This window comes from Phyllobates terribilis, unplaced genomic scaffold, assembly GCF_046119375.1.
Source record: "Phyllobates terribilis strain yellow unplaced genomic scaffold, ASM4611937v1 Scaffold_4__5_contigs__length_816908805, whole genome shotgun sequence".
NCBI lineage: Eukaryota > Metazoa > Chordata > Amphibia > Anura > Dendrobatidae > Phyllobates > Phyllobates terribilis.
Window position 1 is genome coordinate 798,295,614 of NW_027362764.1, and position 144,179 is coordinate 798,439,792.

Consider the following 144,179-nt stretch of genomic DNA (forward strand, 5'->3'; position numbering starts at 1 on the left):
GAGAGCTAAGGGAGGACAGCAGAGATAATGGAGGACACCAGAAGTAAGGGAGGACAGGAGAGATAATGGAGGACAGGAAAGCTAAGGGAGGACAGCAGAGATAATGGAGTACAGGAGAACTAAGGGAGGACAGCAGAGATAATAGAGGACAGCAGAGATAATGGAGGACAGCAGAGATAATGGAGAACAGGAGAGCTAAGGGAGGACAGCAGAGATAATAGAGGACAGCAGAGATAATGGAGGACAGGAGAGCTAAGGGAGGACAGGAGAGCTAAGGGAGGACAGGAGAACTAAGGGAGGACAGCAGAGATAATGGAGGACAGGAGAGCTAAGGGAGGACAGCAGAGATAATGGAGGACAGGAGAGCTAAGGGAGGACAGCAGAGATAATGGAGGACAGCAGAGATAATGTAGGACAGGAGAGCTAAGGGAGGACAGCAGAGATAATGGAGGACAGCAGAGATAATGGAGGACAGGAGAGCTAAGGGAGGACAGCAGAGATAATGGAGGACAGCAGAGATAATGGAGGACAGCAGAGATAATGGAGGACAGGAGAGCTAAGGGAGGACAGGAGAGCTAAGGGAGGACAGCAGAGATAATGGAGGACAGCAGAGATAATGGAGGACAGGAGAGCTAAGGGAGGACAGCAGAGATAATGGAGGACAGCAGAGATAATGGAGGACAGGAGAGCTAAGGGAGGACAGCAGAGGTAATGGAGGACACCAGACGTAAGGGAGGACAGCAGAGATAATGGAGGACAGGAGAGCTAAGGGAGGACAGCAGAGATAATGGAGGACAGGAGAGCTAAGGGAGGACAGCAGAGGTAATGGAGGACAGCAGAGATAATAGAGGACACGAGAGCTAAGGGAGGACAGCAGAGATAATAGAGGACACGAGAGATAATGGAGGACAGCAGAGATAATGGAGGACAGGAGAGCTAAGGGAGGACAGCAGAGAAAATGGAGGACAGGAGAGCTAAGGGAGGACAGCAGAGATAATAGAGGACAGCAGAGATAATGGAGGACAGGAGAGCTAAGGGAGGACAGCAGAGTTAATGGATGACAGGAGAGCTAAGGGAGGACAGGAGAGCTAAGGGAGGACAGGAGAGCTAAGGGAGGACAGCAGAGATAATGGAGGACAGCAAAGATAATAGGGGACAGCAGAGCTAATGGGGGACAGCAGAGATAATAGGGGACAGCAGAGATAATGGAGGACAGCAGTGATAATGGAGGACAGCAGAGATAATGGAGGACAGCAGAGATAATTGGGGCTATTTAAGGGATTTTTTTTACTGCTGTGATGTATTTTATTTTGAGGATACTGTTTTCAGTGGGGGGGGTGTAGTGTAGAAGTTTGGGAAAAATTGGGGAATGTGCATTGGAAGCTACTCTAGATAACTGTGTTATTTTCTGAAGAGATGCATCCTGGCTGGAAGCGTGGGTGGTGGTGACTCTCGGTACCCGGGCCTTTACCTTCTTGGGATGTCACGGCGGTCGGCTCCCGGGCCCGTACCCTGGGGTCACTCTTAAAAAGGGGTTTGCTACTTGATGGGATGAATAACAGTTTTGTCTCGTGACGCCACCTGTGGTTCCCGGTAATGGGTACCGGCGCTGCTGCAGACCTCCGGAGGTGATGTTAGGGCAGCTGAGTTGGTGCGGCTCTCCACAGGCAGAGCACAGCTCCAGGGCAGTGTAGGTGCAGATGGTGATGCTGGGCGTTGTAATGCAGGTGGTGATGCTGGGCGTTGTAGTGCAGCAGCAATAACTGACAGAGACAGTGGGGTGCAGTCGTCCGAGTTTACTCACAGTTATTAGGTTCCTCAGGTTGCACTGTCCAGGTGTCAGCCTCCCACATCGCGCTGCGTTTACCAGGCAGGGGTTCAGCACTCCCTCAAGTATCTCAAGTGCACTTAACGGGACCCCTCTCTGTATGTTCCTTTCTTAGCCGACTTCCCGCGCTGGGTCTCTCCCTCCTGCCCTGCGCCCCGCCACACAAAGTCCCGATCAGGTACCTTGAGATCCCTCTGAGCAACTTGAAGTTCCCGGACCTTGCTTGGTGCCCTTTTCGGTGGCTTAGGTGCGGATGTGGCAACTGCACCTTGAAAGTGCAGAAGCCTCCGGTTTTCCAGCTGAGACTTAAAGTAACTCGGCTAGTCCAGGGACCGGTCCCCTTCTTGCGGCCTGATCCCTCTACCGCCTGGCAGATTCGGGCGTAAGGGTGCCGTCCTGCACTCACCGTACCCCCTGGGATCCCTTCAGTTCCTGGAGTCTTCCTCCTGCTCCCACTCCTCTCTCAATCTTGGGCAGGACAGGCCGAGCCTGCCTCCCGAGCGGAGCTCCTGAAGAGCCTCCGCTCCCTACGTTCTCACACTCTCCCTCTCTCCGTTCCACTCCTTAAAAAGATGGCTTCCTTATATATATATATATGTCTCCTCTTCAAGTGCTCCCCTACTCTACATCCTCCACCCACACCCACTACTGGTTCCCCCTACCTTTGGTTCCCCCCACTCCAGCCAGGGACAGGGCTCAGCAGAAACACAATGCTTCTTGCCCCTCCAGCCGGCCTGGAGTAGTGTAGTGTTGGATGCGGGTGTTGGGGTTCCGGGCAGTACTCCATCCTTACCTGAGAGAAGGAGATGCCACACTTCTGGGTGAGGTGCAGTACCTCTGTGGCAACTGAACCCTCAGGGGCTCCACACCAGTCGTTGTCCATAAATGGAGACAATAGTCAGAGGACAATCCAGCTCTTGTGTAGGGAACTGAAGTTAGACGGATCAGATCCTGATGGATGAAGATTGCTCGAGGAGCCGGAATCCAAATAGGACCTCTCCTCCTCCTCAGGGACGCCACAGTGAGACTGTGGAAGGTTCGAGAGGTAGAGGTGGAGCTGGGGTGGAGTCTGGGTGGAGTCTGAAGGTGGCCCGAAAATTTTGCCAGTATGCAGCCCTGAAATTCCTGGTGGCAACCCTGACTAGATGTGTGTCCACAGAAGCACATCCAGGTGAAATAGGCACTGGCGTCGGCGGGCCACCCTCCACTTCCATCGCTGCACCGGCAGTATATCCTTCCCTGCTGCAAGACCAACATGGGGCAGTAGAGCTAAGAGGGCACAGCAGAAGTAATAGGGGCCAGCCGATCCAAGAGGGCACAGCAGAAGTAATAAGGACCAGCATAGCCAAGAGGGCACAGCAGAAGTAATAGGGGCCAGCCGATCCAAGAGGGCACAGCAGAATTAATAGGGGCCAGCAGAGCCAAGAGGGCACAGCAGAAGTAATAAGGGCCAGCAGATCCAAGAGGGCACAGCAGAAGTAATAAGGGCCAGCAGAGCCAAGAGGGCACAGCAGAAGTAATAAGGGCCAGCAGATCCAAGAGGGCACAGCAGAAGTAATAGGGGCCAGCAGATCCAAGAGGGCACAGCAGAAGTAATAGGGGCCAGCAGATCCAAGAGGGCACAGCAGAAGTAATAAGGGCCAGCAGATTCAAGAGGGCACAGCAGAATTAATAGGGGCCAGCAGAGCCAAGAGGGCACAGCAGAAGTAATAAGGGCCAGCAGATCCAAGAGGGCACAGCAGAAGTAATAAGGGCCAGCAGAGCCAAGAGGGCACAGCAGAAGTAATAAGGGCCAGCAGATCCAAGAGGGCACAGCAGAAGTAATAGGGGCCAGCAGATCCAAGAGGGCACAGCAGAAGTAATAAGGGCCAGCAGATCCAAGAGGGAACAGCAGAAGTAATAGGGGCCAGCAGATCCAAGAGGGCACAGCAGAAGTAATAAGGGCCAGCAGATTCAAGAGGGAACAGCAGAAGTAATAGGGGCCAGCAGATCCAAGAGGGCACAGCAGAAGTAGTAAGGGCCAGCAGATCCAAGAGGGCACAGCAGAAGTAATAGGGGCCAGCAGATCCAAGAGGGCACAGCAGAAGTAATAAGGGCCAGCAGATTCAAGAGGGCACAGCAGAAGTAATAAGGGCCAGCAGATCCAAGAGGGCACAGCAGAAGTAATAAGGGCCAGCAGATCCAAGAGGGCACAGCAGAAGTAATAAGGGCCAGCAGATCCAAGAGGGCACAGCAGAAGTAATAAGGGCCAGCAGATCCAAGAGGGCACAGCAGAAGTAATAGGGGCCAGCAGAGCCAAGAGCGCACAGCAGAGCCAAGAGGGCACAGCAGAGCCAAGAGGGCACAGCAGAGCTAAGAGGGCTGTGCTTGTCATTACAGTGGTAACTTACTCCGGGACTCACTTATCAGCCAAGTGAATGTTGCTCTGGTTGTGATCAAATCTGCAAAGTAAATGATTTACAAAACTTCTCTTCTATGGATATTTTGTAATTTTTTTCCATCTCTGTTCCTCTTCTTCCCCAGGATGAATCTTGTGTTGTCTCTGATTCTGCTGGGATCTATAGATCTGAGTCTGGGATGTGATCCTGGTCCTGGAGGTGAGATCCTGTGCTCACATTGGACTGCAGAGCGGTCATATATCTGTACCACAGAGCAGTAATACACAGGGTGGGGTTATATCATGGGCAGTGGAGTCAGATGCTCCGGATCCTCTTCTACTGAGGTCTCCATCACATGCACCCACTAGGGATAAACTTTGTAATAAAAAAGTAATTCTGCATCGTTAGTATTTGGTAACTGTTATGTAGATACAATATAGTTTAATCCTTTGGTTTTGGAAGAATGTAGAACAGCCGAAGACACTATGCCATCATGGATGAAACACCTCCACCTTTTACCTCCATTTCTCAGTCTATATTCCTTAACCTTCTGACTTTTTGGGGTTTGAATAAGTGGCGGGACTATGGACTCTGGACATATCAGCTCCATATAATTAAACTCTTTTCTGGTTTTATTTCCTCAGACCTCAATATAGCAAGAAATGGGGAAGCCTCCCAGGTGACTCTCCCACAATCTCAGGTAATGGGATACGCCAAGAATGCCATAGATGGGGTCAAAAATGTCTTTTACATGAACGGCTCCTGCACTCACACCACGAAAGTAAAAAATCCCTGGTGGAAGCTGGACCTGAAACAGATCTACAGGATATCGACTGTCGTCATAACAAACAGGATGGATTGTTGTAAGGAACGGCTGCTTGGAGCCGAGGTCCGAATCGGGAACTGCAATGAAAACAACAACCCGGTGTAAGTTCATGTTCGGTGCCAATAATTCTCTCTCTACTGACTTTGCCATCAAACTTCAACAATCTCCATCTTGCCCTTCCCGGGTGTCTTGTTTTTCCTTAAATCCCCTTTTTGTATTTTTACACAAAGTTCTGTCTCGCTTTCCTCTAGAATGTCCCATCTTATGTCTCATCTTATGTATCTCCAGAGAATTTCTAGAATGTTTGTCCACAGTCCTCCATCTTGGTTCCTCCACATTGTCCTTTTACTGTTGTAGTTTCTTGTCTTTATTATACATATAGATTTTTATTATTTTACAAGATAAGTAATAGGCAAAGATTGGTGTTTCTAAGTGATCTGGAGTTCACATGACAGATCGATCCGCACTTCACCGAGGACACCATGATCAGGCAATGATCAAGAAGGTCAAGGGCACGATGATCAGGCAATGATCAAGAAGGTCAAGGGCACGATGATCAGGCAATGATCAAGCAGGTCAAGGTCACCATGATCAGGCAATGATCAAGCAGGTCAAGGGCACCATGATCAGGCAGTGATCAAGCAGGTCAAGGGCACCATGATCAGGCAATGATCAAGCAGGTCAAGGGCACCATGATCAGGCAATGATCATACCGGGCCGGTCCTTTTTGGGGTAGTCACGGTGGAAACCTGGTCCGTGACCCAGGGCGGTCAATAAGAAAAGTCAATTGGGGAATAAAGATTTGTGATGCCACCCGTGGTATGCGGCTATAGGTGGCCGCCGCTGCTGTTCAGATCCACTGGGGCTGTTGGTGACGCAGCAGAGTTGGTTCAGCTCTCCACGGGTAGAGCTAGGCCCCAGGGCAGTTAAATAAGAGATCTAGGATGTTGGTGTAGTGCAAGGCAGGTGATGCAGCAATTAAGTCAAGGACACAGTGAGGTGCAGTCTTCAAGTGTTTACTCACAGTTCTTATGATGCTCCAGGTTACAACATCCAGATTATAACAGCCCACCAAGTCCTGTGTCCCCTGGGGAAGTGATCCAGCCAACTCTCAGATATCTTGAATACACTTGATCGGGACCCCGTTCTTGTGTACCTTCTGGGTCGTCTCCCTGCGCTGGCTCTCGCCCTCCTTCCCTGCGCCTCACACACAGTGTCCCGAGCCAGTGGCCCCGGGCCTTGTTGGGCAACATCCTTTCTGTCCCCTTTGTCCTATATAGCCACCTTTTCAGCAATTGTGTGTGGTTTTGGCTACGGCACTTGAAGATACCGCAACCTCCGGTTTGTTAGCTGAGTCTTGCAGTCCTCCACTAGTCTGGGGCCGGTCCCCTACTGCGGCCTGATCCCTTCACGGTCAGCGTGAACTCGGGCGCATGGGTGGACTCCGCACTTCCCGTGCCCCTAGGATCCTCTCTCTCTCTGGAGCCCTTCTCACTGCTCCGGTCTTCTCTCTTCACTCTTCTACTGGGCCCCTCTGACTGGGCCCTACTCCTCCACGGTCCTCACTTACTGCACTCCTGCTCCTAGGACCCTGGACCTAGGACTGGACCCAGGACTGGAGCTAACTCCTCAACGGTCCTCACTCACTTGGCTCTTCTAGATGTTTCTGCGCTTCCTTTTATGCTCTCTGTCATGTGACCCACGTCACCAACTGTCACTCTATGTGGTCCCCTCTACCTTCAGTCCTTCCTTTAGTGCTCCTCTAAACTACTTCCTTCACCAGGGCCGGCTCCAGGTTTTTCTGGGCCCCAGGCGAAAGAGTCTCAGTGGGTCCCTTTAACACATACCACGATTCATGATGCACAGATACCGCAGAGAAATATATATGTAGTACAATGCAAAGATTTCACTTCTTACATTACATGAGCGATATCTATTGTAAATTCTACAATAGCTCAGAAACTGGTGAATCGCTCCACACAGTGCAGACCGGACAGTATAGTCCTCCATACAGAATACTGGTCCCCATAAAATGCTCCATACAGGATACTGGCCCCCATATAACGCTCCATACAGGATACTGGCCCCCATAAAATGCTCCATACAGGATACTGGCCCCCATATAATGCTCCACACAGGATACTGGCCCCCGTATAACGCTCCATACAGGATACTGGCCCCCATATAATGCTCCATACAGAATACTGGCCCCCATAAAATGATCTATACAGAATACTGGTCCCCATATAATGCTCCATACGGAATACTGGCCCCCATAAAATGCTCCATACAGAATACTGGCACCCATAAAATGCTCCATACAGGATACTGGCCCCCGTATAACGCTCCATACAGGATACTGGCTCCCATATAATGCTCCATACAGAATACTGGCCCCCATAAAATGTTCTATACGGAATACTGGCCCCCATAAAATGCTCCATACAGAATACTGGCCCCCAAATAATGCTCCATACAGAATACTAGCCCCCATATAACGCTCCATACAGAATACTGGCCCCCATATAACGCTGCATACAGAATACTGGCTACCATATAACGCTCCGTACAGGATACTGGTCACCTTATAACGCTTCATGCAGGCTGTTCCCCCCGCATAATGCCCTATGCCGGCTGTTTTCCCCTTATAATGCCCCATGCAAGGCTGTTCCCCCCTTATAATGCCCCATGCAGGATGTCACCCCCCATATAATGCCCCATGCAGGATGTCACCCCCCCATACAATGCCCCATGCAGGATATCACTCCCCCCCCATATAATGTCCCATGCAGGATGTCACTTCTCCCCCCATATAATGGCCCCATGCAGGATGTCACTTCCCCCCATATAATGCCCCATGCAGGATGTCACCCCCCTCTTTATAATGTCCCATGCAGGATGTCACCTCTCCCCCCCATATAATGCTCCATGCAGGATGTCACTTGTCCCCCTATATAATGCCCCATGCAGGATATCACCACCTCTCTTTATAATGCCCCATGCAGGATGTCACCTCTCCCCCCATATAATGCCCCATGCACGATGTCACCTCTCCCCCCATATAATGCCCTATGCAGGATGTCACCCCTTCCTCCCTTATAATGCCCCATGCAGGATGTCACCTCCCCCCCCCATATAATGCCCCATGCAGGATGTCACCTCCCCATATAATGCCTCATGCAGGATGTCAACCCCCATATAATGCCCCGTGCAGGATGTCACCCCCCCATATAATGCCCCATGCAGGATATCACCTCCCCTTATAATGCCCCATGCAGGATATCACCTCCCCTTATAATGCCCCATGCAGGATATCACCTCCCCTTATAATGCCTCATGCCTCCATACATTCAAAAAAAAAATCAAATACTCACCTCCCTTCTCCTCACCTGCTACCGCTGCTCAGGTCCGGACTCCAGCGTCGCCGGCATCTTCCCGCTCTGCGCTGCCTGTGATGGCTCAGGGCAGGGCGTGGTGGAAAGACGTCACCGCACCCTCTGACCTGAGACGTCACAGGAAGCGCAGAGCAGGAAGACACCGGATCTGCGGAGGCACGGGGAGAGGTAAGTATCCGCCTGCCGGGGCCCTGAGCAAGTGGGGGAAAAGGGCGGGCGCTGACACCGCTCTCCTCCGCCCATAGCCCGGCGGAATACCTGACCGTGAGTGGGCCCCCCCACCTGCTCAGGGTCCCGGCACTTGCCCGCCGGCCCTGTCCTTCACCCACCTCCTCTACCTAGTTCCACCTTCCAAACAGGGATCGGGTCTGTGCTCTCCCTTAGGAGCAATCTGGACCTTCCCTAATGGAGTGGTGTAGTGTTGGATGTGAGTGGTTGGGTCTCGGGTAGCACTCCGTCCTTACCTGAGAGTGGGGTACCACACCTCTGGCTGAGATGCAGTACCTCTGTGGCAACTGGACCCGCAGGGGCGCCACAGAGGCGCCTCAGGAAGGAGCAATGTAAGATGGTCAAAGGTACTTCAGGCCTTTAGAAGTTGGAACTAAGTCACTGGGGTGTGTCAGGGATCTCAAAGAGGCAGGCAAGTTTAGGAGGCAGAAGATAAAAAGTTCCCGACATTGAGTGTGACCTAGCCGCTGGAGATTACCTCCCTCAGATCAACAGAAACTTGCACTTTTACGAGTAGAGCGAGCCAACATGGCAGAGGTATACGGATATAAAATGCTTCTAGCTGCGCAGAATACATCAACCAGCAGCACAAAACCTTCAATCCAGTTTTGCTTGAGGGGAAAGACCTCGATCACAAAAGGGGCAGCAGTGGTGAGGAAAGGGATTCATAACGTGTCTCTGTCTACGTGTCTCTGCCTACGTGTCTCTGCCTACGTGTCTCTGTCTACGTGTCTCTGCTTACATGTCTCTGTCTACGTGTCTCTGCCTACGTGTCTCTGTCTACGTGTCTCTGTCTACGTGTCTCTGCCTACGTGTCTCTGTCTACGTGTCTCTGTCTACGTGTCTCTGCCTACGTGTCTCTGCTTACATGTCTCTTCTTACATGTCTCTGCCTACGTGTCTCTGCCTACGTGTCTCTGTCTACGTGTCTCTGCCTACGTGTCTCTGCCTACGTGTCTCTGCTTACGTGTCTCTGCCTACGTGTCTCTGTCTACTTGTCTCTGCCTACGTGTCTCTGCCTACGTGTCTCTGTCTACGTGTCTCTGCCTACGTGTCTCTGTCTACGTGTCTCTGCTTACATGTCTCTGCTTACATGTCTCTGCCTACGTGTCTCTGCCTACGTGTCTCTGCTTACATGTCTCTGCCTACGTGTCTCTGTCTACGTGTCTCTGCCTACGTGTCTCTGCCTACGTGTCTCTGCCTACGTGTCTCTGTCTACTTGTCTCTGCCTACGTGTCTCTGCTTACGTGTCTCTGCCTACGTGTCTCTGCCTACGTGTCTCTGCCTACGTGTCTCTGCTTACATGTCTCTGCCTACGTGTCTCTGCCTACGTGTCTCTGCCTACGTGTCTCTGCCTACGTGTCTCTGCCTACGTGTCTCTGCTTACATGTCTCTGCCTACGTGTCTCTGCCTACGTGTCTCTGCTTACATGTCTCTGTCTACGTGTCTCTGTCTACGGGCTTCATTACCTGGAGATTTCTGTGAGACCCTGCAGGAGATGGAGGTCCTGCCACTTTCCCGGTACCTCTCCTAAGGGATAAAGTATCAGGCCTCATTCAGACAAGATGGTATCAGTCTCCTCACCGTCATCTAGTGAGTCGGGCTGAGCTGTTTCAGCAGGTGCTCGGCACTTTTATTTATGGAATTGTCACATTTTTCTGGTTTTATTTAACTACTTGAAATAAATGTAATAAATATGGTGGAACATGCAGTTACTAGGGTTGAGCGAGTATGTTCTGTCCGAGTATGCTCGGGCCGACCTCCGAGTATTTACAGCTGCTCGGTGATATGGTTGAATCGCTCCCCATGATTTGCAACTGTGTGACAGCTTTATTACATGGGAGGAATGTGCAAGAAATAGACATTCCTCTCATGTAATAAAACTGTCAAACAGTTGCAAATCATGCCCACGGGAGCGATTCAACCATATCACCGAGCAGCTGTAAATACTCGGAGCTCGGCCCGAGCATACTCGGACAGAACATACTCGCTCATCACTAGCAGTTAATCATCACAATCTTTTGCTGCTTTCCTCTCCTCCAGGTGCGGCACAGTCACGAATGTCACCTCTGCCACCTTGTCCTTCTGCTGTAAGGGGATGGAGGGTCAGTACGTCAGCGTGGTCATCCCAGGACGCGCCGAGTTCCTGACACTGTGCGAGGTCGAGGTTTATGGAGACCCGGTCTGCACCCCAAAAGGTCTGAACTTTTTGTTCAAATAGTAACTATTATTACTATTATTATTTAACAGTCTTTGTCTCGATCTCAAACCATGGAGACTTTGTTCTTCCACTATGTCTATTCTGTGTGTTGGGTTTTTTTTTTTGTGTGTCTTTTACATTTGTTAATGTTATTGCCATTTTGGGGCGGGTTATATTAAAACTTGACCTGGTGGAATCTGTAGATGATTATCACAAGGTTTTTGTTGGTTTTCTCCTCCAGGTGTGGAAAGGTCTTAAATGTGACATCTGATACATTGTTCTTCCACTATGTCTATTCTGTGTGTTGGTTTTTTTTTGTGTCTTTTACATTTGTTAATGTTATTGCCATTTTGGGGTGGGTTATATTAAAACTTGACCTGGTGGAATCTGTAGATGATTATCACAAGGTTTTTGTTGGTTTTCTCCTCCAGGTGTGGAAAGGTCTTAAATGTGACATCTGATACATTGTTCTTCCACTATGTCTATTCTGTGTGTTGGGTTTTTTTTGTGTCTTTTACATTTGTTAATGTTATTGCCATTTTGGGGCGGGTTATATTAAAACTTGACCTGGTGGAATCTGTAGATGATTATCACAAGGTTTTTGTTGGTTTTCTCCTCCAGGTGTGGAAAGGTCTTAAATGTGACATCTGATACTTTGTTCTTCTGCTGTAACGGGATGGAGGGTCGGTACGTCAGTGTGGTCATCCGAGGACGCTCCGAGTACCTGTCACTGTGCGAGGTCGAGGTTTTTGGAGACCTGATCAGTGACACTGAGGAGTATAACGTCTACCGGTAGCGGCCGAGTTCTCACAACTTCAGAAGTCTCAGATCTTTTCTTCATTAGTGTCCAGTTCTTCTGCATTTTCTGCTCTTTATTTCATAGGGGGCTTTTTGTTGTATAAACACTTTTTTGGGGGATTGGAAGGAAAGTATTATACAAGGAGGCTTCTACTATTGGGAAAACTGAAAAATAAACACATTTTCTTTCATATATCCTCTATGTCTTTATTATTGTAATCAGCAACCAGAGAGAAGGATAAAAGCCAGTATCACTGCCCACCTTCAATGTCACAACTAGGACAATATATCTAAAATGTGTAACAATTCAATCACAAGGTGATCCCACTAAAGTCATCATATATATAACGTGTGTTCGTGGCCTTCATCTACACAAAACTGCCCACAAAAGTCACCGTTGTGAAATTGTAAACTCCGAGCTGCTAAGCGATCAGAAGCTTATCAGTGCAGCAGTAGTAAAGTGAGATGCCTTTCCTCTGCTGACCTCTAGTGGCCAATGTGAAAACTGCACAATGTCATATATTGTATACACTAGATATACAGGATAAGGACATCGCTATTCATCTACTTCTCTTGTAAGTTGTCTAAAAGATAACAAGACAGTGAATTTAAATGCTCCCAGCCAGGGCATAAATAAGTACAACAAATTTTAACTGTAATGACAATTTTTTTACATTTTTGATAGGACAAATAATATCTAAAAATGAAAGAATTCATAATTCCCCCCCCCCGTGCCCATACATTTTGTTATAGTTGAGTCTAGAAACTATAAAATAAGGAACATTAGATGCACAACAGCTCCTGCAAGTACAGGTGCAGAAGATGCAGAGCTCACTCACACCCACGACTATAAGCAAATACAGTACCATCAGAAATCAGCAAAACTGTAAAGATCCCAAAGGCCGCTTCAAAGGAGACAACCTCTTATAGCAGCCGTCTTCCTGTTCTGGTGACAGCCAAGTCCAACGTCATGCAACTTTAAGTCAAACAGAAATTAAAAAAAAAGTAATTGCCCCTTAAAGCTGTCTATAATATCGAAATAGGTTATACAGGACTTTGATATTCCCCATTCATCCACTATAGAATACAACATAAACTTACCAAACTCACCAACAAAGCTCCTCCCAGTGCCCTAGATCTCCTCCTCATCTCTGTCTACCACCTACCCGTCCTCTCCACAGTGCTGCACCGCCCTACATCTCCTCCTCATCTCTGTCTACCACCTACCCGTCCTCTCCACAGAGCTGCACCGCCCTACATCTCCTCCTCATCTCTGTCTACCACCTCCCCGTCCTCTCCACAGAGCTGCACTGCCCTACATCTCCTCCTCATCTCTGTCTACCACCTACCCGTCCTCTCCACAGAGCTGCACCGCCCTACATCTCCTCCTCATCTCTGTCTACCACCTACCCGTCCTCTCCACAGAGCTGCACCGCCCTACATCTCCTCCTCATCTCTGTCTACCACCTACCCGTCCTCTCCACAGAGCTGCACCGCCCTACATCTCCTCATCTCTGTCTACCACCTACCTGTCCTCTCCACAGTGCTGCACCGCCCTACATCTCCTCCTCATCTCTGTCTACCACCTACCCGTCCTCTCCACAGTGCTGCACCGCCCTACATCTCCTCCTCATCTCTGTCTACCACCTCCCCGTCCTCTCCACAGAGCTGCACTGCCCTACATCTCCTCCTCATCTCTGTCTACCACCTACCCGTCCTCTCCACAGAGCTGCACCGCCCTACATCTCCTCCTCATCTCTGTCTACCACCTACCCGTCCTCTCCACAGAGCTGCACCGCCCTACATCTCCTCCTCATCTCTGTCTACCACCTACCCGTCCTCTCCACAGAGCTGCACCGCCCTACATCTCCTCATCTCTGTCTACCACCTACCTGTCCTCTCCACAGTGCTGCACCGCCCTACATCTCCTCCTCATCTCTGTCTACCACCTACCCGTCCTCTCCACAGTGCTGCACCGCCCTACATCTCCTCCTCATCTCTGTCTACCACCTACCCGTCCTCTCCACAGAGCTGCACTGCCCTACATCTCCTCCTCATCTCTGTCTACCACCTACCCGTCCTCTCCACAGAGCTGCACCGCCCTACATCTCCTCCTCATCTCTGTCTACCACCTACCCGTCCTCTCCACCGTGCTGCACCGCCCTACATCTCCTCATCTCTATCTACCACCTACCTGTCCTCTCCACAGAGCTGCACCGCCCTACATCTCCTCATCTCTGTCTACCACCTACCTGTCCTCTCCACAGTGCTGCACCGCCCTACATCTCCTCCTCATCTCTGTCTACCACCTACCCGTCCTCTCCACAGTGCTGCACCGCCCTACATCTCCTCCTCATCTCTGTCTACCACCTACCCGTCCTCTCCACAGTGTTGCACCACCCTACATCTCCTCCTCCTCTCTCTACCACCATACCTGTCCTCTCCACAGTGCTGCACTGCCCTACATCTCCTCCTCATCTCTGTCTACCACCTACCCGTCCTCTCCACAGAGCTGCACCGCCCTACATCTCCTCCTCATCTCTGTCTACCACCTACCCGTCCTCTCCACAGTGCTGCACTGCCCTACATCTCCTCCTCATCTCTGTCTACCACCTACCCGTCCTCTCCACAGAGCTGCACCGCCCTACATCCCCTCCTCATCTCTGTCTACCACCTACCCGTCCTCTCCACAGAGCTGCACCGCCCTACATCTCCTCATCTCTGTCTACCACCTACCTGTCCTCTCCACAGTGCTGCACCGCCCTACATCTCCTCCTCATCTCTGTCTACCACCTACCCGTCCTCTCCACAGTGCTGCACCGCCCTACATCTCCTCCTCATCTCTGTCTACCACCTACCCGTCCTCTCCACAGTGCTGCACTGCCCTACATCTCCTCCTCATCTCTGTCTACCACGTACCCGTCCTCTCTACAGTGCTGCACCGCCCTACATCTCCTCCTCATCTCTGTCTACCACCAGCCGTCCTCTCTACAGTGCTGCACCGCCCTACATCTCCTCCTCATCTCTGTCTACCACCTACCCATCCTCTCCACAGTCCTGTACCACCCTACATCTCCTCATCTATCTACCACCTACCCGTCCTCTCCATACGGCTGCATAGCCCTATAGCTCCTCCTCATCTTTGTCTATCAACCTACCCGTCCTCTCCACAGTGCTGCACCATCCTACATCTCCTCCTCATCTCTACCACCTACCCGTCCTCTCCACAGTGCTGCACCATCCTACATCTCCTCCTCATCTCTACCACCTACTTGTCCTCTCCACAGTGCTGCACCACCCTACATTTCCTCCTCATCTCTGTCTACCACCTACTCGTCCTCTCCACAGTGCTGCACCACCCTACATTTCCTCCTCATCCCTGTCTATCACCTACCCATCCTCTCCATAGTGCTGCACCGCCCTACATTTCCTCCTCATCTCTGTCTACCACCTACCCATCCTCTCCACAGTGCTGCACCACCCAACATCTCCTCCTCATCTCTGTCTATCACCTACCCATCCTCTCCATAGTGCTGCACCGCCCTACATCTCCTCCTCATCTCTGTCTATCACCTACCCATCCTCTCCATAGTGCTGCACCGCCCTACATCTCCTCCTCATCTCTGTCTACCACCCTCCCCGTCCTCTCCACAGTGCTGCACTACCCTACATCTCCTCTCCATCTTTGTCTACCACCTACCCGTCCTCTCACAGTGCTGCACCGTCCTACATCTGCTCCTCATCTCTGTCTACCACCCTCCCCGTCCTCTCCACAGTACTGCACTACCCTACATCTCCTCCTCATCTCTGTCTACCACTCCACCCATCCTCTCTACAGTGCTGCACCGCCCTACATCTCCTCCTCATCTCTGTCTACCACGCTACCCATCCTCTCCACAGTGCTGCACTACCCTACATCTCCTCCTCATCTCTGTCTACCACCCTCCCCATCCTCTCCACAGTGCTGCACTACCCTACATCTCCTCCTCATCTCTGTCTACCACTCCACCCATCCTCTCTACAGTGCTGCACCGCCCTACATCTCCTCCTCATCTCTGTCTACCACCCTACCCATCCTCTCCACAGTGCTGCACTACTCTACATCTCCTCCTCATCTCTGTCTACCACTCCACCCATCCTCTCCACAGTGCTGCACTACCCTACATCTCCTCCTCATCTCTGTCTACCACGCTACCCATCCTCTCCACAGTGCTGCACTACCCTACATCTCCTCATCTCTGTCTACCACCCTCCCCGTCCTCTCCACAGTGCTGCACTACCCTACGTCTCCTCCTCATCTCTGTCTACCACTCCACCCATCCTCTCTACAGTGCTGCACCGCCCTACATCTCCTCCTCATCTCCGTCTACCACCCTACCCATCCTCTCCACAGTGCTGCACTACCCTACATCTCTTCCCCATCTCTCACTACCACTCCACCCATCCTCTCCAAAGTGCTGCACCGCCCTACATCTGCTCCCTTGTTACACTCGTGTGTTTGGACCCACTCCGCCATGGCCTGGGCTTACCCTAGAGCAGTGCAACTAAGTGAAAACCTGGTATTCACTAGAGCCTTTGATAGTGAGTATAAGCTTGGCCGCATGTACTCACCAGGTACCACTTCATGGCAGTCCCTGGGTCGGCAGCAAAAGGGTGAGAGACACGGGTACAAAGTACAGGAGAACAAAGGCAAAGACCTAGTCAGACAATCCAGGGTCAGGGCAGACAGCACAGGATTAGAGTACAAAGCAGAAGTCAGGAGCGGAGAGGTCAGACCGGACAGGTATACAAGCCGGGTCGATAACGGGAGAATCAATACAATCAAGCACATAAATAGGATAATAGCAGGCGAACTAACTAGGAAACAACGTTCCGGCAAGGAGTCGTGGGAGGAGCTGCCTAATAACGCCCTGCTGCCTAGGGATACGTTGGGGAACTTAAACTCTGCAGGACACAGCAGGGTTAAATTCCTGCAGGATCTAGCCGCAATTCCTTATATCCAGGTGGAGACAGCAGGGGTATGCAGCAGAGTTGGAAGAGCTGCATGAAGACTCATTGAGACAGCCTGACATGGGAAGGAGTAGAGCGGCGAACGCAATGAGTAGCACGACACTGGGAACGGTTGCGCATTACTGCCGTGACAGTACCCCCATTACCTTACGCCCCTCTCTTACTTGGCCAACCCAAAGCAGAAACCTTTTCAAGATGACATGAGCACAGATGTTCTCCGCAGGCTCCCAGGATCTCTCCTGAGGTCCAAAGCCCTTCCAATCTAACAGATAGAAGGTACTCCCCCGAACCTTTTTAGTATCCAGGATGTCCCTAACCTCAAAGACATCCGAGGGACCCTCAGTAATAGAGGTAGCAGAAGCAGCATGCGGCTTTGAGAAGGGATTCAGGACCATCAGTTTCAGGAGTGAGACATGATAGAAGTTAGTGATCCGTGACGCGGCCTTAAAGAGGGAGGCCTGTGATTGCCGCCAGATCTGAAGGAAGTCACCATATGAGGAATCATCTGCTGGGACCTCGGAGGAAGAAGACATAGGAGAGGGCACTTCAGGATGCTGGGAGTATGCTACAAAGATTGGAGATGCTCCAGAAGACTCCCCAACGTGGCTGTTTAAGAAAACTCCCATCAGGGGAGAAGTTGTACCCAGTCATCCTGACGAGCAGAGATAAAAATGGCAAAGGTAGGTCTCGAGAGTCCGATTAACCCGTTTCACTTGCCCATTGGCCTGTGAATGATACGGGGAGGAGAAATCCAACTGGATATTCAGCAACTTTTTTTTCTTTAATTAACTTTGGGGGGAATATTTGTGCACCCTTCCTGCCCTTTTTTTTTATTAATTACTATACATATAACAGGGTTTGAACACTGAGCACCAACTATTACGAGCTAATTACATACATTTATATTATTTATCATGACATATACAGGGTAATTAGATATGTATATTTAATACACAACAAGCACCTTTTTTCATTGCACACATCCACATACATAAAGGGATAATATCGCAGGTATTAGGTGATTTCTCATTTCAATAGAAAACAAAGTGTTAATTCAGATAAAGCTGTGTATTTTCCCCTCACAACGAGCGATTATATGCGCATGCGTATATCTGGGCATATGTGAATTGGGACATGGAGGCTGTGCGCATGCGCCGCTGGTTGTCACCGGAGCAGTGACGTTTGGTCTGACGCCACCTAAACCCTTTGCGCATGCGCCAGCGCCCGCTGCGGATCGGTCGACCATGCTGACCACAGCACAGTGAAGTGAGATCTCTCTCGCGAGGATCCATCGGGGACCATTAGTGATTGGCCAAGGGTGGCCGTATTCTCAGCACCCGTGGATTCACTAGATATTTGTCTCCATTGCACTATCCCCTGTATGTCTATCGTATATCGCGGATCATATCGCATTGCTTCCTGGTCTCCTTTGCCTCCTGCCAATCTTTAATTAATGGATGCCTACTTAAAGGCGCCCATAGTACAGACAGTCATGCTTACATCCATGCTCCATATGATGGACCACTTCTTATATACACCTCCTGATGAATCAGTACTTTAATGGGGAAACGCGTCGCGGTCATGATGAATTGGTAGCAATATATTTTATCTTCGATTTAGTCCAGGATTGTCCTTTCCTATGGTGGTGGAGAATCTGGTAGCTATGTGTAGTTTCCTATACATGTGATATCTCATAACCCCCTGCCTGCCAAAGAGAACAGCCTAGACAAAAAAGCAGAGGAGACAGACCTCCCTGAAGAAGTCCTTTGCAGAAGGACTGCTCCAGCACCGATAGAGGAGGCATCCACTTCCGGGAGGGACGGATGTTAGGATTGGGGTGGTGCAGTACCGGAGCTCTCGTGAAGGCCTCTCTCAAGTGTTTGAAGGCCCGACACGGTCGACTCAGGACAGAACAGAATTCATCATCTTTCTGCCATCTCATTCACCCCCCCAACTGACCTATCTATCAACGTCAATGGCTGTCCACTCTCCCCAGTCCCTCAAGCTCGCTGCCTTGGGGTAACCCTGGACTCTGAACTCTCCTTCAAACCACATATCCAAGCCCTTTCCACTTCCTACCGACTCCAACTCAAAAATATCTCCCGGATCCGCACATTCCTCAACCATGAATCTGTAAAAACACTAGTGCATGCACTCATCATCTCCCGCCTTGACTACTGCAACCTCCTGCTCTGTGGCCTCCCCTCTACCACTATCGCACCCCTCCAATCTATCCTAAACTCTGCTGCTCGACTAATCCCCCTTTTCCCCCCGCTATTCCCTGGCCTCTCCTCTCTGCCAATCTCTTCACTGGCTCCCCATTGCTCAGAGACTCCAGTTCAAAACCCTAACCATGATATACAAAGCCATCCACAACCTGTCTCCTCCATACATCTCTGGCCTAGTCTCCTGTTACATACCTGCACGCAACCTCCGATCCTCACAAGATCTCCTTCTCTACTCCCCTCTTTTCTCCTCCTCCCACAATCGCATACAAGATTTCTCCCGTGCTTCGTCGACCGTGGAAACCTTCAAAAGGAACCTGAAGACCCACCTCTTCCGACAAGCCTACAACCTGCAGTAACCACCGCTCCACCATACCGCTGCACGACCAGCTCTACCCCCATCTACTGTATCCTCACCCATCCCTTGTAGAGTGTGAGCCCTCGCGGGCAGGGTCCTCGCTCCTCCATACCGCTGCACGACCAGCTCTACCCTCACCTACTGTATCCTCACCCATCCATCCCTTGTAGACTGTGAGCCCTCGCGGGCAGGGTCCTCGCTCCACCATATCGCTGCACGACCAGCTCTACCCCCATCTACTGTATCCTCACCCATCCCTTGTAGAGTGTGAGCCCTCGCGGGCAGGGTCCTCGCTCCACCATACCGCTGCACGACCAGCGCTACCCCCATCTACTGTATCCTCACCCATCCCTCGTAGACTGTGAGCCCTCGCGGGCAGGGTCCTCGCTCCTCCTGTACCAGTCGCTGTCACATTGTGTTCAAGATTATTGTAATTGTTCTTGTATGTATATCCCTTTTTCACATGTAAAGTGCCATGGAATAAATGGCGCTATAATAACAAATAATAATAATAATAATAACTTTGCATTAGCTCCCTTTTTAGTTAATGCAGAAATGGGTACCATGAGGGACAAGAAGTGTCGAATAAATTGCCTGTAGAAGTTGGCAAAACCCATGAAGCGGTGGATGGCACACAAACCTTGAAAACGATAGAAACCTTTTCTGGATCTATCTCAAGACCCTGGTTGGAGACAATGTAATCGAGGAAGGGCAAGGAGGTGTTTTCAAACACAAATTTGGACAACTTAGAAAACAAATTGCTCTCCCGAAGACGTTGCAAAGCTTGACAAACGTGCCTTCTGTGGGTGTGTAGATCAGGGGAGAATACCAGGATATCAGCCAGATACACAACCACGGAAACATAGAGGAGATCCCAGAAGATGTCATTAATGAACTCCTGAAACATGGCGAGTGCATTACACAGACCCAACGGCATTGTGAGATATTTGTAGTGACCGTCACAGATATTAAAGCCGTCTTCCATTTGACGCCCTTGCGGATCTGGATCAAGTTATAAACACCTCTTAAATCCAATTTAGCGAAAATCTTTGCCCCACGGATTCTGTCAAATAGTTCAGAGATGAGGGGCAGAGGGTACTTGTTCTTGATGGTGATTTTGTTAAGAAAGCGATAATCAATGCAGGGGCATAGGGACTCGGGAGCTATCCTTCTTAGTCACAAAGAAGAAGCCAGGACCGGTAGGAGAAGAGGACTTATGGATTAATCCCATAGCTAGGTTTTCTTGGATATATTCCGACAAGGCACGAGTCTCTGGCAATGATAGCGGATGCACTTTGCCTTGGGGTGGAGAGGTACCAGGCTGCAGATTGATAGGACAATCATAAGGTTTATGGGGTGGCAAGACCTCTGCCTTCTTCTTACAAAAGACATCTGCAAAGACATAATGGATAATAGATGGATGGCAGAAAAGCAATGTTCGAAGGCACGGAGGGTGTAGTCTTGGGCGTGACCTTGGCAAGGCCACAATGTGGTCCCAAGTGAAGCACCTGACAGGTGGACCAGTCAACAACCAGCCCGTGTAGACGCAGCCATGGAAGACCCAGTATTCATGGATTTAGGTAGTATATAGAAATAATTTTTTTCAGGATGCAGTACTCCAATCCGCAGTGTGACTGGCAGCATGATGACTCAAATAGGCTCTGCCAGGAGTTGTCCATAAATGGAGACAATAGTCAGGGGACAATCCAGCTCTTGTGTAGGGAGCTGAAGTTAGACGAATCAGATCTTGATGGATGAAAATTGCTCGCGGAGCCGGAATCCAGATAGGACCTCTCCTGCCAGGCAAGGGTAACTTGGGTGAATAGCTTTGGAGAGCAATTACTCTCACCTTGGTCGTCTCTCCGACCAACCCTAAGTGCTGGAATTTCCCGTCTCACAGGGCACTGGTGAACAAAATGTCCCATGCCTCCACAAAACATGCATACGTTCTCTCTGTACCTCCGCTGTCTTTCCCACGCCACCGGTCTCTCGGTCACCTGACCTCCCAGCTCTCACTCTGGACACGCCCCCAGCTTCCCAGTCACCTGACTCTTGTGCTCACAGTCTGTCTTCCCCCTGCAACCAGAGGCACGGCCCCGGCAGTTCCGGATCCCTTGCTCTGAAAGTACTTACACCCCGGTCTTCTCCCTTACATCCTAACAAGAAAAGTGTGACAGAGTATATGGATGAAATATAAAGATTATTAACCCCTCCTCGATGTGTGGCATAGTGATACTTCATGTGCCCTGGGTGGGTCTCAGAAATGAACTGAAGAGCTGAGCCTACACCATACTCTGCAGGTGTCGGCTGTGTTATACCTCTGGCATCTGCATGTAACAGAAACGATCAGGGATAGATTGGACACTTATGCTGCGTAATTTAACTCATACGGTAAATTCTGCACTACAAAAATAAGTGAAAATACCAGAATTCTTTTTCTTAAGATGCCGCCGTTTCCTCCACATCATATGTAGCCCAAATTGGTAGCAATAAACGACAACTAAAGCTAACAAAAAAATAAATCCTCGTAATAGCTACCTACATAGAAAAATAAAGAAGCTACGCATCACAAAAAAACTATTTAAATTTTTTTTCAAAACTACAATAAAGAACATATATAATCTTAATGTCTTGAAGAATCACGTCATCAGTGTTTTTTTTGCCGCACAATAAATATGAAAACAAAGATGAAACAAACAATCGCAGAATTCCGTTATTTACATTTTAACACATTTGGATTTTTTTTCCTGACTTTATACGATAAAATGAGCGGCGTTATTCAAAATTACAACTGGTCCAGCAAAATACAAGCTCACCCGGAGATGGTGATCGAAAAATAAAAAAGGTTACGACCCTTGGAAGAAGGGGAGGAAAAAAGAAAAGCGCAAAAACAAAACTTGGCTGGGGTAGAAAGGGTTAATATTACACCACCCTTGACTTACTGATCCTGCAAAAATTCTCTGGATCTGAGGTGTAAATCTTCTGTTAGGATCAGACAGATCTACCTGTGAGGTCAGTGGCCGTCTCCAGTCCTGGATAGACCGGCGCGTCCTGCTCTCATCCCCAGAAATATAAAGTCCAAAGAGCAGAAGAAAAGAAGAATCCTGATATCTGTACGAGGAACAACATGATTATGTGACAACTTAGTGCTAAGAGGTAAAGGGGCGCTCTGCCTACATGGGGCAGGAACAAGGGATACATGGTGCTGGAAAGATCTGACGCCGGAGCACAGAGAGTCCCACATTCTCTCCAGATGTTGGTGCTTCTCTTCAATAGAGTGTGAAAGTCCCAGATCCGAGAACCGAGGAGTCATCGATCCGTCCAGTGTTATATTATGTCTTCTGTGTAAAGATGGAGCTCCCCTTTAAGGAACACTGGGAGCAGCCGTTCTGACACAATCAGAGATTTTAGATTTAGAATGAAGCAGAGCTGAGAAAGCTGCCCCCGCCCCCACACCACAGCTGCCCCCGCCCACAGCACAGCTAACCTGCCCACACCACAGCTAACCCGCCCACATCACGGCTGCCCCCGCCTCCACACCACAGCGGCCCCCGCCCCCACACCACAGCTGCCCCCACCCCCACACCACAGCTTCCCCTGTCCACACCACAGCTAACCCGCCCACATCACGGCTGCCCCCGCCTCCACACCACAGCGGCCCCCGCCCCCACACCACAGCTGCCCCCGCCCACAGCACAGCTAACCTGCCCACACCACAGCTAACCCGCCCACATCACGGCTGCCCCCGCCTCCACACCACAGCGGCCCCCGCCCCCACACCACAGCTGCCCCCGCCCCCACACCACAGCTGCCCCCGCCCACAGCACAGCTAACCCGCCCACATCACGGCTGCCCCCGCCTCCACACCACAGCGGCCCCCGCCCCCACACCACAGCTGCCCCCACACCACAGCTTCCCCTGTCCACACCACAGCTAACCCGCCCACATCACGGCTGCCCCCGCCTCCACACCACAGCGGCCCCCGCCACCACACCACAGCTGCCCCCACCCCCACACCACAGCTGCCCCCGCCCACAGCACAGCTAACCCACCCACATCACGGCTGCCCCCGCCTCCACACCACAGCGGCCCCCGCCCCCACACCACAGCTGCCCCCGCCCCCACACCACAGCTTCCCCTGCCCACACCACAGCTAACCCGCCCACATCATGGCTGCCCCCGCCTCCACACCACAGCTGCCCCCGCCCGCACACCACAGCTTCCCCTGCCCACACCACAGCTAACCCGCCCACATCACGGCTGCCCCCGCCTCCACACCACAGCTGCCCCCGCCCCCACACCACAGCTAACCTGCCCACACCACAGCTGCCCCCGCCCCCACACCACAGCTAACCCGCCCCCACACCACAACTGCCCCCACCCCCACACCACAGCTGCCCCCGCCTCCACACCACAGATGCCCCCGCCTCCACACCACAGCGGCCCCCGTCCCCACACCACAGCTGCCCCCACCCCCACACCACAGCTGTCACCGCCTCCACACCACAGCTTCCCCCGTCCACAGCACAGCGAACCTGCCCACACCACAGCTAACCTGCCCACACCACGGCTGCCCCCGCCCCCACACCACAGCTGCCCCCGCCTCCACACCACAGATGCCCCCGCCTCCACACCACAGCGGCCCCCGTCCCCACACCACAGCTGCCCCCACCCCCACACCACAGCTGTCACCGCCTCCACACCACAGCTTCCCCCGTCCACAGCACAGCGAACCTGCCCACACCACAGCTAACCTGCCCACACCACGGCTGCCCCCGCCCCCACACCACAGCTGCCCCCGCCTCCACACCACAGCTGTCACCGCCTCCACACCACAGCTTCCCCCATCCACAGCACAGCTAACCTGCCCACACCACAGCTAACCTGCCCACACCACGGCTGCCCCCGCCCCCACACCACAGCTGCCCCCGCCTCCACACCACAGCTGCCCCCACCCCACACCACAGCTAACCTGCCCACACCACAGCTAACCTGCCCACACCACAGCTGCCCCCGCCTCCACACCACAGCTGCCCCCGCCCCCACACCACAGCTGCCCCCACCCACAGCACAGCTAACCTGCCCACACCACAGCTAACCTGCCCACACCACAGCTGCCCCCGCCTCCACACCACAGCTAAACTGCCCACACCACAGCTGCCCCCGCCCCCACACCACAGCTAACCTGCCCACACCACAGCTGCCCCCGCCTCCACACCACAGCTGCCCCCGCACCCACACCACAGCTGCCCCCGCCCCCACACCACAGCTGCCCCCGCCCACAGCACAGCTAACCTGCCCACACCACAGCTGCCCCCGCCTCCACACCACAGCTGCCCCCGCCTCCACACCACAGCTGCCGCCGCCCCCACACCACAGCTGCCCCCGCCCCCACACCACAGCATCCCCTGCCCACCGCACAGCTAGCCTGCCCACACCACAGCTAACCCGCCCACATCACGGCTGCCCCCGCCTCCACACCACAGCTGCCCCCGCCCCCACACCACAGCTGTCACCGTCTCCACACCACACCTGCCCCCGCCCCCACACCACAGCTTCCCCCACCCACAGCACAGCTAACCTGCCCACACCACAGCTAACATGCCCACACCACAGCTGCCCCCGCCTCCACACCACAGCTGCCCCCGCCCCCACACCACAGCTGCCCCCGCCCCCACACCACAGCTTCCCCTGCACACCGCACAGCTAGCCTGCCCACACCACAGCTAACCCGCCTACATCACAGCTGCCCCCGCCTCCACACCACAGCTGCCCCCGCTCCCATACCACAGCTGTCACCGCCTCCACACCACAGCTGCCCCCGCCCCCACACCACAGCTTCCCCTGCCCACAGCACAGCTAACCTGCCCACACCACAGCTAACCTGCCCACACCACAGCTGCCCCCGCCTCCACACCACAGCTGCTCCCGCCCCCACACCACAGCTGCCCCCGCCCCCACACCACAGCTTCCCCTGCCCACCGCACAGCTAGCCTGCCCACACCACGGCTAACCCGTCCACATCACAGCTGCCCCCGCCTCCACACCACAGCTGCCCCCGCCCCCACACCACAGCTGTCACCGCCTCCACACCACACCTGCCCCCGCCCCCACACCACAGCTTCCCCCACCCACAGCACAGCTAACCTGCCCACACCACAGCTAACCTGCCCACACCACGGCTGCCCCCGCCCCCACACCACAGCTGCCCCCGCCTCCACACCACAGCTGCCCCCACCCCACACCACAGCTAACCTGCCCACACCACAGCTAACCCACCCACACCACGGCTGCCCCTGCCCACAGCACAGCTAATCCACCCATAGCACAGCTGCCCCCACCCCCATCACAGCGAACCCACCCACAGCACAGCTGCCCCCACTCACAGCACAGCTAACCTGCCAAACCATAGCTACCCCTGCCCCCACCACAGCTAACCCACCCACAGCACAGCTGCCCCTGCCCACAGCACAGCTAACCCGCCCACAGCACAGCTAACCCCACCACACCACACCACATCTAACCCCACCCAAAGCACAGCTGCCCCTGGCCACATTAAAGCTAACCCGAGCACACCACGGCTAACCCACCCACAGTACAGCTGCCCCTGCCCAAACCAAAGCTAACCTGAGCACACCACAGCTAACCCGCCCACAGCACAGCTAACTCCACCCACACCACAGCTCAACCCATCCACAGCTATCCCCACCCACACCACAGCTAACCCCACCCAAAGCACAGCTGCTCCTGCCCACACCAAAGCTAACCCGCCCACACCACAGCTAACCCCACCCACACCACAGCTCAACCCATCCACAGCTATCCCCACCCACACCACAGCTAACCCCACCCAAAGCACAGCTGCTCCTGCCCACACCAAAGCTAACCCGCCCACACCACAGCTAACCCACCCACACCACAGCTAACCCACCCACAGCACAGCTGCCCCTGCCCACACCAAAGCTAACCCACCCACACCACAGCTAACCCACCCACACCACAGCTAACCCACCCACAGCACGGCTAACCCACCCACAGCACGGCTAACCCCACCCGCACCACAGCTAACCCGCCCACACAACGGCTGCCCCCACCCATACCACAGCTGCCCCCACCCACATCACAGCTAACCCCCCCACACCACAGCTAACCCCCCCACACCACAGCTAACCCCACCCACACCACAGCTGCTCCCACCCACACCACAGTTAATCCCTCCCACACCACAGCTAACCCCACCCACACCACAACTGCCCCTACCCACACCCCAGCTACCCCTACCCACACCACAGCTAAACCCGCCCACACAATAGCTAATGCCACCCACACCATAGCTAACCCGGCCTACACCACAGCTGCCCCTGTCCACACCAAAAATAACCCTGCGCACACGATAGCTAACACCGCCCACACCACAGCTGCCCCGCTCACACCACAGCTGCCCCCACTCACACCACAGCTGCCCCCGCCCCCACACCACAGTGCCCCCGCACCACAGCTAAACCTGCCCACACGATAGCTAACGCCGCCCTCACCACAGCTGCCCTGCTCACACCACAGCTGCCCCCGCTCACACCACAGCTGCCCCCACCCCCACACCACAGCTGCCCCCGCCCCCACATCACAGCTGCCCGCGCCCACACCACAGCTGCCCCCGCCCCCACACCACAGCTGCCCCCGCCCCCACACCACAGCTGCCCCCGCTCACACCACAGCTGCCCCCACCCCCACACCACAGCTGCCCCCGCGCTCACAACACAGCTGCCCCCGCCCACACCACAGCTGCCCCCGCCCCCACACCACAGCTGCCCCACCACAGCTGCCCCCGCCCCCACACCACAGCTGCCCCCGCCCACACCACAGCTGCCCCCGCCCACACACCACAGCTGCCCCCGCCCACACCACAGCTGCCCCCGCCCACACACCACAGCTGCCCCCGCCCACACACCACAGCTGCCCCCACCCACACCACAGCTGCCCCCGCCCCCACACCACAGCTGCCCCCGCCCACACCACAGCTGCCCCCGCCGCCACCACACCACAGCTGCCCCGCCCCCACACCACAGCTGCCCCCGCCCCCACCACAGCTGCCCCCGCCCCCACATTACAGCTGCCCCCGCCCCCACCCCCACCACAGCTGCCCCTGCCCCTGCCCCCACAGCTGCCCCCGCCCCCACACCACAGCTGCCCCCACCCCCACCACAGCTGCCCCCGCCCCCACACCACAGCTGCCCCCGCCCCCACACCACAGCTGCCCCCGCCCACACCACAGCTGCCCCCACACCACAGCTGTCCCTGCCGCCACACCACAGCTGCCCCCGCCCCCACACCACAGCTGCCCCCGCCCCCACCACAGCTGCCCCCGCACCACAGCTGCCCCCGCCCCCACACCACAGCTGCCCCCGCCCCCACACCACAGCTGCCCCCGCCTCCACACCACAGCTGTCACCGCCTCCACACCACAGCTGTCACCGCCTCCACACCACACCTGCCCCTGCCCCCACACCACAGCTGCCCCCGCCCCCACACCACAGCTGCCCCCGCCCCCACACCACAGCTGCCCCGCCCCCACACCACAGCTGCCCCCACCCCCACACCACAGCTGCCCCCGCCCCCACACCACAGCTGCCCCCGCCCCCACACCACAGCTGCCCCCGCCCCCACACCACAGCTGCCCTCGCCCCCACACCACAGCTGCCCCCACCCCCACACCACAGCTGCCCCCGCCCCCACACCACAGCTGCCCCCGCCTCCACACCACAGCTGTCACCGCCTCCACACCACAGCTGTCACCGCCTCCACACCACACCTGCCCCTGCCCCCACACCACAGCTGCCCCCGCCCCCACACCACAGCTGCCCGCACACCACAGCTGCCCCGCCCCCACACCACAGCTGCCCCCACCCCCACACCACAGCTGCCCCCGCCCCCACACCACAGCTGCCCCCGCCCCCACACCACAGCTGCCCCCGCCCCCACACCACAGCTGCCCCCGCCCCCACACCACAGCTGCCCCCACCCCCACACCACAGCTGCCCTCGCGCCACCTCCTGAATGTTTGGTCGTCTCTTGTTTCTATGATATCAGAGTTTTCCTTTTACTGCTACAGATAATTAAGACATAAAAGTTTCCGGACTTTGAAGTATTATTATTTTTGCAAATATAAATATACAGAATTTTGTCTGATATTTATTTAGAGGAAACGTAGTGACAATTCCAATAAATAAAACGTCTAAACGCTATTGCGCATTTTAGACAGTTACAGAAATCGCTCTACATTTGCTCCTCATTCAGTGACGGCTCTTTTTTGCTTGTCTCTTGTACTCCTGCATCTGATCATCTCTTACAATTGTCCTCAGTAATCTGCAGCATTGATGGATTCCATTTTCCTTGATATCTTTTCTCCATATCCGCAATATCTCATCATGCTCGTCGCTCGCTGCTGCTCAGTTTGGCGGAAATAAGTCTAGATGCGAATGTAAGAAATTAATCTTTAAGGACATGTTCCAGCCAAGATCCTTATATATTTGAGGAGATTTTCTACCAACTCTTCATAGTTATCTGCTCTTGAGTTCCCACTAATGTGAATGCGACCCATACAGGCTTTTCCTTGTCCTGCAACAAAAGGAGAAACTCCTCAGAAGAAGCTTACGAATGTGAGGTCTAATAAAGACTCCTTCCTTTATCTTTGCTTCACTCAACTTTGGAGATTTATCAGTGAGGTACTTGACGTGTTTGTATTTTTATCCATTGCCTTCACAAGTTCTTCATTAGGCCCAACCTGATATGCAATGATGGTAACAAAATCCTCTGAGGGTGAACAAGGGCTGGGTGTTGGACATTGTTACTGTTATCATCTGCAACATGAACTAAGGAAAGATAGGGGAAAGCTGTCCCTACAGTAAGACTAAGCTGAATCCCTACGATGTAGCAGGCTGCCTGTTCCTAGCGAACAGACCCGCCTTAGTCCTCGGCTAGTCTAAAAGAAGACCTATAGCATAAGGGGAGGGGTCCCTAAAAGAACTAAGGACTGGGACAAAAAATGGGACACCTCCTAAACAGAGAAGTAGTTGCAGAACACAAAAGACAAACTGACAAAAAGGTACTAGAGGTCCCAGAAGGACCAAGCGAACTGACAGAGAAAGGCACAGAAGCACCAGGCTAGAGAAACAGTCAAACACTGAAGTCCAGCACAGCCAGAAGGGCGGAGCTGGAATATAAAGGCAGATGGTCACGTGACCGCAAAACAGTTACTCCCTGGCTGAAGTGAATGTTGGAGAGGTCGGTCTCTTTTATTGTGGGGATATTCTCTTGCACGACTATCCCACTTACACAGAAAGCAGCAGGACTTTGTGAATCCACCCCGGAGACCAAGTAAGAGGACAACCACCTTTACGTCACCACAGAGGGGCCATAAATGTTGGTCATAGTTCAGGCCCCTCAACACGTTTCAAGTTGTCTTAGGTTTCATTTATGTGGACGGCAGAACCAAGTGGACTTGAAGGTAGCACATTGCCATTATGCAGTAGACGGCTTTTAGGCTTCCTTTCGACAAATCATTGAAGAGCCTCCATTCCTCTGGATTATGACTTATCTTCAGAGCTTCCATTAATCTGTTGATGTTGTTGCCACAAGATCGCCCTCCATGAAGACGTCTTGGGACAAGATCTTTATCACAGTTGTGGAACAAAGACATCCGACCATCGGCTGCTAGGAGATTCCATTGCTGTAGCTGGAATATAAGAGTGACTCGCCCCCAGGGCCGTGGGGTACTTGGCAGCCGGGCCTCTGGATGCCGGTGAGGGATATCACGGTGGCTGGCCCAGTCCGTGGCCCAGGGCGGTCAACAAAAGGGGGGATTATTTATAGGGGATTTGTAAATTTCGTGACGCCGCAGATGTTAGCGCAGCTTATGATGGAACGGCTCCCCACAGGTGGAGCGGGCCTCAGGGCAGCGTGGGATAATGGCTGGTGGTACAGGGGAGAGAGGGCCAGGGCAGTTCAGGAAGAAATGACGGACACTCACACGGGGGTTCGCTTCGGTACCTTTACTGGTGGAGATGCAGGTATGGTCCAGGGTACTCGGTAGGCAGGGTGCACTTCTGGACTCTCCCCAGTGAGCAGATATAGGGCCTCCTGATCCATTGCTTCCGCTTGCTAAGCTTCTGACCTGCCCGGAGCTAGGCCTGGCTTAATTACTGTCTCTCTCTCTCTTGCACCTGCTGACCTGGTGGTAGGGCCTTCTCATGGAGATCACTCTCCCTGGACGCTGGGGCCTCGGTGACTCCTAGCCCTGGTACAGTAGTCAGCGTTGGTCGACCTGGGAATTGTAGTCCTCCAGGTATCCGGTGGTCCCTACTGGGTATGAAGGATCCCTGGAAGCGCGGACCCAGTGTCCGGTGTATATTTCGGGGTGAGCCTGGTATGCTCTTCTGCCCCCTCTACTCCTCTCTCCTTTCCTCCTTGCTGTCGGCCGCACTCAAGGCCCTCACTACGGCAGCAGCAGACGAGCTGCGTCTTCGCTGCTCTCAGCGTCAGCACACTCTCAGACTCTCTCTAAAAACTAACTGAGCTGCCTGGCTCCACCCTCCCTATATATATCCCTAACGAGCTCCCTCTGCTGGTCTGAGGTGGTAGGGCCTCTTGAGGAGAAGTCCATCCATGCACCCTACTGGGTTCTGTGGCACCTGTGCGCAGCAGTGCGCCACATTCCCCCCTAGTACAATTCAGTACTCCTGGACTGATGTATTTTTTTTAAAAACAGGTAACAACAATAATGAATAACAGCAATAACAATTATAATAACAATAGAGTTACAGAAAGTCCCGTAACCTGGTGTCCATTTCACCAATGAAAGAACATGAGGGACGCGCCTGAAAACCCTCAACGTAGGCCCTGGGCATGGCTACAGGGCATAGGTGATCCAGGTGCTGGACCACATCTTCCGCCACGCCAAACGGGTTTTTGTTCCATGGTCAACCAAAGGGTCACTCCAGGGAGTGCAACTATGTACAGGAACAGTTTTTGGCTGCTCACAGTCCTCAGCCTACGAGTCTTTATACTCTTACGGGTAACTAAATAAACACATATATTTCAGTTTATACAATAAACATTAGTAGGCAATACCCCACTGGGTAACTATTTACACTGCAGGTACTTCTAACTTATTCCTTATACCTGGCAGGGACCTGGCCTTTTGTACTGCGTGTTGACCTACGTAGTACTGGGGTGTTGCTGATGTATGTGTTTGCACTGTCTGCTACCCTGTCAGATCTACGTGTGGGCAAATTGTAAAACTGTCTTAACCTCTCGATGGGACTGGCAAGTACACTGGTTATTGGGCCTTCTGGCTCTGCTTCTACCGGTGATCCTTCTTCCGGGGATTCTTCCTGAGCAGGCTCTTCTGGGGCACTTACAGGTCTTACTTGCAGTGGAGGGTCTTCTGGCTGTTGGTAGAAGTGCATCACAGGTATTATTACGGCTCCATCCAGTTGAGGCCAATCTGCCGGGAAATCTCCTAAGACAGTATGGAGTACATCTTCTTTGGGTTCTTCAGTCACTATAAGAGGTACTTCTTCCCGTGGCTTCAAAAGACCTGGGCACAACTTCAAGTGGTCTCCTTAGACTGCTACAGCTGTCTTACCCCCATCTTTACTGATTAGACAGGATTTTCTATTGTCGAACCCGGAATCCAACACAGTGTAAGGCTCTCTTTCCCACTGGTCGTCAAGCTTGTGGTTTCTTCTCTTACGCTTCAGCACAACTTCTGCAGGTGTTAAGGGTTCTGCAGGTGCACTCTTGTTGTACTGTGCTTCCTGCTTATCTCTCACCCTATTTAGACTGTCTTCGACACAGGCCTGTACTCTCTTGTACTACTCCTGTCGAGTCGTATCCCAGTCTTCAGTGGACATGTCTGCTTCTGGCTCTACCACTCCAAGCTCCAGGTCCATGGGCAACTTTCCGGGTCTTGCTCTCATGAGATATGCTGGAGTACAATTGGTGGAACTCACAGGTATGTGGTTGTACAGATCTACCAGGTCAGGTAGTCTGTCTGGCCACTGGTTTCTTTCTTCTAGAGGTAAGGTCTTCAGCAGGTCTGTGACGATATTGTTCATCTTTTCACATAGACCATTAGTTTGAGGGTGGTACGGCGTAGTCCGAATCTTCTTACACCCGTACAGATGGCAAAACTCTTTGAACAGCTCGGCTTCGAAGGCAGGGCCTTGATCCGTCAGCACCTTGTCCGGGTATCCATGGGGCCTGCAGAAGTATGCTTGGAACATCCTTGCTGCAGTTTCTGCCATCAGATCCTTGACGGGGGCTACCACCAGGAACCGGGAGTAGTGATCCACCATGGTCAGGGCATAGGAGTAGTCTGACCTGCTGGGCGACAGCTTGACGTGATCCAGAGCGACGATCTGCAGGTTTGTCTTGATGGACTGCAAGGGTGCTTTCTGGCTGCTGTAGTCTTTTCTTCTGAGGCTACAGGGTCCACAATCCCGGCACAACCTCTCTATGGAACTCCGCATTCCAACCCAATAAAACCGACTTTCAAGGAGGGTTTCCAGCTTCTTCCAGCCTAAGTTCCCTGCTTGATAGTGGTAGGCCTCCAACACCATCTGGATGTCTGTCCTGGGCACTACGATCTGCCATACCATCTCATGGGTCCTGGGGTTAACATACCTTCGGCACAGCTTCTCTCTATAGATGAACAGCCGGCTTCTCTCATTCCACAGTTGCTTGGCTTGTGGAGGAGCGTCCTTCTCCAGGGAGGAACCTTCCTGGGTGATCAGTTCCTTGATACAGCTGACAACCGGGTCGCTGTCCTGGGTCTCCTTCCAACTGTGATGAGGTAAAGGGTTTAGTGTCTTACCACGATACCTCCTAAGGGTACGCTGCTCGTGGACCATCCCGTTTCTGTGGAAGGCAGGTAGCTCAATCTCTTCCAGGTCATCCACTTCTTCTTCAGTGTCAGACTGGTGAGGCATTCTGGATAGGGCATCGGCGTTGGCGTTCCTGTGGCCTGCCCGGTACTTGATGGTGAACTGATAGTTTGACAGTCGGGCCATCCAACGCTGTTCCATGGCTCCCAACTTGGCTGTCTCTAGATGTGTCAAGGGGTTGTTGTCAGTATAGGCCGTGAACTTAGTGGAGGCCAGGTAGTGCTTGAATCGTTCAGTGATGGCCCAGACCAGGGCCAGGAACTCCAACTTGAAGGAGCTATAGTTCTCTGGATTCCTCTAGGTAGGACGAAGCTTCCTGCTTGCATAGGCAATCACCTTCTCTTTACCATACTGCTTCTGACTCAACACAGCTCCTAGTCCCTCGATGCTGGCATCAGTGTACAACAGGAAAGGTTGGCTGTAGTCAGGGTAGGCTAGGATTTCTTCACCAGTCAGGATCTCTTTCATCACTGCAAAGGACTCAGCCTGCTCTTTACCCCACTGGAAGGGGGGGGGGTTTGCCTCGGTTGGACTGTCCTACCAGGAGATCTTGCAAAGGCGCTGCCTTCTTGGTGTAGTCCTTTACAACCTCCAATAATACCCAACCAGTCCCAGGAACTGGCGTACCTCCTTGAGATTCTTCAGTTCCAATGGAACATAATAAATTATGTCTTGCAGAAAATTTTGCATTTTGTTCCCAAACCTGGCAGGAACGGCTTTTTTAAAAAACGAATGGCGGTCAGGTATCCTCCACTGAGGCCGAGAGCGCGCAACTCTTCTTTAAAAGACCGTACAACCCAGGTGATCTGGCATTGATTGTGCTAGACTTGGACTTGAGGGAATTCAGTTTCCACATAAATGGACGACTAAACGATTGTTTGTTGGGCACAAAAGAGGCAAAATGATGATGGAATGGAGGAAGAGTATGGAAAGATGGAGGCGGACGCAGCAAGAGGATGGTGGGGCTGGTGACAACCACAAGGCGCTACTGGCGGGGGCAAACAGAAAGATTATTCTGCAAACAAGTAGAACATTTAAGTCACAAATAAAAATGTTTCAGCAAATCCTAGGAAAGTATAGACTGAACCGAATCTGCTATGGAGGGTCCAGGGGATGGCCAAAGGTAATTCACTAACAGAAACACACCTGCCCAGGTACATGTCTCACCTCACTGGGATGATTTCATAGTTTCACCGTTTTAAGGCTGAAGGTAGACTTAAGTCTATCGAGTTCAACCTATAGCCTAACACAATGACCCAGACTCCAGAGGTCACTAATAGCTCCAAATTAGGGGGGAAAAATCCTTCCCGACTCCACACGGCCATCAGACGAGATCCCGGGATCAGCGTCCGATCACAGAATCTACTACCTCTGTTGAAAAATTAGGCTGGAACAGAAGATACAAATGCTGCGGCAGCCGACGGTATAAGCTGTTTGATGTTTAGTTGCCAATTTGGAATATTGGAAGAAGTAAAGGCTGATGCCCCCAACAATGAAGTAAGTCGCGCGGCTGCGCTGGTTGGTAGATACACGCCTGGGAAGGAGCTCGGGCAGCGGCCATGTGCTATTATTCTGCTGTATTTGCTGGTTAAACTGTTCTATTAAAACAGCTGTGCAAAAAAAAATAACCTTTTAATTTTTATTTTATAGATATTTTTTGTTCTAGATTCATTCTTGTTTATAAAAGCAGCGCGGAGCTCAGATGCTCTGTGATACATTGTAGCAAGCCGATGTGTCCTGTTCACGGTCAGTGGATGGCTCACTATGCAGGTACCTGCATGGCGGCATTATTATCGCACAGATCTGGTAGATGTGTGATGGACGTCTGCAGATGATGATGATGGATCTGGTGTGGCACCTGGTAGATTTATGGCCGCAGTAAGGTCACAGATCTCGTCTGTACGGCCATTGTGTCATTACACAAATCTCACTTCAGGTCAGACGGGTTTGTGTTCTCATCAAGGTGACCCGACCCCTCCACCCCCAGAGGAGACATCTGTAAGACTGGGAGATCCGCAGTCATCATCAGATCACTGGGCGATCATCTGCACTCCGCAGGGTTTAATCCGAGCAACCGGAGACCGACCATCTAAAGTCACTGACTAAATCTGAGACCAGAGACTAGAGGGGCAAAAAGACAATACAGAGGAAATACAATGTATAATTATATGCTTAATTGTAAAACACTGGGCAAAACTGTCACCGAAAAAGACCTGGGTGTATTGGTGGATGACAAGCTCACGTTTAGTGGCCAGTGTCAGGCAGCTGCTGCAAAGGCAAATAAATTAATGGGATGCATTAAAAGAGGCATAGATGCTGATGAGGAGAAGATAATTTTACCTCTATACAAGTCACTAGTGCGACCACACTTAGAATACTGTGTACAGTTCTGGTCTCCGGTGTATAAGAAAGACATAGCTGAACTAGAGCGGGTGCAGAGAAGAGCGACCAAGGTTATTAGAGGACTGGGGGGTCTGCAATACCAAGACAGGTTATTAGAGGACTGGGGGGTCTGCAATACCAAGACAGGTTATTAGAGGACTGGGGGGTCTGCAATACCAAGACAGGTTATTAGAGGACTGGGGGGTCTCCATTACCAAGAAAGGTTATTAGAGGACTGGGGGGTCTGCAATACCAAGACAGGTTATTAGAGGACTGGGGGGTTTGCAATACCAAGACAGGTTATTAGAGGACTGGGGGGTCTGCAATACCAAGACAGGTTATTAGAGGACTGGGGGGTCTGCAATACCAAGACAGGTTATTAGAGGACTGGGGGGTCTGAAATACCGAGACAGGTTATTAGAGGACTGGGGGGTCTGCAATACCAAGACAGGTTATTAGAGGACTGGGGGGACTGCAATACCGAGACAGGTTATTAGAGGACGGGGGGGGTCTGCAATACCAAGACAGGTTATTAGAGGACTGGGGGGTCTGCAATACCAAGACAGGTTATTAGAGGACTGGGGGGTCTGCAATACCAAGACAGGTTATTAGAGGACTGGGGGGTCTGCAATACCAAGACAGGTTATTAGAGGACTGGGGGGTCTGAAATACCGAGACAGGTTATTAGAGGACTGGAGGGTCTGCAATACCAAGACAGGTTATTAGAGGACTGGGGGGTCTGCAATACCGAGACAGGTTATTAGAGGACTGGGGGGTCTGAAATACCGAGACAGGTTATTAGAGGACTGGGGGGTCTGCAATACCAAGACAGGTTATTAGAGGACTGGGGGGTCTGCAATACCGAGACAGGTTATTAGAGGACGGGGGGGGTCTGCAATACCAAGACAGGTTATTAGAGGACTGGGGGGTCTGCAATACCAAGACAGGTTATTAGAGGACTGGGGGGTCTGCAATACCAAGACAGGTTATTAGAGGACTGGGGGGTCTGCAATACCAACACAGGTTATTAGAGGACTGGGGGGTCTGCAATACCAAGACAGGTTATTAGAGGACTGGGGGGTCTGCAATACCAATACAGGTTAATAGAGGACTGGGGGGTCTGCAATACCAAGACAGGTTATTAGAGGACTGGTGGGTCTGCAATACCAAGACAGGTTATTAGAGGACTGGGGGGTCTGCAATACCAAGACAGGTTATTAGAGGACTGAGGGGTCTGCAATACCAAGACAGGTTATTAGAGGACTGGGGGGACTGCAATACCAAGACAGGTTATTAGAGGACGGGGGAGTCTGCAATACCAAGACAGGTTATTAGAGGACTGGGGGGTCTGCAATACCAAGACAGGTTATTAGAGGACTGGGGGGTCTGCAATACCAAGACACGTTATTAGAGGACTGGGGGGTCTCCATTACCAAGAAAGGTTATTAGAGGACTGGGGGGTCTGCAATACCAAGACAGGTTATTAGAGGACTGGGGGGTTTGCAATACCAAGACAGGTTATTAGAGGACTGGGGGGTCTGCAATACCAAGACAGGTTATTAGAGGACTGGGGGGTCTGCAATACCAAGACAGGTTATTAGAGGACTGGGGGGTCTGAAATACCGAGACAGGTTATTAGAGGACTGGGGGGTCTGCAATACCAAGACAGGTTATTAGAGGACTGGGGGGACTGCAATACCGAGACAGGTTATTAGAGGACGGGGGGGGTCTGCAATACCAAGACAGGTTATTAGAGGACTGGGGGGTCTGCAATACCAAGACAGGTTATTAGAGGACTGGGGGGTCTGCAATACCAAGACAGGTTATTAGAGGACTGGGGGGTCTGCAATACCAAGACAGGTTATTAGAGGACTGGGGGGTCTGAAATACCGAGACAGGTTATTAGAGGACTGGAGGGTCTGCAATACCAAGACAGGTTATTAGAGGACTGGGGGGTCTGCAATACCGAGACAGGTTATTAGAGGACTGGGGGGTCTGAAATACCGAGACAGGTTATTAGAGGACTGGGGGGTCTGCAATACCAAGACAGGTTATTAGAGGACTGGGGGGTCTGCAATACCGAGACAGGTTATTAGAGGACGGGGGGGGTCTGCAATACCAAGACAGGTTATTAGAGGACTGGGGGGTCTGCAATACCAAGACAGGTTATTAGAGGACTGGGGGGTCTGCAATACCAAGACAGGTTATTAGAGGACTGGGGGGTCTGCAATACCAACACAGGTTATTAGAGGACTGGGGGGTCTGCAATACCAAGACAGGTTATTAGAGGACTGGGGGGTCTGCAATACCAAGACAGGTTAATAGAGGACTGGGGGGTCTGCAATACCAAGACAGGTTATTAGAGGACTGGTGGGTCTGCAATACCAAGACAGGTTATGAGAGGACTGGGGGGTCTGCAATACCAAGACAGGTTATTAGAGGACTGAGGGGACTGCAATACCAAGACAGGTTATTAGAGGACTGGGGGGACTGCAATACCAAGACAGGTTATTAGAGGACGGGGGGGTCTGCAATACCAAGACAGGTTATTAGAGGACTGGGGGGTCTGCAATACCAAGACAGGTTATTAGAGGACTGGGGGGTCTGCAATACCAAGACAGGTTATTAGAGGACGGGGCGGTCTGCAATACCAAGACAGGTTATTAGAGGACTGGGGGGTCTGCAATACCAAGACAGGTTATTAGAGGACTGGGGGGGTCTGCAATACCAAGACAGGTTATTAGAGGACTGGGGGGTCTGCAATACCAAGACAGGTTATTAGAGGATGGGGGGTCTGCAATACCAAGACAGGTTATTAGAGGACTGGGGGGTCTGCAATACCAAGACAGGTTATTAGAGGGGAGTCTGCAATACCAAGACAGGTTATTAGAGGACTGGGGGGTCTGCAATACCAAGACAGGTTATTAGAGGACTGGGGGGTCTGCAATACCAAGACAGGTTATTAGAGGACTGGGGGGTCTGCAATACCAAGACAGGTTATTAGAGGACTGGGGGTCTGCAATACCAAGACAGGTTATTAGAAGACTGGGGGGTCTGCAATACCAAGACAGGTTATTAGAGGACTGGGGGGTCTGCAATACCAAGACAGGTTATTAGAGGACTGGGGGGTCTGCAATACCAAGACAGGTTATTAGAGGACTGGGGGGTCTGCAATACCAAGACAGGTTATTAGAGGACTGGGGGGTCTGCAATACCAAGACAGGTTATTAGAGGACTGGGGGGTCTGCAATACCAAAACAGGTTATTAGAGTCCTGGGGGGTCTGCAATACCAAGACAGGTTATTAGAGGACTGGGGGGTCCGCAATACCAAGACAGGCTATTAGAGGACTGAGGAGTCTGTAATACCAAGACAGGTTATTAGAGGACTGGGGGGTCTGCAATACCAAGACAGGTTATTAGAGGACTGGGGGGTCTGCAATACCACCAAGACAGGTTATTAGAGGACTGGGGGGTCTGCAATACCAAGACAGGTTATTAGAGGACGGGGGGGTCTGCAATACCAAGACAGGTTATTAGAGGACTGGGGGGTCTGCAATACCAAGACAGGTTATTAGAGGACTGGGGGGTCTGCAATACCAAGACAGGTCATTAGAGGACTGGGGGGTCTGCAATACCAAGACAGGTCATTAGAGGACTGGGGGGTCTGCAATACCAAGACAGGTTATTAGAGGACTGGGGGGGTCTGCAATACCACCAAGACAGGTTATTAGAGGACTGGGGGGTCTGCAATACCAAGACAGGTCATTAGAGGACTGGGGGGTCTGCAATACCAAGACAGGTCATTAGAGGACTGGGGGGTCTGCAATACCAAGACAGGTTATTAGAGGACTGGGGGGTCTGCAATACCAAGACAGGTTATTAGAGGACCGAGGGGTCTGCAATACCAAGACAGGTTATTAGAGGACTGGGGGGTCTGCAATACCAAGACAGGTTATTAGAGGACAGGGGGGTCTGCAATACCAAGACAGGTTATTAGAGGACTGGGGGGTCTGCAATACCAAGACAGGTTATTAGAGGACTGGGGGGTCTGCAATACCAAGACAGGTTATTAGAGGACTGGGGGGTCTGCAATACCAAGACAGGTTATTAGAGGACTGGGGGGTCTGCAATACCAAGACAGGTTATTAGAGGACTGGGGGTCTGCAATACCAAGACAGGTTATTAGAGGACTGGGGGTCTGCAATACCAAGACAGGTTATTAGAGGACTGAGGGTCTGCAATACCAAGACAGGTTATTAGAGGACTGGGGGGGTCTGCAATACCAAGACAGGTTATTAAAGGACTGGGGGGACTGCAATACCAAGACAGGCTATTAGAGGACGGGGGGGTCTGCAATACCAAGACAGGTTATTAGAGGACGGGGGGGTCTGCAATACCAAGACAGGTTATTAGAGGACTGGGGGGTCTGCAATACCAAGACAGGCTATTAGAGGACGGGGGGGTCTGCAATACCAAGACAGGTTATTAGAGGACGGGGGAGTCTGCAATACCAAGACAGGTTATTAGAGGACTGGGGGGTCTGCAATACCAAGTCAGGTTATTAGAGGACTGGGGGGTCTGCAATACCAAGACAGGTTATTAGAGGACTGGGGGGTCTGCAATACCAAGACAGGTTATTAGAGGACTGGGGGGTCAGCAATACCAAGACAGGTTATTAGAAGACTGGGGGGTCTGCAATACCAAGACAGGTTATTAGAGGACTGGGGGGTCTGCAATACCAAGACAGGTTATTAGAGGACTGGGGGGTCTGCAATACCAAGACAGGTTATTAGAGGACTGAGGAGTCTGCATTACCAAGACAGGTTATTAGAGGACTGGGGGGTCTGCAATACCAAGACAGGTTATTAGAGGACTGGGGGGGTCTGCAATACCACCAAGACAGGTTATTAGAGGACTGGGGGGTCTGCAATACCAAGACAGGTTATTAGAGGACGGGGGGGTCTGCAATACCAAGACAGGTTATTAGAGGACTGGGGGGTCTGCAATACCAAGACAGGTTATTAGAGGACTGGGGGGTCTGCAATACCAAGACAGGTCATTAGAGGACTGGGAGGTCTGCAATACCAAGACAGGTCATTAGAGGACTGGGGGGTCTGCAATACCAAGACAGGTTATTAGAGGACTGGGGGGTCTGCAATATCAAGACAGGTTATTAGAGGACTGAGGGGTCTGCAATACCAAGACAGGTTATTAGAGGACAGGGGGGTCTGCAATACCAAGACAGGTTATTAGAGGACTGGGGGGTCTGCAATACCAAGACAGGTTATTAGAGGACTGGGGGGTCTGCAATACCAAGACAGGTTATTAGAGGACTGGGGGGTCTGCAATACCAAGACAGGTTATTAGAGGACTGGGGGTCTGCAATACCAAGACAGGTTATTAGAGGACTGAGGGTCTGCAATACCAAGACAGGTTATTAGAGGACTGGGGGGGTCTGCAATACCAAGACAGGTTAGTAAAGGACTGGGGGGTCTGCAATACCAAGACAGGTTATTAGAGGACGGGGGGGGTCTGCAATACCAAGACAGGTTATTAGAGGACTGGGGGGTCTGCAATACCAAGACAGGCTATTAGAGGACGGGGGGGTCTGCAATACCAAGACAGGTTATTAGAGGACGGGGGGGTCTGCAATACCAAGACAGGTTATTAGAGGACTGGGGGGTCTGCAATACCAAGACAGGCTATTAGAGGACGGGGGGGTCTGCAATACCAAGACAGGTTATTAGAGGACGGGGGAGTCTGCAATACCAAGACAGGTTATTAGAGGACTGGGGGGTCTGCAATACCAAGTCAGGTTATTAGAGGACTGGGGGGTCTGCAATACCAAGACAGGTTATTAGAGGACTGGGGGGTCTGCAATACCAAGACAGGTTATTAGAGGACTGGGGGGTCAGCAATACCAAGACAGGTTATTAGAGGACTGGGGGGTCTGCAATACCAAGACAGGTTATTAGAGGACTGGGGGGTCTGCAATACCAAGACAGGTTATTAGAGGACTGGGGGGTCTGCAATACCAAGACAGGTTATTAGAGGACTGAGGAGTCTGCAATACCAAGACAGGTTATTAGAGGACTGGGGGGTCTGCAATACCAAGACAGGTTATTAGAGGACTGGGGGGTCTGCAATACCAAGACAGGTCATTAGAGGACTGGGGGGTCTGCAATACCAAGACAGGTCATTAGAGGACTGGGGGGTCTGCAATACCAAGACAGGTTATTAGAGGACTGGGGGGTCTGCAATACCAAGACAGGTTATTAGAGGACCGAGGGGTCTGCAATACCAAGACAGGTTATTAGAGGACTGGGGGGTCTGCAATACCAAGACAGGTTATTAGAGGACAGGGGGGTCTGCAATACCAAGACAGGTTATTAGAGGACTGGGGGGTCTGCAATACCAAGACAGGTTATTAGAGGACTGGGGGGTCTGCAATACCAAGACAGGTTATTAGAGGACTGGGGGGTCTGCAATACCAAGACAGGTTATTAGAGGACTGGGGGGTCTGCAATACCAAGACAGGTTATTAGAGGACTGGGGGTCTGCAATACCAAGACAGGTTATTAGAGGACTGGGGGTCTGCAATACCAAGACAGGTTATTAGAGGACTGAGGGTCTGCAATACCAAGACAGGTTATTAGAGGACTGGGGGGGTCTGCAATACCAAGACAGGTTATTAAAGGACTGGGGGGACTGCAATACCAAGACAGGCTATTAGAGGACGGGGGGGTCTGCAATACCAAGACAGGTTATTAGAGGACGGGGGGGTCTGCAATACCAAGACAGGTTATTAGAGGACTGGGGGGTCTGCAATACCAAGACAGGCTATTAGAGGACGGGGGGGTCTGCAATACCAAGACAGGTTATTAGAGGACGGGGGAGTCTGCAATACCAAGACAGGTTATTAGAGGACTGGGGGGTCTGCAATACCAAGTCAGGTTATTAGAGGACTGGGGGGTCTGCAATACCAAGACAGGTTATTAGAGGACTGGGGGGTCTGCAATACCAAGACAGGTTATTAGAGGACTGGGGGGTCAGCAATACCAAGACAGGTTATTAGAAGACTGGGGGGTCTGCAATACCAAGACAGGTTATTAGAGGACTGGGGGGTCTGCAATACCAAGACAGGTTATTAGAGGACTGGGGGGTCTGCAATACCAAGACAGGTTATTAGAGGACTGAGGAGTCTGCATTACCAAGACAGGTTATTAGAGGACTGGGGGGTCTGCAATACCAAGACAGGTTATTAGAGGACTGGGGGGGTCTGCAATACCACCAAGACAGGTTATTAGAGGACTGGGGGGTCTGCAATACCAAGACAGGTTATTAGAGGACGGGGGGGTCTGCAATACCAAGACAGGTTATTAGAGGACTGGGGGGTCTGCAATACCAAGACAGGTTATTAGAGGACTGGGGGGTCTGCAATACCAAGACAGGTCATTAGAGGACTGGGAGGTCTGCAATACCAAGACAGGTCATTAGAGGACTGGGGGGTCTGCAATACCAAGACAGGTTATTAGAGGACTGGGGGGTCTGCAATATCAAGACAGGTTATTAGAGGACTGAGGGGTCTGCAATACCAAGACAGGTTATTAGAGGACAGGGGGGTCTGCAATACCAAGACAGGTTATTAGAGGACTGGGGGGTCTGCAATACCAAGACAGGTTATTAGAGGACTGGGGGGTCTGCAATACCAAGACAGGTTATTAGAGGACTGGGGGGTCTGCAATACCAAGACAGGTTATTAGAGGACTGGGGGTCTGCAATACCAAGACAGGTTATTAGAGGACTGAGGGTCTGCAATACCAAGACAGGTTATTAGAGGACTGGGGGGGTCTGCAATACCAAGACAGGTTATTAAAGGACTGGGGGGTCTGCAATACCAAGACAGGTTATTAGAGGACGGGGGGGTCTGCAATACCAAGACAGGTTATTAGAGGACTGGGGGGTCTGCAATACCAAGACAGGCTATTAGAGGACGGGGGGGTCTGCAATACCAAGACAGGTTATTAGAGGACGGGGGGGTCTGCAATACCAAGACAGGTTATTAGAGGACTGGGGGGTCTGCAATACCAAGACAGGCTATTAGAGGACGGGGGGGTCTGCAATACCAAGACAGGTTATTAGAGGACGGGGGAGTCTGCAATACCAAGACAGGTTATTAGAGGACTGGGGGGTCTGCAATACCAAGTCAGGTTATTAGAGGACTGGGGGGTCTGCAATACCAAGACAGGTTATTAGAGGACTGGGGGGTCTGCAATACCAAGACAGGTTATTAGAGGACTGGGGGGTCAGCAATACCAAGACAGGTTATTAGAGGACTGGGGGGTCTGCAATACCAAGACAGGTTATTAGAGGACTGGGGGGTCTGCAATACCAAGACAGGTTATTAGAGGACTGGGGGGTCTGCAATACCAAGACAGGTTATTAGAGGACTGAGGAGTCTGCAATACCAAGACAGGTTATTAGAGGACTGGGGGGTCTGCAATACCAAGACAGGTTATTAGAGGACTGGGGGGTCTGCAATACCAAGACAGGTCATTAGAGGACTGGGGGGTCTGCAATACCAAGACAGGTCATTAGAGGACTGGGGGGTCTGCAATACCAAGACAGGTTATTAGAGGACGGGGGGGTCTGCAATACCAAGACAGGTTATTAGAGGACTGGGGGGTCTGCAATACCAAGACAGGTTATTAGAGGACTGGGGGGGCTGCAATACCAAGACAGGTCATGAGAGGACTGGGGGGTCTGCAATACCAAGACAGGTCATTAGAGGACTGGGGGGTCTGCAATACCAAGACAGGTTATTAGAGGACTGGGGGGTCTGCAATACAAAGACAGGTTATTAGAGGACTGAGGGGTCTGCAATACCAAGACAGGTTATTAGAGGACTGGGGGGTCTGCAATACCAAGACAGGTTATTAGAGGACAGGGGGGTCTGTAATACCAAGACAGGTCATTAGAGGACTGGGGGGTCTGCAATACCAAGACAGGTTATTAGAGGACGGGGGGGTCTGCAATACCAAGACAGGTTATTAGAGGACTGGGGGGTCTGCAATACCAAGACAGGTTATTAGAGGACTGGGGGGGTCTGCAATACCAAGACAGGTCATTAGAGGACTGGGGGGTCTGCAATACCAAGACAGGTCATTAGAGGACTGGGGGGTCTGCAATACCAAGACAGGTTATTAGAGGACTGGGGGGTCTGCAATACAAAGACAGGTTATTAGAGGACTGAGGGGTCTGCAATACCAAGACAGGTTATTAGAGGACTGGGGGGTCTGCAATACCAAGACAGGTTATTAGAGGACAGGGGGGTCTGCAATACCAAGACAGGTTATTAGAGGACTGGGGGGTCTGCAATACCAAGACAGGTTATTAGAGGACTGGGGGGTCTGCAATACCAAGACAGTTTATTAGAGGACTGGGGGTCTGCAATACCAAGACAGGTTATTAGAGGACTGGGGGGTCTGCAATACCAAGACAGGTTATTAGAGGACTGGGGGGTCTGCAATACCAAGACAGGTTATTAGAGGACTGGGGGTCTGCAATACCAAGACAGGTTATTAGAGGACTGAGGGTCTGCAATACCAAGACAGGTTATTAGAGGACGGGGGGGTCTGCAATTCCAAGACAGGTTATTAGAGGACTGGGGGGTCTGCAATACCAAGACAGGTTATTAGAGGACTGGGGGGGTCTGCAATACCAAGACAGGTTATTAAAGGACTGGGGGGTCTGCCATACCAAGACAGGTTATTAGAGGACGGGGGGTCTGCAATTCCAAGACAGGTTATTAGAGGACGGGGGGGTCTGCAATTCCAAGACAGGTTATTAGAGGACTGGGGGGTCTGCAATACCAAGACAGGCTATTAGAGGATGGGGGGGTCTGCAATACCAAGACAGGTTATTAGAGGACTGGGGGGTCTGCAATACCAAGACAGGTTATTAGAGGACTGAGGGGTCTGCAATACCAAGACAGGTTATTAGAGGACTGGGGGGTCTGCAATACCAAGACAGGTTATTAGAGGACAGGGGGGTCTGCAATACCAAGACAGGTTATTAGAGGACTGGGGGGTCAGCAATACCAAGACAGGTTATTAGAGGACTGGGGGGTCTGCAATACCAAGACAGGTTATTAGAGGACTGGGGGGTCTGCAATACCAAGACAGGTTATTAGAGGACTGGGGGTCTGCAATACCAAGACAGGTTATTAGAGGACTGAGGGTCTGCAATACCAAGACAGGTTATTAGAGGACTGGGGGGGGTCTGCAATACCAAGACAGGTTATTAGAGGACTGGGGGGTCTGCAATACCAAGACAGGTTATTAGAGGACTGGGGGGTCTGCAATACCAAGACAGGTTATTAGAGGACTGGGGGGTCTGCAATACCAAGACAGGTTATTAGATGACTGGGGGGTCCGCAATACCAAGACAGGTTATTAGAGGACTGAGGAGTCTGCAATACCAAGACAGGTTATTAGAGGACTGGGGGGTCTGCAATACCAAGACAGGTTATTAGAGGACTGGGGGGGTCTGCAATACCACCAAGACAGGTTATTAGAGGACTGGGGGGTCTGCAATACCACCAAGACAGGTTATTAGAGGACTGGGGGGTCTGCAATACCAAGACAGGTTATTAGAGGACGGGGGGGTCTGCAATACCAAGACAGGTTATTAGAGGACTGGGGGGTCTGCAATACCAAGACAGCTTATTAGAGGACTGGGGGGTCTGCAATACCAAGACAGGTTATTAGAGGACTGGGGGGTCTGCAATACCAATACAGGTTATTAGAGGACTGGGGGGTCTGCAATACCAAGACAGGCTGTTAGAGGACTGAGGAGTCTATAATACCAAGACAGGTTATTAGAGGACTGGGGGGTCTGCAATACCAAGACAGGTTATTAGAGGACTGGGGGGGGTCTGCAATACCACCAAGACAGGTTATTAGAGGACTGGGGGGTCTGCAATACCAAGACAGGTTATTAGAGGACGGGGGGGTCTGCAATACCAAGACAGGTTATTAGAGGACTGGGGGGTCTGCAATACCAAGACAGGTTATTAGAGGACTGGGGGGTCTGCAATACCAAGACAGGTCATTAGAGGACTGGGGGGTCTGCAATACCAAGACAGGTCATTAGAGGACTGGGGGGTCTGCAATACCAAGACAGGTTATTAGAGGACTGGAGGGGTCTGCAATACCACCAAGACAGGTTATTAGAGGATGGGGGGTCTGCAATACCAAGACAGGTTATTAGAGGACTGGGGGGTCTGCAATACCAATACAGGTTATTAGAGGACTGGGGGGTCTGCAATACCAAGACAGGTTATTAGAGGACTGGGGGGTCCGCAATACCAAGACAGGCTGTTAGAGGACTGAGGAGTCTATAATACCAAGACAGGTTATTAGAGGACTGGGGGGTCTGCAATACCAAGACAGGTTATTAGAGGACTGGGGGGGGTCTGCAATACCACCAAGACAGGTTATTAGAGGACTGGGGGGTCTGCAATACCAAGACAGGTTATTAGAGGACGGGGGGGTCTGCAATACCAAGACAGGTTATTAGAGGACTGGGGGGTCTGCAATACCAAGACAGGTTATTAGAGGACTGGGGGGTCTGCAATACCAAGACAGGTCATTAGAGGACTGGGGGGTCTGCAATACCAAGACAGGTCATTAGAGGACTGGGGGGTCTGCAATACCAAGACAGGTTATTAGAGGACTGGAGGGGTCTGCAATACCACCAAGACAGGTTATTAGAGGACTGGGGGGTCTGCAATACCAAGACAGGTTATTAGAGGACGGGGGGGTCTGCAATACCAAGACAGGTTATTAGAGGACTGGGGGGTCTGCAATACCAAGACAGGTTATTAGAGGACTCGGGCGTCTGCAATACCAAGAGAGGTCATTAGAGGACTGGGGGGTCTGCAATACCAAGACAGGTCATTAGAGGACTGGGGGGTCTGCAATACCAAGACAGGTTATTAGAGGACTGGGGGGTCTGCAATACCAAGACAGGTTATTAGAGGACTTAGGGGTCTGCAATACAAAGACAGGTTATTAGAGGACTGGGGGGTCTGCAATACCAAGACAGGTTATTAGAAGACTGGGGGTCTGCAATACCAAGACAGGTTATTAGAGGACTGAGGGTCTGCAATACCAAGACAGGTTATTAGAGGACTGGGGGGGTCTGCAATACCAAGACAGGTTATTAGAGGACTGGGGGGTCTGCAAAACCAAGACAGGTTATTAGAGGACTGGGGGGTCTGCAATACCAAGACAGGTTATTAGAGGACTGGGGGGTCTGCAATACCAAGACAGGTTATTAGAGGACTGGGGGGGTCCGCAATACCAAGACAGGTTATTAGAGGACTGAGGAGTCTGCAATACCAAGACAGGTTATTAGAGGACTGGGGGGTCTGCAATACCAAGACAGGTTATTAGAAGACTGGGGGGGTCTGCAATACCACCAAGACAGGTTATTAGAGGACTGGGGGGTCTGCAATACCAAGACAGGTTATTAGAGGACGGGGGGGTCTGCAATACCAAGACAGGTTATTAGAGGACTGGGGGGTCTGCAATACCAAGACAGGTTATTAGAGGACTGAGGGGTCTGCAATACCAAGACAGGTTATTAGAGGACTGGGGGGTCTGCAATACCAAGACAGGTTATTAGAGGACTGGGGGGTCTGCAATAGCAAGACAGGTTATTAGAGGACTGGGGGGTCTGCAATACCAAGACAGGTTATTAGAGGACTGGGGGGTCTGCCATACCAAGTCAGGTTATTAGAGGACTGGGGGGGTCTGCAATACCAAGACAGGTTATTAGAGGATGGGGGGTCTGCAATACCAAGACAGGTTATTAGAGGACTGGGGGGTCTGCAATACCAATACAGGTTATTAGAGGACTGGGGGGTCTGCAATACCAAGACAGGTTATTAGAGGACTGGGGGTCTGCAATACCAAGACAGGTTATTAGAGGACTGAGGGTCTGCAATACCAAGACAGGTTATTAGAGGACTGGGGGGTCTGCAATACCAAGACAGGTTATTAGAGGACTGGGGGGGTCTGCAATACCACCAAGACAGGTTATTAGAGGACTGGGGGGTCTGCAATACCAAGACAGGTTATTAGAGGACGGGGGGGTCTGCAATACCAAGACAGGTTATTAGAGGACTGGGGGGTCTGCAATACCAAGACAGGTTATTAGAGGACTCGGGCGTCTGCAATACCAAGACAGGTCATTAGAGGACTGGGGGGTCTGCAATACCAAGACAGGTCATTAGAGGACTGGGGGGTCTGCAATACCAAGACAGGTTATTAGAGGACTGGGGGGTCTGCAATACCAAGACAGGTTATTAGAGGACTTAGGGGTCTGCAATACAAAGACAGGTTATTAGAGGACTGGGGGGTCTGCAATACCAAGACAGGTTATTAGAGGACTGGGGGTCTGCAATACCAAGACAGGTTATTAGAGGACTGAGGGTCTGCAATACCAAGACAGGTTATTAGAGGACTGGGGGGGTCTGCAATACCAAGACAGGTTATTAGAGGACTGGGGGGTCTGCAAAACCAAGACAGGTTATTAGAGGACTGGGGGGTCTGCAATACCAAGACAGGTTATTAGAGGACTGGGGGGTCTGCAATACCAAGACAGGTTATTAGAGGACTGGGGGGGTCCGCAATACCAAGACAGGTTATTAGAGGACTGAGGAGTCTGCAATACCAAGACAGGTTATTAGAGGACTGGGGGGTCTGCAATACCAAGACAGGTTATTAGAAGACTGGGGGGGTCTGCAATACCACCAAGACAGGTTATTAGAGGACTGGGGGGTCTGCAATACCAAGACAGGTTATTAGAGGACGGGGGGGTCTGCAATACCAAGACAGGTTATTAGAGGACTGGGGGGTCTGCAATACCAAGACAGGTTATTAGAGGACTGAGGGGTCTGCAATACCAAGACAGGTTATTAGAGGACTCGGGGGTCTGCAATACCAAGACAGGTTATTAGAGGACTGGGGGGTCTGCAATACCAAGACAGGTTATTAGAGGACTGGGGGGTCTGCAATACCAAGACAGGTTATTAGAGGACTGGGGGGTCTGCCATACCAAGTCAGGTTATTAGAGGACTGGGGGGTCTGCAATACCAAGACAGGTTATTAGAGGATGGGGGGTCTGCAATACCAAGACAGGTTATTAGAGGACTGGGGGGTCTGCAATACCAATACAGGTTATTAGAGGACTGGGGGGTCTGCAATACCAAGACAGGTTATTAGAGGACTGGGGGGTCCGCAATACCAAGACAGGCTGTTAGAGGACTGAGGAGTCTGTAATACCAAGACAGGTTATTAGAGGACTGGGGGGTCTGCAATACCAAGACAGGTTATTAGAGGACTGGGGGGGTCTGCAATACCACCAAGACAGGTTATTAGAGGACTGGGGGGTCTGCAATACCAAGACAGGTTATTAGAGGACGGGGGGGTCTGCAATACCAAGACAGGTTATTAGAGGACTGAGGGGTCTGCAATACCAAGACAGGTTATTAGAGGACTGGGGGGTCTGCAATACCAAGACAGGTCATTAGAGGACTGGGGGGTCTGCAATACCAAGACAGGTCATTAGAGGACTGGGGGGTCTGCAATACCAAGACAGGTTATTAGAGGACTGGAGGGGTCTGCAATACCACCAAGACAGGTTATTAGAGGACTGGGGGGTCTGCAATACCAAGACAGGTTATTAGAGGACGGGGGGGTCTGCAATACCAAGACAGGTTATTAGAGGACTGGGGGGTCTGCAATACCAAGACAGGTTATTAGAGGACTGGGGGGTCTGCAATACCAAGACAGGTCATTAGAGGACTGGGGGGTCTGCAAAACCAAGACAGGTCATTAGAGGACTGAGGGGTCTGCAATACCAAGACAGGTTATTAGAGGACTGGGGGGTCTGCAATACCAAGACAGGTTATTAGAGGACTGGGGGGTCTGCAATACCAAGACAGGTTATTAGAGGACAGGGGGGTCTGCAATACCAAGACAGGTTATTAGAGGACTGGGGGGTCTGCAATACCAAGACAGGTTATTAGAGGACTGGGGGTCTGCAATACCAAGACAGGTTATTAGAGGACTGGGGGGTCTGCAATACCAAGACAGGCTATTAGAGGACTGGCGGTCTGCAATACCAAGACAGGTTATTAGAGGACTGAGGGTCTGCAATACCAAGACAGGTTATTAGAGGACTGAGGGTCTGCAATACCAAGACAGGTTATTAGAGGACTGGGGGGGGTCTGCAATACCAAGACAGGTTATTAAAGGACTGGGGGGTCTGCAATACCAAGACAGGTTATTAGAGGACTGGGGGGTCTGCAATACCAAGACAGGCTATTAGAGGACGGGGGGGTCTGCAATACCAAGACAGGTTATTAGAGGACGGGGGGGTCTGCAATACCAAGACAGGTTATTAGAGGACTGGGGGGTCTGCAATACCAAGACAGGCTATTAGAGGACGGGGGGGTCTGCAATACCAAGACTGGTTATTAGAGGACGGGGGAGTCTGGAATACCAAGACAGGTTATTAGAGGACTGGGGGGTCTGCAATACCAAGTCAGGTTATTAGAGGACTGGGGGGTCTGCAATACCAAGACAGGTTATTAGAGGACTGGGGGGTCTGCAATACCAAGACAGGTTATTAGAGGACTGGGGGGTCAGCAATACCAAGACAGGTTATTAGAGGACTGGGGGGTCTGCAATACCAAGACAGGTTATTAGAGGACTGGGGGGTTTGCAATACCAAGACAGGTTATTAGAGGACTGGGGGGTCTGCAATACCAAGACAGGTTATTAGAGGACTTAGGGGTCTGCAATACAAAGACAGGTTATTAGAGGACTGGGGGGTCTGCAATACCAAGACAGGTTATTAGAGGACTGGGGGTCTGCAATACCAAGACAGGTTATTAGAGGACTGAGGGTCTGCAATACCAAGACAGGTTATTAGAGGACTGGGGGGGTCTGCAATACCAAGACAGGTTATTAGAGGACTGGGGGGTCTGCAAAACCAAGACAGGTTATTAGAGGACTGGGGGGTCTGCAATACCAAGACAGGTTATTAGAGGACTGGGGGGTCTGCAATACCAAGACAGGTTATTAGAGGACTGGGGGGGTCCGCAATACCAAGACAGGTTATTAGAGGACTGAGGAGTCTGCAATACCAAGACAGGTTATTAGAGGACTGGGGGGTCTGCAATACCAAGACAGGTTATTAGAGGACTGGGGGGGTCTGCAATACCACCAAGACAGGTTATTAGAGGACTGGGGGGTCTGCAATACCAAGACAGGTTATTAGAGGACGGGGGGGTCTGCAATACCAAGACAGGTTATTAGAGGACTGGGGGGTCTGCAATACCAAGACAGGTTATTAGAGGACTGAGGGGTCTGCAATACCAAGACAGGTTATTAGAGGACTGGGGGGTCTGCAATACCAAGACAGGTTATTAGAGGACTGGGGGGTCTGCAATACCAAGACAGGTTATTAGAGGACTGGGGGGTCTGCAATATGCAATACCAAGACAGGTTATTAGAGGACTGGGGGGTCTGCCATACCAAGTCAGGTTATTAGAGGACTGGGGGGTCTGCAATACCAAGACAGGTTATTAGAGGATGGGGGGTCTGCAATACCAAGACAGGTTATTAGAGGACTGGGGGGTCTGCAATACCAATACAGGTTATTAGAGGACTGGGGGGTCTGCAATACCAAGACAGGTTATTAGAGGACTGGGGGGTCCGCAATACCAAGACAGGCTGTTAGAGGACTGAGGAGTCTGTAATACCAAGACAGGTTATTAGAGGACTGGGGGGTCTGCAATACCAAGACAGGTTATTAGAGGACTGGGGGGGTCTGCAATACCACCAAGACAGGTTATTAGAGGACTGGGGGGTCTGCAATACCAAGACAGGTTATTAGAGGACGGGGGGGTCTGCAATACCAAGACAGGTTATTAGAGGACTGGGGGGTCTGCAATACCAAGACAGGTCATTAGAGGACTGGGGGGTCTGCAATACCAAGACAGGTCATTAGAGGACTGGGGGGTCTGCAATACCAAGACAGGTTATTAGAGGACTGGAGGGGTCTGCAATACCACCAAGACAGGTTATTAGAGGACTGGGGGGTCTGCAATACCAAGACAGGTTATTAGAGGACGGGGGGGTCTGCAATACCAAGACAGGTTATTAGAGGACTGGGGGGTCTGCAATACCAAGACAGGTTATTAGAGGACTGGGGGGTCTGCAATACCAAGACAGGTCATTAGAGGACTGGGGGGTCTGCAATACCAAGACAGGTCATTAGAGGACTGAGGGGTCTGCAATACCAAGACAGGTTATTAGAGGACTGGGGGGTCTGCAATACCAAGACAGGTTATTAGAGGACTGGGGGGTCTGCAATACCAAGACAGGTTATTAGAGGACAGGGGGGTCTGCAATACCAAGACAGGTTATTAGAGGACTGGGGGGTCTGCAATACCAAGACAGGTTATTAGAGGACTGGGGGTCTGCAATACCAAGACAGGTTATTAGAGGACTGGGGGGTCTGCAATACCAAGACAGGCTCTTAGAGGACTGGGGGTCTGCAATACCAAGACAGGTTATTAGAGGACTGAGGGTCTGCAATACCAAGACAGGTTATTAGAGGACTGAGGGTCTGCAATACCAAGACAGGTTATTAGAGGACTGGGGGGGGTCTGCAATACCAAGACAGGTTATTAAAGGACTGGGGGGTCTGCAATACCAAGACAGGTTATTAGAGGACGGGGGGGTCTGCAATACCAAGACAGGTTATTAGAGGACTGGGGGGTCTGCAATACCAAGACAGGCTATTAGAGGACGGGGGGGTCTGCAATACCAAGACAGGTTATTAGAGGACGGGGGGGTCTGCAATACCAAGACAGGTTATTAGAGGACTGGGGGGTCTGCAATACCAAGACAGGCTATTAGAGGACGGGGGGGTCTGCAATACCAAGACAGGTTATTAGAGGACGGGGGAGTCTGGAATACCAAGACAGGTTATTAGAGGACTGGGGGGTCTGCAATACCAAGTCAGGTTATTAGAGGACTGGGGGGTCTGCAATACCAAGACAGGTTATTAGAGGACTGGGGGGTCTGCAATACCAAGACAGGTTATTAGAGGACTGGGGGGTCAGCAATACCAAGACAGGTTATTAGAGGACTGGGGGGTCTGCAATACCAAGACAGGTTATTAGAGGACTGGGGGGTTTGCAATACCAAGACAGGTTATTAGAGGACTGGGGGTCTGCAATACCAAGACAGGTTATTAGAGGACTGCCGGGTCTGCAATACCAAGACAGGTTATTAGAGGACTGGGGGGTCTGCAATACCAAGACAGGTTATTAGAGGACTGGGGGGGTCTGCAATACCAAGACAGGTTATTAGAGGACTGGGGGGTCTGCAATACCAAGACAGGTTATTAGAGGACGGGGGGGTCTGCAATACCAAGACAGGTTATTAGAGGGGGGTCTGCAATACCAAGACAGGTTATTAGAGGACTGGGGGGTCTGCAATACCAAGACAGGTTATTAGAGGACTGGAGGGTCTGCAATACCAAGACAGGTCATTAGAGGACTGGGGGGTCTGCAATACCAAGACAGGTCATTAGAGGACTGGGGGGTCTGCAATACCAAGACAGGTTATTAGAGGACTGGGGGGTCTGCAATACCAAGACAGGTTATTAGAGGACTGAGGGGTCTGCAATACCAAGACAGGTTATTAGAGGACTGGGGGGTCTGCAATACCAAGACAGGTTATTAGAGGACAGGGGGGTCTGCAATACCAAGACAGGTTATTAGAGGACTGGGGGGTCTGCAATACCAAGACAGGTTATTAGAGGACCGGGGGGTCTGCAATACCAAGACAGGTTATTAGAGGACTGGGGTGTCTGCAATACCAAGACAGGTTATTAGAGTACTGGGGGTCTGCAATACCAAGACAGGTTATTAGAGGACTGAGGGTCTGCAATACCAAGACAGGTTATTAGAGGACTGGGGGGGTCTGCAATACCAAGACAGGTTATTAAAGGACTGGGGGGTCTGCAATACCAAGACAGGTTATTAGAGGACGGGGGGGTCTGCAATTCCAAGACAGGTAATTAGAGGACGGGGGGGGTCTGCAATTCCAAGACAGGTTATTAGAGGACTGGGGGGTCTGCAATACCAAGACAGGCTATTAGAGGACGGGGGGGTCTGCAATACCAAGACAGGTTATTAGAGGACGGGGGGGGTCTGCAATACCAAGACAGGTTATTAGAGGACTGGGGGGTCTGCAATACCAAGACAGGTTATTAGAGGACTGGGGGGTCTGCAATACCAAGTCAGGTTATTAGAGGACTGGGGGGTCAGCAATACCAAGACAGGTTATTAGAGGACGGGGGCGTCTGCAATACCAAGACAGGTTATTAGAGGACTGGGGGGTCTGCAATACCAAGTCAGGTTATTAGAGGACTGGGGGGTCAGCAATACCAAGACAGGTTATTAGAGGACTGGGGGGTCTGCAATACCAAGACAGGTTATTAGAGGACTGGGGGGTCTGCAATACCAAGACAGGTTATTAGAGGACTGGGGGGTCTGCAATACCAAGACAGGTTATTAGAGGACGGGGGGGTCTGCAATACCAAGACAGGTTATTAGAGGACTGGGGGGTCTGCAATACCAAGACAGGTTATTAGAGGACTGGGGGGTCAGCAATAACAAGACAGGTTATTAGAGGACTGGGGGGTCTGCAATACCAAGTCAGGTTATTAGAGGACTGGGGGGTCTGCAATATCAAGGCAGATTATTAGAGGACTGGGGGGTCTGCAATACCAAGACAGGTTATTAGAGGACTGGGGGGTCTGCAATACCAAGACAGGTTATTAGAGGACTGGGGGGTCTGCAATACCAAGACAGGTTATTAGAGGACTGGGGGGTCTGCAATACCAAGACAGGTTATTAGAGGACTGGGGGGTCTGCAATACCAAGACAGGTTATTAGAGGACTGGGGGGTCTGCAATACCAAGACAGGTCATTAGAGGACTGGGGGATCTGCAATACCAAGACAGGTTATTAGAGTACTGGGGGGTCTGCAATACCAAGACAGGTTATTAGAGGACTGGGGGGGTCTGCAATACCAAGACAGGTTATTAAAGGACTGGGGGGTCTGCAATACCAAGACAGGTTATTAGAGGACGGGGGGGTCTGCAATTCCAAGACAGGTAATTAGAGGACGGGGGGGTCTGCAATTCCAAGACAGGTTATTAGAGGACTGGGGGGTCTGCAATACCAAGACAGGCTATTAGAGGACGGGGGGGTCTGCAATACCAAGACAGGTTATTAGAGGACGGGGGGGGTCTGCAATACCAAGACAGGTTATTAGAGGACTGGGGGGTCTGCAATACCAAGACAGGTTATTAGAGGACTGGGGGGTCTGCAATACCAAGTCAGGTTATTAGAGGACTGGGGGGTCAGCAATACCAAGACAGGTTATTAGAGGACGGGGGCGTCTGCAATACCAAGACAGGTTATTAGAGGACTGGGGGGTCTGCAATACCAAGTCAGGTTATTAGAGGACTGGGGGGTCAGCAATACCAAGACAGGTTATTAGAGGACTGGGGGGTCTGCAATACCAAGACAGGTTATTAGAGGACTGGGGGGTCTGCAATACCAAGACAGGTTATTAAAGGACTGGGGGGTCTGCAATACCAAGACAGGTTATTAGAGGACGGGGGGGTCTGCAATACCAAGACAGGTTATTAGAGGACTGGGGGGTCTGCAATACCAAGACAGGTTATTAGAGGACTGGGGGGTCAGCAATAACAAGACAGGTTATTAGAGGACTGGGGGGTCTGCAATACCAAGTCAGGTTATTAGAGGACTGGGGGGTCTGCAATATCAAGGCAGATTATTAGAGGACTGGGGGGTCTGCAATACCAAGACAGGTTATTAGAGGACTGGGGGGTCTGCAATACCAAGACAGGTTATTAGAGGACTGGGGGGTCTGCAATACCAAGACAGGTTATTAGAGGACTGGGGGGTCTGCAATACCAAGACAGGTTATTAGAGGACTGGGGGGTCTGCAATACCAAGACAGGTTATTAGAGGACTGGGGGGTCTGCAATACCAAGGCAGGTCATTAGAGGACTGGGGGATCTGCAATACCAAGACAGGTTATTAGAGTACTGGGGGGTCTGCAATACCAAGACAGGTTATTAGAGGACTGGGGGGTCTGCAATACCAAGACAGGTTATTAGAGGACTGGGGGGTCTGCAATACCAAGACAGGTTATTAGAGGACTGGGGGGTCTGCAATACCAAGACAGGTTATTAGAGGACTGGGAGGTCTGCAATACCAAGACAGGTTATTACACTTGGGGTTATTTAGTTTAGGGGGGATCTTATTACTATGTACAAGTATATGAGGGGACAGTACAGAGACCTTTCTACTGATCTTTTTACTCTGAGGCCTGAGACAGGGACAAGGGGGCATCTTCTTCGTCTGGAGGAAAGAAGGTTTAATCATAATCAGACGCGGATTCTTTACTGTAAGAGCAGTGAGACTATGGAGCTCTCTGCCGCATGATGTTGTAATGAGGGATTCACTACTAATATGTAAGAAGGGCCTTATATTTTACAGGTTATATATACTAGATTCCTCCATAGGGCGTTGATCCAGGGAACTAGTCTGATTGTCGTATGGAGTCGGGAAGGATTTTTTTTCCCCAATGTGGATCTTAGTGTTTGCCACGTGGTTTTTTTTTGCCTTCCTCTGGATCACCATGTTCAACTATGGGGTGAACTAGATGGACTCAGTCTTCCTTCAACCTTAAAAACTATGTTACTATGTTACAAATCTGTCCTATAGTGCCATATATAGTACCCCGCAGAAGAGGCCGGTGGGTTAACGGCACCACAATGCATACGATAGGCCTGGCACACAGAAAAGTGATAAGCGACCATGCTCGCTACTCCTCGGCGCTCGCTGAGTATTTTCCGGTTGCTCGGCGGGAGCTCGAGTCTCCTCCCTGCATGTTTGGCGCTCTTTACAGAGCAGGGATTATCTGCCACACACTGTAATGTCGTAGCCATGTAGGTTGTGGCATTACAGTGATTGACTGGCCGCACAGCGTCATCAGGTGTATATCAGACCTGGCGCTGCCATGCTCATCACAGTCACTCCGGATCAGACAGTGTAGGGAGAGGTGCTGCTGCTGCGTCAGGGAGAGAATTGCTTGTTTCTAGTTAGTGTAGGTATACAGACTATATTAGAGACACATATCCATCTCAACAAACAGTCCTTCTGAGGACTAATCCATCTGCTGAGATATCAGGGAGGTAGGGTGTATAGGCAGACAGGCAGGGTATATAGCAGATTGCAGTGCATATAGCACAAGAAGCTCCATTCCAGTTCTGCCTTCTGCTGCTGTTAGATATTTCTATACAAAGGCCCAGGTCTCAGGGGCCAGGAATACTTTTCTTTGGATCTTAATCCTCATTATTTGCTTAAAAAGCAATCCAGAGAACACGGTTTTTCTGCGCCATTTGCTTGTTGGCACTGCAGAATACAGCCAGGTCCTTTCCATATTACAGCGCTAAAAATCCAGCTATTTAAAACTCTGTTTTCTCCGTCACACAGATCACATATAAGTGCGCTGAAAATACTGCCATTTCTGGCCTCCATTGAAATTTTGTTGCAGTGTGTCAGAGAATTCATTGACACGAGGTCGCTGTCAAAAATAGTTACCTACAGGCCAGGTATTTAAAACTGTGGTTTCTCTGTCACATGGATCACATATCACTGCAGTTCAAATTCAGTCATTTGTAGTGAACGTGGAAAATATTGTCCTCCATTTAAAATGGGCAAGGCATGTGGCAAGGGACGGGGAACTGGACATGATGGTGATGGTGCATGCAGAGGCCGAGGCCGTGGGCAAGCTGAAATTGTGCCACAACAAACACCCACATCTTCTCACTCGACCTTCCTGTCCAAATTAATAGGGGACCGCAGCACACCACTATTGAACCCAGAGCAGTGTCAAAAGGTTGTTGGTTGGATAGCAGATAGTGATTCCAGTCACTTAGCCGCCACCACCACCACCACCACCCTGTCTTCCACACGGTCAAGTCTCAGTAGCCGTGAGTCTGGACCGCATATTTCTCACCCTGATCCTCCCACCATGCCAAGTGTCCGGAGACAACTGATCTCACACTTGGACACTCTGAAGAGCTGTTGACTTTTCCATTTATAGATTCGGGGCTCTCGCCTGGTCCACTTGAAGCGGGGCAAGAGGAGATCGCATGTAGCGATGCCCAAATATTTGAGCAGCCACGGTCACACGAAGGCAACGGTGGGAAAGTGTCACAAGAGGTGGACGATGAAGAGACACAATTGCCAGAAAGTCAGGAGGAGGACCAGGGTGCGGAAGTGGAAAACGAGGTGGTGGATGATATAGCAACTGACCCAACCAGGCAGGAGGACATACAGAGCGAAGACAGCAGCACACGGGGGGAGGGAGGCAGAGCACCCCAACAGGCAGGAAGAAGCAGTGTGGTGGCCGCAGACAGAGGGCAGACAACCATTCCCCGTAACACCAACACGAAGGAAGTTGTTAGGTCTTCCCGAGTCTGGTTGTTTTCTAAAGACTCTGCCAAAAACCCCAAAAAGGCCATTTGCACCACCTGCCAGGCCGGCATCAGTAGGGGTGGCAAAACGACCAGCCTGACCACCACCAGCATGATCAGGCACATGGCAGCAAATAATCTAAGTGGGCCGAACCCCAGGGTCCAGGAACAGTGTCTGCGGGTGGCACCACTGCTTCTTCCACTGTTGTGCGTGCAAGCCAATCCCCTGTCCATGGCGCATGCGAAGATGCCTCCTGTCCTGCCCTGCACTTGTCGTTTCACACTCTCAACTTGTACCATCAGGAAGCACGTCCTTGTCCCAGCGCAGCGTTCAGATGTCTATACCCCAGTCCTTGAAACCCAAGCGCAAATACGCAGCCAACACCCCACAGGCCACACTACTAAATTCACACATTTCGCGACTGCTTGCGCTCGAAATGTTGCCTTTTAGGCTCGTGGAGATGGAAGATTTCCGCAACCTGATTGCGGTGGCCGTCCCTCGGTACTCAGTCCCCAGCTGTCATTATTTCTCCTGGTGTGCCGTCCCTGCATTACACGAGCACGTGTCCCACAACAGTAGACGTGCCCTCAAGAACGCAGTTACTGGGAAAGTCCACCTAACCACGGACACGTGGACAAGTGCTTGTGGACAGGTACGGTACATCTCGCTGATGGCACACTGGGCTAACATAGTGGAAGCTGGGACGTGTGTGAACGAGCGAGCCTCCATGTTCGGATGAGATGAGGTTGGTCTATGTGTAATCACCCTGTATGGTTCCTTGCTCCATCTCATCGTGCTCCGCCTGCAATGCATCCTCTTGATTGTGAGCAGAGAGCGTTTCAGAAGACAGAGAAGTGGGATCATCGTCGCTCACCATCTTGGTCGAGTCCTCAAAGTTTTGGAGGATGGTAGAGATGTCTGACATCCATGTCCACTCCTGAGGTTTTATGTATGGAGTATGACCTGAATACCGATGGCCTTGTTGATGCTGGCAGATCTCGCAGATCCGGGAATGTTTTGAGAAACTGCTGAACCACGAGGGCCAGGCATGGTACGTGTGTGAGCTCGCCTCGCCTCAGAGCCGCCACCATGTTCCGGCCATTGTCAGACATGACCATGCCTGGCTGTAGGGTCAGCGGTGTGATCCACAGATCTGCCTGCTCTTTCAGAGCTGTCCACAACTCTTCAGCATTGTGCGGTTTGTCACCTAAGCATATTAGCTTCAGCACAGCCTGCTGCCGCTTGGCCGAGGAAATGCTGCAGTGCTTCCAGCTTGCGACTGAAGTGGTCATTTCAGAGATGGAGGCTGAAGAAGAGGAGGAGGAGGAGGTGCAGGAGCTGTAGAAGGTGAGGGCAACCCTGTTTGAACCAGGGCCCGCAAACCTCAGCGTCGAGAGGAAGTGTTCCGTCCCAAGGTCCGACTAGGTCCTGGCTTCCACTTTATTAACACAGTGTGCCATCAGCGAGATGTACCATCCCTGCCCACAAGCACTTGTCCACGTGTCTGTGGTTAGGTGGACTTTACCAGTAACTGCATTGTTGAGGGCATGGCTAATGTTGTGGGACACCTGCTCGTGTAATAAGGGGACGGCACACCGGGAGAAATAGTGGCGGCTGAGGACCAAGTACCGAGGGACGGCCACCTACATCAGGTTGTGGAAAGCTTCTGTCTCCCCGAGCCTAAAAGGCAACATTTCGAGCGCAAGCATTCAGAAAATGTGTGAATTTAGTAGTGCTGCTTGTGGGGTGTTGGCTGCGTATTTGCCTTTGCGTTCCAAGGACTGGGATAGGGACAACTGAACATAGTTACATAGTTAGTAAAGCCGAATAAAGACTTGCGTCCATCAAGTTCGACCTGTTAGTTCTGTAATTGCTAAAGTTGATCCAGAGGAGGGCAAAAACCCCAAATGATTTGGCCAATCTTCACCTGAGGAAAAATTCCCTCCCGACTCTGAAACCAGCAGTCAGAATAAATCCCTGTATCAACCTACTATTTTATTCTATGTTTAAGTATATGCAGAAATCTGCCTGGTATCTAGAAATGCATCCAGTCCCCGCTTGAACTGGTTTAGTGAATCCGACATTACCGTCTCCTCACTCAGTGAATTCCATATTCTCACTGCTCTTACCGTGAAGAACCCCTTCCTATGCTGGTGCTGAAACCTTTTCTCTTCCAGTCTTAGTGAATGCCCTCTTGTTACCGTAATGTTCCTCCTTTTGAACAAATCCCGGCCAAGGTCTCTATACTGTCCCCTAACATATTTGTACACATTTATTATGTCCCCCCTCAACCTTCTCTTTTCCAGGCTGAATAGTCCTAGTTTTGACAACCTCTCTGGGTATTGCAGTCCCTCCATTCCCCTTATTAATTTTGTTGCCCTCCTTTGTACCTTTTCAAGCTCGTTTATATCCTTTCTATATATTGGGGCCCATAACTGAGCACAGTATTCCAAGTGTGGTCTGACCAGTGCTTTGTACAGTGGAAGAACAATGTTCTCCTCCTTTGCAGCTATACCTTTTCTGATACATCCCATTACCCTGTTTGCCCTTACAGCAGCCGCCTGACTTTGGGCACTCCAATTTAGTTTGCTATCAATCAAGATGCCCAAGTCCTTCTCCATCTCTGAATGCCCCAATGATTTCCCATTCAGTGAGTACTGGTGACTTCCATTTTTCCTTCCCATATGTATGACCTTACATTTCTCCTCGTTAAACCTCATTTGCCATTTAATGCTCCACCTACCCAGCTTATCCAAATCCCTCTGTAAGTCTGCACTGTCCTCTTTTGTATTAATTGTTTTACATAACTTTGTGTCATCTGCAAATATTGATATTTTACTATTTATCCCGTTGACTATGTCGTTAATAAAGATATTAAATAACATTGGGCCTAGTACAGACCCCTGTGGTACCCCACTAGTGACGCTTACCCAATCTGAGTATATTCCATTTATAACACTGCACTGGGACAAGGACGTGGACGGGCTTGCTGATGGTGCTAGTTGAGAGTGTGCAACGATAATTGCATGGCGGGAGGCATCTTGGCATGTGCCACGGACAGGGGATTGACATGCACGCACAACAGCAGAAGAAACAGTGGTGTCACCTGCAGACACTGTTTATGGACCCTGGGGTTCGGCCCACTTAGTCGGGTGCTTTGCTGCCATGTGCCTGATCATGCTGGTGGTGGTCAGGCTTGCTACACCTGCTGATACTGGCAGGTGAGGCAAACAGCCTTTTTGGGGTTATCTGCAGTCTTTAAAAAACAACCAGACTCGCGAAGACCTAACCGTTGTACTTGCAACTTCCGTCGTGTTGGCGTTACAAGGAATGCTTTCCCACCTTGTGTCTGCGGCCACCACACTGCTTCTTCCTGCCTGTTGTGGTGCTACTCTTCCCCCTCCCTGTGTGCTGCTGTGCTCGCTCTGTATGCCCCCCTGCCAGATTGGCTCAGTTACTATATCATCCACCACCTTGTCTTCCACTTTTTCCACAATTGTGTCCCATCATCATCATCCACCTCTCGCGACAGTAAATGCACTTTCCCATCGTCGCCTTCGTGTGACCGTGGCTGCTCCAATATTTTGGCATCGCTACACACGTCCTCCTCTTGACTCACTTGAAGCTGGCCGGGCGAGAGGCCTGAATCTACTAATGGAAAAGTGAACAGCTCTTTGGAGTGTCCAAGTGTGAGATCAGTTGTCTCCGGGCACTCGGCATGGTGGGAGGAAGGAGGATCAGGGTGAGGAATATGCAGTCCAGACTCATGGCTACTGAGACTTGACCGTGTGGAAGACAGGGTGGTGGTGGTGGCTAAGTGACTGGAAGCATTATCCACTATCCAACCAACAACCTTTTGACACTGCTCTGGGTTCAATAATGGTATTCTGTGATCACCTAGTAATTGGGACAGGAAGGTCGAGCGACAAGATGTGGGTGTTTGTTGTGGCAAAATTTCAGCTTGCCCATGGTCACGTCCTCAGTCTCTGCATGCACCATCACCATCACGTTCACTTCCCCGTCCCTTGCCCATTTTAAATGGAGGACAATATTTTCCACGTTCACGAGAAACGGCTGACTTTGGAACGCAGTTATATGTGATACATGTGACAGAGAATCACGGTTTTAAATAGCAGGCCTGTAATTTGCTAATAATATTCTTCCCAGAGACCTCGTGTGAGTAGCTTGACCGACACACTGCAACAGAATGGAAAAGGAGGCCAATATTTTCCACGTTCAGTTCAAATTTCTGGATTTTTATCGCTGAAATATGGAACAGATCGGGCTTTATTCTGCAGTGAGAACAAGCAAATGGAGCAGAAAAATGGTGTACTCTGGAATGCTTTTTAAGTAAATAACCAGGAATAAGATAAAAAAAAAAATATTCCTGGCCCCTGATATCTGGGGCTATGTCTACAAATATCTGTAATTATTACAGCAGCAGCAGACAGGAGCGCTCTTGCGCTATATGCACTGCAGTCTAGTATACCACATTCACTGCCTGCCTGCCTAGCACTGATTACATGCAGCTGGATTAGTCCTCAGAAGGACTGTTGGTTATGATGGATATTATAGATATATGTTGTTGAATACCTATAACTCTAAACAAGCAAATCTCTCCCTACACTGTCTGATTCCGGGGTGACTGTGACAAGCATGGCGGCGCCCGGTCTGATATAGTCCTGATGATGCTGTGCGGCCAGCCAATCACTGTAATGCCACAACCAACATGGCTACGACATTACAGTGAGTGGCAGGCAATCCCTGCATGTTCATTGGCTCTCTAAAGAGCGCCAAACATGCAGGGAGGAGACCCGAGCTCCCGCCGAGCAACCCGGAATATACTCAGCGAGCGCCGAGCAGTAGTGAGCATGCTCGCTCATCACTATCCACAACTCTTATATGCACATGATCAGGTTTCTGTGGACTGGATTTGTTGTGTTCTCACTCAGGATTATATTGATATTTAATACATTTCAAATTATTTATTTTTTTAGCTGTGAGGTCGTCGTTATCCGGAACTTTACCTGTTACTTATTAGTACAAACAAGCAAGAAAACGATCAATAAGCCAGTATTTAGAAAAATAATTCAATAAACTTTATTATAAATAACAACAAGCATGATTTAGGGTAATTATAAATATAGATATAGCCATTCCGAACCTTGAAAAAGATTGCTCCACTAAGTACAGCATTAATCATCTAATCCACAATTGAAAAAATCCATGTATGTAAACAAATACTGACAATCAATACACATAGTAGCGGGTGCATAGTATATCCCTAGTCAATAAAGTGCCGAAGTAAGTACATATATAGTCATTTCAATAAAAATATGCAGTCCATCATAGTCCTGTCTATACATACCAGGAAATAAACGAATGGGCAGCCCTCCGTTGACATTGGGGTAGGGGCACTTCTTACATTGCCTTGTTTTATGCTCTAGTTAGTACATGGCTCTTATCTTTTCTTGTTTGTTTGTGGATGAATTTTTTATGGGGTTGGTGGCACCTGAGATATGAAGTGACAGCATTTGGATTAGAGGTGAATCAATAATAATAATAATAATAATAATAATAATTATGGAAAACAGAGATTGACAGTAATAGCGACAGAGACGCAGTGCCTCCATTACTCACCTAACGGCAAATTCATCTTCTGTAGGCTACAGCCATCTCATAAAGTGGCCGGTGACGTACTAGGTGGAGTACTAGGTGGAGTACTAGGTGGAGTACTAGGTGGAGTACTAGGTGGAGTACTAGGTGGAGATGGAAATGATCCGGGAAGGTGCCCTCGATGCTCGGGCACTTGGGATAATTGGATCACTTCTAGCATCTGCTTTGTGTTTGTCATTACAAGTCGTCAGTCCTGTCTCGAGGAATGCTGTCATGTCTCCTCAGGTTGGACAATTCCTACGGCAGGTGAACGGGTCTGGTTGGTTTTTGGACAAGTGGTCCAAATTTGCTTTGTCTGTGAATTCACTGGAAAATCCACATTGTAAGGGCAAAGTGGGAGCGGGGGGTCTGGAGAGTAATAAGGTATAAATGTCCAGCTCTGAGGCCGTTCTGGTCACAGAAGCTGCAGGACCTGCTCATGTGAGTACCGTATATGAATCAGAGTCATACTGTATAGTGTTCTCGTTAGAGGGGGCCTCCGGGGTCCTCGTGTCCAACCCCCGGCTCAAAGCAGGAGTCACTGAACCATCTCAGACAGATGTCTGTCCAGCCTCTGTTTGAAGACGTCCATTGAAGGGGAACTCACCACCTCTCGTGGCCGCCTGTTCCACTCATTGATCTCCTCATGTCTAAAAGGGTCACTCCAGACTGGGGGCTAACATGAGACCAGATGAACGCAGACTATTGCTTTCTGTTATCAGCCATTCCAAGCCTGTGGGTCATTGTACGATAGGGGTACAAGCGGAGCACATTGTAGAGATGTAACAAAGAGGACAGCAGAGATAATGGAGGACAGCAGAGATAATGGAGGACAGGAGAGATAATAAGTGAGAGCAGAGCCAAGAGAGGACAACAGAGATAATGGAGGACAGGAGAGCTAATGGAGGACAACAGAGATAATGGAGGATAGCAGAGATAATGGAGGACAGCAGAGATAATAGAGGACAGCAGAGATAATAAGAGAGCAGAGCCAAGAGAGGACAGCAGAGATAATGGAGGACAGCAGAGATAATGGAGGACAGCAGAGATAATAGAGGACAGCAGAGATAATAAGAGAGCAGAGCCAAGAGAGGACAGCAGAGATAATGGAGGACAGCAGAGATAATGGAGGACAGCAGAGATAATGGAGGATAGCAGAGATAATGGAGGACAGCAGAGCCCAGAGAGGACCGCGGAGCTGATAGAGCTGCACCCGTCATTACAGTGGTAACATATTCCTTGAAGCAATTGTTAGCCAAGAAAATGTTACTCTGGTTGTGACTGGAGTACACAATATAAACCAAGAACAGCAAAAGAAAATATGTACAGAATGTCTCTTCTCCGGCCATCCGATGAGTTTTCCCATCTCTTTTCCGTTTCTTCCCCAGGATGAATCTTCCGTCGTCTCTGATTCTGCTGGGATCGGTGGCTCTGACTCTGGGATGTGATCCTGCACCCGGAGATGAGACCCTGTCCACACCTCAGACTACAGGTCAGTCATACATCTGGGCTGAGGGGTTGGATGCCCTGGAGACCCCACAACTCTGGGTCACCACCACCCTACATCCACCAAGGGGAAACATTGAAGGAATATAGCAGTTCTATACCGTTACTATTGGGATCTGCACAGATGTTCATTTTGCACTAGAAGTTTCCAGTATGACACTGATGTAGACACAATATAATTTATTCTTTTAGTTTGGGGAGGAATGAAGAACACAGCAGAAGGCACCTCTTCATCTTGGATGAGACACCTCCACCTCTTACATCCATTTCTTAGTTCACATTATTTCTCCTAGTGACTTATTTTGAGTGTAGAAGGATAGGAGCAACAATGGGGGACGGCAGGACTCACGTATCAGCTCAGAATGATGGAAATCTCTTATGTTCTTATTTCATCAGGCTTCAATATAGCAAAAAGGGGAGAAGCCTCTCAGGAGTCTGACTTACAACATGAAGTAATGGGATACGCCAAAAATGCCATAGATGGTGGCAAAGAAACCAATTACTACATAGGCTCCTGCAGTCACACCAATAAAGTGAAAGATCCCTGGTGGAAGCTGGACCTGAAACAGAGCTACAAGATATCAACCGTCGTCATAACAAACAGGATGGATTGTTGTAAAGAGAGGCTAATGGGGGCCGAGGTCCGAATCGGGAACTCCTCCGACAACAACAACCCGGTGTAAGTTTGTCTTAGATGCCAATAACTAATTTTCCACAATGAAGGACCAATGTCCCAATCTTATGCTTCTCCACAATGTCCCATCTTATGCTTCTCCACAATGTCCCAATCTTGTGTTTCTCCACAATGTCCCATCTTGTGTTTCTCCACAATGTCTCATCTTGTGCGTCTCCACAATGTCCCTTCTTGTGTTCTTCCACAATGTCCCAATCTTGTGTTTCTCCACAATGTCCCAATCTTGTGTTTCTCCACAATGTCTCATCTTGTGCTTCTCCACAATGTCCCTTCTTGTGTTCCTCCACAATGTCCCTTCTTGTGTTCCTCCACAATGTCCCTTCTTGTGTTCTTCCACAATGTCCCTTCTTGTGTTCTTCCACAATGTCCCTTCTTGTGTTCCTCCACAATGTCCCTTCTTGTGTTCTTCCACAATGTCCCTTCTTGTGTTCTTCCACAATGTCCCTTCTTGTGTTCTTCCACAATGTCCCAATCTTGTGTTTCTCCACAATGTCCCATCTTGTGTTCTTCCACAATGTCCCAATCTTGTGCTTCTCCACAATGTCCCTTCTTGTGTTTCTCCACAATGTCCCAATCTTGTGTTTCTCCACAATGTCCCATCTTGCGTTCCTTTAAATTGTCCTACTGTATATGGGTTCTTCCAGTGTCCCAACTTGTGTTTCTCCACAATGTTCCATCTTGTGTTTTGCTGCAATGTCCCATCTTGTGTGCCTCCAAAATGTCCCAATCTTGTGTTTCTCCACAATGTCCCAATCTTGTGTTTCTCCACAATGTCCCAATCTTGTGTTCCTCCACAATGTCCCATCTTAGGTTCATCCAAAATGTCCCATCTTAGGTTCATCCAAAATGTCCCATCTTAGGTTCATTCAAAATGTCCCATCTTAGGTTCATCCAAAATGTCCCATCTTAGGTTCATCCAAAATGTCCCATCTTAGGTTCATCCAAAATGTCCCATCTTAGGTTCATCCAAAATGTCCCATCTTAGGTTCCTCCAAAATGTCCCATCTTAGATTCATCCAAAATGTCTCAGCTCTTGTTCCTCCATAATGTCTCATCTCGTGATTCTCCACAATATCCCATCTTGCGTTCCTTCACACTGTCCCATATGGGTTTTTCCACAATGTTCCATCTTGCGTTCCTTTAAATTGTCCTACTGTATATGGGTTCTTCCACAGTGTCCCAACTTGTGTTTCTCCACAATGTTCCATCTTGTGTTTTGCCGCAATGTCCCATCTTGTGTGCCTCCAAAATGTCCCAATCTCATCTTTCTCCACAATAGCCCTACTCATATTTCTCCACAATGTACTATCTTGTTTTTCTAGAACGTCTCCAGACACTGTTCGAAACCCTCTGTCTAGTGTCTTTCCAGAATATCTTTTCACATATGTTTACAGTAATTTTTATTACTGTCAATCAACTTTTTGCTCATTTTCCTAAGCGTGATAATTGTGATGGAACATGCAACTGATTATCACCAGGATTTGCTGGTTTTCTCCTCCAGATGCGGTAAGGTAAGAAATGTCACCTCTGCCACCTTGTCCTTCTGCTGTAATGGGATGGAGGGTCGGTACGTCAGCGTGGTCATCCCAGGACGCTCGGAGTACCTGGCACTGTGCGAAGTTGAAGTTTATACTGACTTAGACTGCACCCCAAAAGGTCTGAACATTGTAATAACATATAACTATAGGTCGTTATTTTCGTACACTTCACTGCTGTTACTTTGGCTCCATGTATTCTCATGGCACGGTTATGTTGGCACGATAGATGGTAACTTTTTTTTCTTTTTGGTTGAATGAATGAAGGACACAACAGATGGCATCACGTGTTACTGGATCTGAAAGTGGATCCGTACATTGTATTAAAAAACACCTCCACCTTCGTAGATCCATTTCTCAGGCCATATTCCTTTTCCTTTTGACTTATTTTGGTTGTAAATTGGTAGTAGCACAACAATGGACGGCAGAGCCCACATCTCAGCTCCATGTCATTAAACGCTCTTCTGGAATTATTTTTTTTAGGTTCCAATATAGCAAAAAGTGGAGAAGCCTCGCAGGAGTCTGACTTGCAAAATCCAATAATGGGATACGCCAAGAATGCCATAGATGGTGGCAAAGACACCGATTACCACAACGGCTCCTGCACTCACACCAACCGGACAAAAAATCCCTGGTGGAAGCTGGACCTGAAACAGACCTACAAGATATCGAATGTCGTCCTAACTAATAGGATGGATTGTTGCAAAGAGAGGCTAATGGGGGCCGAGGTCCGAATCGGGAACTCCCCCAACAACATCAACGCGGTGTAAGTTTATGTTAGGTGCTAATAACACACTTGACACAATGAATCAACCACAATGTTTAGGTCTAATTTCCATAAAATATTCCACCTATAGATATGTATTTTGCAAATGACAGTATGTGGTAAGCTGCGCCCGCTGTGACTGACATCCCGTGCATTTTGCCTTTATGTACACGCATCATGACTTAGCTCTTGGGATTTTCGCTATTCTTTCTTTGGGGATAAGCTCTATAAAGTAGGTCAGTAGGTCAATGCGCATGCTTGTGCAGGTCATCGATGCTGCTCATGAGCAGGGGCCACTTTACAATAGTGCAATTTAGAGAAGCAATTCTTCCAGGGCCAACGTTGGCATTCTCTTAAGTATTTCCTTTGCACGGGCGTCAAACACAAGTAACTTATTCTTTTGTTCTGCTGGTTTATTATCGTGCAGTATAGAAAGCTATAATCTTCATAGCTGTGTTTACCCCTGATGAAGCTGCACTGTTTCGCAGCGCAAGTCCTTGTGTTTCTTTTTCAAAGCATCTCTTCCCATTTCTTAAGTATTGGAATATTTTAGTCCTATACAATTAATTGTTTTTGGAGGAATTATTTCTTGTGACTGTCGTCTCTACTCCTTAATTTGTTATCTATAGCTTTGCACTTTGTCTAATATAAATTATGTCAATTATAAACAATGTCATTTCCTTGTAATATTTTTAACGTTAATTTACGCTCCTGTGAATTTTTCTAGTATTATGTGTATGCGTGACCGAAACATGATAAATGTGGAGGAACGTGAAGTTGCTGCTTTTCTCTCCTCCAGGTGCGGCACAGTCACGAATGTCACCTCTGCCACCTTGTCCTTCTGCTGTAACGACATGGAGGGTCGGTACGTCAGCGTGGTCATCCCAGATCGCTTGGAATACCTGTCGATGTGCGAGCTCGAGGTTTATGGAGATCTGGTCTGCACCCAGAAAGGTCTGAACTTCGTATTGAAATAGTTGCTATATACAGTCTTTATTTGGACTCATTGCTGCTTTTTTTTGCCACTGTTTGTTCACTTTTGTGTAGGCAGAATATATGGTAATCTGTTAGGACTATGTAAACCACTGCAGCTTTTTACATTCATTTCTCAGCTTATTTGCCTTCTCTTTTGACATATTTTAGGCTTAAAAGGAAAATGGACGAGAACAAGGGACGGCAGGGGCTCACATTTATGTCTCACATAACTGACAGCTCTTCTGATTCTATTTCCTCAGGCTCCAATATCGCAATATCTGGAGAAGCCTCCCAGGTGTCTGTTTTACAGCATAGGATAATGGGATACCCCCAAAATGCCATAGATGGCAATAAAAACACCAGTTTCTACAGCAGCTCCTGCGCTCACACCGATCAGGCAAAAAATCCCTGGTGGAAGCTGGACCTGAAACAGACCTACAAGATATCGAATGTCGTCCTGACAAACAGGATGGACTGTTGTAAGGAACGGCTGCTTGGAGCCGAGGTCCGAATCGGGAACTCCCCCGACAACAACAACCCGGTGTAAGTTCAGTTTAGGTGTCAATAACTCACTGTCCACTCTTGTGTATGAAACAACCACAAAGTCTCATTTTGTGCATTTCCAAGGTGTCCTGCTTTCTTCTCTTGTGTTTCTCCAGAAAGTCCTGACTTTGTTTCCCCCACAAGTTCCCATCTTACATTTCTCCAGAATCTGCCATCTTCTGTTTCTCCAGAAAGTCTTCCTCTCTACGTCTTCTGTTCCTCCACAACGTCCCCTCTTGTGTTTCTTTGGGACATCTCCAGCACGTGTGTCCACAGTCCTGAGTCTTTGTTCTTCCACTATGTCTATTCTGTGTGTTGGGTTTTTTTTGTGTCTTTTACATTTGTTAATGTTATTGCCATTTTGGGGCGGGTTATATTAAAACTTGACCTGGTGGAATCTGTAGATGATTATCACAAGGTTTTTGTTGGTTTTCTCCTCCAGGTGTGGAAAGGTCTTAAATGTGACATCTGATACTTTGTTCTTCTGCTGTAACGGGATGGAGGGTCGGTACGTCAGTGTGGTCATCCCAGGACGCTCCGAGTACCTGTCACTGTGCGAGGTCGAGGTTTTTGGAGACCCGGTCAGTGACATGGAGGAGCATAAAGTCTGCTGGTAGCTGCAGAGTTCCAAGAACTTCAAGAGTGTCCGTTTTTTTCTTTATTAGTGTCGAGGTCTGCAGAAATAACTGCTCTTATTACTTGGGGATTTTTCCTTTGTGCAAACACATTTTTCCCTTCCAGTTCCCAAACGTGTTACACAACGAGGCTTCTACTGTTGGTAAAATGAAATGAAAATAAACACATTTTCTTTCACATCACCTCCATGTCTTTAATTTTGTAATCAGCAACCAAAGAGAAGGATAAAAGCCAGTAGCACTGCCCACCTTCAATGTCACAACTAGGGTAATATATCTAAAATACGCAACAATTCAATCACAAGGTGATCCCACTAAAGTCATCACATATATGTAACATGTGTTGGTGGCCTTCATCTACACAAACCGCACACAGAAGTCACCATTGTCAAATTGTACATCCCAAGCTACTAATGATCAGAAGCTTATCAGTGCAGCAGTTGTAAAGTGAGATCTCTCTGCTCTGACCTCTAATGGCCAATGTGAAAACTGCACTGTTATATATTGTATACACTAGATATACAGCATATGCAAGGGGAGTGGCCAAAGCCAAAATAGACGACAAAAACGGTGATAATGTTAGATATTAAAAGTTCTATACTTTATTGGATAGAACATGGTACAAAACATAAAATACACTCATTAAAAAACACTCATTAGAGCCCTCTGAAGTGGTGGCGCATGGTGTATCTTTTTAATTGCGCTCTATATATATATATATATATATATATATATATATATATATATATATATATATGGAGTTGATGCAAAATGTATTGAATCAAAATGTGTCTCACTTAAAGACATCAAACATCGTACATCACATAAATTTACAACATACCTCCCAGAGAGTTCTACACCCGATCACCACACTGAGGTCATCCCCAACGCGCGTTTTGGTGCTTTGCCTTTCTCAAGGGGCAGATATACAGCATAAGGACATCAATATCATTGTTATTATAGGGACATTTATTCCATGGCGCTTTACATGTGAAAAGGGGGTACACATAGCAAAAAATAGGTACAATGAACTGGAACAAAAAGGAGTCAGCGACTGGTACAGGAGGAGCGAGGACCCTCAGTCTAGAAGGGATGGATAGGGCAGGTTGTCTAAAATGTAACAAGACAGTGTGGATTAAGATGCTCCAAGACCGGGCATTCTTCAATAGAACACACTTTGCCTATGTTTATAGGCATGCTTATTAGTGGGAGCTCAGATCTAGTAACCAAAGCTCATTTTTTACACTTTTTACATCTGCAAATAGAAACTAAGTTCTTAAAATGAAAAAAAATTCATAATATTCCCTCCATGCCCATATATTTCTTTATAGTCAGTTACGTACATAGAAATCATGGAGCCCCGTAGCAAAAGTCATAATTGGGCCCCTTCACACACAAAAAATAATAATAATAATAATAATAATGTTCAGCGGGGTCACAGAAGAGCATATCTCACAACTGTGCAAGTTCTTACAAAAAAAATAGCTCCTACTGGAGCCCATAAATGTTCCCACGGATTAACATACTTTATAGAGGCCATGAAAGGGGTATAATGCCAACAAAAGTGACCCCCAAACACAATATGATCCCTTCACAGTACCTTCCACACTCACAGTATGATGACCCTACAGTAGGCCCCCCCATGAGGTATGATGCCCCCACAGTGACCCCAACACAGTATGATGACCCCGACACAGCCTTTCATGCAGTATGATAGCCCCCACAGATCTCCATAGAGTATAATGACCCCCCATACAGTAAAATAGTACCCGCACCCCTCGACACTGAATGGACCCCATCTAACTCTCCATACTGTATAATGACCCTCTAAAGAGTATAATGCCCCCTCACACAAACCTCCACACTGTATAATGGCCCTCATACAGTATAGCGATTCTCCATATGATATAGTGGTCCTCCATACCATACAATGGCCCCCATAAAAGTATGATGGACCTCACACACCCCTGTACACTGTATAATGGCTGGATTACAGTATAATGACCCTCCAAATAGTATAATAACCCCTGCACACTGTATAATGGTTTTCACACAGTATAGTGACCCTCCACCCTCCATATAGTATAGTGACCCTTCATATCGTGTCATGGTCCCAAAGCCCTCCACACAGTCTAATGGCCCCCACAAAACCCTCCACGCAATATAATGGACCCCACATACACCTGGACACTGTATAATACCCCACATACAGTATAATGTCCCCCCCCATCCATCCACACAGTATGATTGCTCCCCACACAACCCTATACACAGTTTATTGGTCCCCACACTACCCTCCACACAGTATGATGGCCTACATACACTATAATGGCCCCACTTGCCCTCCAAAGAATATAATAGCCACCACACAGTACAATGGCCAGCACACAGTATGATAGCTCTTCATATAGGCCTCCAAATAGTGTAATGGCCCCTACACAGCCCTGTATGGGGGGTGTGTCAGGAAAACACACTTGGTCAGACCTTGCAGCTCTCTGGCGCCCCCTTATCCTGCTGGTCAAACACGGTATTGACCGAGGATAAGCACGGGCGCAGCTGCTCTAATTTATGTCGACTATTGTGGCGCGTGATGTGACAGGACGTATATATACCACCAGTTCCTTCCACGAACGTATATATACCTCCGACCAGCCACCCTCAAACCACAATATCACATAAATACTGGTATACTGCCACCACCGATCGCTTAACAGGTGGATCGGGTACCTGGTAGGTAACGTGAATTAGCGGGTGAGGAACGTGTTTGCTCGACATAGGACAAAAAGAACGAAGCTGGTAAATAATAATGATTTACTCCCGAAAGTGGGCAGTGTTTACAAAATATATACAAGATATTATAAAAGAGACAATTTACATATATGCACAAAACAGTTATTAAAATAAAAGAGGTAAATGATAGCAAAACCTGCGCCACGAGGTGATGGTCTCAGATTCTGTGGGGGGAACGGCTCCCCGGAAATTAGATGTGATTCTTCCACGAGGCGAGGGGTGCATGCGTCTGAAGTCCCTGGCAAGAATCTGCTGGTTTATGGCCATTCTGGTTTTTAGTAAGGGGCCAAAACACCAGGAGACACCCATATCGCTTACCTCACAAAAAGGCCCGGTTTTGTGAACCCACCCAGCTGCATAAGACATAAAAATCCTCCATCTTTCATATCTTGGTGTGGGGGGGTCCTACATCCAAGATGGAGACATCATGTTTGCCGTCACTAATATTCATGCAGATGGATATCAAATATGATATCCCTATGACGCTCAGAAGCTCAGAATCCATTTCCCAGGCTCCTGGTGGTCTCCCAGCCACGAAAACCACACCATCACAATTGGATAAAGGTAAACATCTCAAAAATGTGGTCCCTGTGTTTGTGACAGTCATGTGCATTATTAAAATCGACATTAAAACTTTGTACATTTAGACAATAGGATCTTGGAGGGAAAATCCAGGGTAAACCAGAATGCTTGCTCTGGGCTGAGGCTTTATGGCGGTAATAAAAATTCCTGATGTGGGGGAAAGCACTGAGTTCTATGTCTTACAAATGGACAGGGGGTGGAAATTTAGGACATCTCTCATTTTTAAAACTCGGACAAAAATACATTTTGCCTGACACCTCCCCCTTTTAGACTGCGCTATGGAGGTAGGACCTTCTGGTACTCCTCCAGGCCTATCTCGGGAGGCTCCCCTCGCCGGGACAACCCATCGGCATTGCCATGCTCGCTGCCTTTGCGGTGTTGAACTGTAAAGTCGTACTGCTGGAGGGTGAGGCTCCAGCGTAACAACCTTCCGTTGGCACCGGACATGGTGTGCAGCCAACTCAGGGGGTTGTGGTCAGTCACGACAGTGAAGGGGCGCCCGTACAAGTAAGACTGTAAACGGTTGAGGGCCCATACAATGGCCAGGCACTCCTTCTCTATGGTGGACTAGGCCACTTCGCTCGGCAGCAGTTTCCGACTTAAGTACAACACGGGGTGTTCTTGGTTCCCCGAGTCAACCTGGCTGAGTACAGCACAGAGGCCAAACTCACTGGCGTCGGTCTGTATGAAGAGTGGCCGTGTGCCATCGACCGCCTTTAGCACAGGAGATCTGCTCAGGACAGTCTTCAAAGCCCGAAAGGCCACCTCGCATTCATCTGTCCATTTAACTGAATGGGGTAGGCTCCTCCTAGTGAGGTCTGTCAAGGGCTTCGCAAGGCTACTATAGTCTAGTACAAAGCGTCTATAGTACCCTGTGGTGCCCAAGAAGGACTGCACCTGCTTTTTGGTCCTGGGGGTGGGCCAGGACACGATAGCGTCCACCTTCCCAGGCTCTGGCTTTAGAGTACCCCCACCTACCCGGTGCCCCAGGCAGTGGACCTCGTTCATGCCCATCTGGCACTTTCCTGGCTTAATGGTCAAGCCGGCCTGGTGAATGCGCCCGAGCACCTGCTGCAGATGCTCGAGGTGATCCTCCCAGGTGGGACTGAAGACGGAAATGTCATCCAGGTACGCCACTGCGTACCTCTCCAGTCCCTGGAGCAGGTGGTTGACCATTCGCTGGAACGTGGCAGGGGCATTTTTCATGCCAAAAGGCATGACCGTGGATTCATACAATCCGAAAGGGGTGATAAAGGCGGACTTCTCCTGGGCCCCGGGGCTCAAGGGAATCTGCTAATATCCCCGACTCAGATCCATAATGGAGAGATAGCTCGCGCTGGCTAACCGCTCCAGCAGCTTCTCAATGCGTGGCATTGGTTGTGCGTCAGAGGCTGTGATAGCGTTGAGCCCCCTGTAGTCCACACAGAACCGGGTGGTCCGGTCCTTCTTTGGCACCAGGACTACAGGTGAGGCCCACGCGCTTTTGGACGGCTTAATCACCCCCAACTTCAGCATCTCCTCGACCTCCTGGTGCATGACATGCTGCACCTCGTCGGAGATTCGATAGGCTGTCCGCCGGAGTGGGGTATGATTCCCGGTGTCCACTTCATGGACCGCCACCTTAGTCCTGCCAGGCATGTTGGTGAACACTGCTTGGAAGGGTTTCAGCACTGCTCGCAGCTGAGACCTCTGGTCTGTGGATAGCAAGGGGCTTATCTCTACATCCTCTAGGGACCCGCTGGCCTTCGCTTGGGCCAGCATGTCCAAGAGGGGGTCGTCCTCCCCATCCTCGGTTAGGCTGCAGACCGGTAGGATGCAGGCTCCACGTTCTTGATGAGCCTTCATCATATTAACGTGAAAAACCTTCCGCCTACCCCGCGCGTGGTCAAGAGTGATCACGTAGGTGAGCGGGTTGAGCTGTTGGTGAATGACGTACGGGCCTTCCCAGGCCGCCTGAAGCTTGTCCTTTGGTACGGGGACCAGCACCCACACCTTCTGACCCACCTGGTAGGTCCGCTCTCGGGCGTTCTGATCGTACCAATGCTTCTGGTCAGCCTGGGCTTGTGCCATGTTGTCATGCACCAACTGCGTCAAGGTCTGCATCTTGTCACGGAAGCGCATGACATACTCCACGATGGACACTCCTGGGGAGTTCGGCTCTTCTTCCCAGAATTCCCTTATCAACCCAAGGGGTCCTCGGACACGCCTGCCATACAGGAGCTCAAAGGGGGAGAACCCCGTCGAGGCCTGTGGAACCTCTCTGTAAGCAAATAGCAGGTGTGGGAGGTAACGCTCCCAGTCGCGTCCCTGGGTCTCAACCAGCATTTTTAACATCTGTTTGAGGGTACCGTTGAATCACTCACACAAACCATTGGTTTGGGGATGATACGCACTCAATACCAGATGCTGCACCTGCATTTTCTTACATAGGGCCTCCATTAAGCGTGACATGAACTGGGTCCCCTGGTCGGTAAGCATCTCCCTGGGAAATCCTACTCGCGAAAAGATGGCCAAGAGGGCGTCCGCCACCTTATCCGCCCTAATTGAGGACAGGGCTACTGTCTCCGGATACCGGGTAGCATAGTCTACCACGGTAAGGATGAAAAGTTTTCCAGAGCTTGCTGGGTATGGCCAGTGGTCCCACAATGTCCACAGCAATCCTCTGGAAAGGCTCCTCTATCACTGGCAAAGAGATCAGGGGGGCTTTGGGAGCCGGCCCTGACTTTCCCACTCTTTGACATGTGGTACAGGAGCGACAGTAGTTCACCACATCCGTCCTCATTTTGGGCCAAAAAAAGTGGTGAGACAGCCGGGCCTTGGTTTTGCTGACCCCCAAGTGTCCAGCGAGTGGAATTTCATGGGCGATCCGCAACAACTCGTCCCTGAATTGGTAGGGGACGACCAGCTGTCTTTCCCTCAGCCACTCCTGTTGGGGTGTACAGGGAACTGTCTCCCGGTACAACCTCCCTTGGTCCCAGAATACCCTCTCCTTATCAGACTCGGAGGTGGGCTTCTCAACGAGGCTCCTTAACGTCTCTAGGCTAGCATCTGAGTGCAGAGCTGCCTGAAACTCCTGGCTGGAGGAAGCCAGAAGCGAGGTTAAGGCAACGTCCTCACTGGGACCCTCTGGGACCGGCTCTGGGTCCATACCTGATCCTGTTATTCCTCTGTCCGAGGAGGGTCCAGAAGGCAGGGCGTTACTTGCATTCTGGGCACTCTGACTGCGGGTGACAGCGGCTATATAGGCCGTCTCCCCGGGGAATAACACCGTCCCATCAGCCTGTGCGGCTATGAGTACTACTTCCCCATCCTCCTCCATTACCTCAGGCACAGTGCTACGTATGGGGCAGCTACCATCAGCCAGGTCACCATCTGTTGTGACACTGGTCACTGGCACAGCACCACCTGCTTCATGGTCCCCGTGCCTCTCTCCATTACCCTTAGCACTGACACTTGTTCCTGCTAGGGGATCCTCAGCAATATCACCCCGCAGCGTGATATGGCTGAGTTCTCCTGTACCTTCCAGTACATCATCATCATCATGTAAAGCATTGACATTCACATTATCAGCATTAACCTTAACAACCGTATCAGATCGAGGAGGGGGGTCAGGGGCATAATAAGCAAATCAGTTCCCAACAAAACATTTGCAGGTAGATTTTCAGATACTCACGCTTCCTTCACCCCACTCCCCGCACCTCAATCAATAAAAACCCGGGCCATGGGCAAGGGGCATCGGACGCCCCCAATCCCGGTGACAGTCAGGGTCTTTCCCGGAATAAGCGCTTCAGCGGACACCAGTTCGGGTCGGATGAGGGTTCGTTCGGCCCCAGTATCCTTGAGGCCTACAGTGACAGTGTCCCCCACCATGACAGACTGCAAGTTTTCACAGGCCCTCCCAACCGGCCCACCCACCAAAAGAACTGATGCCTTAGGCCCTGAGGCCTTCTTCCTCTGCTTCTCTGGGCAAGTGGCGCTGAGATGACCAGTCTGGTTGCAGCAATAGCACCTGCGGGCATCAGATGCAGGCCGGGCATTGGTAACGGGAAAAAGGCCTCCAGAAGGTCGGCTGGCAGGGGCAGGGATGGTGGTTGATGGCTTACCCCCTTTCCAGCTGGCGACGACCGGCTTCCGCACCTCCGGTCTCCGGTTGGCCTCGTAGGTGTCTGCGATCTGCGCTGCTTAATTGGCATCTGATGGCTCCCGATCCATCATGAACTGCCGTACCTCGGTCGGACACAGATGCAGGAACTGGTCTTCCACCATCAGGTCCTTTAGCTGCTCAAAGGTGGTCGCTGACAGTCCTTGGATCCACTGCTCAAAGTTGGTTCGGAGCCCATGCACCACATCGCTGTAACTGTCGTGCGGTCCACGTTGGAGGTCCAAGAACTTTTTGTGGTACACCTCAGGAGTCAGTTGGAACCTCTGGATTAGGGCCTGCTTAATGGCATCATAGTTCCCATCGAGGCTCGGAGGAAGAGCCACAAACACATCCAGAGCTTTGCCTCGCAGCCCTGCAGTTAAGTATCGCGCCCACTGTTCCTCAGGCAGCTGGTACTGTCTGCAAGTCTTTTCAAAACCCCTCAGAAAGGTGTCGAGGTCGCCGTCCTTTTCCATCACAGGAAAATGCTCTGGACGGGGCTTAAACAGGGTCGCATTGTTGGTCTCACTACTCCATGAGGTGGATGCTGGGATCACGAGTTGGGCCATCTGCAGTTCATAGGTTCTCTGAGCTTGGGCCTCTCGCTCGGCTCTCTCGGCCTCCGCTCGCCGCTCGGCAGCCTCCTGGTGCTGCTGAATTACTTTCAGCCGTCCTTCATGATCCTCTGCAGGCAGTTGCTGTAGAGTCATCTGCAGATAGGGGTCCACGCTGCCCTGGTCGCTGACGCGGCGTGCGTCTACAGGTGGGACCCCTGCAGCAGTACTGTCCATATCTCGGCTGACCCCTGGCCCTGCTGAGGTCTGGAGATGGGCTTGCTCGGCCTCCAGTTGCGCCAGTGCAGCAGCCATTTGTTCTTTGTTTTTGCCGAGGGGGTCAATGCCTTTGGTTATACATATTCCAATAAGAGTGTCCTTTTCATGCTGGCTGTACCAGTGCTCCCCAACTATGACCATGATCACCAAAATAAAGATAGAAAAGAAAAAACAAAGCAGGGTAGGGGTAGCTGCTACACATACAGTATTGTCTCAGATCTAATAAACACTGAGTTCGATCTTCAAAACTTTTGTGCAGGGTCCAGGTAAGAACCGTGCAAGTTTTTAGTGAGAGGAAAGATTGCTCAAACCAGATCACTAATGTCCTATGATCCCACCGCTGCCACCAATTGTCAGGGAAACACACTTGGTCAGACATTGCAGCCCTCTGGCGCCCCCTTATCCTGCTGGTCAAACACGGTATTGACCGAGGATAAGCACGGGCGCAGCTGATCTAATTTATGTCGACTATTGTGGCGCGTGATGTGACAGGAAGTATATATACCTCCGTCCAGCCACCCTCAAACCACAATATCACATAAATACTGGTATACTGCCACCACCGATCGCTTAACAGGTGGATCGGGTACCTGGTAGGTAACGTGAATTAGCGGGTGAGGAATGTGTTTGCTCGACATAGGACAAGAAGAACAAAGCTGGTAAATAATAATGATTTACTCCCAAAAGTGGGCAGTGGTAACAAAAGATATACAAGATAATATAAAAGAGACAATGTACATATATGCATAAAACAGTTATTAAAATAAAAGGGATAAGTGATAGCAAAACCTGCGCCACGAGGTGATGGTCTCAGATTCTGGGGAGGGACGGCTCCCCGGAAATTAGATGTGATTCTTCCACGCAGCGATGTGTGCATGCGTCTGATGTCCCTGGCAAGAATGACTTAAAATGGCCGCTCTGGTTTTTAGTAAGGGGCCAAAACATTGGGAGACACCCGTGTTATTTACCTCACACGGGGGCTCAGTTTTGTGAACCCACCCAGCTGCATAAGACATAGAAATCCTTCAGATTTCATATCTTGGTGTGGGGGGGTCCCACATCCAAGATGGAGACATCATGTTTGCCGTCACCAATATTCATGAAGATGGATATCAAATATGATATCTCTATGATGCTTAGAAGCTCAGAATCCATTTCCCAGGCTCCTGATGGTCTCCCAGCCACGAAAACCACACCATCACAATTGGAAAAAGGTGAACATCTCAAAAATGTGGTCCCTGTGTTTGTGACAGTCATGTGCATTATTAAAATTGACATTAAAAGTTTGTGCAGTTAAACAATGGAATCTTGGAGGGAATTTCCAGTTTACGCCAGAATGCTTGTTCCCTTGGGCTGAGATTTTTTATGGCGGGTATAAAAATTCCTGAGGTTTGGGGAAAGCTAGAGAAGAGTTCTATGGATGTCCCTTCCAAATGAACAGGGGGTGGAGATTTAAGCCATCTCTCATTTTTAAAACTAGGACAAAAATACATTTTGCCTGACAGTCAGTAATGGTGTTGGGTGGCATTTCTTTGGAGGGCTGCACAGCCCCCATATGCTCACCAGAAGTAGCCTGACTGCCATTAGGTACCGAGATGAGATCCTCAGACCCCTTGTGAGACCATATGCTGGTGTGGTTGGCCCTGGGCTCCTCCTAATGCAGGACAATGCCAGACCTCATGTGGCTGGAGTGTGTCAGCAGTTCCTGCAAGATGAAGGCATTGAAGCTATGGACTGGCCGCCCGTTCCCCAGACCTGAATCCGATTGAGCACATCTGGGACATCATGTCTCGCTCCATCCACCAACGTCACGTTGCACCACAGACTGTCCAGGAGTTGGCGGATGCTTTAGTCCAGGTCTGGGAGGAGATCCCACAGGAGACAATCCGCAATCTCATCAGGAGCATGTCCAGGCGTAGTAGGGAGGTCATACAGGCACGTGGAGGCCACACACAATACTCAGCCTCATCAGGAGCATGCCCAGGCATTGTAGGGAGGTCATACAGCCACGTGGAGGCCACACACAATACTCAGTCTCATAAGGAGCATGCCCAGGCGTTGTAGGGAGGTCATACAGGCATGTGGAGGCCACACACAATACTCAGCCTCATCAGGAGCATGCCCAGGCGTTGTCGGGAGGTTATACAGGCAAGTGGAGGCCACACACAATACTCAGCCTCATCAGGAGCATGCCCAGGCATTGTAGGGAGGTCATACAGCCACGTGGAGGCCACACACAATACTCAGCCTCATCAGGAGCATGCCCAGGCGTTGTAGGGAGGACATACAGGCACGTGGAGGCCACACACAATACTCAGCCTCATCAGGAGCATGCCCAGGCGTTGTAGGGAGGACATACAGGCACGTGGAGGCCACACACAATACTCAGCCTCATCAGGAGCATGCCCAGGCGTTGTAGGGAGGTCATACAGGCACGTGGAGACCACACACAATACTCAGCCTCATCAGGAGCATGTCCAGGCGTTGTAGGGAGGTCATACAGGCACGTGGAGGCCACACACAATACTCAGCCTCATCAGGAGCATGCCCAGGCATTGTAGGGAGGTCATACAGGCACGTGGAGGCCACACACAATACTCAGCCTCATCAGGAGCATGCCCAGGCGTTGTAGGGAGGTCATACAGGCACGTGGAGGCCACACACAATACTCAGCCTCATCAGGAACATGCCCAGGCGTTGTAGGGAGGTCATACAGGCACGTGGAGGCCACACACAATACTCAGCCTCATCAAGAGCATGCCCAGGCGTTGTAGGGAGGTCACACAGGCACGTGGAGGCCACACACAATACTCAGCCTCATCAGGAGCATGCCCAGGCATTGTAGGGAGGTCATACAGGCACGTGGAGGCCACACACAATACTCAGCCTCATCAGGAGCATGCCCAGGCGTTGTAGGGAGGTCATACAGGCACGTGGAGGCCACACACAATACTCAGCCTCATCAGGAGCATGCCCAGGCGTTGTAGGGAGGTCATACAGGCACGTGGAGGCCACACACAATACTCAGCCTCATCAGGAGCATGCCCAGGCGTTGTAGGGAGGTCATACAGGCACGTGGAGGCCACACACAATACTCAGCCTCATCAGGAGCATGCCCAGGCGTTGTAGGGAGGTCATACAGGCACGTGGAGGCCACACACAATACTCAGCCTCATCAGGAGCATGTCCAGGCGTTGTAGGGAGGTCATACAGGCACGTGGAGGCCACACACAATACTCAGCCTCATCAGGAGCATGCCCAGGCATTGTAGGGAGGTCATACAGGCACGTGGAGGCCACATGACGCGCCCCTGGGCCTTCTGTGTCGTGCGGCATCGCGTGCACGGGGGCTTACCCGGAGCCGGATCAGATGGGGGTAGTAGTCTCGTGGCGGTGACCCGGTCCGTGCCCAGGGAGTCAAACTAAGTGGCGAGTCTATTAGCAGTAGATGATGGATGACTACGCCACCCGTTGAATGCAGCTTTGGAGCTGCCGCTGCAGGGCAGACCGCTGAGGCCGGTGGAAGGATGGTGCAGCGGGGATGGTATAACCCCCAACGGGAGGGGTATGGCCTCAGGGCAGCCGAAGTGGATAATGGGGGTAGCAGGAACCACTCAGAGACGATGCGTGTAGTTCAGGGTCTTTACTGGTGACAAAGATAGACCCTCCCGGAGTACTTGCTAGCGATCGGGGCCTGGTCAGTCCTTGAGCAGATGGGATCTCCCCTGGCCAGGCGGAGTTGTAGGCCTTCCCAGCTAACTGTACTCTTCTGGCTACCTTGCTAGAGGCGGGTAAAAGTAGCCCACGTCCCTGAGTGTACCGTGTGGTGCTCACCCGTATGGCCGGTGACTCGGGGTCTTCTAATGGCTTCCGCTCCACGATGGCGGTGCTGGTCCCACGCGTGTGACCGTGCCTTCGGGTTTCTGGGCCAGAGGACCTGCAATCCCCTGCCGGTCGGTTTCTGCTGCTGGGTAAGGATTAGTCCCCACAGCCTCGGACTCCGGTGATAACTTCTCAGTCAGGGCGAGCTCTGCAGCTGCCAGCCCCTGACTCCTTGTAGCACTGCTCCCACAGAGCTCCTGTTGTTTCTTCCTATGCTGCTTCTCTTCTCTACTCTTGTTCTCTCTCTCTCTCTCTCTACCCTGCCTCAGCCCCAGGTTTATATAGGGGAAGTTCTTCCCCTCCCAGGACTGGGCAGGAGGTGTGGCATGCATAAGATCCCTGACCAAGAGACCTCCCACCTGCTCTCAGACATAATATTGCTATTATTGTGGAGATCAGACCCCTGGGGTGCCACATTCCCCCCTAGTGAAATTTAGTACTCCGGGACTAAACATATTTTACAAAAACATAACAGGGTATAACAACAACAATAAAATACAATAAGGAAACACATAAAGATGGTCACGGTGTGTCCGCAACCGGGTGCAGTCTTTGAAGAAAACAAAGGTGTCCATTTCACCAAAACAGGGAGACGTAACCAGGTAGGGGTCTGTCCTGCCCCGAGTCCTTAACAGTCTTTAGTCCGTCCTGGGTTACGCTCCAACTATACACAAAGGATTCCCGGTAAATCCACCAAAGACTCCTGTAAATAACTAGAAACACAAAATTATACACAAGCAACAATAACAGATAAACATTAATAAAATAACTTAAACACTTAGATCCTCCACCGTACGGGCAGCTGGCCTCTAGTGACCCTAGTGGACCTACGAAGCTGGTTGACTGGTCCTGAGCTACAGGGTATAGGAGCTGTCAAGGGTAAACTGGGCAGCCGTCTACGGACCCTTTGGCTCACTAGGGGTATGGCAGGCTCACTATAAGCAGAGGGTTGATCCTCCTGGTCTGCTTGTGTGGAGTCTTCTGCCTCCTGGACCGGCTGTTCTTCCAGCTCTACCGGTTGCTCTGTAAGTACTTGGGATTCTGGTTGGAGGAACGTGAGGACGGGTACCACAACTGCACCATTGACTTGAGTCCAGGACCGAGGGAAGTCTCCGAGCACAGTACTAACCACATCTTTCCCTTCCTCTACGGGTCGAGGGTCTTCTTGTTCCTCTTCAGGGTTCCGTAGCTGTTCGGGACACTTCTTCAGGTGATCCCGGGATACAATGGCTGTGGCTTCCCCTCCGTCTTTGCTGATGGTACAGACCTTCGGGTTGTCGTGGCTTGAGGGCAGTACGGTGTACGGGTCCTTCTCCCACTGGTCGTCCAACTTATGGAGCCGTCTTTTCCTCTTCAAGACCTGCTCTCCAGGCACCAGGGGAACAGCGGGAGCATACTGGTTGTAAGTTTTCTCTTGTCTTTCCCTAGCTTGACAGAGACTACGCTCCACGCTCTCCTGTACTTTCCGGTACTGCTGCTGCCTCTCTGTGTCCCAGTCTGCTTCTGGTGAAGTGTCCTCGGGTGTCAGGACTCCCATCTCCAGGTCAACAGGTAGCTTACCAGGTCTTGCCCTCATCAGGTAAGCCGGGGTACAGTTAGTGGAACCTACCGGGATGTGGTTGTATAGGTCCACTAGGTCGGGCAACCTCTCGGGCCACAGACTGCGTTCTTCCAGGGGCAATGTTTTTAGAAGATCTATCACCACCTGGTTCATTTTCTCACAAAGTCCATTAGTTTGCGGATGATAGGGTGTCGTCCTTATCTTCCGGCAGCCATACAGAGTGCAGAATTCTTGGAAGACCTCCGCTTCAAAGGCAGGTCCCTGATCCGTCAACACTTGGTCCGGGTACCCGTGTGGACGGCAGAAATGCTGCTGGAAGGCTCTAGCTGCTGTTCGAGCTGTTAAGTCCTTGACGAGGACGACAACCAAGAACCGGGAGTAGTGATCCACGATGGTTAGTGCGTAGACGTAGCCACTTCTGCTTGGGGTCAGTTTTACATGATCCAAGGCTACCAATTCCAACGGCTGCCGGGTGACGATGGACTGCAGGGGAGTCTTCTGGCTGGCACGGTCCTTCCTTCTTAGGTTGCACGGGCCACAGTCTCTGCACCACCTCTCGATGGTTCCTCTCATGCCCACCCAATGGAACCGCCCGCGCAGCAAGAACTCCAGCTTCTTCCATCCGAAGTGCCCAGCTCCGTCGTGGTATGCCTCCATCACCATAGCTGCGTCTCTTCTTGGCACCACTACTTGCCAGATTAATTCATGCGTCCGGGAGTTAACCATTCTGCGGCACAACTTCCCCTTGTAAAGGAACAGTCGACTCTTCTCAGCCCACAGTTGCTTGGCTTCCTCCGGAGCATCTGGGTCAAGGCGTGCATCTGGCCGAGTCAGCATCTCCTTTACCAGTCGGACGGCAGGGTCACTGTCTTGCGTCTCCGCCCAGTTGTAATGAGGTAAAGGGTTGAACGTAGCGGATTTACTCCTTACACGGTGGGAATACTGGATAGTCCCATGACGGTGGAATGCGGGGAGTTCAACTTCTTCCAGTCCCTCTGAGTCTTCCCCTACGTCCGGTAGATTTGGCATCCTGGACAGGGCGTCCGCGTTGGTATTGGAGCGTCCTGCCCGGTATTTGATTGTAAACTCGTAGTTGGACAAACGGGCCATCCATCTCTGCTCTAGGGCACCGAGTCTTGCTGTGTCCAGGTGTGTCAACGGGTTGTTATCCGTGTACACAGTGAACCGGGAAGAAGCGAGGTAGTGCTTAAAGCGTTCGGTGACTGCCCACACCACTGCCAGGAACTCTAGCTTAAATGAGCTGTAATTTTCAGGGTTTCTTTCGGTGGGTCGCAGTTTTCGGCTGGCGTAAGCAATTACCCGTTCTTTCCCCTGCTGAATCTGGGACAGTACGGCTCCTAGCCCGATGTTACTGGCGTCGGTGTAGAGGATAAAGGGCTGGCTATAATCAGGGTATGCCAGGATTTCATCCCCCGTGAGGGCCATCTTCAGCTGGCGGAAGGACTCTTCTTCCAGCTTCTCCCATCTGAAGGGTGGCTTCTGGTTCTTGGCCTTCCTGGACTGGCCTATCAGGAGGTCCTGCATAGGAGCTGCCTTTCTGGTGAAACCGGGAATAAACCTTCGGTAGTAGCCTACCAACCCGAGGAACTGCCTCACTTCCTTTACGCTGGAGGGGCTTGGCCATTCCTTAATTGCGGTGATCTTATCAGGGTCGGGAGCCACTCCGTCAGCACTCACCACGTGTCCCAGGTACTGCACCTTTGGCTTCAGGAGGTGACACTTAGAGGGTTTCACCTTCAGGCCATAACTTGCCAGGGCTTCGAACACTTCCGCCAGGTGTTTCAGGTGGTCCTCATAAGTCTTGGAATATATGATGACATCGTCCAGGTACAGCAGGACCGTCTCGAAGTTTCTGTGTCCCAGACAGCACTCCATTAATCGTTGGAAGGTTCCTGGTGCATTGCAGAGTCCGAACGGCATACAAGTAAACTCGCTAAGTCCCATCGGCGTGGTGAATGCGGTCTTCTCCCGGTCCGCCTCTGCTACAGGAACCTGCCAGTACCCGCTAGTGAGATCCAAGGTAGAGAAGAAGTTAGCAGATTTTAAAGCAGCCAAAGACTCCTCTATCCTTGGTAAGGGGTATGCATCCTTGTGTGTGATTCGGTTGATTTTCCGGTAATCTACACACATTCTCATGGTGTTGTCTTTCTTTTTGACTAAGACTAGTGGGGCTGCCCAGGGGCTACAGCTATCCTTGATTACCCCAGCCTCCTTCATATCTCTAAGCATCCCCTTGGCGTGTTGGTAGTGCGCAGGGGGTACGGGTCGATACCTCTCTTTTATGGGAGGATGGTCTCCCGTGGGGATGTGGTGTTCCACCCCCTTGACTCGCCCGAAGTCTAACGGGTGTTTACTAAACACTCTCTCGTACTCTTGAACCACCCGATAGACTCCCTGTTTCTGATGGGAGGGAGTGGAGTCAGTACCCAAATGTAGTTGCTGACACCAATCCTCCATTATTTTCTTAGAGCCGTTACCTTCCTCCGGGTGAGATGGAGGCAAGGGTTCCACAGACTGTATAGAATTTTGGTTGATGGTGTATAATTTGGCTAGCGTGGCATACCGGGGTAGGTACACTTCCCTCTTCCCGATATTTATTATGCGAACGGGCACCCTCCCATGGCGTACATCAACCACCCCCCGGGCTGTCAAAATGGTGGGCCTACTGTCTGAATAGGCTGGTTCTACCATTGCTTGGTAATCTCTACCTCTCAGACCAATAGCTGTCCGACACCAAATCATCATTTCACTTTTCGGGGGCATGGCAATAGGGAAAGGGTCACACATTCTTACGCTACCAATCTCACCGCCGGAGAGTTCCACTTGTTGCCGTCGCATCAGTGCCCGGATCTCTTTCTGGAGCACTCGCTGCTGGCCGGAGCTGGCGTTCTTGGCAACCTGCTGTAAAATGAAAATCACCTCTGCAAGACAATTTTCAATCACATTAGTTCCTAGAGTTATCTTTGGGTGACTCTCGCGCTTGTCAATGTCCACAATGATCAGTCCCTGTGCTGCCAGTTCGACTCTACCGATTTTAATGGTCACCTCTTTGAATCCGATCTGTGGCACGGGTTGACCATTGCTGGCAATGATACTCAAGTCGTCGTCAGGGTAGCGGGTTATATCCGAGTCATTCCAGTACTGCTTGAAGAGCACGTACGGGATGGTGGTGACCTGTGACCCGGTGTCAAGTAGGGCACTCATAGGAATGCCATCCAGTACCACAGGCAAGACTGGACGTCCTCCCACATATTTGTCGCGCCAGCTCGATGGGCCTGGTGTTCTTTTTCCTGGGGGTTGGCCCTCTACCCCAGGTTGTGCCAGTTTAAAGGACAGTACCTTGCCATATGTCCGGGTTGATTGCAGCGGCGGCAGATGGGTTGTCCGTCCTCGTTGTATCGGTCGCTGGGTCTTCCTCTGGCCGGTGGGGTCCTCCTTGGTCGGCGCCACGGGATGTCCTCCGGTCCGGATGCCAGCTGGATCTTCCCTGGAGTGGAAACCTGTAAAGACTGCACAGTTCGGGTTAGCGCAGCAACGCTCTTAGCTAGCTCTTGGACCTGATGGTGCAGGTCTGGAGCCGGGTCATTGTTCAAAGCCTGCGCATCAGCCCCCACAGGCCCTGCCGACAAGGGCGCCGCCTCCTGGTGGTAAGTGATAGCTGGGCGCCTGTGGGACACAACGCCACCCGGTGCCGGTTCTCGGAGCACCCGGATGGCTCTGTCCTTGAACTGTGCAAAGTCCAGATGAGGATCCTGTAAGGCTATGGCCCGCAACTGGGTTCGGTGGACATTGCAATATAGTCCCTCTATAAATTGTTCGGTCAACAGCCTGTCCTCGTTTCCCACGCTGTCGGGGTCGGTCTGCTTAATGGCTCTCAGGGCCTCTTGTAGGTTTAGTGCATAGTCCCTTATACTCTCATGTGCTCGCTGCTTGCACCCATAGAATTTAAGCTTAATCTCGGCTGAGGTGCGGGTATCAAAGGTGTCCCTCAGCCGGGTTAGTATCCCTGCGACAGTCCTCCTCCCAGGTGGCCAGGACTTTACCTCCCTTTGGGCTGCCCCGGTTAGTTGGGCCACCAGGATGCTCACTTTTTGCTCTTCTGTGAGGGGGTACACCTGGAAGAGGCTATCCAGCTTTTCTCTAAAGTCATTCAGGGTATGTGACTCCCCTGAGTATTGGGGTAGCCAGGCTGCTCCCGGGATATAGGGCATGGTGAAAGGCATGACTGCAGCAGCGCTGGCGGGGGTTGAGGCAGTGAAGCTCTCCTCCGTATCCGACATCTTCCTCCCCCCCAGTGGACCGTGGCCTACCTTGCGATGATCCTCTTCCGTAGGCCGCGGCTCCGCAGTGGATCGTCAGGGTCGAGGACCTTCCGTCGCGCTCCTGTGACGTCGGCGTCTGATGGGCTCCTTCCAGGACCTTACGCAACGTCCGGACGTGAGGCGGGGCTTCAGTTCTCGCGCGCCTTCGGAGTCCACGCCCCTCTTCTTCCCGCGCGGCGTCTTCAAGATGGCGTCCAACGGCGGGAAAACTCCACGGATGGCGGGAAGAAGGCAGAAGATGGCGCCGGATGGCGGGAAAACTTCGCGGATGGCGGGAAGAAGGCAAAAGATGGCGCCGGATGGCGGGAAACTTCACCACTGGTAAGTTTGAACAGTCTTTTTCAGGCACGCAGCACCCGGTGGTTGCGGGCACGAAATCCTGCCGACTACGCCAAAAGTTGACGCGCCCCTGGGCCTTATGTGTCGTGCGGCATCGCGTGCACGGGGGCTTACCCGGAGCCGGATCAGATGGGGGTAGTAGTCTCGTGGCGGTGACCCGGTCCGTGCCAAGGGAGTCAAACTAAGTGGCGAGTCTATTAGCAGTAGATGTTGGATGACTACGCCACCCGTTGAATGCAGCTTTGGAGCTGCCGCTGCAGGGCAGACCGCTGAGGCCGGTGGAAGGATGGTACAGCGGGGATGGTATAACCCCCAACGGGAGGGGTATGGCCTCAGGGCAGCCGAAGTGGATGATGGGGGTAGCAGGAACCACTCAGAGACGATGCGTGTAGTTCAGGGTCTTTACTGGTGACAAAGATAGACCCTCCCGGAGTACTTGCTAGCGATCGGGGCCTGGTCAGTCCTTGAGCAGATGGGATCTCCCCTGGCCAGGCGGAGTTGTAGGCCTTCCCAGCTAACTGTACTCTTCTGGCTACCTTGCTAGAGGCGGGTAAAAGTAGCCAACGTCCCTGAGTGTACCGTGTGGTGCTCACCCGTATGGCCGGTGACTCGGGGTCTTCTAATGGCTTCCGCTCCACGATGGCGGTGCTGGTCCCACGCGTGTGACCGTGCCTTCGGGTTTCTGGGCCAGAGGACCTGCAATCCCCTGCCGGTCGGTTTCTGCTGCTGGGTAAGGATTAGTCCCCACAGCCTCGGACTCCGGGTCCGGTGATAACTTCTCAGTCAGGGCGAGCTCTGCAGCTGCCAGCCCCTGACTCCTTGTAGCACTGCTCCCACAGAGCTCCTGATGTTTCTTCCTATGCTGCTTCTCTTCTCTACTCTTGTTCTCTCTCTCTCTCTCTCTACCCTGCCTCAGCCCCAGGTTTATATAGGGGAAGTTCTTCCCCTCCCAGGACTGGGCAGGAGGTGTGGCATGCATAAGATCCCCGACCAAGAGACCTCCCACCTGCTCTCAGACATAATATTGCTATTATTGTGGAGACCAGACCCCTGGGGTGCCACACACACACAATACTCAGCCTCATCAGGAGCATGCCCAGGCGTTGTAGGGAGGTCATACAGGGATGTGGATGCCACACACAATACTCAGCCTCATCAGGACCATGCCCAGGCGTTGTAGGGAGGTCATACAGGCACGAGGAGGCCACACACAATACTCAGCCTCATCAGGAGCATGCCCAGGCGTTGTAGGGAGGTCATACAGACACGTGGAGGCCACACACAATACTCAGCCTCATCAGGAGCATGCCCAGGCGTTGTAGGGAGGTCATACAGGCACGTGGAGGCCACACACAATACTCAGCCTCATCAGGAGCATGCCCAGGCGTTGTAGGGAGGTCATACAGGCACGTGGGGGCCACACACAATACTCAGCCTCATCAGGAGCATGCCCAGGCATTGTATGGAGGTCATACAGGTACGTGGAGGCCACACACAATACTCAGCCTCATCAGGAGCATGCCCAGGCGTTGTAGGGAGGTCATACAGGCACGTGGAGGCCGCACACAATACTCAGCCTCATCAGGAGCATGCCCAGGCGTTGTAGGGAGATCATACAGGCACGTGGAGGCCACACACAATACTCAGCCTCATCAGGAGCATGCCAGGCGATGTAGGGAGGTCATACAGACACGTGGAGGCCACTCACAATACTGAGCCTCATCAGGAGCATGCCCAGGCGTTGTAGGGAGGTCATACAGGCACGAGGAGGCCACACACAATACTCAGCCTCATCAGGAGCATGCCCAGGCGTTGTAGGGAGGTCATACAGGCACGTGGAGGCCACACACAATACTCAGCCTCATCAGGAGCATGCCCAGGCGTTGTAGGGAGGTCATACAGACACGTGGAGGCCACACACAATACTCAGCCTCATCAGGAGCATGCCCAGGCGTTGTAGGGAGGTCATACAGGCACGTGGAGGCCACACACAATACTCAGCCTCATCAGGAGCATGCCCAGGCGTTGTAGGGAGGTCATACAGGCACGTGGAGGCCACACACAATACTCAGCCTCATCAGGAGCATGCCCAGGCGTTGTAGGGAGGTCATACAGGCACGTGGAGGCCACACACAATACTCAGCCTCATCAGGAGCATGCCCAGGTGTTGTAGGGAGGTCATACAGGCACGTGGAGGCCACACACAATACTCAGCCTCATCAGGAGCATGCCCAGGCGTTGTATGGAGGTCATACAGGCACGTGGAGGCCACACACAATACTCAGCCTCATCAGGAGCATGCCCAGGCGTTGTAAGGAGGCCATACAGGCACGTGGGGGCCACACACAATACTCAGCCTCATCAGGAGCATGCCCAGGCGTTGTAGTGAGGTCATACAGGCACGTGGAGGCCACACACAATACTCAGCCTCATCAGGAGCATGCCCAGGCGTTGTAGGGAAGTCATACAGGCACGTGGAGGCCACACACAATACTCAGCCTCATCAGGAGCATGCCCAGGCGTTGTAGGGAGGTCATACAGGCACGTGGAGGCCACACACAATACTCAGCCTCATCAGGAGCATGTCCAGGCGTTGTAGGGAGGTCATACAGGCACGTGGAGGCCACACACAGTATTCAGCCTCATCAGGAGCATGCCCAGGCATTGTAGAGAGGTCATACAGGCACGTGGAGGCCACATACAATACTCAGCCTCATCAGGAGCATGCCCAGGCGTTGTAGGGAGGTCATACAGGCACGTGGAGGCCGCACACAATACTCAGCCTCATCAGGAGCATGCCCAGGCGTTGTAGGGAGGTCATACAGGCACGTGGAGGCCGCACACAATACTCAGCCTCATCAGGAGCATGCCCAGGCGTTGTAGGGAGGTCATACAGGCACGTAGAGGCCACACACAATACTCAGCTTCATCAGGAGCATGCCCAGGTGTTGTAGGGAGGTCATACAGGCACGTGGAGGCCGCACACAATACTCAGCCTCACCAGGAGCATGCCCAGGCGTTGTAGGAAGGTCATACAGTCACGTGGAGGCCACACACAATACTCAGCCTCATCAGGAGCATGCCCAGGCGTTGTAGGGAGGTCATACAGGCACGTGGAGGCCACACACAATACTCAGCCTCATCAGGAGCATGCCCAGGCGTTGTAGGGAGGTCATACAGGCACGTGGAGGCCACACACAATACTCAGCCTCATCAGGAGCATGCCCAGGCGTTGTAGGGAGGTCATAAAGGCACGTGGAGGCCACACACAATACTCAGTCTCATCAGGAGCATGCCCAGGCGTTGTAGGGAGGTCATACAGGCACGTGGAGGCCACACACAATACTCACCCTCATCAGGAGCATGCCCAGGCGTTGTAGGGAGGTCATACAGGCACGTGGAGGCCACACACAATACTCAGCCTCATCAGGAGCATGCCCAGGCGTTGTAGGGAGGTCATACAGGCACGTGGAGGCCACACACAATACTCAGTCTCATCAGGAGCATGCCCAGGCATTGTAGGGAGGTCATACAGGCACGTGGAGGCCACACACAATACTCAGCCTCATCAGGAGCATGCCCAGGCGTTGTAGGGAGGTCATACAGGCACGTGGAGGCCACACACAATACTCAGCCTCATCAGGAGCATGCCCAGGCGTTGTAGGGAGGTCATACAGGCACGTGGAGGCCACACACAATACTCAGCCTCACCAGGAGCATGCCCAGGCGTTGTAGGGAGGTCATACAGGCACGTGGAGGCCACACACAATACTCAGCCTCATCAGGAGCATGCCCAGGCGTTGTAGGGAGGTCATACAGACACGTGGAGGCCACATACAATACTCAGCCTCATCAGGAGCATGCCCAGGCGTTGTAGGGAGGTCATACAGGCACGTGGGGGCCACACACAATACTCAGCCTCATCAGGAGCATGCCCAGGCGTTGTAGGGAGGTAATACAGGCACGTGGGGGCCACACACAATACTCAGCCTCATCAGGAGCATGCCCAGGCGTTGTATGGAGGTCATACAGGCACGTGGAGGCCACACACAATACTCAGCCTCATCAGGAGCATGCCCAGGCGTTGTAGGGAGGTCATACAGGCACGTGGAGGCCACACACAATACTCATCCTCATCAGGAGCATGCCCAGGCGTTGTAGGGAAGTCATACAGGCACGTGGAGGCCACACACAATACTCAGCCTCATCAGGAGCATGCCCAGGCGTTGTAGGGAGGTCATACAGGCACGTGGAGGCCACACAAAATACTCAGCCTCATCAGGAGCATGCCCAGGCGTTGTAGGGAGGTCATACAGGCACGTGGAGGCCACACACAATACTCAGCCTCATCAGGAGCATGCCCAGGCGTTGTAAGGAGGCCATACAGGCACGTGGGGGCCACACACAATACTCAGCCTCATCAGGAGCATGCCCAGGCGTTGTAGTGAGGTCATACAGGCACGTGGAGGCCACACACAATACTCAGCCTCATCAGGAGCATGCCCAGGCGTTGTAGGGAAGTCATACAGGCACGTGGAGGCCACACACAATACTCAGCCTCATCAGGAGCATGCCCAGGCGTTGTAGGGAGGTCATACAGGCACGTGGAGGCCACACACAATACTCAGCCTCATCAGGAGCATGTCCAGGCGTTGTAGGGAGGTCATACAGGCACGTGGAGGCCACACACAATACTCAGCTTCATCAGGAGCATGCCCAGGCGTTGTAGGGAGGTCATACAGGCACGTGGAGGCCGCACACAATACTCAGCCTCACCAGGAGCATGCCCAGGCGTTGTAGGGAGGTCATACAGTCACGTGGAGGCCACACACAATACTCAGCCTCATCAGGAGCATGCCCAGGCGTTGTAGGGAGGTCATACAGGCACGTGGAGGCCACACACAATACTCAGCCTCATCAGGAGCATGCCCAGGCGTTGTAGGGAGATCATACAGGCACGTGGAGGCCACACACAATACTCAGCCTCATCAGGAGCATGCCCAGGCGTTGTAGGGAGGTCATACAGGCACGTGGAGGCCACACACAATACTCAGCCTCATCAGGAGCATGCCCAGGCGTTGTAGGGAGGTCATACAGGCACGTGGAGGCCACACACAATACTCAGCCTCATCAGGAGCATGCCCAGGCGTTGTAGGGAGGTCATAAAGGCACGTGGAGGCCACACACAATACTCAGTCTCATCAGGAGCATGCCCAGGCGTTGTAGGGAGGTCATACAGGCAGGTGGAGGCCACACACAATACTCAGCCTCATCAGGAGCATGCCCAGGCGTTGTAGGGAGGTCATACAGGCACGTGGAGGCCACACACAATACTCAGCCTCATCAGGAGCATACCCAGGCGTTGTAGGGAGGTCATACAGGCACGTGGAGGCCACACACAATACTCAGCCTCATCAGGAGCATGCCCAGGCGTTGTAGGGAGGTCATACAGGCACGTGGAGGCCACACACAATACTCAGCCTCATCAGGAGCATGCCCAGGCGTTGTAGGGAGGTCATACAGGCACGTGGAGGCCACACACAATACTCAGCCTCACCAGGAGCATGCCCAGGCATTGTAGGGAAGTCATACAGGCACGTGGAGGCCACACACAATACTCAGCCTCATCAGGAGCATGCCCAGGCGTTGTAGGGAGGTCATACAGGCACGTGGAGGCCTTACACAATACTCAGCATCATCAGGAGCATGCCCAGGCGTTGTAGGGAGGTCATACAGGCACGTGGAGGCCACACACAACACTCAGCCTCATCAGGAGCATGCCCAGGCGTTGTAGGGAGGTCATACAGGCACGTGGAGGCCACACACAATACTCAGCCTCATCAGGAGCATGCCCAGGCGTTGTAGGGAGGTCATACAGGCACGTGGAGGCCACACACAATACTCATCCTCATCAGGAGCATGCCCAGGCGTTGTAGGGAGGTCATACAGGCACGTGGAGGCCACACACAATACTCAGCCTCATCAGGAGCATGCCCAGGCGTTGTAGGGAGGTCATACAGGCACGTGGAGGCCACACACAATACTCAGCCTCATCAGGAGCATGCTCAGGCGTTGTAGGGAGGTCATACAGGCAGGTGGAGGCCACACACAATACTCAGCCTCATCAGGAGCATGCCCAGGCGTTGTAGGGAGGTGATACAGGCACGTGGAGGCCACACACAATACTCAGCCTCATCAGGAGCATGCCCAGGCGTTGTAGGGAGGTCATACAGGCACGTGGAGGCCACACACAATACTCAGCCTCATCAGGAGCATGCCCAGGCATTGTAGGGAGGTCATACAGGCACGTGGAGGCCACACACAATACTCAGCCTCATCAGGAGCATGCCCAGGCGTTGTAGGGAGGTCATACAGGCACGTGGAGGCCACACACAATACTCAGCCTCATCAGGAGCATGCCCAGGCATTGTAGGGAGGTCATACAGGCACGTGGAGGCCACACACAATACTCAGCCTCATCAGGAGCATGCCCAGGCGTTGTAGGGAGGTCATACAGGCACGTGGAGGCCACACACAATACTCAGCCTCATCAGGAGCATGCCCACGCGTTGTAGGGAGGTCATACAGGCACGTGGAGGCCACACACAATACTCAGCCTCATCAGGAGCATGCCCAGGCGTTGTATGGAGGTCATACAGGCACGTGGAGGCCACACACAATACTCAGCCTCATCAGGAGCATGCTCAGGCGTTGTAGGGAGGTCAGACAGGCACGTGGAGGCCACACACAATACTCAGCCTCATCAGGAGCATGCCCAGGAGTTGTAGGGAGGTCATACAGGCACGTGGAGGCCACACACAATACTCAGCCTCATCAGGAGCATGCTCAGGCGTTGTAGGGAGGACATACAGGCACGTGGAGGCCACACACAATACTCAGCCTCATCAGGAGCATGCCCAGGCGTTGTAGGGAGGTCATACAGGCAGGTGGAGGCCACACACAATACTCAGCCTCATCAGGAGCATGCCCAGGCGTTGTAGAGATGTCATACAGGCACGTGGAGGCCACACACAATACTCAGCCTCATCAGGAGCATGCCCAGGCGTTGTAGGGAGGTCATACAGGCACGTGGAGGCCACACACAATACTCAGCCTCATCAGGAGCATGCTCAGGCGTTGTAGGGAGGTCATACAGGCACGTGGAGGCCACACACAATACTCAGCCTGATCAGGAGCATGCCCAGGCGTTGTAGGGAGGTCATACAGGCAAGTGGAGGCCACACACAATACTCAGCCTCATCAGGAGCATGCCCAGGTGTTGTAGGGAGGTCATACAGGCACGTGGAGGCCACACAAAATACTCAGCCTCATCAGGAGCATGCCCAGGCGTTGTAGGGAGGTCATACAGGCACGTGGAGGCCACACACAATACTCAGCCTCATCAGGAGCATGCCCAGGCGTTGTAGGGAGGTCATACAGGCCTGTGGAGGCCACACACAATACTCAGCCTCATCAGGAGCATGCCCAGGTGTTGTAGGGAGGTCATACAGGCATGTGGAGGCCACACACAATACTCAGCCTCATCAGGAGCATGCCCAGGCGTTGTAGGGAGGTCATACAGGCACGTGGAGGCCACACACAATACTCAGCCTCATCAGGAGCATGCCCAGGCGTTGTAGGGAGGTCATACAGGCACGTGGAGGCCACACACAATACTCAGCCTCATCAGGAGCATGCCCAGGTTTTGTAGGGAGGTCATACAGGCACGTGGAGGCCACACACAATACTCAGCCTCATCAGGAGCATGCCCAGGCGTTGTAGGGAGGTCACACAGGCACGTGGAGGCCACACACAATACTCAGCCTCATCAGGAGCATGCCCAGGCATTGTAGGGAGGTCACACAGGCACGTGGAGGCCAAACACAATACTCAGCCTCATCAGGAGCATGCCCAGGTGTTGTAGGGAGGTCATACAGGCACGTGGAGGCCACACAAAATACTCAGCCTCATCAGGAGCATGCCCATGCGTTGTAGGGAGGTCATAAAGGCACGTGGAGGCCACACACAATACTCAGTCTCATCAGGAGCATGCCCAGGCGTTGTAGGGAGGTCATACAGGCACGTGGAGGCCACACACAATACTCAGCCTCATCAGGAGCATGCCCAGGCGTTGTAGGGAGGTCATACAGGCACGTGGAGCCCACACACAATACTCAGCCTCATCAGGAGCATGCCCAGGCGTTGTAGGGAGGTCACACAGGCACGTGGAGGCCACACACAATACTCAGCCTCATCAGGAGCATGCCCAGGCGTTGTAGGGAGGACATACAGGCACGTGGAGGCCACACACAATACTCAGCCTCATCAGGAGCATGCCCAGGCGTTGTAGGGAGGTCATACAGGCACGAGGAGGCCACACACAATACTCACCCTCATCAGGAGCATGCTCAGGCGTTGTAGGGAGGTCACACAGGCACGTGGAGGCCACACACAATACTCAGCCTCATCAGGAGCATGCCCAGGCGTTGTAGGGAGGTCACACAGGCACGTGGAGGCCAAACACAATACTCAGCCTCATCAGGAGCATGCCCAGGCGTTGTAGGGAGGTGATACAGGCACGTGGAGGCCACACACAATACTCAGCCCCATCAGGAGCATGCCCAGGCGTTGTAGGGAGGTCATACAGGCACGTGGAGGCCACACACAATACTCAGCCTCATCAGGAGCATGCCCAGGCGTTGTAGGGAGGTCATACAGGCACGTGGAGGCCACACACAATACTCAGCCTCATCAGGAGCATGCTCAGGCGTTGTAGGGAGGTCATACAGGCACGTGGAGGCCACACACAATACTCAGCCTCATCAGGAGCATGCCCAGGCGTTGTAGGGAGGTCATACAGGCACGTGGAGGCCACACACAATACTCAGCCTCATCAGGAGCATGCCCAGGCGTTGTAGGGAGGTCATACAGGTACGTGGAGGCCACACACAATACTCAGCCTCATCAGGAGCATGTCCAGGCGTTGTAGGGAGGTCATACAGGCACGTGGATGCCACACACAATACTCAGCCTCATCAGGAGCATGCCCAGGCATTGTAGGGAGGTCATACAGGCACGTGGAGGCCGCACACAATACTCAGCCTCATCAGGAGCATGCCCAGGCATTGTAGGGAGGTCATACAGGCACGTGGAGGCCACACACAATACTCAGCCTCATCAGGAGCATGCCCAGGCGTTGTAGGGAGGTCATACAGGCACGTGGAGGCCACACACAATTCTCAGCCTCATCAGGAGCATGCTCAGGCTTTATAGGGAGGTCATACAGGCACGTGGAGGCCACACACAATACTCAGCCTCATCAGGAGCATGCCCAGGCGTTGTAGGGAGGTCATACAGGCACGTGGAGGCCACACACAATACTCAGCCTCATCAGGAGCAAGCCCAGGCGTTGTAGGGAGGTCATACAGGCACGTGGAGGCCACACACAATACTCAGCCTCATCAGGAGCATGCCCAGGCGTTGTAGGGAGGTCAAACAGGCAAGTGGAGGCCACACACAATACTCAGCCTCATCAGGAGCATGCCCAGGCGTTGTAGGGAGGTCATACAGGCATGTGGAGGCCACACACAATACTCAGCCTCATCAGGAGCATGCCCAGGCATTGTATGGAGGTCATACAGGTACGTGGAGGCCACACACAATACTCAGCCTCATCAGGAGCATGCCCAGGAGTTGTAGGGAGATCATACAGGCACGTGGAGGCCACACACAATACTGAGCCTCATCAGGAGCATGTCCAGGCGTTGTAGGGAGGTCATACAGACACGTGGAGGCCACTCACAATACTGAGCCTCATCAGGAGCATGCCCAGGCGTTGTAGGGAGGTCATACAGGCACGTGAAGGCCACACAGAATACTCAGCCTCATCAGGAGCATGCCCAGGCGTTGTAGGGAGGTCATATACAGGCACGTGGAGGCCACACACAATACTCAGCCTCATCAGGAGCATGCCCAGGAGTTGTAGGGAGATCATACAGGCACGTGGAGGCCACACACAATACTCAGCCTCATCAGGAGCATGCCCAGGCGTTGTAGGGAGGTCATACAGACACGTGGAGGCCACTCACAATACTGAGCCTCATCAGGAGCATGCCCAGGCGTTGTAGGGAGGTCATACAGGTACGTGGAGGCCACACACAATACTCAGCCTCATCAGGAGCATGCCCAGGCTTTGTAGGGAGATCATACAGGCACGTGGAGGCCACACACAATACTCAGCCTCATCAGGAGCATGCCCAGGCGTTGTAGGGAGGTCATACAGACACGTGGAGGCCACTCACAATACTGAGCCTCATCAGGAGCATGCCCAGGCGTTGTAGGGAGGTCATACAGGCACGAGGAGGCCACACACAATACTCAGCCTCATCAGGAGCATGCCCAGGCGTTGTAGGGAGGTCATACAGACACGTGGAGGCCACTCACAATACTGAGCCTCATCAGGAGCATGCCCAGGCGTTGTAGGGAGGTCATACAGGCACGAGGAGGCCACACACAATACTCAGCCTCATCAGGAGCATGCCCAGGCGTTGTAGGGAGGTCATACAGGCACGTGGAGGCCACACACAATACTCAGCCTCATCAGGAGCATGCCCAGGCGTTGTAGGGAGGTCATACAGACACGTGGAGGCCACACACAATACTCAGCCTCATCAGGAGCATGCCCAGGCGTTGTAGGGAGGTCATACAGGCACGTGGAGGCCACACACAATACTCAGCCTCATCAGGAGCATGCCCAGGCGTCGTAGGGAGGTAATACAGGCACGTGGGGGCCACACACAATACTCAGCCTCAACAGGAGCATGCCCAGGCGTTGTATGGAGGTCATACAGGCACGTGGAGGCCACACACAATACTCAGCCTCATCAGGAGCATGCCCAGGCGTTGTAGGGAGGTCATACAGGCACGTGGAGGCCACACACAATACTCAGCCTCATCAGGAGCATGCTCAGGCGTTGTAGGGAGGTCATACAGGCACGTGGAGGCCACACACAATTCTCAGCCTGATCAGGAGCATGCCCAAGCGTTGTAGGGAGGTCATACAGGCACGTGGAGGCCACACACAATACTCAGCCTCATCAGGAGCATGCCCAGGTGTTGTAGGGAGGTCATACAGGCACGTGGAGGCCACACAAAATACTCAGCCTCATCAGGAGCATGCCCAGGCGTTGTAGGGAGGTCATACAGGCACGTGGAGGCCACACACAATACTCAGCCTCATCAGGAGCATGCCCAGGCGTTGTAGGGAGGTCATACAGGCCTGTGGAGGCCACACACAATACTCAGCCTCATCAGGAGCATGCCCAGGTGTTGTAGGGAGGTCATACAGGCATGTGGAGGCCACACACAATACTCAGCCTCATCAGGAGCATGCCCAGGCGTTGTAGGGAGGTCATACAGGCACGTGGAGGCCACACACAATACTCGGCCTCATCAGGAGCATGCCCAGGCGTTGTAGGGAGGTCATACAGGCACGTGGAGGCCACACACAATACTCAGCCTCATCAGGAGCATGCCCAGGTGTTGTAGGGAGGTCATACAGGCACCTGGAGGCCACACACAATACTCAGCCTCATCAGGAGCATGCCCAGGCGTTGTAGGGAGGTCATACAGGCACGTGGAGGCCACACACAATACTCAGCCTCATCAGGAGCATGCCCAGGCGTTGTAGGGAGGTCATACAGGCCTGTGGAGGCCACACACAATACTCAGCCTCATCAGGAGCATGCCCAGGTGTTGTAGGGAGGTCATACAGGTATGTGGAGGCCACACACAATACTCAGCCTCATCAGGAGCATGCCCAGGCGTTGTAGGGAGGTCATACAGGCACGTGGAGGCCACACACAATACTCGGCCTCATCAGGAGCATGCCCAGGCGTTGTAGGGAGGTCATACAGGCACGTGGAGGCCACACACAATACTCAGCCTCATCAGGAGCATGCCCAGGTGTTGTAGGGAGGTCATACAGGCACGTGGAGGCCACACACAATACTCAGCCTCATCAGGAGCATGCCCAGGCGTTGTATGGAGGTCATACAGGCACGTGGAGGCCACACACAATACTCAGCCTCATCAGGAGCATGCCCAGGCGTTGTAAGGAGGCCATACAGGCACGTGGGGGCCACACACAATACTCAGCCTCATCAGGAGCATGCCCAGGCGTTGTAGTGAGGTCATACAGGCACGTGGAGGCCACACACAATACTCAGCCTCATCAGGAGCATGCCCAGGCGTTGTAGGGAAGTCATACAGGCACGTGGAGGCCACACACAATACTCAGCCTCATCAGGAGCATGTCCAGGCGTTGTAGGGAGGTCATACAGGCACGTGGAGGCCACACACAGTATTCAGCCTCATCAGGAGCATGCCCAGGCATTGTAGAGAGGTCATACAGGCACGTGGAGGCCACACACAATACTCAGCCTCATCAGGAGCATGCCCAGGCGTTGTAGGGAGGTCATACAGGCACGTGGAGGCCGCACACAATACTCAGCCTCATCAGGAGCATGCCCAGGCGTTGTAGGGAGGTCATACAGGCACGTGGAGGCCGCACACAATACTCAGCCTCATCAGGAGCATGCCCAGGCGTTGTAGGGAGGTCATACAGGCACGTGGAGGCCACACACAATACTCAGCCTCATCAGGAGCATGCCCAGGTGTTGTAGGGAGGTCATACAGGCACGTGGAGGCCGCACACAATACTCAGCCTCACCAGGAGCATGCCCAGGCGTTGTAGGAAGGTCATACAGTCACGTGGAGGCCACACACAATACTCAGCCTCATCAGGAGCATGCCCAGGCGTTGTAGGGAGGTCATACAGGCACGTGGAGGCCACACACAATACTCAGCCTCATCAGGAGCATGTCCAGGCGTTGTAGGGAGGTCATACAGGCACGTGGAGGCCACACACAATACTCAGCCTCATCAGGAGCATGCCCAGGCGTTGTAGGGAGGTCATACAGGCACGTGGAGGCCACACACAATACTCAGCCTCATCAGGAGCATGCCCAGGCGTTGTAGGGAGGTCATAAAGGCACGTGGAGGCCACACACAATACTCAGTCTCATCAGGAGCATGCCCAGGCGTTGTAGGGAGGTCATACAGGCACGTGGAGGCCACACACAATACTCAGCCTCATCAGGAGCATGCCCAGGCGTTGTAGGGAGGTCATACAGGCACGTGGAGGCCACACACAATACTCAGCCTCATCAGGAGCATGCCCAGGCGTTGTAGGGAGGTCATACAGGCACGTGGAGGCCACACACAATATTCAGCCTCATCAGGAGCATGCCCAGGCATTGTAGGGAGGTCATACAGGCACGTGGAGGCCACACACAATACTCAGCCTCATCAGGAGCATGCCCAGGCGTTGTAGGGAGGTCATACAGGCACGTGGAGGCCACACACAATACTCAGCCTCATCAGGAGCATGCCCAGGCGTTGTAGGGAGGTCATACAGGCACGTGGAGGCCACACACAATACTCAGCCTCACCAGGAGCATGCCCAGGCGTTGTAGGGAGGTCATACAGGCACGTGGAGGCCACACACAATACTCAGCCTCATCAGGAGCATGCCCAGGCGTTGTAGGGAGGTCATACAGACACGTGGAGGCCACATACAATACTCAGCCTCATCAGGAGCATGCCCAGGCGTTGTAGGGAGGTCATACAGGCACGTGGAGGCCACACACAATACTCAGCCTCATCAGGAGCATGCCCAGGCGTTGTAGGGAGGTAATACAGGCACGTGGGGGCCACACACAATACTCAGCCTCATCAGGAGCATGCCCAGGCGTTGTATGGAGGTCATACAGGCACGTGGAGGCCACACACAATACTCAGCCTCATCAGGAGCATGCCCAGGCGTTGCAGGGAGGTCATACAGGCACGTGGAGGCCACACACAATACTCAGCCTCATCAGGAGCATGCCCAGGCGTTGTAGGGAAGTCATACAGGCACGTGGAGGCCACACACAATACTCAGCCTCATCAGGAGCATGCCCAGGCGTTGTAGGGAGGTCATACAAGCACGTGGAGGCCACACACAATACTCAGCCTCATCAGGAGCATGCCCAGGCGTTGTAAGGAGGCCATACAGGCACGTGGGGGCCACACACAATACTCAGCCTCATCAGGAGCATGCCCAGGCGTTGTAGTGAGGTCATACAGGCACGTGGAGGCCACACACAATACTCAGCCTCATCAGGAGCATGCCCAGGCGTTGTAGGGAAGTCATACAGGCACGTGGAGGCCACACACAATACTCAGCCTCATCAGGAGCATGCCCAGGCGTTGTAGGGAGGTCATACAGGCACGTGGAGGCCACACACAATACTCAGCCTCATCAGGAGCATGTCCAGGCGTTGTAGGGAGGTCATACAGGCACGTGGAGGCCACACACAGTATTCAGCCTCATCAGGAGCATGCCCAGGCATTGTAGAGAGGTCATACAGGCACGTGGAGGCCACACACAATACTCAGCCTCATCAGGAGCATGCCCAGGCGTTGTAGGGAGGTCATACAGGCACGTGGAGGCCGCACACAATACTCAGCCTCATCAGGAGCATGCCCAGGCGTTGTAGGGAGGTCATACAGGCACGTGGAGGCCACACACAATACTCAGCTTCATCAGGAGCATGCCCAGGTGTTGTAGGGAGGTCATACAGGCACGTGGAGGCCGCACACAATACTCAGCCTCACCAGGAGCATGCCCAGGCGTTGTAGGAAGGTCATACAGTCACGTGGAGGCCACACACAATACTCAGCCTCATCAGGAGCATGCCCAGGCGTTGTAGGGAGGTCATACAGGCACGTGGAGGCCACACACAATACTCAGCCTCATCAGGAGCATGCCCAGGCGTTGTAGGGAGATCATACAGGCACGTGGAGGCCACACACAATACTCAGCCTCATCAGGAGCATGCCCAGGCGTTGTAGGGAGGTCATACAGGCACGTGGAGGCCACACACAATACTCAGCCTCATCAGGAGCATGCCCAGGCGTTGTAGGGAGGTCATACAGGCACGTGGAGGCCACACACAATACTCAGCCTCATCAGGAGCATGCCCAGGCGTTGTAGGGAGGTCATAAAGGCACGTGGAGGCCACACACAATACTCAGTCTCATCAGGAGCATGCCCAGGCGTTGTAGGGAGGTCATACAGGCACGTGGAGGCCACACACAATACTCAGCCTCATCAGGAGCATGCCCAGGCGTTGTAGGGAGGTCATACAGGCACGTGGAGGCCACACACAATACTCAGCCTCATCAGGAGCATGCCCAGGCGTTGTAGGGAGGTCATACAGGCACGTGGAGGCAACACACAATACTCAGCCTCATCAGGAGCATGCCCAGGCATTGTAGGGAGGTCATACAGGCACGTGGAGGCCACACACAATACTCAGCCTCATCAGGAGCATGCCCAGGCGTTGTAGGGAGGTCATACAGGCACGTGAAGGCCACACACAATACTCAGCCTCATCAGGAGCATGCCCAGGCGTTGTAGGGAGGTCATACAGGCACGTGGAGGCCTTACACAATACTCAGCATCATCAGGAGCATGCCCAGGCGTTGTAGGGAGGTCATACAGGCACGTGAAGGCCACACACAATACTCAGCCTCATCAGGAGCATGCCCAGGCGTTGTAGGGAGGTCATACAGGCACGTGGAGGCCTTACACAATACTCAGCATCATCAGGAGCATGCCCAGGCGTTGTAGGGAGGTCATACAGGCACGTGGAGGCCACACACAACACTCAGCCTCATCAGGAGCATGCCCAGGCGTTGTAGGGAGGTCATACAGGCACGTGGAGGCCACACACAATACTCAGCCTCATCAGAAGCATGCCCAGGCATTGTAGGGAGGTCATACAGGCACGTGGAGGCCACACACAATACTCATCCTCATCAGGAGCATGCCCAGGCGTTGTAGGGAGGTCATACAGGCACGTGGAGGCCACACACAATACTCAGCCTCATCAGGAGCATGCCCAGGCGTTGTAGGGAGGTCATACAGGCACGTGGAGGCCACACACAATACTCAGCCTCATCAGGAGCATGCTCAGGCGTTGTAGGGAGGTCATACAGGCAGGTGGAGGCCACACACAATACTCAGCCTCATCAGGAGCATGCCCAGGCGTTGTAGGGAGGTCATACAGGCACGTGGAGGCCACACACAATACTCAGCCTCATCAGGAGCATGCCCAGGCATTGTAGGGAGGTCATACAGGCACGTGGAGGCCACACACAATACTCAGCCTCATCAGGAGCATGCCCAGGCATTGTAGGGAGGTCACACAGGCACGTGGAGGCCACACACAATACTCAGCCTCATCAGGAGCATGCCCAGGCGTTGTAGGGAGGTCATACAGGCACGTGGAGGCCACACACAATACCCAGCCTCATCAGGAGCATGCCCAGGCGTTGTAGGGAGGTCATACAGGCACGTGGAGGCCACACACAATACTCAGCCTCATCAGGAGCATGCCCAGGCGTTGTAGGGAGGTCATACAGGCACGTGGAGGCCACACACAATACTCAGCCTCATCAGGAGCATGCCCAGGTGTTGTAGGGAGGTCATACAGGCACGTGGAGGCCACACACAATACTCAGCCTCATCAGGAGCATGCTCAGGCGTTGTAGGGAGGTCATACAGGCAGGTGGAGGCCACACACAATACTCAGCCTCATCAGGAGCATGCCCAGGCGTTGTAGAGAGGTCATACAGGCACGTGGAGGCCACACACAATACTCAGCCTCATCAGGAGCATGCCCAGGCGTTGTAAGGAGGCCATACAGGCATGTGGGGGCCACACACAATACTCAGCCTCATCAGGAGCATGCCCAGGCGTTGTAGTGAGGTCATACAGGCACGTGGAGGCCACACACAATACTCAGCCTCATCAGGAGCATGCCCAGGCGTTGTAGGGAAGTCATACAGGCACGTGGCGGCCACACACAATACTCAGCCTCATCAGGAGCATGCCCAGGCGTTGTAGGGAGGTCATACAGGCACGTGGAGGCCACACACAATACTCAGCCTCATCAGGAGCATGTCCAGGCGTTGTAGGGAGGTCATACAGGCACGTGGAGGCCACACACAGTATTCAGCCTCATCAGGAGCATGCCCAGGCATTGTAGAGAGGTCATACAGGCACGTGGAGGCCACACACAATACTCAGCCTCATCAGGAGCATGCCCAGGCGTTGTAGGGAGGTCATACAGGCACGTGGAGGCCGCACACAATACTCAGCCTCATCAGGAGCATGCCCAGGCGTTGTAGGGAGGTCATACAGGCACGTGGAGGCCACACACAATACTCAGCTTCATCAGGAGCATGCCCAGGTGTTGTAGGGAGGTCATACAGGCACGTGGAGGCCACACACAATACTCAGCCTCACCAGGAGCATGCCCAGGCGTTGTAGGAAGGTCATACAGTCACGTGGAGGCCACACACAATACTCAGCCTCATCAGGAGCATGCCCAGGCGTTGTAGGGAGGTCATACAGGCACGTGGAGGCCACATACAATACTCAGCCTCATCAGGAGCATGCCCAGGCGTTGTAGGAAGGTCATACAGGCACGTGGAGGCCACACACAATACTCAGCCTCATCAGGAGCATGCCCAGGCGTTGTAGGGAGGTCATACAGGCACGTGGAGGCCGCACACAATACTCAGCCTCATCAGGAGCATGCCCAGGCGTTGTAGGGAGGTCATACAGGCACGTGGAGGTCACACACAGTACTCAGCTTCATCAGGAGCATGCCCAGGTGTTGTAGGGAGGTCATACAGGCACGTGGAGGCCGCACACAATACTCAGCCTCACCAGGAGCATGCCCAGGCGTTGTAGGAAGGTCATACAGTCACGTGGAGGCCGCACACAATACTCAGCCTCATCAGGAGCATGCCCAGGCGTTGTAGGGAGGTCATACAGGCACGTGGAGGCCACACACAATACTCAGCCTCATCAGGAGCATGCCCAGGCGTTGTAGGGAGGTCATACAGGCACGTGGAGGCCACACACAATACTCAGCCTCATCAGGAGCATGCCCAGGCGTTGTAGGGAGGTCATAAAGGCACGTGGAGGCCACACACAATACTCAGTCTCATCAGGAGCATGCCCAGGCGTTGTAGGGAGGTCATACAGGCACGTGGAGGCCACACACAATACTCAGCCTCATCAGGAGCATGCCCAGGCGTTGTAGGGAGGTCATACAGGCACGTGGAGGCCACACACAATACTCAGCCTCATCAGGAGCATGCCCAGGCGTTGTAGGGAGGTCATACAGGCACGTGGAGGCCACACACAATACTCAGCCTCATCAGGAGCATGCCCAGGCGTTGTAGGGAGGTCATACAGGCACGTGGAGGCCACACACAATACTCAGCCTCATCAGGAGCATGCCCAGGCGTTGTAGGGAGGTCATACAGGCACGTGGAGGCCACACACAATACTCAGCCTCATCAGGAGCATGCCCAGGCGTTGTAGGGAGGTCATACAGGCACGTGGAGGCCACACACAATACTCAGCCTCATCAGGAGCATGCCCAGGCGTTGTAGGGAGGTCATACAGGCACGTGGAGGCCACACACAATACTCAGCCTCACCAGGAGCATGCCCAGGCATTGTAGGGAAGTCATTCAGGCACGTGGAGGCCACACACAATACTCAGCCTCATCAGGAGCATGCCCAGGCGTTGTAGGGAGGTCATACAGGCACGTGGAGGCCTTACACAATACTCAGCATCATCAGGAGCATGCCCAGGCGTTGTAGGGAGGTCATACAGGCACGTGGAGGCCACACACAATACTCAGCCTCATCAGGAGCATGCCCAGGCGTTGTAGGGAGGTCATACAGGCACATGGAGGCCACACACAATACTCAGCCTCATCAGGAGCATGCCCAGGCGTTGTAGGGAGGTCATACAGGCACGTGGAGGCCACACACAATACTCAGCCTCATCAGGAGCATGCCCAGGCATTGTAGGGAGGTCATACAGGCACGTGGAGGCCACACACAATACTCAGCCTCATCAGGAGCATGCCCAGGCGTTGTAGGGAGGTCATACAGGCACGTGGAGGCCACACACAATACTCAGCCTCATCAGGAGCATGCCCAGGCGTTGTAGGGAGGTCATACAGGCACGTGGAGGCCACACACAATACTCAGCCTCACCAGGAGCATGCCCAGGCATTGTAGGGAAGTCATTCAGGCACGTGGAGGCCACACACAATACTCAGCCTCATCAGGAGCATGCCCAGGCGTTGTAGGGAGGTCATACAGGCACGTGGAGGCCTTACACAATACTCAGCATCATCAGGAGCATGCCCAGGCGTTGTAGGGAGGTCATACAGGCACGTGGAGGCCACACACAATACTCAGCCTCATCAGGAGCATGCCCAGGCGTTGTAGGGAGGTCATACAGGCACGTGGAGGCCACACACAATACTCAGCCTCATCAGGAGCATGCCCAGGCGTTGTAGGGAGGTCATACAGGCACGTGGAGGCCACACACAATACTCAGCCTCATCAGGAGCATGCTCAGGCGTTGTAGGGAGGTCATACAGGCACGTGGAGGCCACACACAATACTCAGCCTCATCAGGAGCATGCCCAGGCGTTGTAGGGAGGTCATACAGGCACGTGGAGGCCACACACAATACTCAGCCTCATCAGGAGCATGCCCAGGCGTTGTATGGAGTTCATACAGGCACGTGGAGGCCACACACAATACTCAGCCTCATCAGGAGCATGCCCAGGCGTTGTAAGGAGGCCATACAGGCACGTGGGGGCCACACACAATACTCAGCCTCATCAGGAGCATGCCCAGGCGTTGTAGTGAGGTCATACAGGCACGTGGAGGCCACACACAATACTCAGCCTCATCAGGAGCATGCCCAGGCGTTGTAGGGAAGTCATACAGGCACGTGGCGGCCACACACAATACTCAGCCTCATCAGGAGCATGCCCAGGCGTTGTAGGGAGGTCATACAGGCACGTGGAGGCCACACACAATACTCAGCCTCATCAGGAGCATGTCCAGGCGTTGTAGGTAGGTCATACAGGCACGTGGAGGCCACACACAGTATTCAGCCTCATCAGGAGCATGCCCAGGCATTGTAGAGAGGTCATACAGGCACGTGGAGGCCACACACAATACTCAGCCTCATCAGGAGCATGCCCAGGCGTTGTAGGGAGGTCATACAGGCACGTGGAGGCCGCACACAATACTCAGCCTCATCAGGAGCATGCCCAGGCGTTGTAGGGAGGTCATACAGGCACGTGGAGGCCACACACAATACTCAGCTTCATCAGGAGCATGCCCAGGTGTTGTAGGGAGGTCATACAGGCACGTGGAGGCCACACACAATACTCAGCCTCACCAGGAGCATGCCCAGGCGTTGTAGGAAGGTCATACAGTCACGTGGAGGCCACACACAATACTCAGCCTCATCAGGAGCATGCCCAGGCGTTGTAGGGAGGTCATACAGGCACGTGGAGGCCACATACAATACTCAGCCTCATCAGGAGCATGCCCAGGCGTTGTAGGAAGGTCATACAGGCACGTGGAGGCCACACACAATACTCAGCCTCATCAGGAGCATGCCCAGGCGTTGTAGGGAGGTCATACAGGCACGTGGAGGCTGCACACAATACTCAGCCTCATCAGGAGCATGCCCAGGCGTTGTAGGGAGGTCATACAGGCACGTGGAGGTCACACACAATACTCAGCTTCATCAGGAGCATGCCCAGGTGTTGTAGGGAGGTCATACAGGCACGTGGAGGCCGCACACAATACTCAGCCTCACCAGGAGCATGCCCAGGCGTTGTAGGAAGGTCATACAGTCACGTGGAGGCCGCACACAATACTCAGCCTCATCAGGAGCATGCCCAGGCGTTGTAGGGAGGTCATAAAGGCACGTGGAGGCCACACACAATACTCAGTCTCATCAGGAGCATGCCCAGGCGTTGTAGGGAGGTCATACAGGCACGTGGAGGCCACACACAATACTCAGCCTCATCAGGAGCATGCCCAGGCATTGTAGGGAGGTCATACAGGCACGTGGAGGCCACACACAATACTCAGCCTCATCAGGAGCATGCCCAGGCGTTGTAGGGAGGTCATACAGGCACATGGAGGCCACACACAATACTCAGCCTCATCAGGAGCATGCCCAGGCGTTGTAGGGAGGTCATACAGGCACGTGGAGGCCACACACAATACTCAGCCTCATCAGGAGCATGCCCAGGCGTTGTAGGGAGGTCATACAGGCACGTGGAGGCCACACACAATACTCAGCCTCATCAGGAGCATGCCCAGGCGTTGTAGGGAGGTCATACAGGTACGTGGAGGCCACACACAATACTCAGCCTCATCAGGAGCATGCCCAGGCGTTGTAGGGAGGTCATACAGGTACGTGGAGGCCACACACAATACTCAGCCTCATCAGGAGCATGCCCAGGCGTTGTAGGGAGGTCATACAGGTACGTGGAGGCCACACACAATACTCAGCCTCATCAGGAGCATGCCCAGGCGTTGTAGGGAGGTCATACAGGTACGTGGAGGCCACACACAATACTCAGCCTCATTGTGACTTGTGTTAAGGACATTACATCACAGTTGGATCGGCCTGTAGTGTTTTTCCACTGTAATTTTGGGGGTGACTCCACATCCAGGCCTCCATTGGGTAATAAATGTGATTTCCATTGATGATTTTTGGGTGATTTTGTTGTCAGCACATTCAGCTTCTACAGAACAAAGTATTCACTGAGAAGATTCCATTCATTCAGATCTAGGAGGGGGGATTTCAGGGGTCCCTGTATTTTTTTGAGCAGTGTATATATATATATATATAATCATACAGAGATATTTTGTGACTTTGACTCAGATATGTGTTCGATTTTTTCATCTGGTTCTTTTTCCCACCTTACTATATATAACCCTTCAACAACAGTTATCTATACTGCACATCTACTATGGACTCTCAATTCATTTTTCTTCTTTTGAGCTCGTTACCAGATACTGATGATGGAGGTGACGGGCGGTCACCAGATACTGATGATGGAGGTGACGGGTGGTCACCAGATACTGATGATGGAGGGGACAGGGGGTCACCAGATACTGATGATGGAGGTGACGGGCGGTCACCAGATACTGATGATGGAGGTGACGGGCGGTCACCAGATACTGATGATGGAGGTGGCGGGCGGTCACCAGATACTGATGATGGAGGGGACGGGCGGTTACCAGATACTGATGATGGAGGTGGTGGGCGGTCACCAGATACTGATGATGGAGGTTACGGGCGGTCACCAGATACTGATGATGGAGGTGACGGGCGGTCACCAGATACTGATGATGGAGGTGATGGGCGGTCACCAGATACTGATGATGGAGGTGACGGGCGGTCACCAGATACTAATGATGGAGGTGACGGGCGGTCACCAGATACTGATGATGGAGGGGACAGGGGTCACCAGATACTGATGATGGAGGGGACGGGCGGTTACCAGATACTGATGATGGAGGTGGCGGGCGGTCACCAGATACTGATGATGGAGGTTACGGGCGGTCACCAGATACTGATGATGGAGGTGACGGGCGGTCACCAGATACTGATGATGGAGGTGATGGGCGGTCACCAGATACTGATGATGGAGGTGACGGGCGGTCACCAGATACTGATGATGGAGGGGACAGGGGGTCACCAGATACTGATGATGGAGGTGACGGGCGGTCACCAGATACTGATGATGGAGGTGACGGGCGGTCACCAGATACTGATGATGGAGGAGACGGGCGGTGACCAGATACTGATGATGGAAGCGACAGGCGGTCACCAGATACTGATGATGGAGGTGACGGGCGGTCACCAGATACTGATGATGGAAGCGACAGGCGGTGATCACGTTTCATCGATCTCTTTACTATTGGGATGAGAAATTACATTTGTTACAATAAGTAGATTTAGATCAAAATGTTTCATCTTTACCATAGCTAAACAGAAAAACATTATTACACTATTTCTCCCGAGCACAGTACCGTATAGGGGGTCACACAGTTCTGTTTGGGCACGGAGCCGGGATCAGAGAAGCCTTTTGGGCTCAGAGTTGGATCTATCCAATGATCAGACCCGGACAACTTCTTTACGTGGGATCTCCTCAGCAATGCCCCATGTTGCGCGTCACCTGTGGTTTGGGCTGCAGGGCTCCGGAGGGGTCACCTGTGGTTTGGGCTGCAGGGCTCCGGAGGGGTCACCTGTGGTTTGGGCTGCAGGGCTCCGGAGGGGTCACCTGTGGTTTGGGCTGCAGGGCTCCGGAGGGGTCACCTGTGGTTTGGGCTGCAGGGCTCCGGAGGGGTCACCTGTGGTTTGGGCTGCAGGGCTCCGGAGGGGTCACCTGTGGTTTGGGCTGCAGGGCTCCGGAGGGGTCACCTGTGGTTTGGGCTGCAGGGCTCCGGAGGGGTCAGCTGTGGTTTGGGCTGCAGGGCTCCGGAGGGGTCAGCTGTGGTTTGGGCTGCAGGGCTCCGGAGGGGTCACCTGTGGTTTGGGCTGCAGGGCTCCGGAGGGGTCACCTGTGGTTTGGGCTGCAGGGCTCCGGAGGGGTCACCTGTGGTTTGGGCTGCAGGGCTCCGGAGGGGTCACCTGTGGTTTGGGCTGCAGGGCTCCGGAGGGGTCACCTGTGGTTTGGGCTGCAGGGCTCCGGAGGGGTCAGCTGTGGTTTGGGCTGCAGGGCTCCGGAGGGGTCAGCTGTGGTTTGGGCTGCAGGGCTCCGGAGGGGTCAGCTGTGGTTTGGGCTGCAGGGCTCCGGAGGGGTCAGCTGTGGTTTGGGCTGCAGGGCTCCGGAGGGGTCACCTGTGGTTTGGGCTGCAGGGCTCCGGAGGGGTCACCTGTGGTTTGGGCTGCAGGGCTCCGGAGGGGTCACCTGTGGTTTGGGCTGCAGGGCTCCGGAGGGGTCACCTGTGGTTTGGGCTGCAGGGCTCCGGAGGGGTCACCTGTGGTTTGGGCTGCAGGGCTCCGGAGGGGTCACCTGTGGTTTGGGCTGCAGGGCTCCGGAGGGGTCACCTGTGGTTTGGGCTGCAGGGCTCCGGAGGGGTCACCTGTGGTTTGGGCTGCAGGGCTCCGGAGGGGTCACCTGTGGTTTGGGCTGCAGGGCTCCGGAGGGGTCACCTGTGGTTTGGGCTGCAGGGCTCCGGAGGGGTCAGCTGTGGTTTGGGCTGCAGGGCTCCGGAGGGGTCACCTGTGGTTTGGGCTGCAGGGCTCCGGAGGGGTCAGCTGTGGTTTGGGCTGCAGGGCTCCGGAGGGGTCAGCTGTGGTTTGGGCTGCAGGGCTCCGGAGGGGTCAGCTGTGGTTTGGGCTGCAGGGCTCCGGAGGGGTCAGCTGTGGTTTGGGCTGCAGGGCTCCGGAGGGGTCAGCTGTGGTTTGGGCTGCAGGGCTCCGGAGGGGTCAGCTGTGGTTTGGGCTGCAGGGCTCCGGAGGGGTCAGCTGTGGTTTGGGCTGCAGGGCTCCGGAGGGGTCAGCTGTGGTTTGGGCTGCAGGGCTCCGGAGGGGTCAGCTGTGGTTTGGGCTGCAGGGCTCCGGAGGGGTCATCTGCCTCTGGCAGCGGGATTTTTGAAGAGTTACTTGTTGCCATTTTGGGCGACATAACATTTTTCAATCACTTTATGTTTTTTATATTTGGCCCCATTGATCGTCTGTTGATTATGGTCACAGCCAAACCACATTTATATATATTTTTACGTTTTTCTACCAGCGATGCTTGGTGATACTCGGAGCCGTACCAGGGCCTCGTGTCTATGAGATGAGAGAACGGTTATTTTTATAAACGACTTTTCGATCCCTTTTTGTTCCATTTTTTTGTGTTCTGTTAGGATTTTTGTTTTTTTTCATGGCATTCACCGTACGGGTTAAATAATGAGACAGTGCTATTGTTCGGGTCATTCCAGACTATTCTGCGCTCCTATTTAGTTTACCTTCGTGTTTAGATAAATACGTTTTTAGCAGCGATACATTTTTTCCATTTTTTTGTACTTTATTTTGTATTTTTTTTTGTTATATTCTTATAAAACTTTATTGAAACTTTTTTTTTTTTTTTTTTTTTTTTTTTTTTTTAGCTTTAACTTAGTCACAATACAGAACTTGACTTTTCATTTTTCTAACCAGTGGTCTAATACCCTGCAATACCTATGTACTGCAGGGAATCAGACTGATAGGAGGCCCAATAGGCTCTGCCATCAGTGGGACTAACAAGCCACCGTAGCTGGTCCTTACTTGGACTGGGGTTATCATGGCCTCCAAAATCACCCCCTGATCGCAGAGTGCCTATGGGGTTAAAGAGGGAGCCCCATCTGTAAAAAACTCCATATGTTTATCCTGTGGTCGCTACTGACAAGGACATCTAGGGGGTTAATGGCACCGATGGCAGCCCTTGTGGCAGGTTGTTAGCTATAAGATACATCTGACCTCTGCGGCTGACAATGCCGCCCTGCTTCTGATCCGGCCTCATCATCGTGCCATACATACAGTACAGACCAAAAGTTTGGACACACCTTCTCATTTAAAGATTCTGTATTTTCATGACTATCAAAATTGTACATTCACACTGAAGGCATCAAAACTATGAATTACCACATGTGGAATTATATACTTACCAAAAAAGTGTGAAACAACTGAAAATATGTCTTATATTCTAGGGTCTTCACAGTAGCCCCCTTTTGCTTTGATGACGGCTTTGCACACTCTTGGCATTCTCTTGATGAGCTTCAAGAGGTAGTCACCGGAAATGGTCTTCACTTCACAGGTGTGCCCTGTCAGGTTTAATAAGTGGGGATTTCTTGCCTTATAAATGGGGTTGGGACCATCAGTTGTGTTGTGCAGAAGTCAGGTGGATACACAGCTGATAGTCCTACTGAATAGACTGTTAGAATTTGTATTATGGCAAGAAAAAAGCAGCTAAGTAAAGAAAAACGAGTGGCCATCATTACTTTAAGAAATGAAGGTCAGTCAGTGCGAAAAATTGGGCAAACTTTGAAAGTGTTCCCAAGTGCAGTTGCAAAAACCATCAAGCGCTACAAAGAAACTGGTTCACATGAGGACCGCCCCAGGAAAGGAAGACCAAGAGTCACCTCTGCTTCTGAGGATAAGTTTATCCGAGTCACCAGCCTCAGAAATCGCAGGTTAACAGCAGCTCAGATTAGAGACCAGGTCAATGCCACACAGAGTTCTAGCAGCAGACACATCTCTACAACAACTGTTAAGAGGAGACTTTGTGCAGCAGGCCTTCATGGTAAAATAGCTGCTAGGAAACCACTGCTAAGGACAGGCAACAAGCAGAAGAGACTTGTTTGGGCTAAAGAACACAAGGAATGGACATTAGACCAGTGGAAATCTGTGCTTTGGTCTGATGAGTCCAAATTTGAGATCTTTGGTTCCAACCACCGTGTCTTTGTGCGACGCAGAAAAGGTGAACGGATGGACTCTACATGCCTGGTTCCCACCGTGAAGCATGGAGGAGGAGGTGTGATGGTGTGGGGGGGCTTTGCTGGTGACACTGTTGGGGATTTATTCAAAATTTAAGGCATACTGAACCAGCATGGCTACCACAGCATCTTGCAGCGGCATGCTATTCCATCCGGTTTCCGTTTAGTTGGACCATCATTTATTTTTCAACAGGACAATGACCCCAAACACCTCCAGGCTGTGTAAGGGCAATTTGACCAAGAAGGAGAGTGATGGGGGGCTACGCCAGATGACCTGGCCTCCACAGTCACCAGACCTGAACCCAATCGAGATGGTTTGGGGTGAGCTGGACCGCAGAGTGAAGGCAAAAGGGCCAACAAGTGCTAAGCATCTCTGGGAACTCCTTCAAGATTGTTGGAAGACCACTTCCGGTGACTACCTCTTGAAGCTCATCAAGAGAATGCCAAGAGTGTGCAAAGCCGTCATCAAAGCAAAAGGTGGCTACTTTGAAGAACCTAGAATATAAGACATATTTTCAATTGTTTCACACTTTTTTGTTAAGTATATAATTCCACATGTGGTAATTCATAGTTTTGATGCCTTCAGTGTGAATGTACAATTTTCATAGTCAAGAAAATACAGAATCTTTAAATGAGAAGGTGTGTCCAAAGTTTTGGTCTGTACTGTATATGGAAACATGTTGCCCATTTCCTAGTATACAGCAGCAAAGGGTTTGTACGTAATATTATAAACTGACGGCCAAGTAACTGGTATGAAGGCTTCACCACGTTCTAGCACCTACTGACACGGGCGACCGTATCTAACAGGTCAGCAGAGTTCATAGGAAATTCCACCCTCACAGGCCTATGATCTCCCCACCGTGATATAACCAAGAAGACGCATCGTAAAACAGTCATTTTGGGTTTTCAAAGAACCCAGCGTGTACCCCTCAACTGGAGGACATCAAGATGAATGAAAACTACAGAAAGTGTTGACAATTTTAATCTCATTTAATGGTGTCCCTCCCTGACCGTTTAGTGACCTCGGGCCCATACTAAGGACCTTATTAGACCATCCTTGGGGCGTGGACAGGAAGAGGCAAAACGAGGACACGCTACTTCACATGGATGGGCAGAATGTGTAAAGGTTCAGAGCCACTGGGACTTTTTTAGTGGTTTGTTAATAAAAGCAACCAATAGAAGAAAACCTGAACAGTTGGGCTACCGGGGCGAGTGTCAAGGTGCATCGACAAAGTCATCCAAGACTTTTTAGGTCTCAATCTTCTGAACCTCTGATGTCTACAGGAGGGGCTCCTCCTAGACTCGATGGCGAACATCCCAGCCCCTCTCTGCACAAGGAAAGTTCTCCTCTAACTTTTATCTCTCCTCAACCACATAAGGGTCACTCGGAGTTCACATTTCACAACCTCTCGGATGAATGATTAAAAGCCTAAAGGTCAAAGGTGAGTGTCTCATCACTGCACCTTTTACACAAGTCCACACCGCAATACTTTCCATTACAAGAGCCCAAGGACAGCATATCTGCTTCACCTAAAAAGGAAACGTCATAGGTTGTCCTCAACACTTGGGGGGAACCAGAGGAGGCAACTACGGGATTAAGAATGAAGAAACAAAAAAAACAGAAACTGGTAAGTAAAAGCTGAAGAAGGTTTTTAAAAAGCATAAAATTTACCAAGGAGTTTTTGATTTTGGAGTAGGAATGACTTCACACCCTCAGGCTAAAAGTAAGAGTTACTTAGAGTCTAATGGAGGTCTCTTTCACGTGACACAATGGTGCTCCTCAGGACTATGTGAGAGATGAGGTCAGTCCTGTGATGAGTTCCTGAGATGTATGGGTGGAGCAGGTGGTCCAACTCAGGTGGTCCGGCTCAGAGGAGCCACGTGTCTGTGTGTTGGATGCAGTAACAACACTGCAGGAGGACCTCGCTCAGCTCCAGGTAAGTCTGCGTCTGCCAGTTTGGAAGCAACGTGTGTGAGTTGAACACCTCAAGCTTTGGCGTGCCTACCTTGATTAAGTCATATAAACATGTCCATCGGGTTTGAAGGGCGACCCGTGTTCTACGATTCAAGATGATGCCCCTGATGGTTTTTTTTATCTTAAGTTCTTTCAAGGAAGGTAAATCGAGATAACTGAACACCAGTCCACGACTCTGAGAAACATCCAAAAACTCCAGAGATTTAGACTCCATAGGGTAGGAGACGCCCAAGTCCTTTACAGGAACAAGAACCTGAAGGATCAAAGTCTTCAGCTTGGGAAGGGATCTCGTAAGCTGTTGCATTATTTCTGGCCGGACGCTCTTAAAGACCCAGAAATAGTTCAGTTCTAATGTGCTGAGATTTTGAAAGTTTGTGAGAAGCGATACCGAATGCTCTGACCAATCAAACGGCAGCTTTATGCGGCTCAACTTGGGGGATGTACGAGTGAGGCGCTCAAAAAGAGTCTGAAAGCTGTTGAACTGGTCAGTCTTGGCCAGACATATTTGTGCCATGCTACCTGGTGGATAAATATCGAGAGGCTCCAGATGCGTCAACGTCCAATTCAACTCTAACTCCTGAAGGTCTCCGCAGTGAACACCATCCAGAAACTGAAGAAGGAAGTCGGCCCACTTGGTCCTCTGATCTCCCAAATCAAAACTAGCCCGAAGGACCGACAAGCACGCTCCACGGGACGTCAGATGGTACGCGTACTGGTGCACCCACTCCTTCCACCTCTCAAACTCCCTCACCGATACCAGCACTCCATCCATACCCGAGAGGACAGCCCCAAGCCTCATAAAGTCGGCCACTCTCCATAGTCGCGGCGTACGCATGAGTTTACTCCAGTCTGAGCAGACCAAAGCCGCCGTACACTTCTCGATTTCAGAGAGGAATGAGAACACATGGAGCTGACAGTCAACGGGCAAGAAGCTGAAGGGGAAATGACCCTGGCTCCTAGTCCGGGGACCTCTTAGTGCTGCCTTAGCAGAAGTGGAGGAACCTTCCTGCGAGGACGTGCTGCTGGAGTCTGAGAAACCTTCTGGACCCGGAGACGGATCCTGGCGAAAGAGCTTTCTTTCTCGAGACATGTTTCAAGGTCATTACATAACGGCAGAAAAAGGGACCCAAAATCCTGCAGAGTCACTCCTGAAATACAACAAAGATTTCTCAGATAATTTACAAGAAAATCCTAAATCTACTCAGAGGGTCTAATGTGTGAGAAACAACGATGGGACACGGATATATCCGTACCACACAAGACCTGCGGATGTACATACAGACTACACTCCCTATGTATATGTGCCCTGACCATACTCCTCAGATCATAATATAATATATATACACACACATTCTTCAACAGTGAAATTGTAACACCTGGAACAAGTGGTGAAAATTACCGGATGGAGACAATACCGATCAGTACATGATGGAAAATGGAAACGAAATGTTCTAAACCTCTGAATTCCTCCAGTCCTGAGTCTGAGCCTCGTGCAGAAATCCCGGCACCTCCGGCCTCGGCCGCTATTACTGAGGTTATTAATGGCCACTGATCATTTTGATTCACTACCAGCAGCTCCTGTGTAATCACCGACCAATCACGTCCCTGATGAGCTGGATGGAGACAAGTCCGGAGAGGCTGCAGCCAGGGGAGCAGGTTTAGGCCACGCAGGCGCTCACAGTAGTGCGAGGAACATGCGTCCTGTGTTGGAGAAATGGCCGCACCTCTGGCTCCACCACTAAATCAATGTAACGCCGAGCTGTTAGTGCATCTACAATGAGGAATAGAGGGGTCCGGCTGTCATACAAGCTGCCCCCCAGACCATAATCTCATGAGTAGGACTGGTGCAACCTCCCCTTGTGATCTCATAAGATTTGAGCAATGGCGCGTAGAGATCCGATCTGCGCTGCAAGTGAAATTGGACGTTGGACGCCGATAGTGCGGTGTCACTAGGGTATGCACCTCCAGTGGGGGGGGTGTCTGCACCTCCAGCGGAAGGGTGTGGGGCGTCTGCACCTCCAGCGGGGGAAGGGTGTGGGGCGTCTGCACCTCCAGCGGGGGAAGGGTGTGGGGCGTCTGCACCTCCAGCGGGGGAAGGGTGTGGGGCGTCTGCACCTCCAGCGGGGGAAGGGTGTGGGGCGTCTGCACCTCCAGCGGGGGAAGGGTGTGGGGCGTCTGCACCTCCAGCGGGGGAAGGGTGTGGGGCGTCTGCACCTCCAGCGGGGGAAGGGTGTGGGGCGTCTGCACCTCCAGCGGGGGAAGGGTGTGGGGCGTCTGCACCTCCAGCAAGGGGGAAGGGTGTGGGGCGTCTGCACCTCCAGCAAGGGGGAGAGGGGGAGGCAGGGTCTGCACCTCCAGCAGGAGCAGGGAGGGCAGCATGTACGACAGCCGGACCCCTCTATTCCTCATTGTAGATGCACTAACAGCTCGGCGTTACATTGATTTAGTGGTGGAGCCAGAGGTGCGGCCATTTCTCTAACACAGGACGCATGTTCCTCGCACTACTGTGAGCGCCTGCGTGGCCTAAACCTGCTCCCCTGGCTGCAGCCTCTCTGGACTTGTCTCCATCCAGCTCATCAGGGACGTGATTGGTCGGTGATTACACAGGAGCTGCTGGCCGCGGATACTGAGGATTTCCTTCCTCACACGACCATTAATGACCTCAGTGATGGAGGGCGGAGGTGCCAGGATTTCTGCACGAGGGTCAGACTCCAGAGGTCGTGATCATGCTGTGCCCATCACATAAAGATCAGTGACGACTCGTCATTTCCACCGTCCATCACTTCTTCCTGGTGTCACACTGTCCTGCTCTCATACATTATACATATATATATATATATATATATATATATATACACACACACACTCCTCACTGTGACTATCCTCCCCTCCTCTGTCTATATATATATATATATATATATATATATATATATATATATATATATATATATATCCTCTGCCTGCTCCCATCCCCCCATACACAGTGTACACATATATATATATACTCCTCACTGTGACTATCCTCCCCTCCTCTGTGTATATATATATATATATCCTCTGCCCGCTCCCATACACATACACATATATATATATATCCGCCTGTCAGCTGTCTGCTCGCTACTAATAAAGTTTGGTGAGATTACCGCGTCCATGGTGAGCGCAGCACTGTAGTTTCTGTGCGGAGAGGTCGCTGACACCACCGCCGCCATGTTTGTGCTCCCGGAAGTCAGCTGAAGCCGCCGGAAGTGGCGTGTGCGCTGTGTTGGGACTCTCCATCCTGTGTTGAATGAGATGGAGTGGTATAGCAGTGTACAGACTGTCCCCTCGTGTATGTATCAATTCACATCCTGCGGTAACCCAGCCTCTCACTGTGTGCGGCTCTACATGATGTGACAGAAGAGCCTACAACACGTGCAGAGAATAGCAGCCTGATTATCGGGGATACACTGCACCCCCGGCTCATAGGAATGCATTACACCCAGCAGAGAGGCCAGAAAACACAGTACAGCGCCCCACACAGGCGCCCAAGGTGAACTGCAGTCTGATCACAGCCCTAATGAGTCCGTACACATCGGGGGCGCCCTGATTCCCCCCCCTAACTCATACATTGGCTACATGAAGAGGGGTCATCAGCGCATGTGTGCTGTGCACGGCCGGAGAGCACGTTTCACCATGTGAAGCAGCTTCATCAGGAGGTGAAAGTCACCGACAGGCACCATAATATACCTACAGTGTTCTATACTGTCACTGACAGCTCCTGAAGAAGCTGCGAAACACGTCACAGGCGGCGTCATCTCCATCACCCAGGACGTGAGCGATCACAGCTGTATATACACTGCTCAACAAAAATAAAGGGAAATCCCCCCTCCTAGATGTGAATGAATGAAATCTTCTCATTGAATACTTTGTTCTGTAGAAGCTGAATGTGCTGACAACAAAATCACACAAAAATCATCAATGGAAATCACATTTATTACCCAATGGAGGCCTGGATGTGGAGTCACCCCCAAAATTACAGTGGAAAAACACTACAGGCCGATCCAACTGTGATGTAATGTCCTTAAAACAAGTCACAATGAGGCTGAGTATTGTGTGTGGCCTCCACGTACCTGTATGGCCTCCCTACAACGCCTGGGCATGCTCCTGATGAGGCTGAGTATTGTGTGTGGCCTCCACGTACCTGTATGACCTCCCTACAACGCCTGGGCATGCTCCTGATGAGGCTGAGTATTGTGTGTGGCCTCCACGTACCTGTATGACCTCCCTACAACGCCTGGGCATGCTCCTGATGAGGCTGAGTATTGTGTGTGGCCTCCACGTGCCTGTATGACCTCCCTACAACGCCTGGGCATGCTCCTGATGAGGCTCAGTATTGTGTGTGGCCTCCACGTGCCTGTATGACCTCCCTACAACGCCTGGGCATGCTCCTGATGAGGCTCAGTATTGTGTGTGGCCTCCACGTACCTGTATGACCTCCCTAAAACGCCTGGGCATGCTCCTGATGAGGCTGAGTATTGTGTGTGGCCTCCACGAGCCTGTATGACCTCTCTACAACGCCTGGGCATGCTCCTGATGAGGCTGAGTATTGTGTGTGGCCTCCACGTGCCTGTATGACCTCCCTACAACACCTGGGCATGCTCCTGATGAGGCTGAGTATTGTGTGTGGCCTCCACGTGCCTGTATGACATCCCTACAACACCTGGGCATGCTCCTGATGAGGCTGAGTATTGTGTGTGGCCTCCACGTGCCTGTATGACCTCTCTACAACGCCTGGGCATGCTCCTGATGAGGCTGAGTATTGTGTGTGGCCTCTACGTGCCTGTATGACCTCCCTACAACACCTGGGCATGCTCCTGATGAGGCTGAGTATTGTGTGTGGCCTCCACGTGCCTGTATGACCTCCCTACAATGCCTGGGTATGCTCCTGATGAGGCTGAGTATTGTGTGTGGCCTCCACGTGCCTGTATGACCTCCCTACACCGCCTGGGCATGCTCCTGATGAGGCTGAGTATTGTGTGTGGCCTCCACGTGCCTGTATGACCTCCCTACAACGCCTGGGCATGCTCCTGATGAGGCTCAGTATTGTGTGTGGCCTCCACGTGCCTGTATGACCTCCCTACAACGCCTGGGCATGCTCCTGATGAGGCTCAGTATTGTGTGTGGCCTCCACGTGCCTGTATGACCTCCCTACAATGCCTGGGCATGCTCCTGATCAGGCTGAGTATTGTGTGTGGCCTCCACGTGCCTGTATGACCTCCCTACACCGCCTGGGCATGCTCCTGATGAGGCTCAGTATTGTGTGTGGCCTCCACGTGCCTGTATGTCCTCCCTACAACTCCTGGAAATGCTCCTGATGAGGCTGAGTATTGTGTGTGGCCTCCACGTGCCTGTATGACCTCCCTACAACGCCTGGGCATGCTCCTGATGAGGCTGAGTATTGTGTGTGGCCTCCACGTGCCTGTATGACCTCCCTACACCGCCTGGGCATGCTCCTGATGAGGCTCAGTATTGTGTGTGGCCTCCACGTGCCTGTATGACCTCCCTACAACTCCTGGAAATGCTCCTGATGAGGCTGAGTATTGTGTGTGCCCTCCACGTACCTGTATGGCCTCCCTACAACGCCTGGGCATGCTCCTGATGAGGCTGAGTATTGTGTGTGGCCTCCACGTACCTGTATGACCTCCCTACAACGCCTGGGCATGCTCCTGATGAGGCTGAGTATTGTGTGTGGCCTCCACGTACCTGTATGACCTCCCTACAACGCCTGGGCATGCTCCTGATGAGGCTGAGTATTGTGTGTGGCCTCCACGGGCCTGTATGACCTCCCTACAACGCCTGGGCATGCTCCTGATGAGGCTCAGTATTGTGTGTGGCCTCCACGTGCCTGTATGACCTCCCTACAACGCCTGGGCATGCTCCTGATGAGGCTCAGTATTGTGTGTGGCCTCCACGTACCTGTATGACCTCCCTACAACGCCTGGGCATGCTCCTGATGAGGCTGAGTATTGTGTGTGGCCTCCACGAGCCTGTATGACCTCTCTACAACGCCTGGGCATGCTCCTGATGAGGCTGAGTATTGTGTGTGGCCTCCACGTGCCTGTATGACCTCCCTACAACACCTGGGCATGCTCCTGATGAGGCTGAGTATTGTGTGTGGCCTCCACGTGCCTGTATGACCTCTCTACAACGCCTGGGCATGCTCCTGATGAGGCTGAGTATTGTGTGTGGCCTCTACGTGCCTGTATGACCTCCCTACAACACCTGGGCATGCTCCTGATGAGGCTGAGTATTGTGTGTGGCCTCCACGTGCCTGTATGACCTCCCTACAATGCCTGGGTATGCTCCTGATGAGGCTGAGTATTGTGTGTGGCCTCCACGTGCCTGTATGACCTCCCTACACCGCCTGGGCATGCTCCTGATGAGGCTGAGTATTGTGTGTGGCCTCCACGTGCCTGTATGACCTCCCTACAACGCCTGGGCATGCTCCTGATGAGGCTCAGTATTGTGTGTGGCCTCCACGTGCCTGTATGACCTCCCTACAACGCCTGGGCATGCTCCTGATGAGGCTCAGTATTGTGTGTGGCCTCCACGTGCCTGTATGACCTCCCTACAATGCCTGGGCATGCTCCTGATCAGGCTGAGTATTGTGTGTGGCCTCCACGTGCCTGTATGACCTCCCTACACCGCCTGGGCATGCTCCTGATGAGGCTCAGTATTGTGTGTGGCCTCCACGTGCCTGTATGTCCTCCCTACAACTCCTGGAAATGCTCCTGATGAGGCTGAGTATTGTGTGTGGCCTCCACGTGCCTGTATGACCTCCCTACAACGCCTGGGCATGCTCCTGATGAGGCTGAGTATTGTGTGTGGCCTCCACGTGCCTGTATGACCTCCCTACACCGCCTGGGCATGCTCCTGATGAGGCTCAGTATTGTGTGTGGCCTCCACGTGCCTGTATGACCTCCCTACAACTCCTGGAAATGCTCCTGATGAGGCTGAGTATTGTGTGTGGCCTCCACGTGCCTGTATGGCCTCCCTACAACGCCTGGGTATGCTCCTGATGAGGCTGAGTATTGTGTGTGGCCTCCACGTGCCTGTATGACCTCCCTACAACGCCTGGGCATGCTCCTGATGAGGCTGAGTATTGTGTGTGGCCTCCACGTGCCTGTATGACCTCCCTACAACGCCTGGGCATGCTCCTGATGATGTTGAGTATTGTGTGTGGCCTCCACGTGCATGTATGACCCCCCTACAATGCCTGGGCATGCTGCTGATGAGGCTGAGTATTGTGTGTGGCCTCCACATGCCTGTATGACCTCCCTACAACGCCTGGGCATGCTCCTGATGAGGCTGAGTATTCTGTGTGGCCTCCACATGCCTGTATGACCTCCCTACAACGCCTGGGCATGCTCCTGATGAGGCTGAGTATTGTGTGTGGCCTCCACGTGCCTGTATGACCTCCCTACAACGCCTGGGCATGCTCCTGATGAGGCTGAGTATTGTGTGTGGCCTCCACGTGCCTGTATGACCTCCCTACAACGCCTGGGCATGCTCCTGATGATGCTGAGTATTGTGTGTGGCCTCCACGTGCCTCTATGACCTCCCTACAACGCCTGGGCATGCTCATGATGAGGCTCAGTATTGTGTGTGGCCTCCACGTGCCTGTATGACCTCCCTACAACTCCTGGAAATGCTCCTGATGAGGCTGAGTATTGTGTGTGGCCTCCACGTGCCTGTATGGCCTCCCTACAACGCCTGGGCATGCTCCTGATGAGGCCGAGTATTGTGTGTGGCCTCCACGTGCCTGTATGACCTCCCTACAACGCCTTGGCATGCTCCTGATGAGGCCGAGTATTGTGTGTGGCCTCCACGTGCCTGTATGACCTCCCTACAATGCCTGGGCATGTTCCTGATGAGGCTGAGTATTGTGTGTGGCCTCCACGTGCCTGTATGACCTCCCTACAACGCCTGCGCATGCTCCTGATGAGACTGAGTATTGTGTGTGGCCTCCACGTGCCTGTGTGACCTCCCTACAACGCCTGGGCATGCTCCTGATGAGGCTGAGTATTGTGTGTGGCCTCCACGTGCCTGTATGACCCCCCTACAACGCCTATGCATGCTCCTGATGAGGCTGAGTATTGTGTGTGGCCTCCACGTGCCTGTATGACCTCCCTACAACGCCTGGGCATGCTCCTGATGAGGCAGAGTATTGTGTGTGGCCTCCACGTGCCTGTATGACCTCCCTACAACGCCTGGGCATGCTATTGATGAGGCTGAGTATTGTGTGTGGCCTCCACGTGCCTGTATGACCTCCCTACAACGCCTGGGCATGCTCCTGATGAGGCTGAGTATTGTGTGTGGCCTCCACGTGCCTGTATAACCTCCCTACAACGCCTGGGCATGCTATTGATGAGGCTGAGTATTGTGTGTGGCCTCCACGTGCCTGTATGACCTCCCTACAACGCCTGGGCATGCACCTGATGAGGCTCAGTATTGTGTGTGGCCTCTACGTGCCTGTATGACCTCCCTACAACGCCTGGGCATGCTCCTGATGAGGCTGAGTATTGTGTGTGGCCTCCACGTGCCTGTATAACCTCCCTACAACGCCTGGGTATGCTCCTGATGAGGCTGAGTATTGTGTGTGGCCTCCACGTGCCTGTATGACCTACCTACACCGCCTGGGCATGCTCCTGATGAGGCTCATTATTGTGTGTGGCCTCCACGTGCCTGTATGACCTCCCTACAACGCCTGGGCATGCTCCTGATGAGGCTAAGTATTGTGTGTGGCCTCCACGTGCCTATATGACCTCCCTACAATGCCTGGGCATGCTCCTGATGAGGCTGAGTATTGTATGTGGCCTCCACGTGCCTGTATGACCTCCCTACAACGCCTGGGCAACCTCCTGATGAGACTGAGTATTGTGTGTGGCCTCCACGTGCCTGTATGACCTCCCTACAACGCCTGGGCATGCTCCTGATGAGGCTGAGTATTGTGTGTGGCCTCCACGTGCCTGTATGACCTCCCTACAACGCCTGGGCATGCTCCTGATGAGGCTGCGTATTGTGTGTGGCCTCCACGTGCCTGTATGACCTCCCTACAATGCCTGGGCATGCTCCTGATGAGGCTGAGTATTGTGTGTGGCCTCCACGTGCCTGTATGACCTCCCTACAACGCCTGGGCATGCTCCTGATGAGGCTGAGTATTGTGTGTGGCCTTCACGTGCCTGTATGACCTCCCTACAACGCCTGGGCATGCTCCTGATGAGGATGAGTATTGTGTGTGGCCTCCACGTCCCTGTGTGACCTCCCTACAATGCCTGGGCATGCTCCTGATGAGGCTGAGTATTGTGTGTGGCCTCCACGTGCCTGTATGACCTCCCTACAACGCCTGGGCATGCTCCTGATGAGGCTCAGTATTGTGTGTGGCCTCCACGTGCCTGTATGACCCCCCTACAACGCCTGGGCATGCTCCTGATGAGGCTGAGTATTGTGTGTGGCCTCCACGTGCCTCTATGACCTCCCTACAACGCCTGGGCATGCTCCTGATGAGGCTCAGTATTGTGTGTGGCCTCCACGTGCCTGTATGACCTCCCTACAACGCCTGGGTATGCTCCTGATGAGGCTGAGTATTGTGTGTGGCCTCCACGTGCCTGTATGACCTCCCTACAACGCCTGGCATGCTCCTGATGAGGTTGAGTATTGTGTGTGGCCTCCATGTGCCTTTATGACCCCCCTACAACGCCTGGGCATGCTCCTGATGAGGCTGAGTATTGTGTGTGGCCTCCACATGCCTGTATGACCTCCCTACAACGCCTGGGCATGCTCCTGATGAGGCTGAGTATTCTGTGTGGCCTCCACGTGCCTGTATGACCTCCCTACAATGCCTGGGCATGCTCCTGATGAGGCTGAGTATTGTGTGTGGCCTCCACGTGCCTGTATGACCTCCCTACAACGCCTGGGCATGCTCCTGATGAGGCTGAGTATTGTGTGTGGCCTCCACGTGCCTGTATGACCTCCCTACAACGCCTGGGCATGCTCCTGATGAGGCTGAGTATTGTGTGTGGCCTCCACGTGCCTGTATGACCTCCCTACAACGCCTGGGCATGCTCATGATGAGGCTCAGTATTGTGTGTGGCCTCCACGTGCCTGTATGACCTCCCTACAACTCCTGGAAATGCTCCTGATGAGGCTGAGTATTGTGTGTGGCCTCCACGTGCCTGTATGGCCTCCCTACAACGCCTGGGCATGCTCCTGATGAGGCCGAGTATTGTTTGTGGCCTCCACGTGCCTGTATGACCTCCCTACAACGCCTTGGCATGCTCCTGATGAGGCCGAGTATTGTGAGTGGCCTCCACGTGCCTGTATGACCTCCCTACAATGCCTGGGCATGCTCCTGATGAGGCTGACTATTGTGTGTGGCCTCCACGTGCCTGTATGACCTCCCTACAACGCCTGGGCATGCCCCTGATGAGGCTGAGTATTGTGTGTGGCCTCCACGTGCCTGTATGTCCTCCCTACAACGCCTGGGCATGCTCCTGATGAGGCTGAGTATTGTGTGTGGCCTCCACGTGCCTGTATGACCCCCCTACAACGCCTGGGCATGCTCCTGATGAGGCTGAATATTGTGTGTGGCCTCCACGTGCCTGTATGACCTCCCTACAACTCCTGGGCATGCTCCTGATGAGGCTGAGTATTGTGTGTGGCCTCCATGTGCCTGTTTGACCTCCCTACAACGCCGGGGCATGCTCCTGATGAGGCTGAGTATTGTGTGTGGCCTCCACGTGCCTGTATGACCCCCCTACAACGCCTGGGCATGCTCCTGATGAGGCTGAGTATTGTGTGTGGCCTCCACGTGCCTGTATGACCTCCCTACACCGCCTGGGCATGCTCCTGATGAGGCTCAGTATTGTGTGTGGCCTCCACGTGCCTGTATGACCTCCCTACAACTCCTGGAAATGCTCCTGATGAGGCTGAGTATTGTGTGTGGCCTCCACGTGCCTGTATGGCCTCCCTACAACGCCTGGGTATGCTCCTGATGAGGCTGAGTATTGTGTGTGGCCTCCACGTGCCTGTATGACCTCCCTACAACGCCTGGGCATGCTCCTGATGAGGCTGAGTATTGTGTGTGGCCTCCACGTGCCTGTATGACCTCCCTACAACGCCTGGCATGCTTCTGATGAGGTTGAGTATTGTGTGTGGCCTCCACGTGCCTGTATGACCCCCCTACAATGCCTGGGCATGCTCCTGATGAGGCTGAGTATTGTGTGTGGCCTCCACATGCCTGTATGACCTCCCTACAACGCCTGGGCATGCTCCTGATGAGGCTGAGTATTCTGTGTGGCCTCCACATGCCTGTATGACCTCCCTACAACGCCTGGGCATGCTCCTGATGAGGCTGAGTATTGTGTGTGGCCTCCACGTGCCTGTATGACCTCCCTACAACGCCTGGGCATGCTCCTGATGAGGCTGAGTATTGTGTGTGGCCTCCACGTGCCTGTATGACCTCCCTACAACGCCTGGGCATGCTCCTGATGAGGCTGAGTATTGTGTGTGGCCTCCACGTGCCTGTATGACCTCCCTACAATGCCTGGGCATGCTCCTGAAGAGGCTGAGTATTGTGTGTGGCCTCCACGTGCCTGTATGACCTCCCTCCAACGCCTGGGCATGCTCCTGATGAGGCTGAGTATTGTGTGTGGCCTCCACGTGCCTCTATGACCTCCCTACAACGCCTGGGCATGCTCATGATGAGGCTCAGTATTGTGTGTGGCCACCACGTGCCTGTATGACCTCCCTACAACTCCTGGAAATGCTCCTGATGAGGCTGAGTATTGTGTGTGGCCTCAACGTGCCTGTATGGCCTCCCTACAATGCCTGGCCATGCTCCTGATGAGGCTGAGTATTGTGTGTGGCCTCCACGTGCCTGTATGACCTCCCTACAACGCCTGGGCATGCTCCTGATGAGGCCGAGTATTGTGTGTGGCCTCCACCTGCCTGTATGACCTCCCTACAACGCCTTGGCATGCTCCTGATGAGGCCGAGTATTGTGTGTGGCCTCCACGTGCCTGTATGACCTCCCTACAACGCCTGGGCATGTTCCTGATGAGGCTGAGTATTGTGTGTGGCCTCCACGTGCCTGTATGACCTCCCTACAACGCCTGCGCATGCTCCTGATGAGACTGAGTATTGTGTGTGGCCTCCACGTGCCTGTGTGACCTCCCTACAACGCCTGGGCATGCTCCTGATGAGGCTGAGTATTGTGTGTGGCCTCCACGTGCCTGTATTACCCCCCTACAACGCCTGGGCATGCTCCTGATGAGGCTGAGTATTGTGTGTGGCCTCCACGTGCCTGTATGACCTCCCTACAACGCCTGGGCATGCTCCTGATGAGGCAGAGTATTGTGTGTGGCCTCCACGTGCCTGTATGACCTCCCTACAACGCCTGGGCATGCTATTGATGAGGCTGAGTATTGTGTGTGGCCTCCACGTGTCCTGTATGACCTCCCTACAACGCCTGGGCATGCTCCTGATGAGGCTGAGTATTGTGTGTGGCCTCCACGTGCCTGTATGACCTCCCTACAACGCCTGGGCATGCTATTGATGAGGCTGAGTATTGTGTGTGGCCTCCACGTGCCTGTATGACCTCCCTACAACGCCTGGGCATGCACCTGATGAGGCTCAGTATTGTGTGTGGCCTCTACGTGCCTGTATGACCTCCCTACAACGCCTGGGCATGCTCCTGATGAGGCTGAGTATTGTGTGTGGCCTCCACGTGCCTGTATAACCTCCCTACAACGCCTGGGTATGCTCCTGATGAGGCTGAGTATTGTGTGTGGCCTCCACGTGCCTGTATGACCTACCTACACCGCCTGGGCATGCTCCTGATGAGGCTCATTATTGTGTGTGGCCTCCACGTGCCTGTATGACCTCCCTACAACGCCTGGGCATGCTCCTGATGAGGCTAAGTATTGTGTGTGGCCTCGACGTGCCTGTATGACCTCCCTACAATGCCTGGGCATGCTCCTGATGAGGCTGAGTATTGTATGTGGCCTCCACGTGCCTGTATGACCTCCCTACAACGCCTGGGCAACCTCCTGATGAGACTGAGTATTGTGTGTGGCCTCCACGTGCCTGTATGACCTCCCTACAACGCCTGGGCATGCTCCTGATGAGGCTGAGTATTGTGTGTGGCCTCCACGTGCCTGTATGACCTCCCTACAACGCCTGGGCATGCTCCTGATGAGGCTCAGTATTGTGTGTGGCCTCCAGGTGCCTGTATGACCCCCCTACAACGCCTGGGCATGCTCCTGATGAGGCTGAGTATTGTGTGTGGTCTCCACGTGCCTGTATGACCTCCCTACAACGCCTGGGCATGCTCCTGATGAGGCTCAGTATTGTGTGTGGCCTCCACGTGCCTGTATGACCTCCCTACAACGCCTGGGTATGCTCCTGATGAGGCTGAGTATTGTGTGTGGCCTCCACGTGCCTGTATGACCTCCCTACAACGCCTGGCATGCTCCTGATGAGGTTGAGTATTGTGTGTGGCCTCCATGTGCCTTTATGACCCCCCTACAACGCCTGGGCATGCTCCTGATGAGGCTGAGTATTGTGTGTGGCCTCCACATGCCTGTATGACCTCCCTACAACGCCTGGGCATGCTCCTGATGAGGCTGAGTATTCTGTGTGGCCTCCACGTGCCTGTATGACCTCCCTACAATGCCTGGGCATGCTCCTGATGAGGCTGAGTATTGTGTGTGGCCTCCACGTGCCTGTATGACCTCCATACAATGCCTTGGCATGCTCCTGATGAGGCTGAGTATTGTGTGTGGCCTCCACGTGCCTGTATGACCTCCCTACAACGCCTGGGCATGCTCCTGATGAGGCTGAGTATTGTGTGTGGCCTCCACGTGCCTGTATGACCTCCCTACAACGCCTGGGCATGCTCCTGATGAGGCTGAGTATTGTGTGTGGCCTCCACGTGCCTGTATGACCTCCCTACAACGCCTGGGCGTGCTCATGATGAGGCTCAGTATTGTGTGTGGCCTCCACGTGCCTGTATGACCTCCCTACAACTCCTGGAAATGCTCCTGATGAGGCTGAGTATTGTGTGTGGCCTCCACGTGCCTGTATGGCCTCCCTACAACGCCTGGGCATGCTCCTGATGAGGCTGAGTATTGTGTGTGGCCTCCACGTGCCTGTATGACCTCCCTACAACGCCTGGGCATGCTCCTGATGAGGCTGAGTATTGTGTGTGGGCTCCGCGTGCCTGTATGACCTCCCTACAACGCCTGGGCATGCTCCTGATGAGACTGAGTATTGTGTGTGGCCTCCGCGTGCCTGTTTGACCTCCCTACAACGCCTGGGCATGCTCCTGATGAGGCTGAGTATTGTGTGTGGCCTCCGCGTGCCTGTATGACCTCCCTACAACGCCTGGGCATGCTCCTGATGAGGCTCAGTATTGTGTGTGGCCTCCGCGTGCCTGTATGTCCCCCCTACAACGCCTGGGCATGCTCCTGATGAGGCTGAGTATTGTGTGTGGCCTCCACGTGCCTGTATGACCTCCCTACAACGCCTGGCATGCTCCTGATGAGGTTGAGTATTGTGTGTGGCCTCCACGTGCCTGTATGACCCCCCTACAACGCCTGGGCATGCTCCTGATGAGGCTGAGTATTGTGTGTGGCCTCCACATGCCTGTATGACCTCCCTACAACGCCTGGGCATGCTCCTGATGAGGCTGAGTATTCTGTGTGGCCTCCACGTGCCTGTATGACCTCCCTACAACGCCTGGGCATGCTCCTGATGAGGCTGAGTATTGTGTGTGGCCTCCACGTGCCTGTATGACCTCCCTACAACGCCTGGGCATGCTCCTGATGAGGCTGAGTATTGTGTGTGGCCTCCACGTGCCTGTATGACCTCCCTACAACGCCTGGGCATGCTCCTGATGAGGCTGAGTATTGTGTGTGGCCTCCACGTGCCTGTATGACCTCCCTACAACGCCTGGGCATGCTCCTGATGAGGCTGAGTATTGTGTGTGGCCTCCACGTGCCTGTATGACCTCCCTACAACGCCTGGGCATGCTCATGATGAGGCTCAGTATTGTGTGTGGCCTCCACGTGCCTGTATGACCTCCCTACAACTCCTGGAAATGCTCCTGATGAGGCTGAGTATTGTGTGTGGCCTCCACGTGCCTGTATGGCCTCCCTACAACGCCTGGGCATGCTCCTGATGAGGCCGAGTATTGTGTGTGGCCTCCACGTGCCTGTATGACCTCCCTACAACGCCTTGGCATGCTCCTGATGAGACCGAGTATTGTGTGTGGCCTCCACGTGCCTGTATGACCTCCCTACAACGCCGGGGCATGCTCTTGATGAGGCTGACTATTGTGTGTGGCCTCCACGTGCCTGTATGACCTCCCTACAACGCCTGGGCATGCCCCTGATGAGGCTGAGTATTGTGTGTGGCCTCCATGTGCCTGTATGTCCTCCCTACAACGCCTGGGCATGCTCCTGATGAGTCTGAGTATTGTGTGTGGACTCCACGTGCCTGTATGTCCTCCCTACAACGCCTGGGCATGCTCCTGATGAGGCTGAGTATTGTGTGTGGACTCCACGTGCCTGTATGACCCCCCTACAACGCCTGGGCATGCTCCTGATGAGGCTGAGTATTGTGTGTGGCCTCCACGTGCCTGTATGACCTCCCTACAACTCCTGGGCATGCTCCTGATGAGGCTGAGTATTGTGTGTGGCCTCCACGTGCCTGTATGACCTCCCTACAACTCCTGGGCATGCTCCTGATGAGGCTCAGTATTGTGTGTGGCCTCCACGTGCCTGTATGACCTCCCTACAACTCCTGGGCATGCTCCTGATGAGGCTCAGTATTGTGTGTGGCCTCCACGTGCCTGTTTGACCTCCCTACAACGCCTGGGCATGCTCCTGATGAGGCTGAGTATTGTGTGTGGCCTCCACGTGCCTGTATGACCCCCCTACAACGCCTGGGCATGCTCCTGATGAGGCTGAGTATTGTGTGTGGCCTCCACGTGCCTGTATGACCTCCCTACAACACCTGGGCATGCTCCTGATGAGGCTCAGTATTGTGTGCGGCCTCCACGTGCCTGTATGACCTCCCTACAACACCTGGGCATGCTCCTTATGAGGCTGAGTATTGTGTGTGTGGCCTCCACGTGCCTGTATGACCTCCCTACAACGCCTGGGCATGCTCCTGATGAGGCTGAGTATTGTGTGTGGCCTCCACGTGCCTGTATGACCTCCCTACAACGCCTGGGCATGCTCCTGATGAGGCTGAGTATTGTGTGTGGCCCCCACGTGCCTGTATGACCTCCCTACAACGCCTGGGCATGCTCCTGATGAGGCTGAGTATTGTGTGTGGCCTCCACGTGCCTGTATGACCTCCCTACAACGCCTGGGCATGCTCCTGATGAGGCTGAGTATTGTGTGTGGCCTCCACGTGCCTGTATGACCTCCCTACAACACCTGGGCATGCTCCTTATGAGGCTGAGTATTGTGTGTGTGGCCTCCACGTGCCTGTATGACCTCCCTACAACGCCTGTGCTTGCTCCTGATGAGGCTGAGTATTGTGTGTGGCCTCCACGTGCCTGTATGACCTCCCTACAACGCCTGGGCATGCTCCTGATGAGGCTGAGTATTGTGTGTGGCCCCCACGTGCCTGTATGACCTCCCTACAACGCCTTGGCATGCTCCTGATGAGGCTGAGTATTGTGTGTGGCCTCCACGTGCCTGTATGACCTCCCTACAACGCCTGGGCATGCTCCTGATGAGGCTGAGTATTGTGTGTGGTCTCCACGTGCCTGTATGACCTCCCTACAACGCCTGGGCATGCTCCTGATGAGGCTGAGTATTGTGTGTGGCCTCCACGTGCCTGTATGACCTCCCTACAATGCCTGGGCATGCTCCTGATAAGACTCAGTATTGTGTGTGGCCTCCACGTGCCTGTATGACCTCCCTACAACGCCTGGGCATGTTCCTGATGAGGCTGAGTATTGTGTGTGGCCTCCACGTGCCTGTATGACCTCCCTACAACGCCTGGGCATGCTCCTGATGAGACTGAGTATTGTGTGTGGCCTCCACGTGCCTGTGTGACCTCCCTACAACGCCTGGGCATGCTCCTGATGAGGCTGAGTATTGTGTGTGGCCTCCACGTGCCTGTATGACCTCCCTACAACGCCTGGGCATGCTCCTGATGAGGCTGAGTATTGTGTGTGGCCCCCACGTGCCTGTATGACCTCCCTACAACGCCTGGGCATGCTCCTGATGAGGCTGAGTATTGTGTGTGGCCTCCACGTGCCTGTATGACCTCCCTACAACGCCTGGGCATGCTCCTGATGAGGCTGAGTATTGTGTGTGGTCTCCACGTGCCTGTATGACCTCCCTACAACGCCTGGGCATGCTCCTGATGAGGCTGAGTATTGTGTGTGGCCTCCACGTGCCTGTATGACCTCCCTACAATGCCTGGGCATGCTCCTGATAAGACTCAGTATTGTGTGTGGCCTCCACGTGCCTGTATGACCTCCCTACAACGCCTGGGCATGTTCCTGATGAGGCTGAGTATTGTGTGTGGTCTCCACGTGCCTGTATGACCTCCCTACAACGCCTGGGCATGCTCCTGATGAGACTGAGTATTGTGTGTGGCCTCCACGTGCCTGTGTGACCTCCCTACAACGCCTGGGCATGCTCCTGATGAGGCTGAGTATTGTGTGCGGCCTCCACGTGCCTGTGTGACCTCCCTACAACGCCTGGGCTTGCTCCTGTTGAGGCTCAGTATTGTGTGTGGTCTCCACGTGCCTGTATGACCTCCCTACAACGCCTGGGCATGCTCCTGATGAGGCTGAGTATTGTGTGTGGCCTCCACGTGCCTGTATGACCCCCCTACAACGCCTGTGCATGCTCCTGATGAGGCTGAGTATTGTGTGTGGCCTCCACGTGCCTGTATGACCTCCCTACAACGCCTGGGCATGCTCCTGATGAGGCTCAGTATTGTGTGTGGCCTCCACGTGCCTTTATGACCTCCCTACAACGCCTGGGCATGCTCCTGATGAGGCTCAGTATTGTGTGTGGCCTCCACGTGCCTGTATGACCTCCCTACAACGCCTGGGCATGCTCCTGATAAGGCTGAGTATTGTGTGTGGCCTCCACGTGCCTGTATGACCTCCCTACAATGCCTGGGCATGCTATTGATGAGGCTGAGTATTGTGTGTGGCCTCCATGTGCCTGTATGACCTCCCTACAACGCCTGGGCATGCTCCTGATGAGGCTGAGTATTGTGTGTGGCCTCCACGTGCCTGTATGACCTCCCTACAACGCCTGGGCATGCTCCTGATGAGGCTGAGTATTGTGTGTGGCCTCCACGTGCCTGTATGACCTCCCTACAACGCCTGGGCATGCTCCTGATGAGGCTGAGTATTGTGTGTGGCCTCCACGTGCCTGTATGACCTCCCTACAACGCCTGGGCATGCTCCTGATGAGGCTCAGTATTGTGTGTGGCCTCTACGTGCCTGTATGACCTCCCTACAACGCCTGGGCATGCTCCTGATGAGGCTGAGTATTGTGTGTGGCCTCCACGTGCCTGTATGACCTCCTTACAACGCCTGGGCATGCTCCTGATGAGGCTGAGTATTGTGTGTGGCCTCAACGTGCCTGTATGACCTACCTACACCGACTGGGCATGCTCCTGATGAGGCTCATTATTGTGTGTGGCCTCCACGTGCCTGTATGACCTCCCTACCACGCCTGGGCATGCTCCTGATGAGGCTAAGTATTGTGTGTGGCCTCCACGTGCGTGTATGACCTCCCTACAATGCCTGGGCATGCTCCTGATGAGGCTGAGTATTGTGTGTGGCCTCCACGTGCCTGTATGACCTCCCTACAACACCTGGGCATGCTCCTGATGAGGCTGAGTATTGTGTGTGGCCTCCACGTGCCTGTATGTCCTCCCTACAATGCCTGGGCATGCTCCTGATGAGGCTGAGTATTGTGTGTGGCCTCCACGTGCCTGTATGACCTCCCTACAACGCCTGGGCAACCTCCTGATGAGACTGAGTATTGTGTGTTACCTCCACGTGCCTGTATGACCTCCCTACAACGCCTGGGCATGCTCCTGATGAGACTGAGTATTGTGTGTGGCCTCCACGTGCCTGTATGACCTCCCTACAACGCCTGGGCATGCTCCTGATGAGGCTGAGTATTGTGTGTGGCCTCCACGTGCCTGTATGACCTCCCTACAACGCCTGGGCATGCTCCTGATGAGGCTCAGTATTGTGTGTGGCCTCCACGTGCCTGTATGACCTCCCTACAACGCCTGGGCATGCTCCTGATGAGGCTGAGTATTGTGTGTGGCCTCCACGTGCCTGTATGACCTCCATACAACGCCTGGGCATGCTATTGATGAGGCTGAGTATTGTGTGTGGCCTCCACGTGCCTGTATGACCTCCCTACAACGCCTGGGCATGCTCCTGATGAGGCTGAGTATTGTGTGTGGCCTCCACGTGCCTGTATGACCTCCCTACAACGCCTGGGCATGCTATTGATGAGGCTGAGTATTGTGTGTGGCCTCCACGTGCCTGTATGACCTCCCTACAACGCCTGGGTATGCTCCTGATGAGGCTGAGTATTGTGTGTGGCCTCAACGTGCCTGTATGACCTACCTACTCCGCCTGGGCATGCTCCTGATGAGGCTCATTATTGTGTGTGGCCTCCACGTGCCTGTATGACCTCCCTACAACGCCTGGGCATGCTCCTGATGAGGCTAAGTATTGTGTGTGGCCTCCACGTGCCTGTATGACCTCCCTACAACGCCTGGGCATGCTCCTGATGAGGCTGAGTATTGTATGTGGCCTCCACGTGCCTGTATGACCTCCCTACAACGCCTGGGCAACCTCCTGATGAGACTGAGTATTGTGTGTGGCCTCCACGTGCCTGTATGACCTCCCTACAACGCCTGGGCATGCTCCTGATGAGGCTGAGTATTGTGTGTGGCCTCCACTTGCCTGTATGACCTCCCTACAATGCCTGGATATGCTCCTGATGAGGCTGAGTATTGTGTGTGGCCTCCACGTGCCTGTATGACCTCCCTACAACGCCTGGGCATGCTCCTGATGAGGTTGAGTATTGCGTGTGACCTCCACGTGCCTGTATGACCTCCCTACAACGCCTGGGCATGCTCCTGATGAGACTGAGTATTGTGTGTGGCCTCCACGTGCCTGTGTGACCTCCCTACAATGCCTGGGCATGCTCCTGATGAGGCTGATTATGGTGTGTGGCCTCCACGTGCCTGTGTGACCTCCCTACAACGCCTGGGCATGCTCCTGATGAGGCTGAGTATTGTGTGTGTGGCCTCCTCGTGCCTGTGTGACCTCCCTACAATGCCTGGGCATGCTCCTGATGAGGCTGAGTATTGTGTGTGGCCTCCACGTGCCTGTATGACCTCCCTACAACACCTGGGCATGCTCCTGATGAGGCTGAGTATTGTGTGTGGCCTCCACGTGCCTGTATGACCTCCCTACAATGCCTGGGCATGCTCCTGATGAGGCTGAGTATTGCGTGTGACCTCCACGTGCCTGTATGACCTCCCTACAACGCCTGGGCATGCTCCTGATGAGGTTGAGTATTGCGTGTGGCCTCCACGTTCCTGTATGACCTCCCTACAACGCCTGGGCATGCTCCTGATGAGGCTGAGTATTGTGTGTGGCCTCCACGTGACTGTATGACCTCCCTACAACGCCTGGGCATGCTCCTGATGAGGCTGAGTATTGTGTGTGGCCTCCACGTGCCTGTATGACCTCCCTACAACGCCTGGGCATGCTCCTGATGAGGTTGATTATTGCGTGTGACCTCCACGTGCCTGTATGACCTCCCTACAACGCCTGGGCATGCTCCTGATGAGGCTCAGTATTGCGTGTGGCCTCCACGTGCCTGTATGACCTCCCTACAACGCCTGGGCATGCTCCTGATGAGGCTGAGTATTGTGTGTGGCCTCCACGTGCCTGTATCACCTCCCTACAACGCCTGGGCATGCTCCTGATGAGGCTGAGTATTGTGTGTGGCCTCCACGTGCCTGTATGACCTCCCTACAACGCCTGGGCATGCTCCTGATGAGGCTGAGTATTGTGTGTGGCCTCCACGTGCCTGTATGACCTCCCCACAACGCCTGGGCATGCTCCTGATGAGGCTGAGTATTGTGTGTGGTCTCCACGTGCCTTTATGATCTCCCTACAACGCCTGGACATGCTCCTGATGAGGCTGAGTATTGTGTGTGGTCTCCACGTGCCTGTATGACCTCCCTACAACGCCTGGGCATGCTCCTGATGAGGCTGAGTATTGTGTGTGGCCTCCACGTGCCTGTATGACCTCCCCACAACGCCTGGGCATGCTTCTGATGAGGCTGAGTATTGTGTGTGGCCTCCACGTGCCTGTATGACCTCCCTACAACGCCTGGGCATGCTCCTGATGAGTCTGAGTATTGTGTGTGGCCTCCACGTGCCTGTATGACCTCCCTACAATGCCTGGGCATGCTCCTGATGAGGCTGAGTATTGTGTGTGGCCTCCACGTGCCTGTATGACCTCCCTACAACGCCTGGGCATGCTCCTGATGAGGCTGAGTATTGTGTGTGGCCTCCACGTGCCTGTATGGCCTCCCTACAACGCCTGGGTATGCTCCTGATGAGGCTGAGTATTGTGTGTGGTCTCCACGTGCCTTTATGACCTCCCTACAACGCCTGGACATGCTCCTGATGAGGCTGAGTATTGTGTGTGGTCTCCACGTGCCTGTATGACCTCCCTACAACGCCTGGGCATGCTCCTGATGAGGCTGAGTATTGTGTGTGGCCTCCACGTGCCTGTATGACCTCTCTACAACGCCTGGGCATGCCCCTGATGAGGCTGAGTATTGTGTGTGGTCTCCACGTGCCTGTATGACCTCCCTACAACGCCTGGGCATGCTCCTGATGAGTCTGAGTATTGTGTGTGGCCTCCACGTGCCTGTATGACCTCCCTACAACGCCTGGGCATGCTCCTGATGAAACTGAGTATTGTGTGTGGCCTCCACGTGCCTGTGTGACCTCCCTACAACGCCTGGGCATGCTCCTGATGAGGCTGAGTATTGTGTGTGGCCTCCACGTGCCTGTGTGACCTCCCTACAACGCCTGGGCATGCTCCTGATGAGGCTGAGTATTGTGTGTGGCCTCCACGTGACTGTATGACCTCCCTACAACGCCTGGGCATGCTCCTGATGAGGCTGAGTATTGTGTGTGGCCTCCACGTGTCTGTATGACCTCCCTACAACGCCTGGGCATGCTCCTGATGAGGCTCAGTATTGTTTGTGGCCCCACGTGCCTGTATGACCTCCCTTCAACGCCTGGGCATGCTCCTGATGAGGCTGAGTATTGTGTGTGGCCTCCACGTGCCTGTATGACCTCTCTACAACGCCTGGGCATGCTCCTGATGAAACTGAGTATTGTGTGTGGCCTCCACGTGCCTGTATGACCTCCCTACAACGCCTGGGCATGCTCCTGATGAAACTGAGTATTGTGTGTGGCCTCCACGTGCCTGTATGACCTCCCTACAATGCCTGGGCATGCTCCTGATGAAACTGAGTATTGTGTGTGGCCTCCACGTGCCTGTATGACCTCCCTACAATGCCTGGGCATGCTCCTGATGAAACTGAGTATTGTGTGTGGCCTCCACGTGCCTGTATGACCTCCCTACAATGCCTGGGCATGCTCCTGATGAAACTGAGTATTGTGTGTGGCCTCCACGTGCCTGTGTGACCTCCCTACAACGCCTGGGCATGCTCCTGATGAGGCTGAGTATTGTGTGTGGCCTCCACGTGCCTGTATGACCTCCCTACAACGCCTGGGCATGCTCCTGATGAAACTGAGTATTGTGTGTGGCCTCCACGTGCCTGTATGACCTCCCTACAATGCCTGGGCATGCTCCTGATGAAACTGAGTATTGTGTGTGGCCTCCACGTGCCTGTATGACCTCTCTACAATGCCTGGGCATGCTCCTGATGAAACTGAGTATTGTGTGTGGCCTCCACGTGCCTGTATGACCTCCCTACAACGCCTGGGCATGCTCCTGATGAAACTGAGTATTGTGTGTGGCCTCCACGTGCCTGTATGACCTCCCTACAATGCCTGGGCATGCTCCTGATGAAACTGAGTATTGTGTGTGGCCTCCACGTGCCTGTATGACCTCCCTACAATGCCTGGGCATGCTCCTGATGAAACTGAGTATTGTGTGTGGCCTCCACGTGCCTGTGTGACCTCCCTACAACGCCTGGGCATGCTCCTGATGAGGCTGAGTATTGTGTGTGGCCTCCACGTGCCTGTATGACCTCCCTACAACGCCTGGGCATGCTCCTGATGAAACTGAGTATTGTGTGTGGCCTCCACGTGCCTGTGTGACCTCCCTACAACGCCTGGGCATGCTCCTGATGAGGCTGAGTATTGTGTGTGGCCTCCACGTGCCTGTGTGACCTCCCTACAACGCCTGGGCATGCTCCTGATGAGGCTGAGTATTGTGTGTGGCCTCCACGTGCCTGTGTGACCTCCCTACAACGCCTGGGCATGCTCCTGATGAGGCTCAGTATTGTGTGTGGCTCCCACGTGCGTGTATGACCTCCCTACAACGCCTGGACATGCTCCTGATGAGGCTGAGTATTGTGTGTGGCCTCCACGTGCCTGTATGACCTCTCTACAACGCCTGGGCATGCCCCTGATGAGGCTGAGTATTGTGTGTGGTCTCGACGTGCCTGTATGACCTCCCTACAACGCCTGGGCATGCTCCTGATGAAACTGAGTATTGTGTGTGGCCTCCACGTGCCTGTATGACTCCCTACAATGCCTGGGCATGCTCCTGATGAAACTGAGTATTGTGTGTGGCCTCCACGTGCCTGTATGACCTCCCTACAATGCCTGGGCATGCTCCTGATGAGGCTGAGTATTGTGTGTGGCCTCCACGTGCCTGTGTGACCTCCCTACAACGCCTGGGCATGCTCCTGATGAGGCTGAGTATTGTGTGTGGCCTCCACGTGCCTGTGTGACCTCCCTACAACGCCTGGGCATGCTCCTGATGAGGCTGAGTATTGTGTGTGGCCTCCACGTGCCTGTGTGACCTCCCTACAACGCCTGGGCATGCTCCTGATGAGGCTGAGTATTGTGTGTGGCCTCCACGTGCCTTTATGACCTCCCTACAACGCCTGGGCATGCTCCTGATGAGGCTGAGTATTGTGTGTGGCCTCCACGTGCCTGTATGACCTCCCTACAACGCCTGGGCATGCTCCTGATGAGGCTGAGTATTGTGTGTGGCCTCCACGTGCCTGTATGACCTCCCTACAACGCCTGGGCATGCTCCTGATGAGGCTGAGTATTGTGTGTGGCCTCCACGTGCCTGTATGACCTCCCTACAACGCCTGGGCATGCTCCTGATGAGGCTGAGTATTGTGTGTGGCCTCCACGTGCCTGTGTGACCTCCCTACTACGCCTGGGCATGCTCCTGATGAGACTGAGTATTGTGTGTGGCCTCCACGTGCCTGTGTGACCTCCCTACAACGCCTGGGCATGCTCCTGATGAGGCTGAGTATTGTGTGTGGCCTCCACGTGCCTGTGTGACCTCCCTACAACGCCTGGGCATGCTCCTGATGAGGAGGCTGAGTATTGTGTGTGGCCTCCACGTGCCTGTATGACCTCCCTACAACGCCTGGGCATGCTCCTGATGGGGCTGAGTATTGTGTGTGGCCTCCACGTGCCTGTGTGACCTCCCTACAACGCCTGGGCATGCTCCTGATGAGGCTGAGTATTGTGTGTGGCCTCCACGTGCCTGTATGACCTCCCTACAACGCCTGGGCATGCTCCTGATGAGGCTGAGTATTGTGTGTGGCCTCCACGTGCCTGTATGACCTCCCTACAACGCCTGGGCATGCTCCTGATGAGGCTGAGTATTGTGTGTGGCCTCCACCTGCCTGTATGACCTCCCTACAATGCCTGGGCATGCTCCTGATGAGGCTGAGTATTGTGTGTGGCCTCCACGTGCCTGTATGACCTCCCTACAACTCCTGGGCATGCTCCTGATGAGGCTGAGTATTGTGTGTGGCCTCCACGTGCCTGTATGACCTCCCTACAATGCCTGGCCATGCTCCTGATGAGGTTGAGTATTGCGTGTGGCCTCCACGTGCCTGTATGACCTCCCTACAACGCCTGGGCATGCTCCTGATGAGGCTGAGTATTGTGTGTGGCCTCCACGTGCCTGTATGACCTCCCTACAATGCCTGGGCATGCTCCTGATGAGGCTGAGTATTGTGTGTGGCCTCCACGTGCCTGTATGACCTCCCTACAACGCCTGGGCATGCTCCTGATGAGGCTGAGTATTGTGTGTGGCCTCCACGTGCCTGTATGACCTCCCTACAACGCCTGGGCATGCTCCTGATGAGGTTTAGTATTGTGTGTGACCTCCACGTGCCTGTATGACCTCCCTACAACGCCTGGGCATGCTCCTGATGAGGCTGAGTATTGTGTGTGGCCTCCACGTGCCTGTATGACCTCCCTACAACGCCTGGGCATGCTCCTGATGAGGCTCAGTATTGTGTGTGGTCTCCACGTGCCTGTATGACCTCCTTACAACGCCTGGCCATGCTCCTGATGAGGTTGAGTATTGTGTGTGGCCTC

At 52.6% G+C, this 144,179-nt stretch overlaps 2 protein-coding genes across 2 annotated transcripts; one reads left to right on the forward strand and one right to left on the reverse strand.

Moving 5' to 3' along the window:
- The first annotated feature begins 4,332 nt into the window (after window positions 1-4,332).
- Window positions 4,333-71,533, forward strand: LOC141264729 (uncharacterized). Its single transcript, XM_073676989.1, has 10 exons — window positions 4,333-4,425; window positions 4,851-5,133; window positions 10,698-10,836; window positions 57,304-57,313; window positions 66,800-67,082; window positions 68,599-68,753; window positions 69,116-69,398; window positions 70,198-70,352; window positions 70,634-70,916; window positions 71,359-71,533. The coding sequence occupies exons 1-10, from the start codon at window positions 4,353-4,355 to the stop codon at window positions 71,531-71,533; spliced, it is 1,839 nt and encodes a 612-aa protein (XP_073533090.1). The 5' UTR covers window positions 4,333-4,352.
- Window positions 71,534-117,492: 45,959 nt separating this feature from the next.
- LOC141266091 (uncharacterized) lies at window positions 117,493-121,736 on the reverse strand. The gene is made up of 2 exons (XM_073680001.1): window positions 121,633-121,736; window positions 117,493-119,637 (listed from the first exon to the last, which is right to left on the reverse strand). Exon 2 carries the CDS (start codon window positions 119,577-119,579, stop codon window positions 118,383-118,385), a length of 1,197 nt encoding a protein of 398 aa, XP_073536102.1. The 5' UTR covers window positions 119,580-119,637; window positions 121,633-121,736; the 3' UTR covers window positions 117,493-118,382.
- Window positions 121,737-144,179: the final 22,443 nt, after the last annotated feature.

What these genes read in the sequence shown, in the direction of transcription:
- LOC141264729 (XM_073676989.1), top strand. Translation starts at nt 4,353, where the DNA reads ATGAATCTTGTGTTGTCTCTGATTCTGCTGGGATCTATAGATCTGAGT. An exon ending in CCCAACAACATCAACGCGGT is followed by an intron (nt 69,399 to 70,197) that starts GTAAGTTTATGT and finishes TCTCTCCTCCAG; the next exon opens with GTGCGGCACAGTCACGAATG. An exon ending in CCCGACAACAACAACCCGGT is followed by an intron (nt 70,917 to 71,358) that starts GTAAGTTCAGTT and finishes TTTCTCCTCCAG; the next exon opens with GTGTGGAAAGGTCTTAAATG.
- LOC141266091 (XM_073680001.1), bottom strand. Translation starts at nt 119,579, where the DNA reads ATGTCTCGAGAAAGAAAGCTCTTTCGCCAGGATCCGTCTCCGGGTCCA.